The following is a 103351-nucleotide window of genomic DNA, read 5'->3' as shown; positions in this document are numbered from 1 at the left end:
TGCATGTGTCACAGAGCCCTGAGCTGTGGCCATGCATGTGCCACACAGGTGTGTCACACATGTGTGACAGAGATGTGTGCTGTGGCCATGCATGTGCCACACAGGTGTCCCACAAAGCCCTATGCTGTGGCCATGTATGTGTAACACACCTGTGTCACACGTGTGTCACAGAGCCCTGAGCGTGTGCCCCCGCAGAGCTGCAGTCACGCACACACGTGTGTGCAGAGCCGGGGTGGCCGTGTCCTGCCCGGGGGGTGCTGGGGCACACAGGGCACAGCCCGCAGGTGTGCGTCACTGTCACTGCTCTGTGTCTGTGTCTGTGTGTGACACGGGACTCCTCGGGCTGTGACACCAGCGGTGACACGGCTGCTGCCCCCTGCCGGCGCCATGAGCTCCCGCCAGGCCCTCAGCCCGTCCCTCGCAGAACCGGAGTGTCCTGAGCTGGCAGGACCCACAGGACCATGGGTTCCAGCTCCTGTCCCTGCCCAGGACACCCCACAGGTCACCCCGTGTGTCTGAGGACAGTGTCCAGTCTCTCCTTGAACACTGTCAGGTTGGGCCGTGACCCCTCCCTGGGAGCCTGTTCAGTGTCCAGCCCCTCTGGGGAAGAACCTTTTCCCCATGTCCCACTGCCCCCGGCACATCTGCTGCCGTTCCCTGGGCTCTGTCACTGTCACGGAGCAGAGCTCACCCTGCCCCTCTGCTCCTGCTGAGGAACCTGCAGCCCATGGGCTCTGCCCTCAGTCTGCTCTGCTCCAGCTGAGCAAACCCAGGGACTGCAGCCGCTGCTCACACGGCTCCATCTCCAGACCCTGCACCAGCTCCGTGTCCCTCCTCTGGACACTCTCCAGCAGCTTTATCTCCTTTATCCCGTGTCCCCAGCCCCGCACACAGTGAATGCTGCGGGTGAGGCCAGCGCAGAGCGGGACAATCCCCCTGCCCGGCTGGCTGTGCTGTGCTGGGTGCACCGGGACACGGGTCCCTCTCGGCTCCAGGGACACTCATGGCTCATGTTCCACTGGCCATAGACCAGAACCCCCAGATCCCTCTCACCAGAGCTGCTCTGCAGCAGGACCAGGCCCTCAGCCGGATCTCAGCCTCACCGGGGCCTCAGCCAGGGCCTCGCACCGCTCTCGGGGCAGAGCCGCTGCGCACCCTGCACCCATCCTGCCTGGTGTGGCCGTGCCAGCCCCATCTCACAGCCCTCAGTGCTGCTCAGCCATGGAATGCGGCTCCATCCAGACACAGCTCGTGCAGCCTGAGGAGACGGGACGGACTCGGACACCCGTGACACTCACGAGCTGCCCCAGTCCAGGTCCCAGGGGGAACCCCAGCATGGTCACCTGCAGATCGGCTACTCCTGGCCTGGGCCCCCCGAGAGCCGCCTGCCCCAGCCCAGCCACCCCGGGGTGGGTCCCCCAGCCCAAGGCACCCCAAGGCCCAGCAGGGTCCCACAGACAGACGTGGCCTTTGGGTCCCCACCGAGCACAGCACACAGCTCAGCCCTGAGCCGGGCACCCCACGGGTCCCCACAGAGCCCTCCCGAGGAGCCCTGGCCGTGGGCTGGTGCTGGGCACGGCACGGCCTCCCCGCTGTGCACCCCAGTGCCAGGGCTGGGGCTCCCCAGACCCCCTGCCACCCACACAGGGCCGTGGCACTGGGGCCAAGGGGCTCCACGGGCTCTGGCACACATTGGCGTCCTGATGGAGAGGGGCAGCAGCACCCCTGCATCGCTGGGCCCCGCTCTGCTCCGGAGCTCACGTGCCACACTGTGCCCATGGCCGCACCAGCCCCTGCTCACAGGGGACCCGGAGCCCGCAGGTCCCTCCGCCAGGGACAGACCTCCCAGGGTGACCCCAGTGCCAGGTCACACGGCCCCGGGGATGGCGGCTCGTTTCTGGGGCTGATCAGGTCCCGGGAGCTGCAGGGGCTGCAGCCTCGCCCGGGGCTGCGGGCACGTTCAGACACCGCGCTGGGCACAGTGCTGTGGTGAGAACACTGCCATGGTGTGGTGAGAACACTGCTGTGGTGTGGTGAGAACACTGCCATGGTGTGGTGAGAACACTGCCGCGGTGTGGTGAGAACACTGCCGCGGTGTGGTGAGAACACTGCTGTGGTGTGGTGAGAACACTGCCGCGGTGTGGTGAGAACACTGCTATGGTGTGGTGAGAACACTGCCATGGTGTGGTGAGAACACTGCCGCGGTGTGGTGAGAACACTGCCATGGTGTGGTGAGAACACTGCCATGGTGTGGTGAGAACACTGCCGCGGTGTGGTGAGAACACTGCCATGGTGTGGTGAGCACACTGCCATGGTGTGGTGAGAACACTGCCGCGGTGCGGTGAGAACACTGCCGCGGTGTGGTGAGAACACTGCCGCGGTGTGGTGAGAACGCTGCCGCGGTGTGGTGAGAACGCTGCCATGGTGTGGTGAGAACACTGCCGCGGTGTGGTGAGAACACTGCCGCGGTGTGGTGAGAGCACTGCCGCGGTGTGGTGAGAACACTGCCATGGTGTGGTGAGCACACTGCCATGGTGTGGTGAGCACACTGCCATGGTGTGGTGAGAACACTGCCGCGGTGTGGTGAGAGCACTGCCGCGGTGTGGTGAGAACACTGCCGCGGTGTGGTGAGAACACTGCCGCGGTGTGGTGAGAACGCTGCCATGGTGTGGTGAGAACACTGCCGCGGTGTGGTGAGAACACTGCCGCGGTGTGGTGAGAGCACTGCCGCGGTGTGGTGAGAACACTGCCATGGTGTGGTGAGCACACTGCTGCGATGTGGTGAGAACACTGCTATGGTGTGGTGAGAACACTGCCGCGGTGTGGTGAGAGCACTGCCGCGGTGTGGTGAGAACACTGCTGTGGTGTGGTGAGAACACTGCCGCGGTGTGGTGAGAACACTGCCGTGGTGTGGTGAGAACACTGCCATGGTGTGGTGAGCACACTGCCATGGTGTGGTGAGCACACTGCCATGGTGTGGTGAGAACACTGCCGCGGTGTGGTGAGAGCACTGCCGCGGTGTGGTGAGAACACTGCCATGGTGTGGTGAGAACACTGCCGTGGTGTGGTGAGAACACTGCCGTGGTGTGGTGAGAACACTGCCATGGTGTGGTGAGAACACTGCCGCAGTGCGGTGAGCACACTGCTGTGGTGTGGTGAGAACACTGCCGTGGTGTGGTGAGAGCACTGCCGTGGTGTGGTGAGAACACTGCCGTGGTGTGGTGAGAGCACTGCCGCGGTGTGGTGAGAACACTGCCGTGGTGTGGTGAGAACACTGCCATGGTGTGGTGAGCACACTGCTGCGATGTGGTGAGAGCACTGCTATGGTGTGGAGAGAACACTGCCATGGTGTGGTGAGAACACTGCTGTGGTGTGGTGAGAACACTGCTGTGGTGTGGTGAGAACACTGCCGCGGTGTGGTGAGAACACTGCCATGGTGTGGTGAGAACACTGTCGTGGTGTGGTGAGAACACTGCTGCGATGTGGTGAGAACACTGCCGCGGTGTGGTGAGAACACTGCTGTGGTGTGGTGAGAACACTGTCATGGTGTGGTGAGAACACTGCCATGGTGTGGTGAGAACACTGCCATGGTGTGGTGAGAACACTGCCATGGTGTGGTGAGAACACTGTCATGGTGTGGTGAGAACACTGCTGCGATGTGGTGAGAACACTGCCATGGTGTGGTGAGAACACTGCCATGGTGTGGTGAGAACACTGCCATGGTGTGGTGAGAACACTGTCATGGTGTGGTGAGAACACTGCTGCGATGTGGTGAGAACACTGCCATGGTGTGGTGAGAACACTGCCGTGGTGTGGTGAGAACACTGCCGCGGTGTGGTGAGCTGCTGGTGGTTCCAGGAAGGGAGCAGAGAACAGGTACTGTCTCCTGAGCTTTCATCGTCCCTCTCTGTCCCAGCTGGTGAGGACTCAGAGAAGCGTTAGAATGATGAAACATGGGGAGGGAAGAGGAAGGGCTGCGCAGGCTCCACAGATGGAGAGGTGCCCAGGGTGCATGGCACGGTAGTTGGGATCGGGGAGAGGAATTCGCCGTCTTTTCCAACACAAGGACTGAGGGTTATTGCAGAATCCAACACGAATCCAGCTCAGGTCAAAGGAGGCAGGACCTGGTTTAGCGCTGGAGTTGGGTTATGGCTGACTCGATGATCCTGTGGGTCTCTTCCAGCTGAAAGGATTCTGTGATCTAGGTAATTCTGCTCAGGCTGGGCAGCTGAGCTGAGAACAACCTGCTGCAGGGCGTCCTAAATGCTTCAAGTTTCCATGGGTTCAAAAAGCATTCGGAGCAAAGCACAGAGGAAAAGCCATCGAGGGCTACTAAACAGCAAGAAAGGCAGTTGTTTCAGGAGCTACCAGAGGCACAGACCCCTGGGGCACCGCAGAGAAGTGCTGGATTACGCTCGCCTTGTTGTCGCTCTCTCCCGGCACGCTTGCCGTGGCTGTGCCCGGTTATGGAGCGGCTGTGCCCGGTTATGGAGCAGCTGTGCCTGGTTACGGCGCTGGACGGGCCGTGCAGACACAGCCGCAGCCACAGTCGCAGCACGTCCTCGCTTCTCGCAGGAACGGGCAGTAGCTTGTGCACCGGCTCGGGTGGGCCGGGATGGTGCGGACAAGCAGAGCACCAGGAGCAGGAGCGCCCGAGCAGCCGGCACGGTGAGGCTGCCGAAAGGAGCCGGCACCCCCTCCAGCCGGGCCGGGGATCGGGGCTGGGAGGGCTCGACGGCTCCCCGGGACTCACGCTGCAACTCCCACAGGAAGCGCTGAATTTCCAAGAAAGAAGCTGAAAGAAACCAGGACATTGTGCAGAGGAAAAGCTGCATACATTTGCATAGTTAGAAGCTGGTTGCATAACTGGATGCATGTGAACAGCATCTGAATCCTCTTTGGAGGCACGGGGGCACTGGGTGAATAGAAGGCGCCTGTGCCCGGTCCCTGCGGGAACGTCGCACACATGCTTCGTGGGAGAAGATTGGGGTTGAGAGCAAAATCCCCGAGACCTGACGTGCTGGAAGAGGAACGGGAAACCGGCAAACCGGCAAACCCACCCCCGTGTCCCCGGCCGGTGAAGCCGCAGCCTCGAGTGGGGAAGCAGGTGCAGAGCTCAGAGCGGTTTCCCTGCCCGGTGATGGTTTTCCCCACCCGTGGGGACCATACACCACGCGCTGGTGCCCTCAGGTGTGGGACATGGAGCCAGCCCGGCCATCACCAGCCGGAGCCCCTCGACCCGCCCAGCACAGCGGCCGAGGCTGGTGCAGCACTGCGGGGTCGGCGTCTCGGGCAGCGGTTCCCACGGAAGTCACAGAACCACAGAGCGTCCTGAGCTGGAGGGACCCACAGGATCACGGGTTCCAACTCCTGTCCCTGCCCAGGACACCCCACAGGTCACCCCGTGTGTCTGAGGACGGTGTCCAGTCTCTTCTTGAACACTGTCAGGTTGGGCCGTGACCCCTCCCTGGGAGCCTGTTCAGTGTCCAGCACCTCTGGGTGAATGTTTCTGCAGGACACGGGACACAGGACACAGGACATGGGACACGGGACACGGGACACGGGACATGGGACGCAGGACACGGGACACGGAACACAGGACACGGGACACAGGACACAGGATGCAGGACATGGGACACAGGACACGGGACACGGGACGCAGGACACGGGACACAGGACACAGGACACAGGACACGGGACACGGGACACGGGACACAGGACACGGAACACAGGACACGGGACACGGGACACGGGACATGGGACGCAGGACACGGGACACGGAACACAGGACATGGGACACAGGACACAGGACACAGGACATGGGACACAGGACACGGGACACGGGACGCAGGACACGGGACACAGGACACAGGACACAGGACACGGGACACGGGACACGGGACACAGGACACGGAACACAGGACACGGGACACGGGACACGGGACATGGGACGCAGGACACGGGACACGGAACACAGGACACGGGACACAGGACACAGGACACAGGACATGGGACACAGGACACGGGACACGGGACGCAGGACACGGGACACAGGACACAGGACACAGGACACGGGACACGGGACACAGGACACAGGACACGGAACACAGGACATGGGACATGGGACACGGGACACAGGACACGGGACACGGGACACAGGACACAGGACGCAGGACACGGAACACAGGACACGGGGCACAGGACACGGGACACGGGACACAGGACACGGGACACGGGACACGGGACACGGGACACAGGACGCAGGACACGGGACACAGGACGCAGGACACGGGACACAGGACACTGGACACTGGACACGGGACACAGGACATGGGACGCAGGACATGGGACACAGGACATGGGACACAGTACACGGGACACAGGACACGGGACACGGGGCACAGGACGGCTCTGCTCCGGAGTTGTTCCAGCAGACAGAAACAACCTCACTGTATTCAGCCACGTCAGCCCCGTTTCCTCTTACGCAAACCCCACACATCGGTCGGAGCAGATCTCCTCCTGCTCCGTGTTCTTCGCTGATAAAGCTGCCCTGAGCAATCTTATCTGTCCCCAGCGCCTGTTTTGACGCGTGGGGCTGCTCTCGGCTCCCTCTGCGTCCCCGCAGCCAGCCCGGCTGCTCTTCTTGCACCTTTTCCACCGAGTTCACGTGGTTCAGTGCGGCCGGTGAGCCCCGGGGCACGGGCTGTGGATAATGCTCTGTACATGGCATTGCTGCTATCGGCCCTTCCTGGAAAGACATCCCAACAGAGTTAGGAATGCACCGCGTCCTGCAGCGCGTTACGTGGCTGCGCTGCTGAATGCGTGCAGGCCTTTTCCTCCTTAATCACTTCCAAACGGGGGCCTAATTTATGGCACAAATGTTTGCTCAGTGACTCCAGGGCATGACTTTGCATTTTGTACCATTCCACTTCCTCCCACAGCTGTTGGTTCAGCCTCCAATGTCACCTGCTGCCCCCAACGCGCCTGAGATTATATGACAAAGTCATACTGTCGTGATCTGCTGCCGTGTGCAACCGTCTTGGGTTCAGCTTAACAGCACAAAGACGGGTTTCAGCAACACGGGGCTCCAGCTCCGGGTGCCTCCACTACTGCTGTTCCGCAGGCCCAGGAATGGGAGCTGGCGTCTCCTTCATGCCCAGCCAAAAGTCTGCCCACTTCTCCTAGGGAAAGGTTTTACCTCAGAGACGAAAAGGAACAAAAGATATTGTTATGAAAGCTTTGCTTAATTCTCCACTTAACTGCTTCTACTTCTTTTTCTTAGTAAAAGGTTCGAAAAGTGTTTAAAGGCTGTTGGGACGGGGAACTCCCCAGCTACAACATGATAACCCAGGCTGCACGTAACTCCCGACCGCTGGGACGGCAAAGATGGTTATTTACCCCCGAGCCCCCCGGTTGGCAGCAGAGCCGACCTCCTCACCCGCACGTGGGGCTGCACGTGGGGCTGCACGTGGGGCTGCAGGCTGCATGGGGCAGATCCCAGGTCGCTGTGTGTGCAGCAGATCCCATAGGGCAGATCTCAGCTCACCGCAGGGCTGTGTATGGGGCAGATCCCATGGGGCAGATCCCAGCTCACCGCAGGGCTGCGCATGGGGCAGATCCCATGGAGCAGATCCCGTGGGGCAGATCCCATGGGGCAGATCCCAGCTCACCGCAGGGCTGTGTATGGGGCAGATCCCGTGGGGCAGATCCCATGGGGCAGATCCCAGCTCACCGCAGGGCTGTGCGTGGGGCAGATCCCATGGGGCAGATCCTGTGGGGCAGATCCCGTAGGGCAGATCCCAGCTCACCGCAGGGCGGTGCGTGGGGCAGATCCCAGCCGGCTGCAGGGCTGCAGCAGCTGCAACATCCACTGCTCTGTCACAGAATCGTAGAATCACTTTGGTTGGAAGACGCCCCTGGCCATGGAGCGCCCCCGCACCCCGGTGCTGCAGCTGGAGCGACCGCCGTCCCTGCTCCTGCATCCCGCAGCAGCCCCAGCTCTGCGTGGGGCCCTGGGGAGCCTGAGCGGGACGGGACCTGGGGAACCAGAGGAAACTGCGCCTGGAGAGCAGGAAACGCTGGCGGCCGAGCGCAGGGTCCGGGACACGGGGACGCGGGTCGGGGCCACGTGGGCCGCACGCAGCGCAGGGTGTGCTGCTGCACGGAACGCGCTGTCCTGCGCCCTCAGCCCTGCCTGCAGCTGCAGGGGAGGGTCCAGGAGCCAGGAAACTCTGCTCGAGCCACTGCGGAGCAGCACTGAGCCCTCCAGCTGCCGGCAGAGCATCACTGAGCCCTCCAGCTGCCAACAGAACATCACCGAGCCCTCCAGCTGCCAGTAGAGTGGCACCGAGCCCTCCAGCTTCTGGTAGAACATCACTGAGCCCTCCGGCTGCCCGGCAGAGCATCACCGAGCCCTCTGGCTGCCAGCAGAGCGGCACCGAGCCCTCCAGCTGCTGGCAGAGCATCACCGAGCCCTCCAGCTGCTGATAGAGCATCACTGAGCCCTCCAGCTGCTGGCAGAGCATCACCAAGCCCTCCAGCTGCTGGCAGAGCATCACTGAGCCCTCCAGCTGCCAGTAGAGTGGCACCGAGCCCTCCAGCTGCTGATAGAGCATCACTGAGCCCTCCAGCTGCCGGCAGAGCATCACTGAGCCCTCTGGCTGCCGGTAGAGCATCACCGAGCCCTCCAGCCTTCCAGCTGACGGTGCCCCTGGGGCTTGGCCCCAAACCTCGCTCTGCCAGCCCTGCCCTGGGCCCTGGGCCCTGCTCCCTGTCAGCTCTCGCTGCCCCTCGTGCCACAGCTCCCGGCTCCCCCTGCACCCCCCGGGGCAGCAGGGACCCCTCCTCCCCCCGACACGCTCCTCTGCCTCCGACCAGCCCCGCCACCACCCGCAGCCCCCGGCCGCGCTCACAGCTCCAGGTGTCACACAGCCGCTGTCCCCGTCACCACAACCAGCCTGTCCCTCTGCTCTGCCCCGTGCATCCGCCCGGCTGCCGTCCCTGCGTCCCCTGTGCCGCCAGGCACACCAGCCTTCCCAGGACATGCCGGCCACCCCATTCTTAGCCGCGCCGGGACCGGTTCCAGGGAATGTCCTCATCCCAGCGCACGCCCACGCACCGCCCCGTCCCCCCGGCCGGCCGCGGCTCCGTGCTGCGGTTACACACGCTGCGCTGCTTTCCACTTCTGGAAGCACTTAGGGAAGAGCTGGGTACGTGTGTCCTGCGGCGGGCGGAGCTGCGGGGGGAACACGGGCAGAGCTGGAGCCAGCAGGGCTCCATCAACGCCGAGCTCCCCGTCCTGACCCTCACCCCGAGCTGCCTGCAGGTTTCCATCCCAGGGCTGACCGCCGAGATGCGCTCGGCAGTAACAGCCGAAGCTGCTCTGCATTGTCCCCGGGAGCGCTCTGACCCCACAGTGTTAAATGTGTGCTGGTCTGGCCTCCCGTGAATTCCCACGTCGGAATCCCGTGCTGACACCAGCATGTTACACACTTGTGTAGGTCATGGGTGCAGAGGACGCGTGTGGGGAGCCAGGAGACGGGAGGTCGGACCCTGATGTACCGAGCCAGTAAACAGTATCAGATCGCTGACAGCCGCATGCTGGCCACGTCTGCCCCGCAGGAACCGCAGGAACCGCTCGCGGGCGTGCTGAGCGGAGACAAAGCAGCGGGGAGGGTGTTTGTCAGCCCCGCAGAGCCCGTCTGGCACAGGCTGGACCTTAAACCCTGACAAAGTGCAAGTTGTGCAAAAACACGTGACGTCGGCACATCCCAGCCCAACCATCGGGTGCGGATAAAAATAGGCAGCAAGGCAAGAGGGGCCTCCACGCAGGGGGAGCCGGGGACTCCGGCCCAGCCGCGGCTCCGGCAGCGCGGCGGGAGCCTGGCCCTGCGCCTGCGGCAGGGACCGTGCCGTGGGCTTCCCTGCAGAGCCCCTGCAAAGGAATAAAGGCAAACCAGCCCTGACAGGGGTTTAAACCCCCTCAGACTCTGCCAATCCGGAGCTGGAGGGCACTCAAAGTGATGCATACCTGCACCCCTGTGAAATACAAGCAGGAGCTCCTGGCTGGCTGCGCACCGCTGCAGGATGAACCCCTGGGACGCTGTAAAGCACCTTTCAGACGCTCTGCCCCGTCCAGTCGCACCGCGGCTAAAAGCACAGCGTGCGGCTCGAACCGCCGTGCTGGGGCAGCAGTGCCAGGGCACCTGGGGTGAGGACGGAAAGGAGCCCTGGTCCCACACCCCTCGGTGTCCCAAACCTCCCGGTGCCCCTCACCCCCCGGTGCCCCACACCCCCCAGTGCCCCACACCTCCCGGTGCCCCACACCCCCCGGTGCCCCACACCTCCCAGTGCCCCACACCTCCCAGTGCCCCACACCCCCGGTGCCCCTCGCCCAGGGCCCGCTGAGCAGAGCTGCCCATCCGCCCTTCCGGAGCGGAAAAGGAGAAGTGACCCCGAGCAGCAAGGCCTGTCCCACCTCCCGCACGCAGGAGCCCCGCACGGACACCAAAGCCCCGGAGCCCCCAGACCCGTCACCTCTGCAGAGCCCCGGCACTCGGGCTCACACAGCCCGGGGCTCGAGGGAGGAGGGTGAAGGGCGAGGGCAGCAGCGGCTGCGCCGCGGCACCGAGCTCCAGCGCACACGGCCTTCCCAGGCTCCAAACTGCGCTGGGATGGGGCGCTGAGCCCGGAACCCGGCCCAGGGAGCCCTGGCAGGGGGACGGGACACAGACCGTGACTCGTGCCTGAGAATGAACAGGTGAGACAAATCCACCGTATTTCATCCAGTAAAGGAAAAGGAAGCCACAGGAGGAAGATGAAGTGCTCATTCCTCTGGTGGGGATGAGGCACTGGGGATGGGGTGAGGCAGAGGGGTGCAGGGGCACTGTCCGGATGGGGATGCGGGGGTGATGATACAGAGGACGATCGCTGCCAGGGAACATCCCCCATCCTGCATCACCCTGTCGTGCCCGTAACGTGGCCAAAGAAGCGCAGGGTGTCACACGCCGAGAACGCTGCTCCCACAGCGACGGAGCTCAGCAGAGATGCAGGAGCCAGCCAGCCGATGCCGCCCGATGGGATTCATCTGCCTCGAAGGTCTGCGTGTGAGCTGCCTGTGCGCAGCGTGGCCGCCGCAGGGCCACGGCGGCGTCCCGCTGAGGGCGCGTCCGGCGCGCGTGGGACGGTGCAGCAGGGGATGCAAACAGCGCGTGGGGGCCAGGAGCGCCTCCTGCCCACAACGCGGAGCCGCAGGCGGCCGCAGGCAGGTCCCGTCCTGCAAACCCCTCCACCCCCTGCCTGCGAGTTGCCGGCAGCGGATCCCAGGAGGACGAGCCCAGGGGCCAGCACAGCGAACGAGCACGGCTCCATCAGCTGCGGACGCGCAGCTCAGAGCCCTCTGGAGCCCGAGGCTGCATCTGCCTCCTTGTGTTTAATGGCCCTCAATCAATTTTTCTCCCACAAATTTGCCTAATGGCTTTTAAAATCCTTTTCTGCTTTGGCCGCTGTAAACACCCTATGGCAATGAATTCCACAATGTGTCACCCATGGACATTTTAGCCAAGAAACACTCAGTAAAATCTAGTCCTGTTCAAGTGTTTTACAGCTTTTGCGTTGCCTTTCCGTCAGGACCACAACCCCCGTTTTATGGGAATGGTGAAGGTCCATTCCTCGCGCTCTCTCGGAGCTCACGGAGCTCGCACCCGCGGGGCTGCTGTCCCGTCCGAGCAGCCTCGAGCGGCAGCTCCTGACCCCCTCCCCGTCACCGGAGCCCCCGCCGCCCCAGTGGCTGCAGAGCCGACTGTCCCGAGCGGTTTCGTGTCGTCAGCAAACTCATTGTTCGTTCTCTTCTGGATCCTTTCTGAACGTGTTGGGAAGCAGCGCCTGGCGCTGAGCCAGCCCTCGGTACCCCCTGTACCCTCCGGCCGTTTAGCATTGGAGTTCCTCTGAACCTCTTGGGCAAATGCTTCAGCCCAGCAATTTGCCGCTGTTCATTCTATTGATTCGTTACATAATCTGTTCTTCTGTCACCTCGTTTTGAGACAATTCCTCTGCCTTTCCTCTTGTCAATAAAGCTTCCTAACAAGTAAACGCTGCAGCAGAGAACAAACTTTGCCTTCTTACTATCACCCTGTCTCTCCAGTGACTCCATTTAGACCCATCACCCTTGGGCTGGACACATCTCCTGCCTCCGGTGTGTTTCGGCACTGCGTTCTACCTGTTGGGCAGGTATTGATCCGCTTCCCTTTAGGTGCACATTGGACAGAGCTCGTACGTGCGGAGGATCTGTTAAAACTGGCAGGGCCCCCCCGTACAGGCCACCCCCATCACACACACCTGAACTGGGAGACAAGTGGCAGGGCTGTGACAGGGAACCAGCGTCTGCAGGACACGGGGACTGTCACGGGAGCAACACGGGGACTGTCACGGGAGCGACATGGGGACTGTCATGGAGCACCACGGGGACTGTCACGGGAGCAACACAGGGACTGTCATGGGAGCAACACAGGGACTGTCACGGGAGCAACATGGGGACTGTCACGGAGCGACATGGGGACTGTCACGGGAGGGACACAGGGACTGTCACGGAGCGCCACGGAGACTGTCGCGGAGCGACATGGGGACTGTCATGGAGCGACATGGGGACTGTCATGGAGCACCACGGGGACTGTCATGGAGCGACATGGGGACTGTCACGGAGCGCCACGGAGACTGTCGCGGAGCGACATGGGGACTGTCATGGAGCGACATGGGGACTGTCATGGAGCGCCACAGGGACTGTCATGGAGCGACATGGGGACTGTCACGGAGCGCCACGGGGCCCGGGGACGCCAGCAGACGGGAAAGGCGCTGGGAGCGTGCTCTGTATTTCACATTTGGTTCCAACCTCGGCTTTCCTCGTCCTTGTACGTATTCCCAGCTGAATTGCCTTTAGGTCTGATAAGAACCAGCAGCTCGCTCTCCTGCAGGTCCTCTCTGGTGGGACAAGGTCACCAGGGGAGCGGTGGCACCTGGCAGCGGGTGGAGCGACCGGGGGTGCCAGAGGTGGCCCGGGATGTGCTCTCGCGGTCCCGGAGGCGCTGACGGGCTCTGGCAGGGCCAGCACGGTGCTCACGGTGACGGCCGGCAGGACCGAACCAGGCGGGCTGTGCCACGGGGAGCTGGCAGCTGTCGCTGTGTCCCCGGCGGTGCCACAGGGCTGTGGCTGGTGGCACCAGCTGCGTCGGCTGCCAGGCAGGAACTGCCAGTGGTCACACGAGGAGACGCCGCCTGCTCCATTGTGCTGTGTTCAGGGAACAGGGTGTTGTGTACGGTACCTGGCGTGCACCATCGGTGCCTGTTTGTGCAACAGCCGCCACCACCGCGGCCCCTCTTGGGACCACAGCAGCTAAAAGGAGTAACGGTCTGGAGGGAGAGGGCGTCTGCCAAAGCAGCGAGCGGGCACCGGCGCTCGCACGGAAACAGGGTGGAACAAATAAACGTGCTGAAAGAAGCCGGAGCCTGCCAGAAAGAGAAGGAAAACATCGAACGAGCCAGGAACTTTCCAGGGGAATGAAAACATCTGCAAGACGTCTTGTTGGGAGCTGATGAAGCAGTTTCTGGGTGCGCGGTGGGTGTGGGAGCCCAGCAGCTGCTCCTGCCAGGGGTGCAGCCCTGGCACCCGGCACACAGCACCCAGCACCTGGTACCTGGCACCCAGTACCCGGCACCCATCACTTGGTACCCTACGCCTGGCACCCAGCACCCATCACCTGGCACCCATTGCCCCACACCCATCACGGAGCCGGGTCCTGCGGGGGTAACGGGAACGGCTGCTGCGGGGAGAGGGGACCCGGAGGCCCAGCCGAGAGGCGCCGGGAAGGGCGGCAGACGGCCGCCCGGAGGCCGGGGCCGGCGGCGGGGCTGGGACGGGCCCCGAGCCGGGTCAGGCCCGCGAACCGGGGCGGGCGGGACGAGCTCGGGAGCCGCGCCGGGCAGGGGGAGGTGCGGGGAGCAGCGAGCTCTCGGCGGCGCATCCCGCAGCCGGGCCGTGCGGGGCCCCCCCGGCGGGGCGGGAACGGCCGGGGCGGGGCGTGAGCGTCCGCACGTCCGGAGCGGGGCGGGCTGAGCCCGGGCCGGCCCCCGCGGCGCTGTCAGCCCGCGGCGCGGCTCGGTTCGGCTCGGCAGAGCCCGGCGCTGCTCGGCTCGGCAGGGCGGCTCGGCGCGGCTTTGCTCGGTTCGGCTCGGCTCGGCAGGGCTCGGCAGGGCTCGGCTCGGTTCTGCGCAGCTCGTCTCGGCAGGGCTCGGCTCAGCTCGGCTCGGCTCGGCAGGGCTCGGCAGGGCTCGGCTCGGTTCTGCGCAGCTCGGCTCGGCAGGGCTCGGCTCAGCTCGGCTCGGCTCGGCAGGGCTCGGCTCGGGGATGGCGGTGCCGGAGCCGGACGCGCGGCTGGCGCAGGAGAAGGAGGAGGAGAGCGAGGAGGAGAGCGAGATCCTGGAGGAGAGCCCCTGCGGCCGCTGGCAGAAGCGCCGCGAGCAGGTGGGCGCTGCGGGACGGGGCTGCCGCTGCCGCTGCCGCCGGGCCCGGCGGGGCCGCGGGCTGTGCGGGGACCCAGCGCCGCCCGGCCCACCGAGCTCCCGCCGTGTCCCGCCGGCCGGGGCCGGGGCTGGGGCGGCCGCACCCCCGGGCACGGGCAGCCCCGCCGAGACCCCGGCGGCTCCCGCAGGTGCCCGGAGGCCGGTGCGGGAGCTGCCCCGGGGGCGGAGCGAGCCGTGGGGCCGGCCGGAGGCGCCGGGAGCCCCGGTGCGGGGAGCCCTGGTGCGGGGAGCAGGGCTCGCTGTGTCCCGGTGCGGGTGTCCCGGTGCGGGGAGCCGGGCTCGCTGTGTCCCGGTGCGGGGAGCCCTGGTGCGGGGAGCCGGGCTCGCTGTGTCCCGGTGCGGGGAGCCCTGGTGCAGGGAGTCGGGCTTGCTGTGTCCCGGTGCGGGTGTCCCGGTGCGGGGAGCCGGGCTCGCTGTGTCCCGGGGTGGGTGTCGCGGTACGGGGAGCCGGGCTCGCTGTGTCCCGGGGTGGGTGTCGCGGTACGGGGAGCCGGGCTCGCTGTGTCCCGGTGCGGGTGTCTCGGTGCGGGTGTCTCGGTGCGGGGAGCCGGGCTCGCTGTGTCCCGGTGTGGGTGTCGCGGTACAGGGAGCCGGGCTCGCTGTGTCCCGGTGTGGGTGTCGCGGTACAGGGAGCCGGGCTCGCTGTGTCCCGGTGTGGGTGTCGCGGTGCAGGGAGCCGGGCTCGCTGTGTCCCGGGGCGGGTGTCACGGTGCAGGGAGCCGGGCTCGCTGTGTCCCGGGGCGGGTGTCGCGGTACGGGGAGCCGGGCTCGCTGTGTCCCGGTGCGGGTGTCGCGGTGCAGGGAGCCGGGCTCGCTGTGTCCCGGTGCGGGTGTCCCGGTGCGGGGAGCCGGGCTCGCTGTGTCCTGGGGCGGGTGTCGCGGTGCAGGGAGCTGGGCTCGCTGTGTCCTGGGGCGGGTGTCCCGGTGCGGGGAGCCGGGCTCGCTGTGTCCTGGGGCGGGTGTCGCGGTGCAGGGAGCTGGGCTCGCTGTGTCCTGGGGCGGGTGTCCCGGTGCGGGGAGCCGGGCTCGCTGTGTCCTGGGGCGGGTGTCCCGGTGCGGGGAGCCGGGATCGCTGTGTCCCGGGGCGGGTGTCACGGTGCAGGGAGCCGGGCTCGCTGTGTCCTGGGGTGGTTGTCCTGGTACAGGGAGCCGGCCCGTGCCCTGGCGGCACAAGGCAGCCGGGGTCGCAGCGGAGGGCACTGACACCCCAGGACCAGCCGTGCTGGGCCACCTGCTCGCTGCCGGTTCGTGGGCCCTGTCAGAAGGAGACCGGGCGCTGCTGGAGCCGACGCTGAGCCTAGTCCTGGAGGCTTTGGCTGGGCTCAGTCTTGGAGCTGCGCTCGGTGACAGGTCGGTAGCCATGGGTCACTGGCCGGGCAGCTCCTGCGGGAATGAGGACTTGGCCGGGTGAATCGCAGGGCATGAGGGTGACGGGGCTGTCCCCCGCACCGCTGCCTGCAGGGCTGGAGAACTTGGTGCCTCCTCTCCGGGCAAGGAGTTTGGATCCCTTCAGCTTATCTTCCCAGCCCAGGGGCTCGGCACAGCCCTCCTGCAGCGTGTCCAGGAGGTTCTGCGGCGCTCCCGTCATCACCCCTGCCCTCTCTGCTCCATCGCTCGTATCAGTGTAATGACCATCTGCCCTGGAAGCGGAGCCTGAGCCGCTCAGCCTCTGTCAGGGCACCTAGAAACAGGGCCCCAAGTCGGTGGGTTAATCTTGACCACAGAGCAGTGGGGACAGCACTGACAGACACACCCCAGGCTCTGGCAGCTCCAGGGGCCCATCCAGGGCCACTCGTGTTCTCTATCTCCCATGGTCACAAGGCAGTGACCTCGTGGCTGTCTCTAGCACCCTGGTCCGGCTGCAGGCTGCCCGTGTTTCAGGCTGTTTTCCCAGTCTGGGCTTTGCCAAGATCTTGCCAGCCTGCTAATGTCAGTGCCGTCAGCGCCTGCCCTTCTTGTGTCCCTTTGTCCTTCTGGTGCTTCCACACCCACGCCGTCGCCCTCGGTCCCCGTTCCCGGGAGCAGGTGCCGCGGCGCTGGAGCCTGAGCCTTGTCCCGTGGTGTGCGTGGGGACCTGACGCCACATTCAGGATCCCGTGGCTCCTTCCCTGGCTTGTCCTTGGTGCTCCCTGCGTGTCAGATCCCACCCGCGTGGCCCATCGCAGGCGCTGGAGGCACCTGCAGGCAGCTGGAGCTGTGCCTTGGGGGTTTCCCGTATCTTTTTGGGGACGGGCTTTGCTGGCGCCCGTTGTCTGACCGAGCTGCGGCTGCTGGTGCAGGCAGCACGGCCCTGGTGAGGCGCAGTGGACAGACGGACGGACAGAACGACCCCTGCGCCCCGCGGTCGCTGTGGCAGGGCGGCTCTGCGGGACAGCCGAGGCGCTGTGGAAAACTGCGGAAACGAGCTTTTTAGCTGAGAACACCCCGATGCTCCTGTAATTAGATCTGCGGACTTAAAATGACCTCCGGTGTGTGCTGGAAATGAGCAACAGGGTGGAGACGTTTGGTGTAGGCACTGAACAAGGCCCGTAATTCAATCCCGTCCAACCTGTAGTTGCATTCTGTTTTTCGCAGTTCTTGGCTGGTGTGTGTTGGTCTGCGAGCCACCAAAACAGCCCGAAACCTCTAGTTGTCCTTGGCAAGGAAATGACTCGGAGGTCATTTCTCATTTGAACAATCCCCATCTATTTTGACCTAATGATGACATTTAATGATGTGTACTTAACGTTTGATTTCGACACGGGAGCGTTCCGGAGCGGAGCTGCAGCGCTGGCCCTGGCCCTGGAGGCCTGTCCTGTGCAGCACGTGGCGAAGTGCAAACAACGGCGAGCGCGGCCCCGCGCTGGCACCTCCCCGCGCGTGTTTCGGTGACTGGCGGCCGTGCCGCCCGTCTGCGGGGGCTGGGAAGGCGGAGCGGCCGCTCGAGCGCCGCAGGGGTCTCGCCAGCCCCGGGGCTCTGGTGCCGTGGCAGTTCAGAGCCGTGAGATGCGGTGCGTCAGTCCCACCGCTGGCATCGCCAGAGGCCGCCGGCAACAAAGATGCTGAAGGGAGTGGAGCATCTCCCTTATGAAGAAAGGCTGAGGGAGCTGGGGCTCGTTAGCTTGGAGAAGAGGAGCCTGAGGGGTGACCTTATTAATGCTTATAAATATATAAAGGGTGAGTGCCACGAGGATGGAGCCAGGCTCTTCTTGGTGGCAAACAATGATAGGACAAGGGGTAATGGGATCAAGCTGGAACACAAGAGGTTCCACTTAAATTTGAGAAGAAACTTGTTCCTGGTGAGGGTGGCAGAGCCTGGCCCAGGCTGCCCAGGGGGTTGTGGAGTCTCCTTCTCTGCAGACATTCCAACCCCCTGGACACCTTCCTGTGTAACCTCATCTGGGTGTTCCTGCTCCATGGGGGGATTGCACTGGATGAGCTTCTGAGGTCCCTTCCAATCCCAAACATACTGTGATACTGTGCTCGCCGGGGCCGTGGTGCCGCGTCCCGGGGACAGCAGCGCCGGGTGACAGTCCCTGGGGACACCAGTGCCGGGTGACAGTCCCCGGGGCCAGCAGTGAGTGCAGCTCCAGCTCTCCGAGCTGTCGATACGGTCCGGCGTCAGCCAGCAGCCGTTCTCTTTAACACACATTCCGATTGCTGTAAGCACTCCGGCTATTTTTACCAATAGATTTTCCCTCAGCATCCTGATGATTCATTGTAATTGTTTATGCTCCTTAATTCGCTTTGCCAGGACAGTGGAGCCCTGTGTGGGATCCGTTTTGGGGATGGGCCTGGAGAGGCGGGAGAGCTGCACGAGGGCTGCGAGGCCGGTGGTGATCAAGTGCTCTGTGTACGTGTGAGTTACACGGACGCAAGGATGACACCTCTGTTTTCGCACGGGGCCGTTGTGGGGGCAGGTCCCGTCCCTCGTGGCGCCCCGTTCCGGCGCAGACACCGCAGCTCCAGCGCGCCGCGGTGCCGGATCCCGGCGCTGGGTCTGGCCGTGCCCACCAGGGCAGAAAACCTTCCCGTCACGACTTCCCTGTCCTATTTGTGCTGCGTTTATTCCCGGTGGGTGTGAAGTCACAGGTTTCCGTGAGCGGTTCAGGAAATACAAGCTCTTACGTTAATCTCTGCAACGTACGTGGAGCAACAGCCCCGCGACCTCCCGCTGGGCGTCAGCACAGCCGTCTTCCCCCTCGTCCCCTCCGTCCCGTTGGGGAGCAGCAGCACGGGAGCGCTGCTGCAGACCTTTCCCTTCGGAAGACCCTGTTCCAGCCTTGATCTGATGACTTCATTACTTTTTGCACCCAGTAACAGCAGCAAGGCAGAAGAAACTTGGTTTACAGCCCGTGTTTGAAGTTTTGCAACTTGCGGCGTGTGAGCAGTTTCTCCAAGGGGCCCAGCGCCTCGTCACTCGGCACAAACCGGTTCAGTCCGCGCCGCTTCGCTTTTGCAAAACCGTCACCCCTTCGGGAGGGGCCCGTTGGGACCGGGGGGTGTTTGTGACCCTGCTGGGCACGGCGCCACCGCGTTGACCCGTCGTGCCGGTCGGGCTGTCATTGCGGCTCCGCAGCGTCTGTCCGTCCGTCCGTCCCGGGGTGTCCGTGCGCTCTGCCCATCAAGCCCCATTCTCCTCTGGGGGCTCGAGATCGGCGCTGCTCCCCCTTTGCTCACAGGGTTGGTAACTGGGTAGTGATATGGGGCCCTTGAGCCATGAGCTCTGACCTCCGAAACCAGCAGGATGAAAGGAAGGAAAGAGGGAAACGGGAAGAAAGAGAAAACACGGTGAAGCAAAATGTTAAGAAAATAGAGTAATGTTAAAAAATCTGCAGGAGCGGTAGAGTTTGAAGTCTTGCTCCAGGTTCCCAGAGATCAGAAAATGAAAACTTATTATGGAAAAAATCTAAACATTTGAATGCAGTGAGGTGCAGGGGGGTCCCTTTTTTAGGTATTACTGGAGTTTGCAGTGAGGATAACCATTTCCGTGACAGATGAGCTGGAGAGCGTCCAGCTCGGCTTTGCCACCAGGGTTATTGCTGAGAGCTGCTCTGCTGCCAGCGCTCCCAGGGGAGCAGCAGGACGACTTGGCTCTTTCTTTTCATGCCATCTATTTTCTCTCCTGCCCCTTACTGGTTTTATGGCCTTTGTTTGCTGTTGTTCAGGTTTCCAGGATGAGCGCCAGGTCCTGCACGTGGGCCGGGCAACACGAGCACGAACGGGCTGGGCGGAGCGGGGAGCGAGGGAGGCGCGGGGAGCAGCGCTTGGGCTGTTGGTGATGAGCAGCTCAATGCCACCGGGCAACAGCCGGCAACAGCCGGCCCAGAGCCCCCCGTGGCCCAGAGCCCAATCCATGTCCCAGAACCCCTTGTGTCCCAGAGCTCCCGTGTCCCAGAGCCCAATCCATGTCCCAGAGCCCCCAGTGTCCCAGAGCCCCCGTGTCCCAGAGTCCCCAGTGTCCCATAGCCCAGTGTCCCAGAACCCCCTCGTGTCCCAGAGCCCAATCCATGTCCCAGACCCCCCAGTGTCCCAGAACCCCCTCGTGTCCCAGAGCCCAATCCATGTCCCAGACCCCCCAGTGTCCCAGAACCCCCTCGTGTCCCAGAGCCCAATCCATGTCCCAGACCCCCCAGTGTCCCAGAACCCCCTCGTGTCCCAGAGCCCAATCCATGTCCCAGACCCCCCAGTGTCCCAGAACCCCCTCGTGTCCCAGAGCCCAATCCATGTCCCAGACCCCCCAGTGTCCCAGACCCCCCAGTGTCCCAGACCCCCCAGTGTCCCAGAGCCCCCGTGTCCCGGAGTCCCCAGTGTCCCAGAGCCCAATCCATGTTCCAGAGCCCCGATGTCCCAGACCCCCCGTGTCCCAGAACCCCCCCATGTCCCAGAACCCCCCCGTGTCCCAGAGCCCAATCCATGTCCCAGAGTCCCCAGTGTCCAAGAGCCCCCATGTCCCAGAGCCCCCCTGTGTCCCAGAGCCCAATCCATGTCTCAGAGCCCCCGTGTCCCAGAGCCCCCGTGTCCTGGCTGCACCCAGAGCCATGTGAGCAGCACTGGGGGGATCCTGCCCCTGTGCCCCCTGTGCTGACCCTCTGAGCTCTGTGTCCAGCCCTGGGGCCCAGCACCAGCCAGACATGGAGCTGTTGGAGCGGGACAGAGGAGGGACACGGGAATGGGCCGAGGGCTGAGCTCTGGGGAGAAAGGCTGACACAGCTGGGGGGTCAGCCTGGGGAGAAGCTCCGGGGACACCTTAGAGCCCCCAGCAGTACCCAAAGGGACCTGCAGGAGAGCTGGAGAGGGACTTTTCACAAGGGCACGCGGTGGCAGGACCAGGGGGGATGGTTTAAACTGAGAGAGGGGAGATGTAGATGAGATCTGAGGAGATTGTTCCCCGTGAGGGCGGGAGGCCCCGCGCGGGCTGCGGAGCAGTGCGGACGCTCCGGCCACGGAGGGTCCCGGCCGGGCTGGCCGGGCTCGGGGCTGCTGGACGGCGTCCATGGCAGCTGGTGGAACCGGGCGAACTAACGTCCTTTCCAAGCCAAACCGCTCTGTGCGCTGACTGTGCCCCTGCCGGGCTCAGCTGATCAGACGGGTCCGTGTCGCCAGGCTTTGCTCCGTGCTCCAAACAGCAGCTGGGGCACCCAGGTGGTTTTAGCCGGGGATGTTTGTGAAAGCAGGACAAGCGGTCTGAACTCACTGCTGATCAACCTGGCTGGGGCAGGCAGTGAGATCCTCCTCTCAGCGCGGGTCCGTGGGTCTGGCAGCAAACAAAACTTTCCATGCCGGATTTAGTGTCCTCCTCGTTCCCCTTGCAGCCTGTGTGGGCGACGTGCAAGGGCTGTTTTGGCTCTGCCGTCAGGTCCCCTTTCCCTGTGCCACTTTCTCCATCGCAAGGATCCTTTAACCCTCCGCGATCTAACCCGGTCTCAACAATCCTCCGCCTTGTTGTGTGCCGGGAGGGCCTGACGTCAGCGCAGCGGCACAGGCTGGTGCAGCAACGCGCCGTCTCTGGCGCGGTGACACGCTCCCCGGTGTCCGCCGTGTCCCCGCGGCGATGCCGCTGCCGCTGCTCCGCGCTCCCCAGTGTCTGCCGTGTCCCCGCGGTGATGCCGCTGCCGCTGCTCCGCGCTCCCCGGTGTCCGCCGTGTCCCCGCGGCGATGCCGCTGCCGCTGCTCCGCGCTCCCCGGTGTCCGCCGTGTCCCCGCGGTGATGCCGGCTGCCACTGCTCCGCGCTCCCCGGTGTCCGCCGTGTCCCCGCGGCGATGCCGGCTGCCGCTGCTCCGCGCTCCCCGGTGTCCGCCGTGTCCCCGCGGCGATGCCGGCTGCCGCTGCTCCGCGCTCCCCGGTGTCCGCCGTGTCCCCGCGGCGATGCCGGCTGCCGCTGCTCCGCGCTCCCCGGTGTCCGCCGTGTCCCCGCGGCGATGCCGGCTGCCGCTGCTCCGTGCTCCCCGGTGTCCGCCGTGTCCCCGTGGCAATGCCGGCTGCCACTGCTCCGGCCGCGCTCCGGGCACCGCGGCCCCCGGGCTCCTCCGCGTCCCGAGCCGCAGGCGCCCCTCTGTGCCCCACACGCAGCCGCATCACAATTGCTGGCGTCCTCCGTGCTTTGTTCCCTTTCCTGTTTTGAACCGAGCGTTTTTTGCCCGTTCATGGTTTTCCCATTCAGGCATTACCGTTTGCAGCGGTCAGACATCGTGTCTGGGTCTCGCAGCCTCGTGCACCTTTCGTGTCCCTCGTCTCCTTTCTCTCTGCTGCAACCAGAGAAGCGCACAGCCCCAGAGGCCTTTGTGTTTTATCTCTGGGACAAGGGTGGTGTCCCACGGTTGTGTTACAAAATGCATTAAAAGATGATCGGGTGCTCGTTGGTTGGCGCTCCCGTTTGACACTGAGCAGGTGATGGGTGTGTTGGCGTTCCTGGCCGCGGGCGGATGCTGCTCAACAAGGCGGTTTTGTCAGCGTTGGTGGAACCTGCACCGCTATTCGCTGTGGTTCGCTGTGCCACCAGGTTCCTCCCGACGGGCTGTTCATTCCGCCCGCTGCTCTGCCCGAGGCACAGAGCTGCTGGCTGCTGTTTGCCAGCTGGGCTGGATGGGCTGCTGGTCGTCGCTTCCTGGACCAGCTCTGCAAAGCGCGTCCCTGGTGTTTGTCCCTGGCTGGCACTGGTGGGCACTGGGACCTGCCCGCCCAGCCCGTCCCTGGTGTTTGTCCCCGGCTGGCACTGGTGGGCACTGGGACCTGCCCGCCCAGCCCGTCCCTGGTGTTTGTCCCCGGCTGGGACTGGGGGGCACTGGGACCTGCCCGCCCAGCCTGTCCATGGGCACATCCTGCTCCCAGCTGTGGTTCAGCTGGGAGCGGGGCAGAGCTCAGCTCAGATCTGTCCCAGGGCAGAGCTCAGCTCAGATCTGTCCCAGGGCAGAGCTCAGCTCAGATCCGTCCCGGGGCAGAGCTCAGCTCAGATCTGTCCCAGGGTAGAGCTCAGCTCAGATCTGTCCCAGGGTAGAGCTCAGCTCACATCTGTCCCAGGGCAGAGCTCAGCTCAGATCTGTCCTGGAGCAGAGCTCAGCTCAGATCTGTCCCAGGGTAGAGCTCAGCTCAGATCTGTCCCAGGGTAGAGCTCAGCTCAGATCTGTCCCAGAGCAGAGTTCAGCTCAGATCTGTCCCAGGGCAGAGCTCAGTTCAGATCTGTCCCAGGGCAGAGCTCGGTTCAGAGCTCAGCTCAGAGCTCAGTTCAGAGCTCGGTTCGGAGCTCGGCTCAGAGCTTGCTTCAGAGCTCGGCTCAGAGCTCGGTTCAGAGCTCAGTTCAGAGCTCGGTTCAGAGCTTGGTTCAGAGCTCAGCTCAGAGCTGCATTTCAGAGCTCAGCTCAGAGCTCAGCTCAGAGCTGCATTTCAGAGCTCGGTTCAGAGCTCGGCTCAGAGCTCGGCTCAGAGCTGCATTTCAGAGCTCGGCTCAGAGCTTGGTTCAGAGCTCGGCTCCGGCCCTGTCCCGGGACGTGCGGTGCCCCGGGGTAAATCAAACCACGTCCAGCCCCCGCAGCCCCGTCCGCGGGCTGGGCTTGTGTGCAGTGGGTTTGTGTGCAGTGGGTTTGTGTGCAGTGGGATGTCTGCCTATGTGTTGCCCTCAGTGTGCAAGGTCTCCCCGGCTCTTCTCGGGGCGGTGGAAAAATACCCTTCTGTCCGCTTTGCTCGCAGCAGCAGGAGAACAGGGCTCGCAGTGTTCGCTCGGCAGCTGCTGGGCAGGAGGGACGGGCACCCGTGGGCGCGGGAGGAAGGACGGACGGACATCCAGCGCCCCGAGGCTGCTGGAGGAGCCCTGGGCCAGGGCTGCTGGGAGAGGCTCCTCCGGTGTCCGTGGGCACTGAGCAGTCACCTCCCCGCTGTCACCAACAGGACCTGCTGGGATGGACAGGGAGAGCTGATGGGAAGGGGCTGGATGGCGCGGGGTCCCTGAGCCCCGGCACGACGTGGTGACCGCGAATCCGGTTCCCTGCCTCCGTGTCCCCTGCCTGCGGTGGCTTTTCCTGGGTGGCTGTGGAACCTCAGTTCTGCTCTGCCCGTGGCTGTGCCCTGCTCCCCTGTGCCCCATTCCCCTGTGCACCGCTCCCCTCTGCCCCGGCTTTGTCCTGCTCCCCTCTGCCCATGGCTCTGCCCATGGCTCTGCCCCTGGCTCTGCCCATGGCTGTGTCCCGCTCCCCTCTGCCCATGGCTCTGCCCGCTCTCTCTGCCCCTGGCTCTGCCCCTGGCTCTGCCCCTGGCTCTGCCCATGGCTGTGTCCCGCTCCCCTCTGCCCCTGGCTCTGCCCGCTCTCTCTGCCCATGGCTCTGCCCAAGGCTCTGCCCCTGGCTCTGCCCCTGGCTCTGTCCTGCTCCCCTCTGCCCCTGGCTCTGCCCCTGGCTCTGCCCCTGGCTCTGCCCCTGGCTCTGCCCATGGCTCTGCCCCGCTCCCCTCTGCCCCTGGCTCTGCCCATGGCTCTGCCCCAGGCTCTGCCCCTGGCTCTGTCCTGCTCCCCTCTGCCCATGGCTCTGCCCCGCTCCCTCTGCCCCAGGCTCTGCCCCTGGCTCTGTCCTGCTCCCCTCTGCCCATGGCTCTGCCCATGGCTCTGCCCATGGCTCTGCCCCAGGCTCTGCCCATGGCTCTGCCCCGCTCCCTCTGCCCATGGCTCTGCCCATGGCTCTGTCCCGCTCCCTCTGCCCGCGCCGCCGCCTCCGGCTCATCCCCATCCCCATTCCCATCCCCATCCCCATCCCCGCGGCTCCGCTTGCAGCTGCTCCGGGTTAGCGCTGAGCAGACGTGCTGGGGAGAGGCAGCATCAAATGCTTCGCTGGAACCAAAACATTTTCCGTCTCGTGTTCCCTTCACCTGCTGATTGTGTAACACGAGCACGCGGAGAGAACAGGTTTGTCTGGCACGGCAGAGCCCCCGTCCTGCCCCTGCGCGGTCACGGGACATCGCGCGCCTGGGCTGTTCTGCTGGGGACGGCGGCCGCGGTGGATGTCCCAGCCCTGGCCCTGCTGTCCCCCCGCTGGCCCTGCTGTCCCCCTGCTGCCCCTGCTGTCCCCACGCTGGCCCTGCTGTCCCAGCCCTGACCCTGCTGTCCCAACCCTGGCCCTGCTGTCCCCCCGCTGGCCCTGCTGTCCCCCTGCTGGCCCTGCTGTCCCCACGCTGTCCCTGCTGTCCCAACCCTGGCCCTGCTGTCCCCCCGCTGGCCCTGCTGTCCCAACCCTGGCCCTGCTGTCCCCTCGCTGGCCTTGCTGTCCCCTCGCTGGCCCTTCTGTCCCCCTGCTGGCCCTGCTGTCCCCCCACCGGCCCCACTGTCCCCCCGCTGGCCCTGCTGTCCCCCCGCTGTCCCTGCTGTCCCCTCGCTGGCCCCTCTGTCCCCCTGCTGGCCCTGCTGTCCCCCCACCGGCCCCACTGTCCCCCCGCTGTCCCCCTGCTGGCCCTGCTGTCCCAGCCCTGACCCTGCTGTCCCCCCACTGGCCCCGCTGGCCCCGCTGGCCCTGCTGTCCCAACCCTGGCTCTGCTGTCCCCCCGCTGTCCCCCCGCTGTCCCCCCGCTGTTCCCCCGCTGTCCCTGCTGTCCCTGCCCTGTCCCTGCTGTCCCAGCCCTGTCCCCGCTGTCCCCCGCTGTCCCCCGCTGCCCCCGTTGCCCCCGCTGTCCCCCGCCGGGGGGTGCGGGCGCAGCCTGGCCGGGCTGGGAGCGGATTGTCCGTAAGTGCTCGGGTGCTGTCCCAGCCTCCCCGGGGACAATGGGACATGTCAGCACCCAGTGGTGGTTAAAGGTCACGTTTTGTTGTCTACTTATGGCAAGGAAAAAAACCCAAAACCCAGACCTAAACCATTATTATCTTCTGTTGGTTTAATCACTGGTGAAGGAGTTTGTGAGGTTCAGCGTCGCCTAATGACAGATTCCGACTTGCGTTCCTCTCCCCAGTAAGGTCGCAGAGCCGGGTCTCACCGCTTTGCCAGCAGTAATTCTGAAAAAATGCTTGCGTTCTTTTGCATGCTTGAAGCTCTTGATCAAACACAAGCTGGTTCATTGACACAACTCATTTTACTACCTGCCACTAGTGAGCGGCAGGTCCAGTGCTTAAAACGGAGCCCTGGAAGCCCAGAGCTGGGATCCCGTAAACCCAGAGCTGGGATCCCATAAACCCAGAGCTGGGGATCCCGTAAACCCAGAGCTGGGATCCCGTAAACCCAGAGCTGGGATCCCGTAAACCCAGAGCTGGGGGTCCCGTAAGCCCAGAGCTGGGGGTCCCGTAAGCCCAGAGCTGGGATCCCGTAAGCCCAGAGCTGGGGGTCCCGTAAGCCCAGAGCTGGGGGTCCCGTAAGCCCAGAGCTGGGGGTCCTGGAAGCTCAGAGCTGGGATCCCATAAACCCAGAGCTGGGGATCCTGGAAGCCCAGAGCTGGGATCCCATAAGCCCAGAGCTGGGGGCCCTGGAAGCCCAGAGCTGGGATCCCGTAAACCCAGAGCTGGGATCCCCTAAACCCAGAGCTGGGGGTCCTGTAAACCCAGAGCTGAGGGTGCTGGAGGCCGAGAGCTGGGGGTCCTGTAAGCCCAGAGCTGGGGGTCCCGTAAGCCCAGAGCTGGGGGTGCTGGAGGCCCAGATCGCGGAGCCGCTGCGCCCAGCCCCGGGCAGGGAGGTCCCGGTGCAGGAGCGGGTTTGTCTCCCCCGTTCACGCACAGGACCGCGGGTTGCAGCAGGACCGCGGCTGAGCCCCCGGTCCCCTCGGTGCTGCCGCCGCTGCGGGACCTGCCGCAGCCTCTGCCCCGGTGCACGGTGACCGTGGGCTCAGCCGCGGCCGTTTGCTGTCCCTGTCCCCCGGTGATCTGAAGGGAGCAGCGCAGGTGCCACCATGGGGGCTCAGCCTTCTTAGCTCATTTTTCGTCCCCTTTACGTGTTTTTAAAAATGATGTCCACGCTGCAGCAGTGCCCCTGCCCTGCCCGTTCTGCAGCACGGGTGGTGGAGGGTGCAGGGAGCGCAGCTCCAGGGCCCGGGGACACAGGCTCTGGGGACGGCGGGGACCCGGTCCCGGGCAGGGCTGGGAGGGGTCCCGGAGACGCAGCCTCGGAGAGGCCGCCCTGCCACCCGAGGGGTGTCCCCGCGCCCCAGCAGCACCCCCCGCTGTCACCTGCCCGGCCAGGAGCCTCTGCTGCGCTTATGAGACCTGGAGCAGAGGGCCAGATCGGGATTTACTCTGCAAAACTGCTCTCCCGGGCACATTCTGTTCCCTGCTCGGCCTCGTGGCCCAGCAAATCCTGCCAGCTTGCAGTGCCAAAGGGATAAGGTGCCGATGTGTCGGGAGGAGTCAGGAGCGCTGCGCAGGCGGCGACCGTGGCTGTGCCGGCGGTGACCGTGGCTGTGCCCTGTGGCCCTGCTCTCGGTGCCGGCAGCCGGGGGCTCTGTTCTGCGGCACAGCAGCCCTGGCACTGACGTTGGCCCCACGGTTGTGGCCCGTGGCATCACACGTGTCCCCGGTCGCTGCACAACCCCGTGGGTCCCGGTGCTCTCACAGTATCACAGTATCACAGTATCACAGTGTCACAGTCTGTTTGGGGTTAGAAGGGACCTCAGAAGCTCATCCAGTGCAATCCCCCCATGGAGCAGGAACACCCAGCTGAGGTTCCACAGGAAGGTGTCCAGGGGTTGGAATGTCTGCAGGGAAGGAGACTCCACAACCCCCCTGGGCAGCCTGTTCCAGGCTCCGTCACCCTCACCATGAAGAAGTTTCTCCTCAAATGTAAGTGGAACCTCTTGTGTTCCAGCTTGATCCCATTACCCCTTGTCCTATCATTGTTTGCCACCGAGAAGAGCCTGGCTCCATCCTCGTGGCACTGACCCTTTATATATTTATAAACATTAATAAGGTCACCCCTCAGGCTCCTCTTCTCCAAGCTAACGAGCCCCAGCTCCCTCAGCCTTTCTTCTGGCCAGCGCGGCACGGCTGCTCCGGGGGCCCTGCGATCCGTGTAACCGCCCCTCCTGGCTCAGCCTCCCCTTGGGCGCCTCTTTGGCTTTGCCGCGTCCCCCGGATGGTGCCATTTCTTGCATCCTGGCTGCCCGTCCCCAGGGCCACCCGCAGCACCGGGGACAACTCGGCAGCCGTGGTTCCTGCTCCTGCGCTGGCTCCTGCGCTCGCTCCTGCGCTGGCTCCTGCTCCTGCACTGGCTCCTGCGCTGGCTCCTGCACTGGCTCCTGCTCTGGCTCCTGCGCTGGCTTCTGCGCTGGCTCCTGCGCTGGCTCCTGCACTGGCTTCTGCTCCTGCGCTGGCTCCTGCGCTGGCTCCTGCGCTGGCTCCTGCGCTGGCTTCTGCTCCTGCGCTGGCTCCTGCGCTGGCTCCTGCACTGGCTCCTGCTCTGGCTCCTGCGCTGGCTCCTGCGCTGGCTCCTGCTCCTGCGCTGGCTCCTGCTCCTGCGCTGGCTCCTGCTCCTGTGCTGGCTCCTGCACTGGCTCCTGCTCCTGCGCTGGCTCCTGCGCTGGCTCGTGCACTGGCTCCTGCACTGGCTCCTGCTCTGGCTCCTGCGCTGGCTCCTGCGCTGGCTCCTGCTCCTGCGCTGGCTCCTGCTCCTGCGCTGGCGCCTGCTACTGTGCTGGTGCCTGCTCCTGTGCTGGCTCCTGCTCCTGCGCTGGCTCCTGCGCTGGCTTCTGCGCTGGCTCCTGCTCCTGTGCTGGCTCCTGCACTGGCTCCTGCTCCTGCGCTGGCTCCTGCGCTGGCTCCTGCACTGGCTCCTGCTCCTGTGCTGGCTCCTGCGCTGGCTCCTGCGCTGGCTCCTGCACTGGCTCCTGCGCTGGCTGCTGCACTGGCTCCTGCACTGGCTCCTGTGCTGGCTCCTGCTCCTGCGCTGGCTCCTGCTCCTGCGCTGGCTCCTGCGCTGGCTCCTGCGCTGGCTCCTGCCATGGCGGCACAGCCTGCGCTCACGTTTCCAGCGGTCTGTGCCAGATGGGCAGCAGGAGCTGCTTTAGCTCCTTTGCCTCATTTCTGAGCAACCCCAGAACATCCCTCCCCGCGCACCAAGTGCCGGCTCCAAACCCGGGTTTGCGGGCAGGGGCTGCTCTGGGTGCTGTGGTCCCAGGAGCCGGCGCTGGTGACGTGACCCGCTGCCACTCGGCATGAACCGGCCCCGGGCTGAGGCTTTGCCTGCGCAGCTGCCTGGGACACAGGGCAGTGAATGTAGCCAGACTTTGGCAATTATCTGGGTGCAAAGGGGCTGCGCTGGGGCTTCTGCCGCTGATGGAGGGTGCAGAGAAATGCGTCTGTGCTGGGGGCTGGGGACACGGGACGGCTGCTCGGGCACAGGAGGCTGCTCGGGGCTGGGGACGGGTCCCCAGGGCTGTGGGGCCGTGCTGGGGCTCGGCCGCTTCCCTCGCCAGAAGCCACCTGCCCTGGTCCTGCTCCCGGGATGGGGCCCCCAGCTGGGGCTGCTCTGTCCCCCGTGTCCCATGGGTGCCACTGGGGCTGCTCTGTCCCCCGTGTCCCATGGGTGGCCGCTGGGGCTGCTCTGTCCCCTGTGTCCCATGGGTGGCGCCAGGGCTGCTCTGTCCCCTGTGTCCCATGGGTGCCGCTGGGGCTGCTCTGTCCCCCGTGTCCCATGGGTGGCCGCTGGGGCTGCTCTGTCCCGTGTCCCATGGGTGCCACTGGGGCTGCTCTGTCCCCCGTGTCCCATGGGTGGCCGCTGGGGCTGCTCTGTCCCCTGTGTCCCATGGGTGGCGCCAGGGCTGCTCTGTCCCCAGTGTCCAATGGGTGCCACTGGGGCTGCTCTGTCCCCAGTGTCCCATGGGTGGCCGCTGGGGCTGCTCTGTCCCCCGTGTCCCATGGGTGGCCGCCGGGGCTGCTCTGTCCCCAGTGTCCCATGGGTGGCTGCTGGGGCTGCTCTGTCCCCCATGTCCCATGGGTGCCGCTGGGGCTGCTCTGTCCCCCATGTCCCATGGGTGCCGCTGGGGCTGCTCTGTCCCCCGTGTCCCATGGGTGCCGCTGGGGCTGCTCTGTCCCCCGTGTCCCATGGGTGCCGCCGGGGCTGCTCTGTCCCCCGTGTCCCATGGGTGCTGCTGGGGCTGCTCTGTCCCCAGTGTCCCATGGGTGCCGCTGGGGCTGCTCTGTCCCCCATGTCCCATGGGTGCTGCTGGGGCTGCTCTGTCCCCTGTGTCCCATGGGTGCCGCTGGGGCTGCTCTGTCCCCCGTGTCCCATGGGTGGCCACTGGGGCTGCTCTGTCCCCCGTGTCCCATGGGTGGCCACTGGGGCTGCTCTGTCCCCCGTGTCCCATGGGTGGCCACTGGGGCTGCTCTGTCCTCCGTGTCCCGCGGGTGCCGCTGGGGCTGCTCTGTCCCCCGTGTGCCATGGGTGCCGCTGGGGCTGCTCTGTCCCCCGTGTCCCATGGGTGTCGCTGGGGCTGCTGTGTCCCCCGTGTCCCATGGGTGCTGCTGGGGCTGCTGTGTCCCCCGTGTCCCATGGGTGGCCGCTGGGGCTGCTCTGTCCCCCGTGTCCCGCGGGTGGCCGGCGTGCGCAGGCGCGGGTGACGCGGGCTGCTCCAGGGGACACAGGAGGGCAGCGGGATGTCCCTGTCGCGGGGTGGGGACAGTGTGTGTGTCCTGAGGACGCGAGTGTGGGGTTTCCGGGAGAAGGAAAAGACGGGCACAGTGCCGTCTGCTCCGGGCTCCTTTGCCCCGACTCCCAGAGCGACCCCAGAGAGGTGACAACCCACTTGTCCTTGTTCTCAGCCTGGGTCTGAATGCCCGTTCCCCGCTCTGCCGCCTCGTCTGGCAGCTGCTCCCCCGGCCCGGAGCTGTAGCGCGGAGCCTCTTTCCACGGGCTGGTTCAGTTGTTGTTGACGTGCAGAGCTCAGAAGGGAGCGCTTTATTGTGAGGTGCAATCTGATCTTCGGTAGAGCTCCGCTTACATCCCCAGCGGCCGGCGCGGGCCGGCTCGGGCCTGCCAGGGCCTTTCTGGAAGAGCTGAGCGGAGCGCCTGCCCGGCCGGCGCTGGAGCCGTGCCCGTCCCGTGCGGTGCCGCGTCCTCGCACGCGGCGCTGCCGGGAACCCGCGGCTGGAGCCGTCCGGGACCTGCGGCCGGTTCCCTTTGTCTCCAGTCCCCTCTGACTGTAACGCAGCAGTGATGTGTTTCTGCGGCCTCGGAGCTCGGGGTGCGTGCCATTCAGTACGAGCTTTGCTGCCATTCAGCGCAAGCCTGAGCATGCTGGCATCCGCACGGAACAGGAGCGTTCCTCCCGTGGGCCGGGCTGACGCTCCTCGCCGCGCGCTGGAGCCACCAGACGCCAGCAGGTGCTCTGTCCGGAGCACAAAGCACCCGGATCTCACCGGGCTCCGAGGTCGGGCTGTTCGGAGCCGGGGCTGTGGCGGGGGGGCGGCCCTGGACTCCTGCGCTGGGGCACCCCCAGGCGGCCGGTCTGGTTCACCCGGGCTGCTGGTGGCATTGCACAGGGACAGGGGTGGCATTGCACAGGGACAGGGGGTGGCATTGCACAGACAGGGCTGGCATTGCACAGGGACAGGGCTGGCATTGCACAGACAGGGCTGGCATTGCACAGACAGGGCTGGCATTGCACAGGGACAGGGGTGGCATTGCACAGGGACAGGGGGTGGCATTGCACAGACAGGGGTGGCATTGCACAGACAGGGCTGGCATTGCACAGACAGGGGTGGCATTGCACAGACAGGGCTGGCATTGCACAGGGACAGGGGGTGGCATTGCACAGACAGGGCTGGCATTGCACAGACAGGGCTGGCATTGCACAGACAGGGGTGGCATTGCACAGGGACAGGGGTGGCATTGCACAGATAGGGGGTGGCATTGCACAGAGACAGGAGGTGGCATTGCACAGACAGGGGTGGCATTGCACAGACAGGGGTGGCATTGCACAGGGACAGGGGTGGCATTGCACAGACAGGGGGTGGCATTGCACAGAGACAGGAGGTGGCATTGCACAGACAGGGGTGGCATTGCACAGATAGGGGGTGGCATTGCAGAGGGACAGAGCGTGGCATTGCACAGACAGGGGTGGCATTGCACAGACAGGGGTGGTGCACGGGTGCCCTGTGACCAGCAGCCCCCTGTGGTGCATGGGTGCTCACCCTGCAGACCCTCATGGTGATGGGTGCTCACCCTGCAGCCCCCCATGGTGATGGGTGCTCACCCTGCAGACCCTCATGGTGATGGGTGCTCACCATCCAGCCCCCCGTGGTGCACGGGTGCTCATTCTGCAGCCCCCTGTGGTGACGGGTGCCCTGTGACCAGCAGACCCCCGTGGTGACGGGTGCTCACCCTGCAGACCCCCGTGGTGACGGGTGCTCACCCTGCAGACCCCCATGGTGATGGGTGCTGGTCCAGCCCCCTCCCTCCAGGCGCAGCCCCGGCCCTGCCCAGCCTGGCGCTGCTGCTGCGGCCGCTGTTCCCTGGGCCGGGTGGTCCGTGCTGCTGCAGCCCAGCCCGGCTGCCGCACCAGCAGCGTCAGCCTCTGCGGCAGGACCGCAGCTTGGGGTTCACAGTGTCTGCGCTGGAGGCATCGGGGCGAGGGCTGAGCCCCGGCAGCCGCTCCCCGGCAGCGCCCGTGCAGGTGCTCCAGCGCTGGCTGTGTTTGCAGCGGAGCACCGGGAGCTGCGGGACCTGCTGGGGACGCCAGCTGGCCGCATCGCCGCTGCCCGCGCTGGGCTTTGTGCGAAGCACGTGGAGCCTGCGAGCGCCCAGAACAAGGAACAGAGGTGCTTTGTGTGTCCGCAGCAGGAACTGGGCCACGAGCTGCCCGTCCGTGCCCCGCTAATGAGCCGGGGTGCTGCGCGCCCGCGCCTGCGCCCACAGCTGCCCGCGCCGTGGGGCGCTGCGCACCGGCCCGCGGAGCAACCCGGCTCTTCAGCTCCACCGAGCCGCGGGGCTGGAGGGGACACGGGCCTGTCCCCACCCACAGTGTCCCCAGGCTGGCCCCGCGCTGGCCCCAGGCTGTTCCCCTGCTGTCCCCGCACTGTCCCCAGGCTGTTCCCCTGCTGATCCCGCACTGTCCCCAGGCTGTTCTCCTGCTGTCCCCAGGCTGTTCCCCTGCTGATCCCACACTGTCCCCAGGCTGTTCTCCTGCTGTCCCCAGGCTGTTCCCTTGCTGTCCCCAGGCTGTTCCCTTGCTGTCCCCAGGCTGTTCTCCTGCTGTCCCCATGCTGTCCCCAGGCTGTTCCCTTGCTGTCCCCAGGCTGTTCTCCTGCTGTCCCCAGACTGTTCTCCTGCTGTCCCCAGACTGTTCCCCTGCTGTCCCCAGGCTGTTCTCCTGCTGTCCCCAGGCTGTCCCCTTGCTGTCCCCATGCTGTCCCCGCAGGGAGCAGCGAGGGCAGCGGTGGCGCAGGGCCCAGGGCAGAGGCAGTCTGGGACATGACAGGTCCTGGGGTGGGGGGGTCTCCGTGCTGTTGAGCCCCAGCCAGAACCAGGTGCCTTCTGAGCAGGTTCTACCTGTGCTGGAGCCAGGGTCTGGCAGTCCAGGCTGGCCTGGGACCCGAAACGTGGTGCTGCCCTCGCGGCAGGGTCGGCAGAGCCCAGCACAGGGACGGGGCTGCTGCGGGGCGCCTGGGCTGGATGTGGCCCGCAGGGGTGATGTCTGCAGAGCTGCTCCCCGTGGGGTGCTGGGACACAGCGCCGTGACCGCTGGCGTGGGAAATCACCCCCGCGGGGATGGGAAATACCAGGGGCTGCCCCCAGGCTCCTGGGGATGTGAAAAGAGATGATGTTACAGCTTTGTTTTGTCTGGACCTTCTCGTTCGCCCTGTCCATCAGTGCGACCATCAGCCACGGCTGTGGGGTGCTCCCCCGTGGCTGCTGGGAAGCGGGGTCCACGTTGGGGTCCCATCCGTGTGCGGGAGCGGGTGCAGGTGACTGTCACCGCCAGCTTCTCGCTGGTTAGAGGAGTCGCGAGGGGCCGGCACGGGACCTGCTCGGGGTCGCTGGCTCCCCGCGCCCCGTGTCCTGGAGAAGCGGCTCCGCTGGGGCCGGGCAGGCAGACTGGCTGCGCGGGGGCTGGCTGCACCGCCCCGGGCTGGAGCCGTGGGCAGGAGCGGCAGCAGCGACCGCCACGTCCCCGCAGCGCGTTCCCCGTGCCCGTGGGGCCGGGAGCCACGGGCCGGGCCGTCTCACCGTCCCCGTGCCTCGCAGGTGAACCAGGGCAACATGCCGGGCATCCAGAGCACCTTCCTGGCCATGGACACCGAGGAGGGCGTGGAGGTGGTGTGGAACGAGCTGCTCTTCACCGACAAGAAGGCCTTTAAAGCACACGAGGTGAGACCCCTCCCTGCGGGTCCATGCCCACCTCCCCTGGGACACCCAATGCACCCTCCGCTCCAGCAGCACCGCTCCCTGCAGCTGCACCGGTCCCTGCAGCAGCACCGGTCCCTGCAGCTGCACCGCTCCCTGCAGCTGCACCGGTCCCTGCCGCAGCACCGCTCCCTGCAGCTGCACCGGTCCCTGCAGCAGCACCGGTCCCTGCAGCTGCACCGCTCCCTGCAGCTGCACCAGTCCCTGCAGCAGCACCGCTCCCTGCAGCTGCACCGCTCCCTGCAGCAGCACCGGTCCCTGCAGCTGCACCGCTCCCTGCAGCTGCACCGCTCCCTGCAGCAGCACCGGTCCCTGCAGCTGCACCGCTCCCTGCAGCTGCACCGCTCCCTGCAGCAGCGCCGGTCACTGTGCCAGTGCTGCTTCACCTCACCTGTTGTCTCTGTGCCCACAGGAGAAGATCAAGACCATGTTTGAGCAGCTGGTGCTCGTGGATCACCCCAACATCGTAAAGCTGCACAAGTACTGGCTGGACGTGAAGGACTCGAAGGCGCGGGTAGGGACAACCCGGGGACACGAGTGTCCGGCTGGCCCCAGGCTGGGGAGCGGGGGTGCTGGAGCCGGGGGTGCTGGAGCCGGGGATCCCAGCTCTGCTGCTCACCCTGCTCCCCGGCACCCCGTCCTTCCCTTCCCCGGGCGCTGCTGCCGCTGTCCTCCGTGCGCGGGCCCTGCGTCCCGCGGCTGCTCCGCTGGCGCTGCTGCCGCTGTCCCCCGTGCGCGGGCCCTGCGTCCCACGGCTGCTCCGCTGGCGCTGCGGGCGCTGACGCCTCTTCCCTGCAGGTGATCTTCATCACGGAGTACGTGTCCTCGGGGAGCCTGAAGCAGTTCCTCAAGAAAACCAAGAAAAACCACAAGGCCATGAACGCCAGGGTAGGTGCTGGGGGCAGGCGGGGGGGAGGGGGCAGAGCTGCATGATGCAGGACGCTGCTGCATGGTGCAGGACACCGCTGCATGGTGCAGGTTGCTGCCGTGTGATGCAGGACACTGCTGCATGGTGCAGGACACTGCTGCACGGTGCAGGACACTGCTGCATGGTGCAGGTCGCTGCCGTGTGATGCAGGACACTGCTGCATGGTGCAGGACGCTGCCGTGTGATGCAGGACACTGCTGCATGGTGCAGGACACTGCTGCATGGTGCAGGTCGCTGCCGTGTGATGCAGGACACTGCTGCATGGTGCAGGACGCTGCTGCACGGTGCAGGTTGCTGCCGTGTGATGCACGTGTGATGTCCCCACCACTTCAACACGGGACAGTGGCTGCCGGCTGGGTCTCTATTTGCGCACAGGAGCGGTGTCCCACGCCAGCCGCCCGCTCTGGGGCTGCTGAAGGGTTTTGGGGCAGGTCTGAGCTGAGACTGAGGGGCAGGGGGACGGGGCTGGGGTCCTGAGCCTGAGCTCAGCACCACACCAGCAGCTGGGCACCCCAGCACAGACCCGCTGGTGCTGCACGCAGCGAACCGGCTGCACGGAGCACAGCCGCAGCTGTACACAGCGAACCGTCTGCACGGAGCACAGCCGCAGCTGTACACAGTGAACCGTCTGCACGGAGCACAGCCGCAGCTGTACACAGCGAACCGTCTGCACGGAGCACGGCTGCGGCTGTACACAGTGAACCGTCTGCACGGAGCACAGCCGAGCGGGCGCTGCCTCTGCTGCGTGTCTGTCCTCCCCTGCGTGTGTCTGTCCATGCTCCATTGTGGTGTGTCTGTCCTCCGCTGCGTGTGTCTGTCCATGCTCCATTGTGGTGTGTCTGTCCGTGCTCCATTGCGGTGTGTCTGTCCGTGCTCCATTGCGGTGTGTCTGTCCGTGCTCCATTGCGGTGTGTCTGTCCGTGCTCCATTGCGGTGTGTCTGTCCGTGCTCCATTGCAGTGTGTCTGTCCGTGCTCCATTGCGGTGTGTCTGTCCGTGCTCCGCTGCGTGTGTCTGTCCTCTGCTGTGTGTGTCTGTCCGTGCTGCCACCGGCGTTTGGGGCGTGGGGAGCTCCGTCTACCACCAGGATGAGTTCTCAGCTTTGCTGCTGCTCTTTGCTCAGGGTCGGGAAGGAGCCGGTTTGTCAGTGGGATGGTGTGTGTGACAGGGCAGGGCTGGTGGGACGATTCCCGGTCCCTGCGGTGGGAACGAGCCGGCGCAGGCGGCTCTGACGGGCGCTCTGTCTCTGCCCTAGGCCTGGAAGCGCTGGTGCACGCAGATCCTGTCGGCTCTCAGGTGAGCTCCAGCGCCGCCCCCGTCCTCCCCGGGCCGGGCGCGGGGCCCGCGCTCAGCGCGCTCTGTGTCCCCAGCTTCCTGCACTCCTGCGAGCCGCCCATCATCCACGGCAACCTCACCAGCGACACCATCTTCATCCAGCACAACGGGCTCATCAAGATCGGCTCAGGTGGGACGCGGCCCCGCGGGCCGGGGGGGGAGGAGGCAGCGGGGGACGGGCTGGGGGACAGTTGTGGCCCCTCAGTTCCAGCAGGACAGGGAACTGCTGGAGAGAGTCCAGCGCAGCCACCAAGATGCTGGAGGGAGTGGAGCATCTCCCGTGTGAGGAAAGGCTGAGGGAGCTGGGGCTCTGGAGCTGGACAAGAGGACACTGAGGGGGGACCTTATTAATGTTTATAAATATATAAAGGGTGAGTGCCACGAGGATGGAGCCAGGCTCTTCTCGGTGGCCAACAATGATAGGACAAGGGGTAATGGGATCAAGCTGGAACACAAGAGGTTCCACTTAAATTTGAGAAGAAACTTGTTCCTGGTGAGGGTGGCAGAGCCTGGAACAGGCTGCCCAGGGGGTTGTGGAGTCTCCTTCTGTGCAGACATTCCAACCCCTGGACACCTTCCTGTGGAACCTCAGCTGGGTGTTCCTGCTCCGGGGGTTGCACTGGATGAGCTTCTGAGGTCCCTTCCAATCCCAAACATGCTGTGATACTGTGACACTGTGATACTGTGATACTGTGATACTGTGACACTGTGATACGGTGACACGGGGAGGGGGTTGGGGGGCAGAAGAGGCGCGAGCTGCAGGTCCCGCAGGGGTCACCCGTGCAGGTTTGGAGTTACAGAGATGATCAGGGGGCTGCAGCATCTTTGTTTGTGCTGAGGAGACTGAGCGAGCTGGGGCTGTTCAGCTGGAGAAGCTGAGAGGGATGTGATCAATGGATCAATATCTCAGGGTGGGTGTCAGAGGATGGAGCAGACTCTGTTCATGGTGCCCAACGCCAGGGTGAGGGGCGACGGGCACAGACTGGAACACAGGAGGCTCCATGTGAACATGAGCAGAAACTTGTTTGCTGGGAGGTGCCAGAGCCTGGCCCAGGCTGCCCAGAGCGGGGGTGGAGTCTCCTGCTCTGGGACATTCAAACCCAGACATGATGCTGTGTGATCTGCTGTGTGACCCTGCGTGATCTGCTGTGTGACCCTGCGTGATCTGCTCGGTGACCCTGTGTGATCTGCTGTGTGACCCTGTGTGATCTGCTGTGTGACCCTGCGTGACCTGCTGTGTGACCCTGCGTGATCTGCTGTGTGACCCTGTGTGATCTGCTCTGTGACCCTGTGTGATCTGCTGTGTGACCCTGTGTGATCTGCTGTGTGACCCTGCGTGATCTGCTGTGTGACCCTGCGTGATCTGCTGTGTGACCCTGTGTGATCTGCTCGGTGACCCTGTGTGATCTGCTGTGTGACCCTGCGTGATCTGCTGTGTGACCCTGTGTGATCTGCTCTGTGACCCTGTGTGATCTGCTCTGTGACCCTGCGTGATCTGCTCGGTGACCCTGCGTGATCTGCTGTGTGACCCTGCGTGACCTGCTGTGTGACCCTGCGTGATCTGCTGTGTGACCCTGCGTGACCTGCTGTGTGACCCTGCGTGATCTGCTGTGTGACCCTGCGTGATCTGCTTGGTGACCGTGTGTGATCTGCTTGGTGACCCTGCGTGATCTGCTGTGTGACCCTGTGTGATCTGCTCGGTGACCCTGTGTGATCTGCTCTGTGACCCTGTGTGATGTGCTCAGTGACCCTGCGTGATCTGCTGTGTGACCCTGCGTGATCTGCTCGGTGACCCTGCGTGATCTGCTCGGTGACTGTGTGTGATCTGCTCGGTGACCCTGCGTGATCTGCTGTGTGACCCTGTGTGATCTGCTCGGTGACCCTGTGTGATCTGCTCTGTGACCCTGTGTGATGTGCTCAGTGACCCTGCGTGATCTGCTGTGTGACCCTGTGTGATCTGCTGTGTGACCCTGCATGATCTGCTCAGTGACCCTGCGTGATCTGCTTGGTGACCGTGTGTGATCTGCCTGTGACCCTGCGTGATCTGCTGTGTGACCCTGCGTGATCTGCTCTGTGACCCTGCGTGATCTGCTCGGTGACCCTGTGTGATCTGCTCTGTGACCCTGCATGATCTGCTTGGTGACCCCGTGTGATCTGCTGTGTGACCCTGTGTGATCTGCTCAGTGACCGTGCGTGATCTGCTCGGTGACCGTGTGTGATCTGCCTGTGACCCTGTGTGATCTGCTGGGTGACCCTGTGTGATCTGCTGGGTGACCCTGTGTGATCTGCCTGTGACCCTGTGTGATCTGCTCTGGTGACCCTGTGTGATCTGCTCGGTGACCCTGTGTGATCTTTGTGACCCTGTGTGATCTGCTGTGTGACCCTGTGTGATCTGCTCGGTGACCCTGTGTGATCTGCTGTGTGACCCTGTGTGATCTCTGTGACCCTGTGTGATCTGCTCGGTGACCCTGTGTGATCTCTGTGACCCTGTGTGATCTGCTCGGTGACCCTGTGTGAGCAGGTGGGGCTGGGGATCTGCAGAGCTCCTGCAGCCCAACGCGTCTGTGATTCTGTGTTACCTTCTCTTCTCTTCTCTTTGTGTCCCTGCTCCGCGCTCGCTCGTCCCTCCGGCTCGGCACCGGCGCAGTCTGGCACAGGGTGTTTGCAAACGGTGAGTGTCCCTCCGCCGCCTGTCCCCCACACCCGTCCCTCCCTGCGGCCTGCGGCACCGCGGCACCGCGGAGCCGGCCCCTCCGTGCCCTGCTGTTCCATCCTGGGGGCAGAGGGGTCCCCAGGGCGGCCCCCCGGCTGCTCTGCAGGGACAGGGGACACACAGAGACCCCGTGACCCCGGAGGCCCTGTCTGTGCTCCCAGCCCTGGGAAGCAGCGCAGCAGAGCTCCATGCAGGGCTCCATGCATGACTCCGTGCAGGGCTCCATGCAGAGCTCCATGCATGGCTCCATGCAGAGCTCCATGCAGGGCTCCGTGCAGAGCTCCATGCAGGGCTCCGTGCAGGGCTCCATGCAGGGCTCCATGCAGGGCTCCGTGCAGGGCTCCATGCAGGGCTCCGTGCAGGGCTCCATGCAGAGCTCCATGCAGGGCTCCATGCAGAGCTCCATGCAGGGCTCCGTGCAGGGCTCCGTGCAGAGCACCATGCAGGGCTCCATGCAGGGCTCCATGCAGGGCTCCGTGCAGGGCTCCGTGCAGAGCACCATGCAGAGCTCCATGCAGGGCTCCGTGCAGGGCTCCATGCAGAGCTCCATGCAGGGCTCCATGCAGAGCTCCATGCAGGGCTCCGTGCAGGGCTCCGTGCAGAGCACCATGCAGGGCTCCAGGCAGGGCTCCGTGCAGAGCACCATGCAGGGCTCCATGCAGGGCTCCATGCAGGGCTCCGTGCAGGGCTCCGTGCAGAGCTCCATGCAGGGCTCCATGCAGGGCTCCGTGCAGGGCTCCATGCAGGACTCCGTGCAGGGCTCCATACAGGGCACCATGCAGAGCTCCATGCAGGGCTCCATGCAGGGCTCCATGCAAAGCGTTCCTCCTCCCCCCCGCAGCCCTCCCGGACGACCTGCGCAGCCCCATCCGCATCGAGAGGGAAGAGCTCCGCAACCTGCATTTCTTCCCGCCGGAGTACGGCCGTGAGTGGGGGTCTGTGTGCGGGTCCTGGGCGCGGCGTGGGCTGGGGCGCTGGCAGCAGCAGGGGTTCCTCAGTGCATTCACAGCTGAGGCTGCTGCCCATGAGTCACAGATCTTGTGATCGTGAGTGACTGTGTGATAACGCTGTAGGTGGAATTTAGTGTTGGTTAGTGCAGAGCTACGCACGTGGGAAAGCACCCGTGCCTGCGTGGGAGCGGGCTGGGCAGGACCATTGCTGCTAGAGCAGGATCCCGGCACGGCCACACGGAGCTCCGGAAGGGTCAGCGCCTGGCTCAGGAACACTCACAGGCGGTTAGAGCGTTTCAACACTGGGAAAAGGGAGTGGAGAGTCCTGGTGCCATCTGAGAGCTCAGGATGTGATTCCGCTCAGTTCCAGCAGGACAGGGAACTGCTGGAGAGGGTCCAGCGCAGCCACCAAGATGCTGAAGGGAGTGGAGCATCTCCCGTGTGAGGAAAGGCTGAGGGAGCTGGGGCTCGTTAGTTTGGAGGAGACTGAGGGGTGACCTTATTAATGTTTATAAATATATAAAGGGTGAGTGCCACAAGGACGGAGCCAGGCTCTTCTCGGTGGCAAACAATGACAGGAAAAGGGGTAATGGGATCAAGCTGGAACACAAGAGGTTCCACTTAAATTTGAGAAGAAACTTCTTCATGGTGAGGGTGACGGAGCCTGGAACAGGCTGCCCAGGGGGTTGTGGAGTCTCCTTCTCTGCAGACATTCCAACCCCTGGACACCTTCCTGTGGAACCTCAGCTGGGTGTTCCTGCTCCATGGGGGGATTGCACTGGATGAGCTTCTGAGGTCCCTTCCAATCCCTGACATTCTGTGATACTGTGATACTGTGATACTGTGATACTGTGATACTGTGATACTGTGATACTGTGATACTGTGATCTTGACTATTGTGGGGCAAATTTGACGGGGAAAAAGTGGGAAAGGTTTGTGCAGAGAGCTTTGAGAAAACGTGCTGGAGAGGGCAGGCGGGCGCGGGCAGGGCTGGGGGGGGCGCGGGGTTGGCGCCCCGTCACGAGCGGGTGGTGCCCGCACTCCTGCCCTGACCTGTTCGGGTGGTTTTGCAGAGAAGGCTGACGGGACGGCTGTGGACATCTTCTCCTTCGGGATGTGTGCGCTGGAGGTACGGAGAGGACGCTGCGGCCACGGGGCCGGGAGCGTCCCGAGGCAGCTCCCTGTGCTTTCCCAGACCTGCATTGTCCCTGCTCTGCATTGTCCCTGCTCTGCACTGTCCCTGCTCTGCATTGTCCCTGCTCTGCGCTGTCCCTGCTCTGTGCTGTCCCTGCTCTGCGCTGTCCCTGCTCTGCGCTGTCCCTGCTCTGTGCTGTCCCTGCTCTGCGCTGTCCCTGCTCTGCGCTGTCCCTGCTCTGCATTGTCCCTGCTCTGTGCTGTCCCTGCTCTGTGCTGTCCCTGCTCTGCATTGTCCCTGCTCTGCGCTGTCCCTGCTCTGCGCTGTCCCTGCTCTGCGCTGTCCCTGCTCTGTGCTGTCCCTGCTCTGCGCTGTCCCTGCTCTGCATTGTCCCTGCTCTGTGCTGTCCCTGCTCTGCATTGTCCCTGCTCTGTGCTGTCCCTGCTCTGTGCTGTCCCTGCTCTGTGCTGTCCCTGCTCTGCGCTGTCCCTGCTCTGCGCTGTCCCTGCTCTGCGCTGTCCCTGCTCTGTGCTGTCCCTGCTCTGTGCTGTCCCTGCTCTGCATTGTCCCTGCTCTGCATTGTCCCTGCTCTGCGCTGTCCCTGCTCTGCATTGTCCCTGCTCTGCATTGTCCCTGCTCTGTGCTGTCCCTGCTCTGCGCTGTCCCTGCTCTGCATTGTCCCTGCTCTGCATTGTCCCTGCTCTGCGCTGTCCCTGCTCTGCGCTGTCCCTGCTCTGCATTGTCCCTGCTCTGTGCTGTCCCTGCTCTGTGCTGTCCCTGCTCTGCGCTGTCCCTGCTCTGCATTGTCCCTGCTCTGTGCTGTCCCTGCTCTGCGCTGTCCCTGCTCTGCGCTGTCCCTGCTCTGCGCTGTCCCTGCTCTGTGCTGTCCCTGCTCTGCGCTGTCCCTGCTCTGCATTGTCCCTGCTCTGTGCTGTCCCTGCTCTGTGCTGTCCCTGCTCTGCGCTGTCCCTGCTCTGCGCTGTCCCTGCTCTGCGCTGTCCCTGCTCTGTGCTGTCCCTGCTCTGTGCTGTCCCTGCTCTGCGCTGTCCCTGCTCTGCGCTGTCCCTGCTCTGCGCTGTCCCTGCTCTGCGCTGTCCCCGGTGTGTGTGGTGCCCAGGGAGCAGCTCCCGTGTCCGCAGGGCTGTGAGCAGCCGGGAGCACCGGGAGGGCAAGAAATGGGCCCCGAGGGCAGGGACACAGGGGACGTGAGCCCTGGGGAGCCCAGCGGACGTGGAGCCCAGCGGACGTGGGGCCTGGCCCGGCCGTGTGTCCCGAGAGGAGCGGCGCAGCTGCCGCCCTGCAGGAATGTCCCTCTGGGGGCCCTCCAGGACCATCCAGGACCTTGGCCACGGGCTGACACGTCCTGGGCCTTGGCCACGGGCTGACACGTCCTGGGCCTTGGACACGGGCAGACACGTCCTGGGCCTTGGACATAGGCTCACACGTCCTGGGCCTTGGCCACGGGCTCACACGTCCTGGGCCTTGGCCACGGGCTGACACGTCCTGGGCCTTGGACACGGGCTCACACGTCCTGGGCCTTGGCCACGGGCTGAGACGGCCACACTCCTTCCTCCCCAGATGGCAGTGCTGGAGATCCAGAGCAACGGCGACACGCGGGTGTCAGAGGAGGCGATCGCGCGGGCACGGCACTCAGTGGACGACCCCAACATGCGGGTGAGCGCAGCCGCGAGCGCTGGGGACGGGGAGGCTCAGCCGTCCCTCCCGGGCGTGAACATGCCCACGAGCATCTCCCGCTCGCCGGTGTCTGGAAGGGCAGCGCCAGCCTGGCTCCCTGCCTGCTCCGGGTCACACCGCGCTGGGCAGGCGAGCAGGGGCAGCGACCTGCTGGGAACCCCAGGGCAGCCGGAGCTGGAGGGCTGAAGGACGTGGGGATTCCCCCACCCCTGCGCTGGTGGTCATGAGAGGCTGGTCCCCAGTCCCATGTGCCAGTCCTGCCAGTGCTAAAGCAGAATTCCCAGTAGGTGCGTGTGTGGACACGTGCACACTCATGTGCTCCGCACACACGTGGCCACCGCAGATGGTTCGGCACAGAGCAGGCAGCACCGGGTTCACGGGCACGGGCAGCACCGGGTTCACGGGCACGGGCAGCACCGGGTTCACGGGCACGGGCAGCGCCGGGTTCACGGGCACGGGCAGCGCCGGGTTAACGGGCATGGGCAGCGCCGGGTTCACGGGCACGGGCAGCACCGGGTTCACGGGCACGGGCAGCACACGCAGCCGGACCCTGTGCTGGGCTCGATGCCCAGGGCAACCCCGTTCCCAGGTCACCGCGGCGTCCGGCCCCGTCGCACAGGTCCCCCCGTGTCACTCAGACCGTATCTGTCTGTTCCACACGTGCTCCCACGCTCTCCTCCCTCCAGCCAGTCCAGCTGACATCGGCCAGAGCGCCACAGGCACTCGCAGGGAATAGGGAGCGAACTTACACTGCACGCAGAGCAAACACACCACAAATACTTAGGAATCGAACCACTAAGTGATGACAGAGTGAGGTGAGGAGGCGCAGGGCTCAGCCTGACACACGCACTCACCAGGAAGGCGCTTACAGGCAGCCGGTCCCCTTCATCCCCCTCCGCCTTCCTTCTGACCCACCTCAACCTGCCCTTGCCGTTCTTTTAGCCAGTCTCCAGAACATCCCATAAGAAGCTTGTGCATTCTGCAGATTTTGTTTGGTCTCAGAATTCCCCAGGCCTCCCATGGCAAATCCTCCCCTCTCTGGTGCAATCACCCCCTGTTTGCGTGGTGTCCCCAGGCTTTCCTCGCCGAGCAGCAGGAGCGAAGGTGGAAGGTGTTGCTGGTCGCCTCTGACGGCCTCAGGGGCAGCTGATCAGGGGTTGGGTTGTGTGGGTGCCCCCCATCTCCTGATCGTTGCTTGGCCTCTGCACCTATTCCCCTGTCGGCCCCGAGCGCGGCTGCCTCCCTTGGTTCGGCTGCTCCGTGCCCTCCCAGGGCTGCCCTGGCAGAAACGGCCGCTGGGATCTGTGTCCTGCGAGCGTGATGGAGCCGGCGCTGGCAGCGCTGGGGACGGAGCTGGGGAATGAACGTCCCGCTTTGCCTCCGGCTTACGCCTCGTCTTGCACCCTCAGGAGTTCATTCTGTCGTGCTTGACGCTCAACCCCGACAAGCGACCGACGGCCAACAACCTGCTCTTCCACCGCGTGCTCTTCGAGGTCCATTCCCTCAAGCTGCTGGCGGCTCACTGCTTCATCAACAACCAGTGTGAGTGACCGTGAGCCCACCGGCGCTGCTGAGCTCTAGGGCTGCCCCGCCGAGCTCTAGGGCTGCCCCGCCGCGCTCTAGAGCTGCCCCGCCGCGCTCTAGGGCTGCCCCGCCGCGCTCTAGGGCTGCCCCGCCGCGCTCTAGGGCTGCCTTGCTGAGCTCTAGGGCTGCCCCACCGAGCTCTAGGGCTGCCCTGCCGAGCTCTAGGGCTGCCCCGCCGAGCTCTAGGGCTGCCCCGCTGCGCTCTAGAGCTGCCCCGCCGAGCTCTCGGGCTGCTCCGCTGAGCTCTAGGGCTGCCCCACCGAGCTCTAGGGCTGCTCCGCTGAGCTCTAGGGCTGCCCCGCCGCGCTCTAGGGCTGCCCCGCCGCGCTCTAGGGCTGCCTTGCTGAGCTCTCGGGCTGCCCCGCCGAGCTCTAGGGCTGCCCTGCTGAGCTCTCGGGCTGCCCCACCGAGCTCTAGGGCTGCCCCGCTGCGCTCTAGAGCTGCCCCGCCGAGCTCTCGGGCTGCTCCGCTGAGCTCTAGGGCTGCCCCACCGAGCTCTAGGGCTGCTCCGCTGAGCTCTAGGGCTGCCCCGCCGCACTCTAGAGCTGCCCCGCAGAGCTCCAGGGCTGCCCCGCCGAGCTCTAGGGCTGCCCCGCCGAGCTCTAGAGCTGCCCCGCCGAGCTCCAGGGCTGCCCCGCTGAGCTCTAGGGCTGCCCTGCTGCGCTCTAGAGCTGCCCCGGCACGCTGGGATGTGGAAGATCCTGGGAGGAAGGTTCACAGCCCAGCCCCGGGACGGGTGCTGCAGAGCCTGTGTCCCAGAGCCTCCCCGCTCACAGCCCCTGCTGCCTTTGCCCTAGATCTGATGCCAGAGAATGTGGTGGAGGAGAAGATAAAGGAGCTGGACCTGAACATGGTGATGGCAGAGATACGGCGAGAGGGTCGGCCCGGAGCCCAGTGGAGGTGAGGATTAGCGGGGGACATTTCGTGGCCGTGAGTCCAGGACGCGGGTCCAGCCTGGGCCCCCGGAGCCCCTCTCACCGCTCTGCGCCCCCCTCACCGGCCCGTCTCTCCCCAGGTACTCAGAGGTCTCCTTCCTTGAACTCGACAAGTTCTTAGAAGACGTCAGGTGGGTTGAAGGTGCTGCTGGCTGACCCCCCGCTGGGCCCTGGTGTTTCTGTGCCCGCAGCTCCGCGGGCAGCGCGGAGCCGGGTGCTGCAGCACGGAGCTAGGTGCTGCAGCGTGGAGCTGGGTGTTGCAGCATGGAGCCGGGTGCTGCAGCGTGGAGCTGGGTGCTGCAGTGGGGAGCCGGGCGCTGCAGGAGCCAGGTGCTGCAGGAGCCGGGTGCTGCAGAACGGAGCCGGGTGGTGCAGCGTGGAGCCGGGTGCTGCAGCGTGGAGCTGGCTGCTGCAGCGGGGAGCCGGGCGCTGCAGTGGGGAGCCGGGTGCTGCAGGATCCGGGTGCTGCAGGAGCCGGGTGCTGCAGCACGGAGCCGGGTGCTGCAGTGTGGAACTGGGTGCTGCAGCGTGGAGCCAGGTGCTGCAGCGCGGAGCCGGGCGCTGCAGGAGCTGGGTGCTGCAGGAGCTGGGCGCTGCAGCGTGGAGCCGGGTACTGCAGCGTGGAGCCGGACACTGCAGCGTGTGGCGTGTCCCGGTCCCCCAGCAGCGCCGGCCGTGCGGTCCCCCTGCAGTGTCCCAGGGCCGGGGCAGCTCCGCGGCCGCCCCCTCCCCGCGCTGCCAGCGGCTGTGACCGCGGCCTCAGCTGTGCCTGCTCCCTCTGTCTGTCCCAGGAACGGGATTTATCCCCTGATGAACTTCGCCGTTTCCAGACCCCACGCCCTCCCGCGCATGCTCTCCCAGCCCCAGGAGGACCCCCAGAAAGCCAAGACGCCCACCCCCGAGCCCTTCGATGTGGAGACCAGGAAGGTAAGGGCAGGTGCAGGCGGGGACAGCCGCTCCCCGGCCGCAGGTGTTGGGTGTCTGTTCCCCACACGCAGGAACGCCCCTCCCTTGGGCCACGCACCAAACTCCCGCCTGGGCGAGAGCTGCCCCAGGACGGTGGCTGCGCCTGGTGAGACCCATTTCACACGAGACCTCCTGGAGTCGCCCCGTTTTCCCCGTTCTGTGGCTCTGCATTCCCCGCCGCATGTGGGTCTGTGGCACGGCCTGTCCCGCGCCTCGGTGCGGGGCGTGGGTGTGAAATCCCAGCACGTTTGGTACCGACTGTGCTGTGGCCGAGGTGCCAGCAGGGTCAGGCCCTGCTCTGCCGGGCACCGCACGCCCCAGCGCTGGAGCCGCGGGCAGGAGCGCCATTGCAAGGGGTTTATGGACCCGGGGAGGGGAGGGGGCCAGGCAGGCGGGCAGGGAAGGACGACACAACATGAGGGGGGGTGAGCAGAAGTGAAGCCTTTCGACCCCATGGTGTGACCCCTCATGGAGCAGCGCGGCCTCTCAGGGGTGCGGGAGCTGCCATCGCACCCCAGAGCCCTCCCTGTTCACAGAACCAGAGCGGCCTGAGCTGGAGGGACCCACAGGATCACGGGTTCCAGCTCCTGTCCCTGCACAGGACACCCCACAGGTCACCCCGTGTGTCTGAGGACGGTGTCCGGTCTCTCCTTGAACACTGTCAGGTTGGGCCATGACCCCTCCCTGGGAGCCTGGTCAGTGTCCAGCCCCTCTGGGGAAGAACCTTTTCCCCATGTCCCACTGCCCCCGGCACATCTGCTGCCGTTCCCTGGGCTCTGTCACTGTCACCGAGCAGAGCTCACCCTGCCCCTCTGCTCCTGCTGAGGAACCTGCAGCCCATGGGCTCTGCCCTCAGTCTGCTCTGCTCCAGCTGAGCAAACCCAGGGACTGCAGCCGCTGCTCACACGGCTCCATCTCCAGACCCTGCGCCAGCTCCGTGTCCCTCCTCTGGACACTCTCCAGCAGCTTTATCTCCTTTATCCCGTGTCCCCAGCCCCGCACACAGCGAATGCTGTGGGTGAGGCCACCCCAGCGCAGGCTGCGGTGCCCCCGGGCTCTTCCCAGCGCAGAGGCGCCCCAGCCCAGGACCGTCCTGGTGCCGGTGCTCCAGTTTGTCAATGTCCGTCTTGTGTGGGGGCCCAAAGTGAGATGCAGTATCCGGGTGTAGTTTACCAAGCATTGAACGGAGGGCAGTGCTGATCTCCTGGACGTGCTGGCTGTGCCCAGGACGCTGCTGGTGTCCGTGCCTGCTCGTGTCCCGCTGTCCCCATCGCCCCCAAGCCCCTCCGCAGAGCCAGCACAGCGCTCCTGCCAGCCAGGCCCACCTGGGTCCCCCCCGGGGCAGGAGCTGCCATTTGTCCTTTGCTGGCACGTGTATGGGGACACGGCTGTTGGCCAGCGCCACCGGGGCATCGCGCCGCACGGCACGTCTCACCACGGCCCCTGTCCCGAGCTGCCGTGGGCACTGGGAGCAGAGGAGCTCAGGAGCTCATCGCGCTGTGTGCACCTCCCTTTCTGAAAATCTCCTTTTGTACCCAGTGTTTCCCTGGGCGGGCATTTCCCTGTAACGACCCTTCTGGTCGTTACCACTAATCACCTGCGGCACCGTCTGGGTGGTACCGTGGACGTGGACGGCGTGAGTGCAGTTTCACACCTGCGTTGAACTGATGTCAGAAATGGCACGTAGGGCTACACCTCATCCTCACTCCTGCAGGTCCTGTGCAGTGCCCCCCTCCCTTCAGAAAGCACAGCTGCAGGGGTTAATTCGTATTTCAGAATCGGCTTTCGGGGCCTCAACTCACACTTTATTCCTACTTCCCAGTGCTGATTTTTAGTGAGAGTGCCGTGGCGATCAATCGGATACGTTAGAGAAATGCAAATGTTGCATCTTTTCCCCTCTGCATTTGGTATCTGCTGCCTTTTCACGCAGTGCCCGAGGCCAGCTCCACCAGCCTGTCTGTCTGCGAACACGTTCAACAACCACTTTCTTACCCACTTTGACAAAGGACTCGTAGTCTCGGGAGCACTAAGTTTCTGCAGGTTTCTTGCAAGCTTGCAGCCGGCCCGGCCGGCACAGGAGGCGCCTCCAGGAGGCGCCGGCATAGGGATCCAAGCACATTTATTTCATGGTGAGGCGGGATAAAGAGGGGACCAGGGGCCCGGAGACGTGACGGGATCTCCTTGGAGGCTTCAAAGCAGCTCTAAACAGCCTGGTCTGCATTCACTGCCTGCCTGGGTGTTGGCAGCGGCCGGACTGGAGGCTCCTCGTGTCCCTTCCCACCCGGGTCATTCTGACCATGGGCGCACGCTCGCCTCCGAGCATGAGCTGGAAATGGAGGCGTATAAATGAGAGCCCTCAAGCTCCGCATGGAACAGGCTGTTGACCCCCCCAGGTTTCCTGTGTTTTGGGCCGACCGGTTCCATGTTCTCCCTGTATCTCTGGATCTCCTTCACCCAGACACCACAGCTTCTGGTGGGGACCCTTTTCACGGGAACCTGAACCTGACCCATTGATAGCAGAACCCATTCATCGCACACATTGGAATGTCCCGCGGTGCAACGCAGGGCTTCCAAAAGAACATCCACGTGTCATGTTAATAATGCTCAGGATGCCAGTTTTGCTCTGTTGTCTGATTCAAGGATTGGTCATCCACGAGTGGGTACACTATTAAAACAGGGCCTAGAGTCTGGGCAGAGCTTTGGGGTGCAGCCTGCCCCTGGCAAACGGAGCGGGGGAACCCACGCGGGCTGTAGAGCTTCCCCAGCGCCTGGCGCAGGGCGCCCTGCCCAGCGCTCCGTCCGCTGGCGGCGGCTGCAGCCGGAGACGGGACTGAACTCAGCAGCTGCCCCCCAGCTGCTCTGCCCAGCGGCTCCGGAAACGGGGCAGGCGGGCACGCTCGGGCTGGCGGGGGAATGAAGGGCTGAAGCAGGAGTTTGAGTCGTGTGGAGAGCAGCAGTGACGCAGGAGCCGGAGGGACGGTGTCCAGCCTGATGCTGGTTTTGGCCTCTTGTAGGTGGTGCAAATGCAATGTAACATGGAGCTGAACGAAGACAAGACCCAGTGGCACGTAAGTATCAGCTCCGCTCTGCTCGAGGCACTGGGGCGGACCTGCCCTCTGTTCCCATCTGGTGTCTGGCAGGGAAATGGTTTGGTCTCAGCTAGTTCGCTGCAGTGCCCAAAGCTCTCTTGTCCCCTTACAATAAAAGCAGCCCGAAGAACAAAGCCACCATCCCCTGTGGCTGAAGGGCAGGGAGATCTTGATGTCTTTGTCTGGACATCCTTTAACTCTGCTTCTTTCTAGTCCGGCAGTCACAGGTTGGCTGTAACTGCCGAGACACGTTCCTCTCAGACCACTGCAGACACGCGGCATCTCGGCAGTTGCCAGCGTCCCCCTGCTCACCACGCCGGCGGTTCTGGCGCTGATGGAGGAGTCAGCGCCTTTCTGTCCTACGGAGAAACTGCTGTTTGCAAAGCGCGCTCTCTTCTCTCTGCAGCTCACTCTTCTGCTCATCCTGGAGGACAAACTGCACCGACAGCTGAGCTACGACTTGCTGCCCAGTAGGTTCCCTCGCCAGCCAACGTTTGTGTGTGAACGCAGGGGTGTTGCGTGGCGGCCTGCTCAGGGTTGGGCTCAGGTTGTGTCAGGCGCAGCTTGTGTACAGCCGGCTTTCCTTTCCTCCTGGTACTGGAGAGCAGACCGAGCCCTGAGGTCTGTGTGGTACCAGCTGTGTCTGCTCAGTCCCTGCGCTTACAGCGTGTGGCGGTGACCGGCACTGAGGTGCGCGCGGGGAGGCAGCGAGCGGCCACGGGGACGCGGGTCACCTGGGACACGTGCGGTGCCGTTCTGGGTGACACCAGCGGACCGTTCGGCCTTGGCGGGTCACCGGGGACACGTGCGGTGCCATTCTGGGTGACACCAGCGGACCGTTCAGCCTTGGCGGGTCACCAGGGACACGTGCGGTGCCGTTCTGGGTGACACCAGCGGACTGTTCGGCCTCGGCGGGTCACCTGGGACACGTGCGGTGCCGTTCTGGGTGACACCAGCGGACCGTTCGGCCTCGGCGGGTCACCTGGGACACGTGCGGTGCCGTTCTGGGTGACACCAGCGGACCGTTCGGCCTCGGCGGGTCACCGGGGACACGTGCGGTGCCGTTCTGGGTGACACCAGCGGACCGTTCGGCCTTGGCGGGTCACCTGGGACACGTGCGGTGCCGTTCTGGGTGACACCAGCGGACCGTTCGGCCTCGGCGGGTCACCTGGGACACGTGCGGTGCCGTTCTGGGTGACACCAGCGGACCGTTCGGCCTTGGCGGGTCACCTGGGACACGTGCGGTGCCGTTCTGGGTGACACCAGCGGACCGTTCGGCCTTGGCAGGTCACCGGGGACACGTGCGGTGCCGTTCTGGGTGACACCAGCGGACCGTTCGGCCTCGGCGGGTCACCTGGGACACGTGCGGTGCCGTTCTGGGTGACACCAGCGGACCGTTCGGCCTCGGCGGGTCACATGGGACACGTGCGGTGCCGTTCTGGGTGACACCAGCGGACCGTTCGGCCTTGGCGGGTCACCTGGGACACGTGCGGTGCCGTTCTGGGTGACACCAGCGGACCGTTCGGCCTCGGCGGGTCACCTGGGACACGTGCGGTGCCGTTCTGGGTGACACCAGCGGACCGTTCGGCCTCGGCGGGTCACCGGGGACACGTGCGGTGCCGTTCTGGGTGACACCAGCGGACCGTTCCCTCGTTGCCAGCAGTGGTGCAGCCTTGGCCGTTCTTTTCAGAGCAGGCTCTCTCTGGGGAGCCCCGTGGCTCTGTGTAATAACATCCAGCACCACACGCTCCTGCCTAAAACACGCCGGGTGACACACAGCGCGGGGTGCTGCGCGTTGGGACGGGACGCTGGCGCGCGGGAACCAGGGGACAGACGGACGTACGTCCGTGTTCTCACCATTCCTTGTCTCTGCAGCTGACAACTCCAAGGACTTGGCCACGGAGCTGGTGCACTATGGATTCATCCACGAGGTGAGCCGGAGCCTGCCGCCCCTCCTCGGCTGCGTGTGCATCGCGCCGCCGGGTGCTGTCCCCATACAAACCAATTTGTACGAGACAGGCATTTTGGGGCTGTAGGCAAAGTTTTGGAGAATCCCTCCTTCTGGATGCTGGCGTTAGACAAGGAGGGGTCAGCTTGGCTGAGCGAGAAATTCTTGTGAGGGCCCTGGAAGAAAGTACCTTCAGACCCTCCTTCCTCCTCCTCGGGAGTGCAGTGAGCGTGTGAGCGTGGTGAGCGTGTGAGCGTGGTGAGCGTGTGAGCGCGGTGAGCGTGGTGAGCGTGTGAGCGTGGTGAGTGTGTGAGCGTGGTGAGCGTGGTGAGTGTGTGAGCATGGTGAGCGCGGTGAGTGTGTGAGCGTGTGAGCGTGTGAGCACGGTGAGCGTGTGAGCATGGTGAGCGTGTGAGCGCGGTGAGCGTGTGAGCATGGTGAGCGTGGTGAGCGCAGTGAGCGTGTCAGCGTGTGAGCGCGGTGAGTGTGTGAGCGCGGTGAGCGTGTGAGCGCGGTGAGTGTGTGAGCGTGTGAGCGCGTGAGCACGGTGAGCGCGGTGAGCGCGGTGAGCGTGGTGAGCACGGTGAGCGCGGTGAGCGCGGTGAGCGCGGTGAGCATGGTGAGCACGGTGAGCGCGGTGAGCGCGGTGAGCATGGTGAGCGCGGTGAGCATGGTGAGCATGGTGAGCACGGTGAGCACGGTGAGCGTGGTGAGCACGGTGAGCGCGGTGAGCATGGTGAGCGCGGTGAGCGCGGTGAGCGCGGTGAGCATGGTGAGCGCGGTGAGCATGGTGAGCATGGTGAGCACGGTGAGCACGGTGAGCGTGGTGAGCACAGTGAGCGCGGTGAGCACGGTGAGCATGGTGAGCATGGTGAGCGCGGTGAGCGCGGTGAGCATGGTGAGCACGGTGAGCACGGTGAGCATGGTGAGCACGGTGAGCACGGTGAGCGCGGTGAGCATGGTGAGCGCGGTGAGCGCGGTGAGCGCGGTGAGCATGGTGAGCATGGTGAGCATGGTGAGCATGGTGAGCATGGTGAGCACGGTGAGCACGGTGAGCACGGTGAGCATGGTGAGCATGGTGAGCATGGTGAGCATGGTGAGCACGGTGAGCATGGTGAGCACGGTGAGCACGGTGAGCATGGTGAGCACGGTGAGCACGGTGAGCATGGTGAGCACGGTGAGCGTGGTGAGCGTGGTGAGCGTGGTGAGCGTGGTGAGCGTGGTGAGTGTGGTGAGCGTGGTGAGCGTGGTGAGCACGGTGAGCACGGTGAGCACGGTGAGCATGGTGAGCACGGTGAGCATGGTGAGCACGGTGAGCATGGTGAGCACGGTGAGCATGGTGAGCATGGTGAGCATGGTGAGCATGGTGAGCACGGTGAGCACGGTGAGCATGGTGAGCACGGTGAGCACGGTGAGCATGGTGAGCACGGTGAGCACGGTGAGCGTGGTGAGCACAGTGAGCGCGGTGAGCACGGTGAGCGCGGTGAGCATGGTGAGCACGGTGAGCATGGTGAGCATGGTGAGCGTGGTGAGCATGGTGAGCACGGTGAGCATGGTGAGCATGGTGAGCATGGTGAGCATGGTGAGCATGGTGAGCGCGGTGAGCACGGTGAGCACGGTGAGCATGGTGAGCGTGCATCTCGCACAGACACGCGGGCGCTTTATCCCGGCAAACGGGCGGCCCTGGGGGCACGTGGTGCTGCGGAACGTCCCCGGCAGGGCTGTGTTCACGGCCCGCACACCCTCCTCTCTCCCAGGAGACAACCTCCTCCTGACACCTCCAGCTCCTTCTCTACCGCCCCAGCAGCTGCTGACCCTCAGATGGTGCAGCCCCTCCACGCCTCCTCCATGCCCGAGCAGTGTCCCCAGCCTGTGTTCGGCTGGGAGGACGCTGCTGGCGTCCGGCCGAAGGGCCTCTGCCCCACCGCAGCGGCCGCTCTGAGGAGGGCACCCCCTGTGCCTTTCAAACCTGCCCCCGGGGCTTTTCTCACCAGGAGGGCGGTAATTCAGGAAAACAGCTCATTCCGCAGCTTTAATTGGAGTCGGAGTTCTGGGTTTGCTTCTGGCAGTTCCAAAAGCCGCGTGTGATACAAGGCGGGGGTGTTTTACATCCTTTACACATCACTGCCGATTTCAGTCATTTCTTTCTTAAGGAATAAACATTCTAATTGTGTTAGAAACCACCCACTCCTGAATGTGTCAGAAAAGATTCCTGTACAAAATAGCTGCCAGACTAACAGAAAGTGACATTAATCTTTATTTTTCTTAGCAGTGAGGATATCATAAAACAGATGGCCACAGAAAATAACTTTAGATTCAGTGGTCGGATAATTAAGTTGAAATCAAACTAAACAAAAGAATCTGGGCCTGTTATATTCCTTCAGACTGGAAGCTCCACAGAACCGTCTGCTCTTTGGCCTTTATATTGCTCCTGACACAAAGAGGCTCAGTAAATATGGTGATTATTAGCAGTGTGTTCCAGATGTGCGTGCGAGTTGTTCTCTTCCCGTGTCAGAACTCAGCTGTGAGCTCGGTGGCTCGGGACAGGGTGACGGAAGGAGGGAGATGCCCGCGGTGGCCAAGCCAAGCTGACCGGTTGTCATTTCTCGTGTTCTTGCAGGACGACTGTGAGAAGCTGGCGAGCTTCCTGGAAAGCGCCTTCCACAAGTACCGGTGTCCTCCGCTGTGAGCGCCCTCGCCGCGGGCCGGACGCGCAGGACCCGCGGGCTCCGGCCCAGCCGGTGCAGCCCCGCGCGGCGCACGCGGCTGCGGCGGCCACGGCACCGCCGGGAGGAGCCAGGAGCACACACCGAAATTACTCGAGCATCACAGGCAGCGCGCCGGGCAGGAGCCCGTGCTGGTCCCAGGGAGCTGGGGAGCGGGGCTGCGGTTCAGCCCCTGCGGCCCCTCCTGCTGGTGTTGGTGAAGGTGCAGAGCAGCTGCAAGAAGCCTCCAAACTGATAAATTTCCCCCGGGAATGATGAGCTTTTTTCAGTGCAGGTCCCAAAGCTGTTTTTCCCTCTCCCACCGCAGGAGGGAGGAGAGGAGCAGGCTTGGAAAGCTCTGGCAGAGTTTCTGATCCGCCACATTCCATTCTTTTACCCAGTTTCTCCTGTTCTGTTAAGGTTTCCCCAGCACAGATGAGCCACTGTGATGCCTTGTAATTAGAACTACACATCTTGGTGTAAGCTGAGAGGACTGGCTGAGCTGGACCTGATGCGGCATGAGAAGAAATTCCAGACACCCAAACCCCCCAGCTGGATGCAGACGTGGGTCAGCAGAACCCCACTGGTGCTGAACAGAACCCTCGTCGTGCCCCAGTCTGACTTACAGCCTTCCAAAATCCCGTGGCATCCTAAGGGGAAAACCCCTGATGTCTCTTCCTTCCCTCTTCCTCCTGTGCTGTTTGGAACTTCATTCATCGGCCTGGAGAAAGGGGCAATCGTCTGTGCTGCTGCGCACATCGGCTTCCGCTGCTGGAAAGTGCAAATAGGAATTATTAGTGTCGCAAAAGCCATGTGGTGCTTCTCGAAGCTGCTCGCGCCACGCGGAGCCGCTGCCTCCTGCTGCGCTGTGCTGGTGCTGCGCGCTCTGGTGCTCTGCGCCGCGCTGCCTGCGTTACGCTGCCTGCGTTTGCTGCCTGCGTTGTGCTGCCTCTGTTTCGCTGCCTGCATTCGCTGCCTGCCTTCGCTGCCCGCGCCCTGCAGCGCTGCCTGTCGCGCAGCACGGGGCCGGGTTCGCCATGCGGCGCTGTGCGGCGCTGCCGAGCGCGCTGCGTTCCCGCTGTGCTGTGCCACCTTCACAGACTGACAAATCAATAAAGCCGCCGAAAGCAGCTTTTCTCATCAGAGCACTGCGCTCCGCAAACCGCTTGGTCATTTCTTAGCCACCCTTAGGGTTAAACTGACGGGATGTAGCTTCCCCAAACTCAGCAGGGTTATCCACCGCGACAGGCAAGTTGGGTGGAGAAGGAATTCAGTGCAGAAAGATCATACGGCTGCTTGATGCAGAAACCGCTCTTCCTCCAGAACAAGTTCGCACTTGCCTCTGCAAACCGAGACATTCCTTCAGACACCAACTGCTTCATTTCCCGAGGAGCTCGTTAGCTCTTTAACCGGATCCTGCGTTTGGTTTAACATGGCACAGCTGGGGTTGTGCAAGGGGTGCTGCGCTGGGCGCTGCTGAGCTCGTTACGCGCTCTGCAGTGCGTTCCCCGCAGAACCGCAGACCGGCCAGGGCTGCACGGGACCACCAGACCTCAGAGGTCCCTTCTGTCCCGTGCTCACCCAGTCCGTCCCTGCTCGGGAGGGCCAGGTTGCCCAGGACCATGGCCACTCAGGTGTGAGCGTCTCCACCGATGAGGCTCTCTGGGCACAACCTGTTCCCATGTTCAGCCACTCACAGAAGACAAAGAAGTGCTTTCCTCCTTTCAAATGAATTTCTCATTTTTCACTTTGTGCCCATGTGCAGAGCCCGGCTTCCCCCCCTGCCCTCCCATAGCTCGCCAGACCGCTCGCCAGGCTGCCCAGGGCAGCGCTGGAGTCACCGGCCCTGGAGGGCTGGACAGACGGATACGAGGTTCTCAGGACAGGGGGCAGTGCCGGGGGTGGGGGATGGTTGGACTCGGTGATCTAGAGGGGCTTTTCCAACCCAAACAGTTCTGTGATTCTATGACTCTATGATTTGTACACGTTGATGAGATCGCCCTGAGCCTTCCCTTCTCCGGGCAGCTCCCCCAGCACCTCGGTGGCCCTCCACTGGAGCCGCTCCCGGCAGCCCGCGTCTGTGGCGTCCCGGGGAGCGCAGCGCTGCATCCAGCGCTCCCGACGCGGCCCCCGCAGCGCTGAGCGGAGGAAGGACCCGTCCCCACAGCCGGGACGCCGCTGAGGTTCCGTCCACGTCGCTGTCTCGCGGCGCGCTGGGGTCTGCCAGGACGCTTCTCCCTCACAAAGCTGGCGCGCGAACGGAGGTGCTGCCCTCGCGCTTGCTTTGGCGTCCTGTCCCGCAGGGGACAAGGACGGTCGAGTCCGATCAGCTCATCAGGATTGTAATTCCTGCCGTGCATTATAGTTGCGGTATTGACATCTTTTAGTAGCGTATCTAGTCTTAAAGATCGCATCGTGTAGGAATCCACTATATCTCAATACTGGTGTTTTCCAGTGGTTAACTGCTGTCACTTTAATTTAGGCTAGAAATAAGGCCCATAACTTTATTTTCCAGTTCAGATATTGTACCTTTATCTACTAAATTAAAAGAACTTTTACAAGGCAAGACTTCCGCATCATAATGGTAATTAGATGGTGTGTTTTAACTGCTTTTGATAAGCTTTATTGGCTTGAACTTTCTAAATCTTTTATCAGATAGGGTTTCAGCCTTCTCATAGATTATCATTAGTCTTGCATTTCTTCTGTAGTGTGGCCAAGAGGCCACAACGTTCCCATGCCCGTTTAACCAGTTGAGTAGCAGGTGGAGCAGCGCTGATCTGTGCCTTCCTAATGGCGTTTTCTCTGTAAAGCCGAACTGCTGCCTCGGGAAGGGAGGCCTTGTCCTTTGGGGCCCTTCCTGTTCCAGAGAAGCACTTCACTCCTGCGACAGCCGATTCATCTTATCGTGGTGTGGATGCCAGCGACTGGACCCACCTGAAAACAATGAACAATGAAAAAGGCCAGGCTGGGGCAAATTCAGACAGCAGGGACACGTTTCGCCACAGCAGCTCTCAGCAGATGGGCTCTACTCTCAAACTGTGTGTCCAGTGCTACCGATCTGCACCAGGTAACGGGGTCTTGTCCTGGGTGCCCGGTGGGGAGCAGGGGCCGCGCTGTGCCCGCCGGGACCCGCTCAGCCCACGGGCGCCCCACGGCTCGTCCCCGGGGCCCCGCTCAGCCCACGGGCGCCTCACGGCTCGTCCCCAGGGCCCCGCTCAGCCCACGGGCGCCCCACGGCTCGGCCCCAGGGCCCCGCTCAGCCCACGGGCACGGCACAGCTCGTCCCCAGGGCCCCGCTCAGCCCACGGGCACGGCACAGCTCGTCCCCAGGGCCCCGCTCAGCCCACGGGCGCCTCCCGGCTCGGCCCCAGGGCCCCGCTCAGCCCACAGGCACGGCACAGCTCGTCCCCAGGGCCCCGCTCAGCCCACGGGCGCCCCACGGCTCGTCCCCAGGGCCCCGCTCAGCCCACGGGCGCCTCCCGGCTCGTCCCCAGGGCCCCGCTCAGCCCACGGGCACGGCACAGCTCGTCCCCAGGGCCCCGCTCAGCCCACGGGCGCCCCACGGCTCGTCCCCAGGGCCCCGCTCAGCCCACGGGCGCCCCACGGCTCGTCCCCAGGGCCCCGCTCAGCCCACGGGCGCCCCACGGCTCGGCCCCGGGGCCCCGCTCAGCCCACGGGCACGGCACAGCTCGGCCCCAGGGCCCCGCTCAGCCCACGGGCGCCCCACGGCTCGGCCCCAGGGCCCCGCTCACACCGGGCACAGCGCCAGGAGTCACAGCCCGAGAGAGAACAGCGCAGTGACCGTCCCTGTGCTGGGACCTGGGGGCCAAACCCGAACCCTGGGGGCAGCTCTGGGCCCCTCATGCCAGGAACCCCTTGAGGAGCTGGAGCGAGTGGAGAGAAGGGAGCGGAGCTGGTGAGGGGCTGGAGCACAAGGGTGATGGAGACTGAGGGACCTGGGGGTTCAGCTGGAGAACAGGAGCTGAGGGGAGACCTTCTGATCTCTGAACTGCCTGAAAGGAGCTTGGAGCCAGGGGGGTCGGGCTCTGCTCCCCAGGAACAAGCGCCAGGAGCAGAGGAAACGGCCTCAAGTTGCCCAGGGGAGGTTGAGGTTGGATGTGGGAACAATTTCTCCCCAAAGGGCTGTGGGGCATTGAACAGGCTGCCCAGGGCAGTGCTGGAGTCACCAGCCCTGGAGGGCTCGACAGACGGACACGAGGCTCTGAGGCCCCGGGGCGCGGTTCGGCCGTGCCCGCGCTGCCCGATCGCGGGCCCCGCACCCCGGTCACTCCCACCCCCCGAGCTCCCCACGGGCCCGGAGCGGCGGGACGACCCCGCCCCCAGCCCGCCGGGTCACGTGATCCCCGAGGTCTCGCGAGAACCCTTCCCCGCCGACGCCGCAGCGCTCGCGAGAGTTTATCGCTTCGCGCGCGCCGGCAGAGCTCTCGCGAGAGCCGCGCGCCGACTGCCGACGGGGTGGACAAGATGGCGGCGACAACCACCATGTCCCTGGTGAGCGGCGGGGCCGGGCCCGCGCCGCCCGGGGGGGCGGGGGGCGGCTCTGCGCCGCGGGGCTGCGGCAGGTCGGGGTCCGCCCGCCGGCGGGGCCTCCGCTCCGCTGGGCGCGGGCGGCGGGCTGCGGCGGCTCCCGCGGGGCCTCCCGGCCCGGTCCCGGTGCGGGGCGGCGGCTCCTCGCCCCGCGGCCGGGCCGCTGCACACCCCCTCAGCGGCGGCCGCGCCCCGGGCCCTTCCCCTCCCTGCTCCGTTCCCCGCGGAGCCCGCCGGGCTGTCGGGGCGCTCCCGGTCCGTGCGGGGGGGGTGACGCGGGGCGCGGGTGGTGTCCGCACGTTCCGTTCGCGGGTTCAGAGATTCCCGTGTTCAGAGCGGCTGCGGAGCCCCGGGGCTGCGTTATAACGTCCGCAGCAGAGACCTGCAGCCCCGTTCACCGGCTGCTGCCACCTCCGTGCCCACAGGCTCCGGTACCCGGCCGTTACTTTGAAATTTCGTATTGCTGCTTTTATGCGTTCACTAAAGGATCCCAACAGTATCGATTTTTATAAGAGTTGTTTGTGTTTTCGGGAGCATTCTTTAGAGCTTTCCGTGTGTGTGCGGTGAGTTCGCCCGAGCCCGCGGAGCCGCGTCCTGCCCGGGGCACCGTGCGGCTTTCCTGGAGCCGTCCTGTCCCTTGTTCACCGGGGATCGTGTGAAATGGCGAGACAACCCCGCGGCTGGCCTGTCTGCTCCCCGGGGCGCGGGTGCAGGGGCTGCAGGAGCAGTGACAGCCATTGCGGGCACAGGGGCTGCAGGAGCAGTGACAGCCATTGGGGGCACAGGGGCTGCAGGAGCAGTGACAGCCATTGGGGGCACAGGGGGCTGCAGGAGCAGTGACAGCCATTGGGGGCACAGGGGGCTGCAGGAGCAGTGACAGCCATTGGGGGGCACAGGGGGCTGCAGGAGCAGTGCTGGCTGGGGGGGGCACAGGGGGCTGCAGGAGCAGTGACAGCCATTGGGGGCGCAGGATGCTGCTGAGCAGTGCTGGCTGGGGGGGCACAGGATGCTGCTGAGCAGTGGTGGCTGCGGGGCGCAGGATTCTGCTGAGCAGTGCTGGCTGGGGGGGCACAGGATGCTGCTGAGCAGTGGTGGCTGCGGGGCGCAGGATTCTGCTGAGCAGTGGTGGCTGGGGGGGCGCAGGATGCTGCTGAGCAGTGGTGGCTGGGGGGCGCAGGATGCTGCTGAGCAGTGCTGGCTGGGGGGGGCGCAGGATGCTGCTGAGCAGTGCTGGCTGGGGGGGCACAGGATGCTGCTGAGCAGTGGTGGCTGGGGGGGCGCAGGATGCTGCTGAGCAGTGGTGGCTGGGGGGGCGCAGGATGCTGCTGAGCAGTGGTGGCTGGGGGGCGCAGGAGCAGTCCTGTGACTGAGGCAGCCGCAGCTCCTGCAGCAGGTACAGGAGACGAGGAACAAGATGCACATTTGGGCGCAGGTGCTCGGGCGCGGGAGCACCTGCTGATATGGGAGGACGCACATGGAGTGCGGGGTTGGACAGACAATTGCTGCGACACAGCAGGATATTTCTTCATGTTTTATTTGTGTTTTCTACCTTTTTTTTTCCCCCCCTCTGAACCATGAAGGAGCTGTTTTTCACGATATTCCTTTCTTTTTGGGATTCAGAGATATTGGTGCTCATAATTGGGAGCAAATACAAACGGTTCTGACTTTGTTTCCCATCCCGTCTTTGCTTATTTAGGACTTCATTAGGTTAGGAGGTTTGCCAGGTTAACACTGGGAATGAGTGTTGAGCGTGTGAGGTTCAATGTAATTCCGAAGATGATCGAAACCAAAGGCAGGTTGTATTGCTTGGGTCGTGTGATTCCGTGACACGCGAGGGCACCAGTTGTGTTGTTTCTCAGAGCTGAGGTGGAGCCTGTCCTGTGTCTCACCGCACGCCGCTGCAGCCGGTTGGTTTGCTGTCACTGTGTCCTTGGTCTGTGCACGTTTCAGAACGGCGGTGCGTACATTTCGGAACCAGAATAACTAGTGACCACTATAACAAGCAGGCACTGCCCGGATTTGCTGCATCCAGGTGAAATGAGGCGGTGGGCAGGTGACCGGCCTTCAGAGCTGCAGGTCTGCTCACCCTGAACTAGCAGGACCTTAGAATACAAACAGAAAACCACAGCCCTTCAGAGTGTCTGTGTATATATGTATAGTAGCTATTACAAATTTAATCAACACTAAAAGAAGCTATTTTGTTACTTTTCTACAACTTTGGTATTGGTATTGAGTATTAAGAGCTGAAGAGAGCACTGTAAGTGTACAAAGGTGGTTTATATTTGTTTGACTGAATTCAAACACCAGGGATTTGGGCTTAAACCTGTTGGCTAAAGCGGCCGTTCCTGTTCCCAGAGTTACAGCCCTGTTCTGGTGAAGTGTTGCACCGAGTTCCTGCAAGTCTGAGGAACCTGTGATTGATCTTGGAGCGAGGAGCAGGAGTCCTGTGGGCCCCAGGAGCTGCCAGCTGGGTTCCAGGGCTGGTGGCTGTGCCGGCAGGAGCAGTGACAGCCATTGGGGGTGGGGGCACAGGGGGCTGCAGGAGCAGTGACAGCCATTGGGGGTGGGGGCTGCAGGAGCAGTGCTGCCTGTGGGGGCACAGGGGGCTGCAGGAGCAGTGCTGGCTGGGGGGGCACAGGGGGCTGCAGGAGCAGTGCTGCCTGGGGGGGCACAGGGGGCTGCAGGAGCAGTGCTGCCTGGGGGGGCACAGGGGGCTGCAGGAGCAGTGCTGCCTGGGGGGGCACAGGGGGCTGCAGGAGCAGTGACAGCCATTGGGGGCACAGGGGGCTGCAGGAGCAGTGACAGCCATTGGGGGTGGGGGCTGCAGGAGCAGTGCTGGCTGGGGGGGCACAGGGGGCTTCAGGAGCAGTGACAGCCATTGGGGGCACAGGGGCTGCAGGAGCAGTGACAGCCATTGGGGGCACAGGGGCTGCAGGAGCAGTGACAGCCATTGGGGGCACAGGGGGCTGCAGGAGCAGTGACAGCCATTGGGGGCACAGGGGCTGCAGGAGCAGTGACAGCCATTGGGGGCACAGGGGCTGCAGGAGCAGTGACAGCCATTGGGGGCACAGGGGGCTGCAGGAGCAGTGACAGCCATTGGGGGCACAGGGGGCTGCAGGAGCAGTGCTGGCTGGGGGGGCACAGGGGGCTGCAGGAGCAGTGCTGGCTGTGGGGGGCACAGGGGGCTGCAGGAGCAGTGACAGCCATTGGGGGCACAGGGGGCTGCAGGAGCAGTGCTGGCTGGGGGGGCACAGGGGGCTGCAGGAGCAGTGCTGGCTGGGGGGGCACAGGGGGCTGCAGGAGCAGTGCTGCCTGGGGGGGGCACAGGGGGCTGCAGGAGCAGTGCTGCCTGGGGGGGCACAGGGGGCTGCAGGAGCAGTGCTGGCTGGGGGGGCACAGGGGCTGCAGGAGCAGTGCTGGCTGGGGGGGCACAGGGGGCTGCAGGAGCAGTGCTGCCTGGGGGGGCACAGGGGGCTGCAGGAGCAGTGCTGGCTGTGGGGGGGCACAGGGGGCTGCAGGAGCAGTGCTGCCTGGGGGGGCACAGGGGCTGCAGGAGCAGTGCTGGCTGTGGGGGGCACAGGGGGCTGCAGGAGCAGTGGTGGCTGTGGGGGGCACAGGGGGCTGCAGGAGCAGTGCTGGCTGGGGGGGGCACAGGAGCAGTGACAGCCATTGGGGGCACAGGATGCTGCTGAGCAGTGGTGGCTGGGGGGGCGCAGGATTCTGCTGAGCAGTGGTGGCTGGGGGGGGCACAGGATGCTGCTGAGCAGTGGTGGCTGGGGGGGCGCAGGATGCTGCTGAGCAGTGGTGGCTGGGGGGGCGCAGGATGCTGCTGAGCAGTGGTGGCTGGGGGGGCGCAGGATGCTGCTGAGCAGTGGTGGCTGGGGGGCGCAGGAGCAGTCCTGCGACTGAGGCAGCCGCAGCTCCTGCAGCAGGTACAGGAGGCGAGGAACAAGATGCACATTTGGAACGTGCTGTTTTTGGCTACGGAAGAATTCGGAGTAGCTGATGTGAACCGCGTCTCTGTGGGTACATCTGCCGCTTCCAGCATGTTTTGACAAGAGGCGGTAGATAACGGGAGTGAAGAATGTTAAAAGGATTAGTTAGATAAAAGATTGTGTTGCGATACAGGCCTTGAGATGGAAGGAAGTGGCTTTGTAAAGTGTCTCCTGCTCCCAGAGCAGGTGGCGCCGCAGCGTGACTAACGAGTGACAGTGTGGGACGGCTTCCAGCAGCAGCAGGTCAGCCCGGCTGAGCGGGCCCCGCTTCTGCTCCATATGGGCCTCTGTACTGCAACTGGAAGAGATGCATTTTAAACTTCAGCACTGTTCAACGTCTGAAGTTGGGCATTTGTTCTTGCCAGCTTCACCCAATGAGCTAAACCGCTTTTCTAAAGTAGAACTCTCTTAAACTGTGCGTTCTCTACGTGAGTTCTCATCTTGCTGGAAATAAGGTGAATCTGACCATCCACCATCATGTGTTAATTCATCAACATTTTTGCCTCTGTGTGTTTACCTTGCTATGCTTGAAAACCTGACACATGATCTTGGTGTTGACAGTCCGTAAAATGAAGACCCGATTCAAATGTCCCCGCAGCACCTTTTGCGTGATCCCTGCCTTCCTTCTTTTCCAGTCCAGCTCAAGTGCCTCTGTTTTAAATCTCCTTTCCGTGCTGGGAGGAAATTGGCTGCTCTGTGCTGTGACCAGGAAATTGGCCTGAATGAAGTCCAGCGCTTCTGCTGTCTTGTCAGAACAGCTGCGAGATTGACAGCAAGAGCTAACAGTCTAAATTAAGCTAATACAGCTGTTGTGTGCAGTGCCTGTGCGGGCCGGGTCAGCGGCGGCACACAGCTGTACTGGAGGGGTTAGCCCGTTCCAGCTGTGGGACGCAGCATTTGTCCTCCTTGCATTTCATCAGCTTTTTATTGGCAGCAAACTTTTTTACTTGAGACATAAAGAGTGTTGGGAATCTCAAGAGTTTTAGTCATGTTTTACATTGGCAAAAGTCACTTTGGAGCATGGAAGTGTCAAATAACAGCAAGAGAGTCATATCCTCTGCTAAGAGCAGGTGGTGGGTAGAGCGTGTGGTTTATGGGAGTTCTCTGCGGCTGCGCTCGCTGTGTTGTCACAGCCACACTGGGCAGGAGGGGAAGCTGAAGGGTTTGTCCGGTGGGATGGTGGTCAGGGAAGGTGGCCGTCCCTTTGGGAGCAGCACCTTTCCTCGTGCCTTGCTTCCCAGTCTGCAATCAAGAGAAAGAGAGTCCTGTGCGTGTTGGTTATTTTAGCGCTGTGTTTGGGCTGACCAGCAGCTCTCTTGGTCTGGGAGCTGGTGGGTTGTCTTAGCGCTGTATCTGGATTGACCAGCAGCTCTCTTGGTCTGGGAGCTGGCGGGTTATCTTAGCGCTGTATCTGGATTGACCAGCAGCTCTCTTGGTCTGGGAGCTGGCGGGTTGTCTTAGCGCTGTATCTGGATTGACCAGCAGCTCTCTTGGTTTGGGAGCTGGCGGGTTATCTTAGCGCTGTATCTGGATTGACCAGCAGCTCTCTTGGTTTGGGAGCTGGTGGGTTATCTGAGCGCTGTATCTGGATTGACCAGCAGCTCTCTTGGTTTGGGAGCTGGTGGGTTATCTGAGCGCTGTATCTGGATTGACCAGCAGCTCTCTTGGTCTGGGAGCTGGCGGGTTATCTTAGCACTGTATCTGGATTGACCAGCAGCTCTCTTGGTCTGGGAGCTGGCGGGTTATCTTAGCGCTGTATCTGGGCTGAGCAGCCGCTCTCTTGGTCTGGGAGCTGGCGGGTTATCTTAGCGCTGTATTTGGGCTGAGCAGCAGCTCTCTTGGTCTGGGAGCTGGCGGGTTATCTTAGCGCTGTATCTGGATTGACCAGCAGCTCTCTTGGTCTGGGAGCTGGTGGGTTATCTTAGTGCTGTATTTGGGCTGAGCAGCAGCTCTCTTGGTCTGGGAGCTGGTGGGTTATCTTAGCGCTGTATCTGGATTGACCAGCAGCTCTCTTGGTCTGGGAGCTGGCGGGCGAGGTGCGGGTGGTCTCTGGGTCCCACGGCGGACGAGCGCTGCCCAGGCGAGCGCTGCCCAGGCGAGCGCTGCCCAGGCGAGCGCTGCCCGGACAGATGCTGCCCAGGCGAGCGCTGCCCAGGCGAGCGCTGCCCGGACGAGCGCTGCCCAGGCGAGCGCTGCCCAGGCGAATGCTGCCCGGACAGATGCTGCCCAGGTGAATGCTGTCCAGGCAAGCGCTGCCCGGACAGATGCTGCCCAGGTGAATGCTGTCCAGGCAAGCGCTGCCCGGACGGATGCTGCCCGGACGAGCGCTGCCCAGGTGAACAAAGGCCCTGTTGCTCCTCGCCCGGCAGGGAGGGCTCTGTCAAGTGCAGTGAAAACGTGTCGTGAGTTGTTTCAGGGGTACACAGGCCACTTGTGTGCGGGTGTTTAGGACTTTTAATGTTTTCCGATGTCGGGTTTGCATACAATTTGGTGCTCTGGAAGAACTGTTGCGCTACTGGATGACATTAGTGAAACGTGTCCTAGAATCTCCTTGGTTATTTAAGTGGAAGAGCCGTTGCTGGCCAGGCGTGCAGCCATGTCAGCGGTGCGGTCATGAGACGCTGCCGGAACGCCACGTTTTGGAAGGTTTCAGTCCCAGCCCCTGGTCTCCAGAACACGTTGGTAGGAGGGTGGAGGAGCTCGGACGTGCCCCGCGCTCTGCGTTTCTGGCTGTGCGTGAGTAGCACGTGCCAGCAGTAACCAAAGAAATAACTCACTAGCCCTGCTCTTCTCGATTGAAAAGAGTGTTCTGTAGGGGTGGAAAAGAGCGGCTAAAGAAATTCAGGAATAGTAAAAAGTCATGCACAGAGCGACTTACAAAGTAACACACTTTACAGCTGAAGCTGTGAAGATTTGGATAGTGAGGGAGGAAAACACTTAAATGTATTTATTTACACAAAGGACCTTTTCTGAGAAGTGACCTGTTGTGCAAGTGAAACCGCGTCCTTGCGCAGACACCGTGCTGCTCCTCCGGCATTACGGCGCGGGGGGTCCTGGGAACCACCGCGCTCAGACAACACAGGTCCCAGCACCGGTGCGGGTGCTAGAGCAAGAGTTAAACTGAGTGTACGACCAGGTGCCGCGTCAGCCCTTTCCACCTCTTACTGAATCTTGGTGGTGTTTGCTTGTTATGGTTCCCAAAATAAACAAGACTCTGTGTTTTTCTTTCTCTTGTGTGTGTTTATACTTCAGAGAGGTTCTCAGCCCTGTAATAGATTTCCAAGGAATGTGCCTGAACTCTTGGAGTTCAAACCCACCCTAAAGGGCCAAGCACCGCTCGGGAGCCATGCTCAGAGCAACAGGTATACAGTTTCCACTTCTTTCTTTTCAAGAGGCTCCTGTTCTGCTGCTCCTATTGTTTCTTGCTGTCTGCTCACTGTTGCAGCGTTGGAACGAGGCAGGTTTCGCGGTGTTTCGGCAGTCTGCCCGCGGGAGCTCTTGCTGTTCAGGGCTCGTGGTGGTAACTCGTTGTTCCAGCTGTGCCATCGGGCAGCAAACCCCTGGATCTCTGTTTCCTTCCCGAGGCTGTGGGACCAGCAGTGCCTGCGCTGCCTCCCGTGCTCCGTGTCGCTGCAGGTCACTGCGTCCCAGGGCTGGTTTACCCTCTGTGCTGGAGATGGACGTGATAACCGGTTTTCAGAAGCCATGCCATTTAATGAGCTCAAATGTCTAAGTTACATTAAATGTAGATATGCACTTGTCTTTAGGAATCATAACCGCTTATAATCAACGGAGCAGCTTTTTTATTGGGAAGGGGTAAATGTGATAGCCCTTCCGCTATGTTTTTCTTCTCCCAAGTCTCACTGCTCCTAAATTGCAATAATCCAATTTTTGAAAGCTGAGAGGAAATGGAAATAGCAGCAAAAATAGGTGTGGGCTTCTACAATTGTCTGCAGGAAACCAAGGCGGTGTGAGGACTGGACTGCACGATACCACACACGTTACCTGAGAGCAGATGGGCAGGGGCCGGGAGAGCTGGGGGAGAAACCTTCCTTTAGCCGGTTGGTTAAGAGCAAGAGTGGTTACTTTCTGAATTATTTTTGTGAATGTTCCCAATCCAAATGCCCTTGGAGATGACGTAGCCCTCCTGACCGAGCAGGTCAGCCCCTGGCTCGTTTGTGACGCGTGCCTCAGTCTGCCCGTGGCCTGTGCGGTGGTGCCGTTTGGTCAGCGGTGCGCGCTGGCGTTTCCCGTTGGCAGCTGTGGAACGGTGCTGGTTCCCGTGTCAGATTCCCTGCGGTGCAGCGCTGTCCTTAGCCCCTGGGTGATACTGTGCTGACGACCCTCCGTCCCAAGGGGCCGGTGAAGTAACTGCCGCTCTAGAGCGCTGAATTCTGACACTTGCAGAATGTGTTTTTATGTCATTAGGAGGGTTTATTTTGCATCTGCTCGATGCCCAGTGCTGCGAGAAAATGTTTGCAAACCCCTTAGAGGGAATTCAAGAGTGCACAAACCCAGCATTCTCAATCGTTGCTATAAAATGGAGCCAGAATGACCTAGGATGTGTCTCTGGGCAGCAGGCAGCTCCTCCTGCGGCTTTCTTCACCTCCGGGTGCCCGAGGCCCCACTTTGCAGCTGCTGAGGGAAACGCATCAAATCCTGGTTTCTGCTGTTAACTTAGGCTCTTCCCATCATTGTTTTTGTACCAAAACCAGCCGTGTTCACAGACGTGAGTCTGTTCAGCCTGATATGTGTCCACTTTGGTGTTTGGAGTGGTTGGTGGTGAACACGGAGCTGAGAGAGGAACTGAGTCCATGTTAGGAGGGTGCGGGCAGAGCCCCCTGAGCAGCGGAGGCTGGTCCCCGGCTGCTCCCGCCAGCGGCCCCGTCGCGCTGCGGAGCGATACGTGTGCGAATGGGGCCCAGCAGCCGCCCCGCGCCCTCACAGAACAGGGCGAGATCCTGTCGGGAACAGGAACAGGTTAGCTCACGAGAAGGAGCTTCTCGCCCAATAGCCACTGTGCTTTAGGTAAACGAACTGCCAGAGGGTCTCAGAATGAGTGACTGGGCAATGCGATGGCAATGTTGCGTTTCATATGTTAAAGCATATAAAGCAACGTGTGCGTGCTGGGGAAAATGAACTGATCGTGTGTGCGCTGTGACAGGCTGTAAAACAGCCTTTCCCTGCGTGCGCTAAGGAAGGTTTGTCTGCTGGAAAGGAATGGGACCCCGCTTTATACCCTGTGCTGCTCTTTACTGCTCCAACTTGGAACCTTGCTGCTTCCATGGTAATTTTAAAAATCTAAATTATTACTCTAAATGGAGAATACCATGTGAGTGTGCTGGAGCTTTGTGTGTACTTGGGTGTCATCTGTCATTTACTGTGGAAAGAATTAATGTGCTTAAAGCATCTTAACTATTTGGTGCTTTTCCTCCCTGTCACAGACAGAAAATCCTAAGTATCAATATACAGACAAAATATGAAAATGCCATAAATGAAAAACTGGATAATCAGAGAGCTTGTGACTCTTAGGAGGTGGGTGACTGGTCTGTTACTGCAGGGCCTGGGCTGGCGAGCCCTGGAGCTCAGGTGTGCACAGCTGGATCTGAGTGTCCACCGGGTCTGGGCAGTCCCATTGACAACCAGCAGCTCGGCTGTACCGCTGTGTGCAGACAGGTCTGTGCAGTCCCATTGACAACCAGCAGCTCGGCTGTACCGCTGTGTGCAGACAGGTCTGTGCAGTCCCATTGACAACCAGCAGCTCGGCTGTACCGCTGTGTGCAGACAGGTCTGTGCTGTCCTGCTGACAACCAGCAGCTCGGCTGTACCGCTGTGTGCAGACAGGTCTGGGCAGTCCCATTGACAGCCGGCAGCTCGGCTGTACCGCTGTGTGCAGACAGGTCTGTGCAGTCCCATTGACAGCCGGCAGCTCGGCTGTACCGCTGTGTGCAGACAGGTCTGTGCAGTCCCATTGACAGCCGGCAGCTCGGCTGTACCGCTGTGTGCAGACAGGTCTGTGCTGTCCTGCTGACAGCCAGCAGCTCGGCTGTACCGCTGTGTGCAGACAGGTCTGTGCAGTCCCATTGACAGCCGGCAGCTCGGCTGTACCGCTGTGTGCAGACAGGTCTGTGCAGTCCCATTGACAACCAGCAGCTCGGCTGTACCGCTGTGTGCAGACAGGTCTGTGCAGTCCCATTGACAGCCGGCAGCTCGGCTGTACCGCTATGTGCAGACAGGTCTGTGCTGTCCCATTGACAGCCGGCAGCTCGGCTGTACCGCTATGTGCAGACAGGTCTGTGCTGTCCTGCTGACAGCCGGCAGCTCGGCTGTACCGCTGTGTGCAGACAGGTCTGTGCAGTCCCATTGACAACCAGCAGCTCGGCTGTACCGCTGTGTGCAGACAGGTCTGTGCTGTCCTGCTGACAGCCGGCAGCTCGGCTGTACCGCTGTGTGCAGACAGGTCTGTGCTGTCCTGCTGACAGCCAGCAGCTCGGCTGTACCGCTGTGTGCAGACAGGTCTGTGCAGTCCCATTGACAACCAGCAGCTCGGCTGTACCGCTGTGTGCAGACAGGTCTGTGCAGTCCCATTGACAGCCAGCAGCTCGGCTGTACCGCTGTGTGCAGACAGGTCTGTGCAGTCCCATTGACAACCAGCAGCTCGGCTGTACCGCTGTGTGCAGACAGGTCTGTGCAGTCCCATTGACAGCCGGCAGCTCGGCTGTACCGCTGTGTGCAGACAGGTCTGTGCTGTCCTGCTGACAGCCGGCAGCTCGGCTGTACCGCTGTGTGCAGACAGGTCTGTGCTGTCCTGCTGACAGCCGGCAGCTCGGCTGTACCGCTGTGTGCAGACAGGTCTGTGCTGTCCTGCTGACAGCCAGCAGCTCGGCTGTACCGCTGTGTGCAGACAGGTCTGTGCAGTCCCATTGACAGCCGGCAGCTCGGCTGTACCGCTGTGTGCAGACAGGTCTGTGCAGTCCCATTGACAGCCAGCAGCTCGGCTGTACCGCTGTGTGCAGACAGGTCTGTGCTGTCCTGCTGACAGCCGGCAGCTCGGCTGTACCGCTGTGTGCAGACAGGTCTGTGCAGTCCCATTGACAGCCGGCAGCTCGGCTGTACCGCTGTGTGCAGACAGGTCTGTGCTGTCCTGCTGACAGCCGGCAGCTCGGCTGTACCGCTGTGTGCAGACAGGTCTGTGCTGTCCTGCTGACAGCCGGCAGCTCGTCCCCGTCACTGTGTGTTCCCCGTCACCTCCTCGTAGGATGCGGAGGACGCATCAAGCGTGCAGTTTGTGTCCAGCCATCAGGCAGGATCTTTTGCTTCTGAATATGTTTTTTCTCTCTGAGGCTTCAAGTGTAGCCAAAAAGCACCTTTTTGCTGTTCTCCATTTCTGGTATTGTGTTTGTTAGGCCTTGCTGTACCTGTGAGGTTATTTTCATTCTGGAGGAGGAGATGGGTGTTTCAGCGACATTGACGCTGTTGGCTGGTTCTACCAGTGCCGCGAGCAAGCGGTTGTTCTGAATGAACGGGAGCGCGGGAATTCTCGCTGTTCCTGCTGCTAAAACGCCGGTCACTGTGGTGTTGTGTCTTTCCCAAGGGACAGCGTGGTTCCTGCGCTGGGACAGCTGCTTTGCTTTTGCCATTAGAATGCGTCTTTTCCTTCTTTCTCTGCTGTGCTTGCTACAGAGTGCTTACCTGTATTCTTTTCTTAAACTGGAGAATTTGAGACGTCAGTTAATAGGTTTTTAAAGACGAACGCTGTTCTGACTGTCACTTAACATGTGCGAATAGTTGCCCCGTTGTTTCTCAGGAGTTGCCGGCAGCGTGAAACATGGGGTGGAGAAGCCAGCAGAACCAAACCCCAGAGCAGCAGCGTTTGGTGCCACGTGTGTGGAGTCACCGAGTCGGTTCAGTGTGGACACACGTGTGTGGAGTCACCGAGTCGGTTCAGTGTGGACACACGTGTGTGGAGTCACCGAGTCGGTTCAGTGTGGACACACGTGTGTGGAGTCACCGAGTCGGTTCAGTGTGGACACACGTGTGTGGAGTCACCGAGTCGGTTCAGTGTGGGCACACGTGTGTGGAGTCACCGAGTCGGTTCAGTGTGGACACACGTGTGTGGAGTCACCGAGTCGGTTCGGTGTGGGCACACGTGTGTGGAGTCACCGAGTCGGTTCAGTGTGGGCACACGTGTGTGGAGTCACCGAGTCGGTTCGGTGTGGACACACATGTGTGGAGTCACCGAGTCGGTTCAGTGTGGACACACGTGTGTGGAGTCACCGAGTCGGTTCAGTGTGGACACGTGTGTGGAGTCACCGAGTCGGTTCAGTGTGGACACACGTGTGTGGAGTCACCGAGTCGGTTCAGTGTGGACACGTGTGTGGAGTCACCGAGTCGGTTCAGTGTGGAGTCACCGAGTCGGTTCAGTGTGGACACACGTGTGTGGAGTCACCGAGTCGGTTCGGTGTGGGCACACGTGTGTGGAGTCACCGAGTCGGTTCAGTGTGGGCACACGTGTGTGGAGTCACCGAGTCGGTTCAGTGTGGACACACGTGTGTGGAGTCACCGAGTCGGTTCAGTGTGGACACACGTGTGTGGAGTCACCGAGTCGGTTCAGTGTGGACACACGTGTGTGGAGTCACCGAGTCGGTTCAGTGTGGACACACGTGTGTGGAGTTGTGGAGTCGGTTCAGTGTGGACACACGTGTGTGGAGTTGTGGAGTCGGTTCAGTGTGGGCACACGTGTGTGGAGTCACCGAGTCGGTTCAGTGTGGACACACGTGTGTGGAGTCACCGAGTCGGTTCAGTGTGGGCACACGTGTGTGGAGTCACCGAGTCGGTTCAGTGTGGGCACACGTGTGTGGAGTCACCGAGTCGGTTCAGTGTGGACACACGTGTGTGGAGTCACCGAGTCGGTTCAGTGTGGGCACACGTGTGTGGAGTCACCGAGTCGGTTCAGTGTGGACACACGTGTGTGGAGTCACCGAGTCGGTTCAGTGTGGACATGTGTGTGGAGTCACCGAGTCGGTTCAGTGTGGACACACGTGTGTGGAGTCACCAAGTCGGTTCAGTGTGGACACACGTGTGTGGAGTCACCGAGTCGGTTCGGTGTGGACACGCGTGTGTGGAGTCACCGAGTCGGTTCAGTGTGGACACACGTGTGTGGAGTCACCGAGTCGGTTCAGTGTGGGCACACGTGTGTGGAGTCACCGAGTCGGTTCGGTGTGGACACACATGTGTGGAGTCACCGAGTCGGTTCAGTGTGGACACACGTGTGTGGAGTCACCGAGTCGGTTCAGTGTGGACACGTGTGTGGAGTCACCGAGTCGGTTCAGTGTGGACACACGTGTGTGGAGTCACCGAGTCGGTTCAGTGTGGACACGTGTGTGGAGTCACCGAGTCGGTTCAGTGTGGAGTCACCGAGTCGGTTCAGTGTGGACACACGTGTGTGGAGTCACCGAGTCGGTTCGGTGTGGGCACACGTGTGTGGAGTCACCGAGTCGGTTCAGTGTGGGCACACGTGTGTGGAGTCACCGAGTCGGTTCAGTGTGGACACACGTGTGTGGAGTCACCGAGTCGGTTCAGTGTGGACACACGTGTGTGGAGTCACCGAGTCGGTTCAGTGTGGACACACGTGTGTGGAGTCACCGAGTCGGTTCAGTGTGGACACACGTGTGTGGAGTTGTGGAGTCGGTTCAGTGTGGACACACGTGTGTGGAGTTGTGGAGTCGGTTCAGTGTGGGCACACGTGTGTGGAGTCACCGAGTCGGTTCAGTGTGGACACACGTGTGTGGAGTCACCGAGTCGGTTCAGTGTGGGCACACGTGTGTGGAGTCACCGAGTCGGTTCAGTGTGGGCACACGTGTGTGGAGTCACCGAGTCGGTTCAGTGTGGACACACGTGTGTGGAGTCACCGAGTCGGTTCAGTGTGGGCACACGTGTGTGGAGTCACCGAGTCGGTTCAGTGTGGACACACGTGTGTGGAGTCACCGAGTCGGTTCAGTGTGGACATGTGTGTGGAGTCACCGAGTCGGTTCAGTGTGGACACACGTGTGTGGAGTCACCAAGTCGGTTCAGTGTGGACACACGTGTGTGGAGTCACCGAGTCGGTTCGGTGTGGACACGCGTGTGTGGAGTCACCGAGTCGGTTCAGTGTGGACACACGTGTGTGGAGTCACCGAGTCGGTTCAGTGTGGACACACGTGTGTGGAGTCACCGAGTCGGTTCAGTGTGGACACACGTGTGTGGAGTCACCGAGTCGGTTCAGTGTGGACACACGTGTGTGGAGTCACCGAGTCGGTTCAGTGTGGACACACGTGTGTGGAGTCACCGAGTCGGTTCAGTGTGGACACACGTGTGTGGAGTCACCGAGTCGGTTCAGTGTGGGCACACGTGTGTGGAGTCACCGAGTCGGTTCAGTGTGGGCACACGTGTGTGGAGTCACCGAGTCGGTTCAGTGTGGACACACGTGTGTGGAGTCACCGAGTCGGTTCGGTGTGGACACACGTGTGTGGAGTCACCGAGTCGGTTCAGTGTGGGCACACGTGTGTGGAGTCACCGAGTCGGTTCAGTGTGGACACACGTGTGTGGAGTCACCGAGTCGGTTCGGTGTGGGCACACGTGTGTGGAGTCACCGAGTCGGTTCAGTGTGGGCACACGTGTGTGGAGTCACCGAGTCGGTTCAGTGTGGACACACGTGTGTGGAGTCACCGAGTCGGTTCAGTGTGGACACACGTGTGTGGAGTCACCGAGTCGGTTCAGTGTGGACACACGTGTGTGGAGTCACCGAGTCGGTTCAGTGTGGACACACGTGTGTGGAGTTGTGGAGTCGGTTCAGTGTGGACACACGTGTGTGGAGTTGTGGAGTCGGTTCAGTGTGGGCACACGTGTGTGGAGTCACCGAGTCGGTTCAGTGTGGACACACGTGTGTGGAGTCACCGAGTCGGTTCAGTGTGGGCACACGTGTGTGGAGTCACCGAGTCGGTTCAGTGTGGGCACACGTGTGTGGAGTCACCGAGTCGGTTCAGTGTGGACACACGTGTGTGGAGTCACCGAGTCGGTTCAGTGTGGGCACACGTGTGTGGAGTCACCGAGTCGGTTCAGTGTGGACACACGTGTGTGGAGTCACCGAGTCGGTTCAGTGTGGACATGTGTGTGGAGTCACCGAGTCGGTTCAGTGTGGACACACGTGTGTGGAGTCACCAAGTCGGTTCAGTGTGGACACACGTGTGTGGAGTCACCGAGTCGGTTCGGTGTGGACACGCGTGTGTGGAGTCACCGAGTCGGTTCGGTGTGGACACGCGTGTGTGGAGTCACCGAGTCGGTTCAGTGTGGACACACGTGTGTGGAGTCACCGAGTCGGTTCAGTGTGGACACACGTGTGTGGAGTCACCGAGTCGGTTCAGTGTGGACACACGTGTGTGGAGTCACCGAGTCGGTTCAGTGTGGACACACGTGTGTGGAGTCACCGAGTCGGTTCAGTGTGGACACACGTGTGTGGAGTCACCGAGTCGGTTCAGTGTGGACACACGTGTGTGGAGTCACCGAGTCGGTTCAGTGTGGGCACACGTGTGTGGAGTCACCGAGTCGGTTCAGTGTGGGCACACGTGTGTGGAGTCACCGAGTCGGTTCAGTGTGGACACACGTGTGTGGAGTCACCGAGTCGGTTCAGTGTGGGCACACGTGTGTGGAGTCACCGAGTCGGTTCAGTGTGGACACACGTGTGTGGAGTCACCGAGTCGGTTCAGTGTGGACACACGTGTGTGGAGTCACCGAGTCGGTTCAGTGTGGACACACGTGTGTGGAGTCACCGAGTCGGTTCAGTGTGGACACACGTGTGTGGAGTCACCGAGTCGGTTCAGTGTGGACACACGTGTGTGGAGTCACCGAGTCGGTTCAGTGTGGGCACACGTGTGTGGAGTCACCGAGTCGGTTCAGTGTGGACACACGTGTGTGGAGTCACCGAGTCGGTTCAGTGTGGACACACGTGTGTGGAGTCACCGAGTCGGTTCAGTGTGGACACACGTGTGTGGAGTCACCGAGTCGGTTCAGTGTGGGCACACGTGTGTGGAGTCACCGAGTCGGTTCAGTGTGGGCACACGTGTGTGGAGTCACCGAGTCGGTTCGGTGTGGACACACGTGTGTGGAGTCACCGAGTCGGTTCGGTGTGGACACACGTGTGTGGAGTCACCGAGTCGGTTCGGTGTGGACACACGTGTGTGGAGTCACCAAGTCGGTTCGGTGTGGACACACGTGTGTGGAGTCACCGAGTCGGTTCAGTGTGGACACACGTGTGTGGAGTCACCGAGTCGGTTCAGTGTGGACACGTGTGTGGAGTCACCGAGTCGGTTCAGTGTGGACACACGTGTGTGGAGTCACCAAGTCGGTTCGGTGTGGACACACGTGTGTGGAGTCACCGAGTCGGTTCAGTGTGGACACACGTGTGTGGAGTCACCGAGTCGGTTCAGTGTGGAGTCACCGAGTCGGTTCGGTGTGGACACACGTGTGTGGAGTCACCGAGTCGGTTCAGTGTGGGCACACGTGTGTGGAGTCACCGAGTCGGTTCGGTGTGGGCACACGTGTGTGGAGTCACCAAGTCGGTTCAGTGTGGACACACGTGTGTGGAGTCACCGAGTCGGTTCAGTGTGGGCACACGTGTGTGGAGTCACCGAGTCGGTTCGGTGTGGACACACGTGTGTGGAGTCACCGAGTCGGTTCGGTGTGGACACACGTGTGTGGAGTCACCGAGTCGGTTCGGTGTGGGCACACGTGTGTGGAGTCACCGAGTCGGTTCAGTGTGGACACACGTGTGTGGAGTCACCGAGTCGGTTCAGTGTGGGCACACGTGTGTGGAGTCACCGAGTCGGTTCAGTGTGGACACACGTGTGTGGAGTCACCGAGTCGGTTCAGTGTGGACACACGTGTGTGGAGTCACCGAGTCGGTTCAGTGTGGACACACGTGTGTGGAGTCACCGAGTCGGTTCAGTGTGGACACACGTGTGTGGAGTCACCGAGTCGGTTCAGTGTGGACACGTGTGTGGAGTCACCGAGTCGGTTCAGTGTGGAGTCACCGAGTCGGTTCAGTGTGGACACACGTGTGTGGAGTCACCGAGTCGGTTCGGTGTGGGCACACGTGTGTGGAGTCACCGAGTCGGTTCAGTGTGGGCACACGTGTGTGGAGTCACCGAGTCGGTTCAGTGTGGACACACGTGTGTGGAGTCACCGAGTCGGTTCAGTGTGGACACACGTGTGTGGAGTCACCGAGTCGGTTCAGTGTGGACACACGTGTGTGGAGTCACCGAGTCGGTTCAGTGTGGACACACGTGTGTGGAGTCACCGAGTCGGTTCAGTGTGGGCACACGTGTGTGGAGTCACCGAGTCGGTTCAGTGTGGGCACACGTGTGTGGAGTCACCGAGTCGGTTCAGTGTGGACACACGTGTGTGGAGTCACCGAGTCGGTTCAGTGTGGGCACACGTGTGTGGAGTCACCGAGTCGGTTCAGTGTGGACACACGTGTGTGGAGTCACCGAGTCGGTTCGGTGTGGGCACACGTGTGTGGAGTCACCGAGTCGGTTCAGTGTGGGCACACGTGTGTGGAGTCACCGAGTCGGTTCAGTGTGGACACACGTGTGTGGAGTCACCGAGTCGGTTCAGTGTGGACACACGTGTGTGGAGTCACCGAGTCGGTTCAGTGTGGACACACGTGTGTGGAGTCACCGAGTCGGTTCAGTGTGGACACACGTGTGTGGAGTTGTGGAGTCGGTTCAGTGTGGACACACGTGTGTGGAGTTGTGGAGTCGGTTCAGTGTGGACACACGTGTGTGGAGTTGTGGAGTCGGTTCAGTGTGGGCACACGTGTGTGGAGTCACCGAGTCGGTTCAGTGTGGACACACGTGTGTGGAGTCACCGAGTCGGTTCAGTGTGGGCACACGTGTGTGGAGTCACCGAGTCGGTTCAGTGTGGGCACACGTGTGTGGAGTCACCGAGTCGGTTCAGTGTGGACACACGTGTGTGGAGTCACCGAGTCGGTTCAGTGTGGGCACACGTGTGTGGAGTCACCGAGTCGGTTCAGTGTGGACACACGTGTGTGGAGTCACCGAGTCGGTTCAGTGTGGACATGTGTGTGGAGTCACCGAGTCGGTTCAGTGTGGACACACGTGTGTGGAGTCACCAAGTCGGTTCAGTGTGGACACACGTGTGTGGAGTCACCGAGTCGGTTCGGTGTGGACACGCGTGTGTGGAGTCACCGAGTCGGTTCGGTGTGGACACGCGTGTGTGGAGTCACCGAGTCGGTTCGGTGTGGACACACGTGTGTGGAGTCACCGAGTCGGTTCAGTGTGGACACACGTGTGTGGAGTCACCGAGTCGGTTCAGTGTGGACACACGTGTGTGGAGTCACCGAGTCGGTTCAGTGTGGACACACGTGTGTGGAGTCACCGAGTCGGTTCAGTGTGGACACACGTGTGTGGAGTCACCGAGTCGGTTCAGTGTGGGCACACGTGTGTGGAGTCACCGAGTCGGTTCAGTGTGGGCACACGTGTGTGGAGTCACCGAGTCGGTTCAGTGTGGACACACGTGTGTGGAGTCACCGAGTCGGTTCAGTGTGGGCACACGTGTGTGGAGTCACCGAGTCGGTTCAGTGTGGACACACGTGTGTGGAGTCACCGAGTCGGTTCAGTGTGGACACACGTGTGTGGAGTCACCGAGTCGGTTCAGTGTGGACACACGTGTGTGGAGTCACCGAGTCGGTTCAGTGTGGACACACGTGTGTGGAGTCACCGAGTCGGTTCAGTGTGGACACACGTGTGTGGAGTCACCGAGTCGGTTCAGTGTGGGCACACGTGTGTGGAGTCACCGAGTCGGTTCAGTGTGGACACACGTGTGTGGAGTCACCGAGTCGGTTCAGTGTGGACACACGTGTGTGGAGTCACCGAGTCGGTTCAGTGTGGACACACGTGTGTGGAGTCACCGAGTCGGTTCAGTGTGGGCACACGTGTGTGGAGTCACCGAGTCGGTTCAGTGTGGGCACACGTGTGTGGAGTCACCGAGTCGGTTCGGTGTGGACACACGTGTGTGGAGTCACCGAGTCGGTTCGGTGTGGACACACGTGTGTGGAGTCACCGAGTCGGTTCGGTGTGGACACACGTGTGTGGAGTCACCAAGTCGGTTCGGTGTGGACACACGTGTGTGGAGTCACCGAGTCGGTTCAGTGTGGACACACGTGTGTGGAGTCACCGAGTCGGTTCAGTGTGGACACGTGTGTGGAGTCACCGAGTCGGTTCAGTGTGGACACACGTGTGTGGAGTCACCAAGTCGGTTCGGTGTGGACACACGTGTGTGGAGTCACCGAGTCGGTTCAGTGTGGACACACGTGTGTGGAGTCACCGAGTCGGTTCAGTGTGGAGTCACCGAGTCGGTTCGGTGTGGACACACGTGTGTGGAGTCACCGAGTCGGTTCAGTGTGGGCACACGTGTGTGGAGTCACCAAGTCGGTTCAGTGTGGGCACACGTGTGTGGAGTCACCGAGTCGGTTCAGTGTGGGCACACGTGTGTGGAGTCACCGAGTCGGTTCAGTGTGGACACACGTGTGTGGAGTCACCGAGTCGGTTCAGTGTGGACACACGTGTGTGGAGTCACCGAGTCGGTTCAGTGTGGACACACGTGTGTGGAGTCACCGAGTCGGTTCAGTGTGGGCACACGTGTGTGGAGTCACCGAGTCGGTTCGGTGTGGGCACACGTGTGTGGAGTCACCAAGTCGGTTCAGTGTGGACACACGTGTGTGGAGTCACCGAGTCGGTTCAGTGTGGGCACACGTGTGTGGAGTCACCGAGTCGGTTCGGTGTGGACACACGTGTGTGGAGTCACCGAGTCGGTTCGGTGTGGACACACGTGTGTGGAGTCACCGAGTCGGTTCGGTGTGGGCACACGTGTGTGGAGTCACCGAGTCGGTTCAGTGTGGACACACGTGTGTGGAGTCACCGAGTCGGTTCAGTGTGGACACACGTGTGTGGAGTCACCGAGTCGGTTCAGTGTGGACACACGTGTGTGGAGTCACCGAGTCGGTTCAGTGTGGACACACGTGTGTGGAGTCACCGAGTCGGTTCAGTGTGGACACACGTGTGTGGAGTCACCGAGTCGGTTCAGTGTGGACACACGTGTGTGGAGTCACCGAGTCGGTTCAGTGTGGACACACGTGTGTGGAGTCACCGAGTCGGTTCAGTGTGGAGTCACCGAGTCGGTTCAGTGTGGACACACGTGTGTGGAGTCACCGAGTCGGTTCGGTGTGGGCACACGTGTGTGGAGTCACCGAGTCGGTTCAGTGTGGGCACACGTGTGTGGAGTCACCGAGTCGGTTCAGTGTGGGCACACGTGTGTGGAGTCACCGAGTCGGTTCGGTGTGGACACACGTGTGTGGAGTCACCGAGTCGGTTCAGTGTGGACACACGTGTGTGGAGTCACCGAGTCGGTTCAGTGTGGGCACACGTGTGTGGAGTCACCGAGTCGGTTCAGTGTGGGCACACGTGTGTGGAGTCACCGAGTCGGTTCAGTGTGGACACGTGTGTGGAGTCACCGAGTCGGTTCGGTGTGGACACACGTGTGTGGAGTCACCGAGTCGGTTCAGTGTGGACACGTGTGTGGAGTCACCGAGTCGGTTCAGTGTGGACACACGTGTGTGGAGTCACCGAGTCGGTTCCGTGTGGGCACACGTGTGTGGAGTCACCGAGTCGGTTCAGTGTGGACACACGTGTGTGGAGTCACCGAGTCGGTTCAGTGTGGACACACGTGTGTGGAGTCACCGAGTCGGTTCAGTGTGGAGTCACTGAGTCGGTTCGGTGTGGACACACGTGTGTGGAGTCACCGAGTCGGTTCGGTGTGGACACACGTGTGTGGAGTCACCGAGTCGGTTCAGTGTGGACACGTGTGTGGAGTCACCGAGTCGGTTCAGTGTGGACACGTGTGTGGAGTCACCGAGTCGGTTCGGTGTGGACACACGTGTGTGGAGTCACCGAGTCGGTTCGGTGTGGACACACGTGTGTGGAGTCACCGAGTCGGTTCAGTGTGGCCACGTGTGTGGAGTCCTGGAGCCGGTCCAGGCGCAGCAGCCGCTCTCCAGCCCTCTGGCCGCTGGTCTGGGCCGGCCTGGCGCAGCGTGGGCGCCGCGCTGCCTTGTCACCCACTCCTGCAGCACGGCCTGAGCTCTGGAAGCGCTTCAGAGGTTTCAGAAGAGACCTGGAGCAACCAAGGGCGACAAAGCAGCACAGGGAGAGTTGGGGGGGAATAGAGGGGTGGTCTGAGAGTGGGAGCTAGGATGAGATGTGCGTGAGGACGGGGGTTATTTTGATTTCTTTTAACTGAAAATCTGCTGGTTAGGGAACTCCTGGAGTATCCACCGTGTTCATCAGCTTGTGCGGCTGATGGGACAGCTCTGCCACTGGGAGGGCCTACAACGTTAGCAGGTTTTCATTAATTACTAGTAGGTTTGGGGAGACTTTGTGACATTGTGACATGAAGTGCTTTGCATTTCTGGGAATGAAAAAGTTGGTAACTTTTGTGAGGCCATTTTTTCCATGAGTATTTTCTGTTTTTCAGGGTACAGAGTCCATTAAGATGGAGAATGGGCAAAGCACGGCGGCTAAGCTGGGGCTCCCTCCCCTCACACCGGAGCAGCAGGAAGCTCTCCAGAAGGTGGGTAAACTTGACCTGAATTTGCTTCCGAACACTCCTGTCTGTTTGGCTTTTTGTTTGTTTTGGGTTTTTGTTCATTTATTTTTAAACGGGCACCTGTCCCGTACTGAAGGGAACTCGCCCCCCAGCGACACGTGCGGCAGTGGCCGTGCTGTGTGTGCATTCACACCGTCACGTTTGTGCCCCACAACTGCTTGTTTTGGTTTAGAATTTGTAGGTGCTTTTTGGGGAGCATGGCGTGGAATTTGCTGTTGGGGTGGGGAGATGGAGACAGTGTTTTTAATTAAAAAAAATCATAACTAAATAACTTCTTAAGATCACATTGTAATTGGAAGACAATATGCAGCTGCCACAAAGCTCCTACAGGAGCAGCCTTTGCTCACAAGGAACAGGTTTCCAAGCTGCTCCAGCTGGTCTTTTATTCTCTCCATGCAAGAACACAGCATGAAATATCACTATTTCTCCCTCTGCTCTTTCCCATGCTGCTGTAAAGAGAGCCAGCAGCAAGTGTTTGCAGCCCGTTTGAGCCAGCCTGCGTTAATCTGGATAAAACTCCAGCCCAGCTCTGGTTTCTGGTGGTTGGTCCCGTTGTGCAGGGGGTGGGGAGGTCACTGCGGGCGCTGCCCCTTTCCTGCTCTCACCGGGAGGGAGCAGAGCGGGGAAGAGGGGAAGGAAACCCGGAGCAGGCGTGGGGGCCGCGTGGGCCCGGCGTCCCGCGTGGGCCCGGCGTCCCGCGTGGCCCCGGCGAGGCACGCGGGGTCTCCTGGGCAGCCCTGGTGTGACTGTTCCCGTCGTGGTGATGCTGCTCGTGTGCGTGTCGTTCAGCTCACAGTGCGAAACGGCCTCGTTTCCTCTGGCTTCTCCGTAGCTGACAGATGTGAATCCCCTTGTCCGTTTCCAGGTTTCCGAAGCACACGTCTCAAATCCACGGTTTAGAGCCTCCCGTTCCCTGGCACCTCCCAAACACGTACAGCCATGGAGAGCAGGTGCCCGAGGGGTTGGCTGAGTGTGTTCGTACCGTCCCCTGCAAACAGGCACACACCTGGGGGTTTGGTTTCCCTTGGCAAGAGCCTCCACGTCAGCACCGCTGGCTGTAACGCTCAGGCTTTGTCAAAGTCGTAGAAGACTGAAAGAAACAGACAAACGAGTCTCGTGTCTGCAGGCTCGGAGCCGCAGGAGAGCGGGCGCGCTGTAGTGAGCAGGAGCAGTGGGTCCGCCCAGCTAGAGCAGGCCAGGCGCGCTGAGAGCAGAGAGGGGCAGCGCCCAGTCGAGAGACTGGCCGTGGGCACGCGGAGACCCTTCCCTTCTCTAGAAACCCTTTGTCCAGCTGTTCTCTGAGCGGAGAGGACTTGAAGGCGCTCTGAGTCCTGCCCTCAGCCCAGCAGGTAAGGTGCTGCGGGGGTCCCCGGGGCAGAGGGCGGAAGCGGGAGACGCTCAGTGTCCAGTGCATGCTGCTTCCCCGGCCCTGCGCCGCGCAGACGCGTCCGCCCCGTCCTCCGCTCAAGCCTTCCCCCGTATCTCAGCGCCCCCGGCTCCGAGGTGCAGACCCAGACGTTAGCGAGCTGTTGGCCTTAGTGCTTAGGGCTGGAGCACCGAGAAGTTCCACTGGCAGCCAGCTGTGTGCATCTGGGGATCTGTGGTGTGAGATCAAACGTTGTTCCCTCCTTTCTGGTGTTGTCTTATGACTACAGTCTGCATTTCTTTCTAGGCAAAGAAGTATGCGATGGAGCAGAGCATCAAGAGTGTGCTGGTGAAGCAAACCATCGCGCACCAGCAGCAGCAGCTCACCAACCTCCAGGTGAGAGACCCCCTGAGATGCTCCTTGTGTCTCGTGCTCTCCCCCGCAGGGTGGAGTTCTTTGTGCACTCAGAACCAGAGCACAGCCCTGGCCTGCCCGCAGCCAGGTACCTCTGCTTGTTTCCACAGTGACGTTGGGACAGACCGTCGTCAGCCCACTGAAGAAACCCCTTTTACTCACCTGTGCAAATTGCCCCCTAAATCTCACCCATTCAAAGAGGCAGTTTTGAGGAATTTCTCTCCTGTGGGCTGGCCAAACGCTTCTTGAAATGCCAGAAGCCAAAGAATTAGCTGTGGGTTTCAGTTTGGCTGGCGTTGAAGGGGTGTCCGGGGTTACTGGGAGCAGTATCCCGTCGCCTCGTGTCCGAGAGGAGGGCGCCTGTCCCTGCGCTGCCAGCGCTGCCCCGTGCCCCCCGCCAGGCGCTCCCCCCATTCCAGAGCAGCTCTGTGTACCGGGAGAGCCCTCAGCCGCTATTTGCACCTCCCTTCCTTCAGAGGTGTCTTGAACACGCCTCACTGCCCCCTGCTCACGGTTAGGAAGCCCAAACCGCCGGCTTTGGGATGGCGGGTTTTTAACGGAGGGTCCCCGGGCGTGCCCGCTGCGTGCGGCGGCTCCGGCGGCAGGGCTGTGCCTGTTTCTGAGTGCTGACCTAGCTGAGGGGCTCCTTTTTAAACGCTGGGGGTGAAGCGAGGCCGGTGGTTGCAGAGGTTACTATTGCCTTGAGTGCCCCTGGGAGAAGACCCTCCTTCCCGAGGCAGCGGCAGCAGGAAACCCACCCTGCGCTGGTGGGACTGGAGTCTGCAGGGTCCCGCGCTGGACAGTCCTTGGGACCAGGCAGTGAGGGGCGAGGAAGGAGAGGCCTCTCCGCAGGTTCCCTGTGCCGCCGCTCCGCTTGAGTTTGTACAAACAGCCGTAGTATGCTCAGCTCCAACAGACTGAACTCTGTCTTTACTGTCTTTCAGATGGCAGCAGTGACAATGGGCTTTGGAGATCCTCTCTCACCTTTACAATCGGTCAATAGACATATTCACTTCTTCTCGGGCACTTAGTCAGGGCCTAGAGTGGGGAAGTATGTAGTGGTAATACAATGGTTTTAATTCAACCCAGCACAACCCTCCCACATCCCCAGCTGTTGTGGACGAGCACAGCGAGCAGAGGCAAAGTGTAAAGTCCCCAGAGGAAGAGCCCAGGCGGGTGCAGTCTGCTGGGACACTGGCAGTCGGGCTCCCGGAGGCAGTTGGCAAAGAAAGCTTTAGATTTCCACCAGTTCTGAACACACCCGTCAAATTGTGGGAGCTGCATTTCTAGGGACGCTACAGTTCTGAGGTCCTGACCTAAAACTGACTGCCAAGGTAACTCACGAGTGGGCGATGTCTCCTGCCAGCAGCTGAGGTGCCGGGAGCACCGGGGCGCCGCAGACGTGTCCGAGCTCTTTACTGTGCGTGTCTCCGGACTAGGCGAACGTGGCATGTTTCGAGTAAAGCAAAAGCAGGACGGAAATAACCGAACCGCAGGACTATCCAGAGAACCTGTATGGTCCTTTAGTGCTGGAATTTCTAATCAGACACCCCAAAGAGCTTAATTGCCTGGGATTATCCATCCTCTCCTTTTTCCTCAACGTATTGAACAATGGCCACTGCAGGAAGTGTCCTGTAAGCTCCACTCTGCATACAGAGGTTCATTTGTAAATACTTTTGCATCTTGCTGGAATATAATATTTCTGCTTGGTGTAAAATGCAACCAGAGGCTTATACTCCAAAATGAAAGAGGCACTAAAACTAAAATGACCTGTTTTCCCTCCTGCAGCAGCAGGGCAGCCAAAATGAATGCTGTTGGGAGTCTGTAAGTTTGGAACGGAACAGCAGCGCACATCTTGATGTGGATTTGGCATAGCTGGTTTCTGAGCCTTCCTGTCCAAAGCACTTACCAATTGATGGAGGTGCTAACCCGATAGCATAACTCCGTCCGTTTTGCTGAGAAGTTTTTCACAGCTGGGCCCCAGATGAAAAGCGTGCAGTGATAGTGTAGCAGGCAATGTTCAGTTTCTCGTTGCTGGGTGTGGTCAGCATTGCGGGTCCCTTTCCCGGGACGTGCCTCCCCTGGGCAGCCGCGCTGTGCTGGCGGGACGGGGCCGGACGCCGGGGCCGGACGCCGGGGCCGCCGGGCACTTGGTGTCGATGGGACCCCCGTGCTCAGCACGTGCTCCATCCCACAGCCGGCGGGAGCGTAGAAAACGCAAACAGACCCGCTTTTTCCTGTTTACAAGACTCCTCAGTTCCCACACGAAGGCAGCACAGCCTGAACTTCTATTGCAGTATCTCGGTGCCCGAGGTTTAAGTTTCCTGTCTGCTTAATCCCCCAGGTGCTGCAGCACAATATTTCCATGTCGCCTCAGCAGGATGAGCGCAGTTCCCCAGCGTTGATTAAAATTGAAGCTAGTGGCGATGTTTTTGTTTAAAGGAGCACGCCAAGGCGATGGTCGGGTTTGCCCTTCAAATAACCTTCACAAGCGTCTAACAGCAGCATTCGGTAGCCAGAACCGCCAGCTGCTGCTCTGTGGAGCTGCAGGCGCGTTCAGCTCCGCTCCGTGCTGGGGAAGGAGGCCGGTGGCCCGCCGGAGCTGCTCGGCGCAGCCCGTGCCAAGGGCTCTGGCCAGGAGCCGTGGCGCCGTCGCCTGCCCGGTTCACACGCGCACGGTTCCCTGAGCGGGTGTCCCTGGTTCCTGCCAGGGACCCATCCTGGTCCACCCAGCTCTGCCTTCTGTGGATCCACATTTCTAACGTGTCGCTGATGTAACAAAGCCCTCCCGACTCCCCGAATTTGTTCGGCTCCCTGCAGCAGGGCAGCTCTGGGCTTCCTGCTGCGAACGTTGCTGCCACGGGAGAGGACAAATGCCATTTTTCTTGCACGTGCTGCATTGGTAACTGAGGAGAATGTCCTCTCTCTATCCATAGACCTTTTAGAAGGTGAAAGATGCCTCTGCAAGGCTGCAGTGTCTTGTGAGGAAGCATTGCTAGTGAACCGAGGCGAGGCGCTCCCCTGGGACACGTGGGGTTGGAACAGTGATGGCTCTGAACCCAGCCATGGACACGCTGCACTGGCCCAGGGGCTGCTGCTCACTGGCTTTCCTGCACCAAAGCTGGAGAGTGTTGGAGAACCTGGGAGAACCCGTCCGCTGTCCTGCGTGTACACGTGCCATAGTCCTCCTAGTCACGGCACTGCAGAGTAAAGCGAAAACCAGCTTGTTTTTAACTGAAATACTTAAACCCAGGCAAGAGGCGAGCTTATTGTCACTTGAGGAGCAGCAGCACGGGGTGAGAACCATTCCTGTTTACAGTATCCCTGCTGTATGAATAAGAGGAGTTGAACCCTCACTGTTTGTTTCCTCCCGTGGGCAGTGTCAGTGGTGCACAGGTGCTAGAGGGAGCAGGACTTGGTCAGGTACAGTGTGTCTGTGCTCCCGTGACTGTCCCAGATCAGACGCTGTCCCTTCCCGTTGCAGCATCCCCAGACTCAGAGCTCGCCGTGCTCCTTAGGCCGTCCGGAGAGGCAGCCTCTGGTCAGGGCCCAGTTACAGACCCTTTAAGGGGTGTTGGGAGTCCCTGCCTCGGCGCCAGGCGCTGGGCTGTGGCAGGATTGGCCCGGAGCGCATCGCGGCTGCGCCTGCTCGGCACAGCCCGTGCCGCTCGGCGTTCCGGGCAGCGCGGAGGGAAGCCCTTGCACATCTCCAACGCACCGCAATTCAGTCCTGCTGGTCGTAGGGAGCTGCCTCTGCAGAGACCCCATTTCTGCCCTGGTCCCAAGACGCGCTGCTGGGATCGCTGGCCAAACCGCTCGCTTTTTGTAGGCAGCGTCTTCCTAGAACAGCGTTCGTTAGTAGTAGCAATTCTAGAATTGCAGTGAGGGGGAAAAATAACGGAAGGATATACTGCTTTTTTGGATACCTGCTGTAAGAAATGTCTGGGTTTGTCTTGCAGACAGGTTCTCAGTCGTACCTAGGAGAAAATAGCACAGAGACCTCTGCGCCCAAACTGCTAAGGGTGGAGTCTTGGGGCTGCAGCGCCGTGAGCCACTAGCCCGGGCGTGATAAGTACTGGCACCACGCTCACGGTTCCGTTCGACCGTGGAGGGTGCTCTGCTTTGTTCCGGGCGGTGCGGTGAAGTGGTGCCCAGTACTGGATCACACTGCCGGGGGGGGGTGGAGGTTCCCAATTCCAGATCCGGGGGCGGGAGGGAGTGACCGGTGCTGGATCTCTTGCTGTCCCTTGTGGGAGGGAGGGGAGGGATCGCTGGTAGTGTCAGAGCCGAGAGCTGTGCTGCCTGGAGGGGAACTGCCCTAGAACGAAGTGATTTCCTCCTCCTGCGAGCGTTGCTGGAGGCGATCAGGCTGGGGAGGGTCAGAGCTCGCAGCGGGCGGGGGTTAACGCTCCCGAGCCCCGTCAGCCGCGCCTGCCCCGGGGGGAGCCGTGCCGCCTGCCCGCTCCAGCAGCGCACAGAGCAGGAAAGTACTTCGCAGTGACGGTGCGCGGCAGGCTGCGCCGCAGCCCAGCGCCGAGCCGCCTGCTCGGGGAGGGAAGGAGGAGGGGACGGAGGTGCCGGCGGCCGCGGCCACCCCGGCTAACCGGCCAGTTCTTCTTTCCGATACAGATGGCAGCTCAGAGGCAGCGCGCCCTGGCCATCATGTGCCGCGTGTACGTGGGCTCCATCTACTACGAGCTGGGAGAAGACACCATCCGCCAGGCCTTTGCCCCCTTCGGACCTATCAAAAGCATTGACATGTCCTGGGATTCTGTCACCATGAAGCACAAGGTTGGTGGCAGCCCTGGAGGGAGGTGTTTGTTCTGCTCTCCAAGGCCTTTCTGAACAAAGCCAGGAGAAGAGGGAGCCCTTAGCATGTCGAGTTAAGTATCGGTAGCTGCCTGCTCTGCTCGGCTGGGCAGGACCCTGCAGCCGGAGCCGGCTGTGCCTGGGGCGCTGTGCCCAGAGCCCTCAGTCCTGTCCGCAGCCGCCTTCTGCTGCCGGGCCTCTAAGTACAAGAGCAGGCACCCGTGCCAGTGCTCTGCGAGCCATTTTCTGCTCCAATAGAAAGCTGGTTTAAGGGAGCATCGTCTCAGGCCGCAGCAGGAGTCTGATACGTGGGACTTGGCTGCGCGAGCTTGGCCCCAGATTCAAGATGATAGAGCTGGTTCGATTCAACAGGCGTATCCTTCTGCCCTAGGGGTTCGCGTTTGTGGAGTATGAGGTGCCTGAGGCCGCACAGCTCGCCCTGGAGCAGATGAATTCTGTCATGCTGGGGGGAAGAAACATAAAGGTGAGTAGCTGGCATGCTCTGGAAAGCCTTAGTTCTCGTTACTGCCAATAATGATTTTGTGCCTAGAAATGTTTCCCAAGCACTGTAGCATGGAATGTAACAGGTCTGTCCCCTGGGAGACCTTGATGTTCAGCTCATTGAGTACGTGGTGGCGCTGGGTCCTGTTCTGTCTGAGGAGCCCCCAGCACACTAGTCAAACCCCAGAACCTGCTCTGGTGGGCTGGCTGCGTTTGTCTGCCCACGCACAGAGTGGACGCCTCTCAAGGACAAAACGCCACCTTCAGTTGTACTCGTGTGGCTGGTGGATGAGCAGCAGGGTTCAGTTGTGCTGGTCAGCAGTGCAGGGAGCTGCAGCCCTTGCCGTGCGTAACGGGGGCATCAGCACACACAGGAAGGAGCAGAGGATTGTGGCTGTGCTTTTGGAGGCAGGAGGAGGAGATCTTGCAAAGGTGAAGCTTTGGGCATTGAAATTGGGGGTGAAATTAGCATTTTCTGCAAAGTGTCTTATAACTTGCATTTGTATCGCTGGTACACTCTGTCTGTCTCAGTGCATGATTTCTAAGGGGGTTTCAGGAGCCTTCAAAAGACGGATATAGAAGCGTTGTGTTGTGTCTTCAGCATTGTGTTCAGTTCCTGGAAGCTGGTCTGTGGAGCTCAGGGAGCGGAGGAGGGAGCAGAGCGTGTGCGGGCTCCGGGTGCCTCTGGAGTCCCCGCGGTGCCGCTGCCGCCCTGCGCTGGCCGTGCGGGGCGCGTGTGGCGTGCGGGGGCGGCCGAGCGCTCGTCTGCGGTCGCTCGCGGTGCGTCCTGCTGCTCCTCACGCTTCTCGCTGTGTTCTCTGCAGGTCGGGAGACCCAGTAACATAGGTCAGGCGCAGCCCATCATAGACCAGCTGGCGGAGGAGGCGCGAGCTTTCAACCGCATCTACGTGGCGTCCGTGCACCAGGACCTGTCGGATGACGACATCAAGAGCGTGTTCGAGGCCTTTGGCAAGATCAAATCCTGCACGCTAGCCAGAGATCCCACGACGGGAAAACACAAAGGCTATGGTTTCATCGGTAAAGCAGCTGCCGGGTGGTTGTGGGGCAGAGTGCTCAGGAGCGTCCTCGTCTCCTTTTCTGTTTTGTCTTCTTTAAACTCTAGTAAAAGAATTGTGTTAAGCAATGGGATAGAAATGAATTTGGAGCAGATCTGTGCCTGAACTTAGAAGTATAATTAATAGCCAGATATTTTTACTCACTGTTACGCAGGCTGAGAGATGTTGCTCTGCTGAGCGTTCCCAGCGATGCTCATGGGTCGGAGGGGTGGGATGGGTGCGCTGAGCACCGAGGGTTCTCACCGCGTCTCCTGAGCGGTCGTTTTCTGCAAATACAAATGACAGTGGTGTGATGAGAGAGCGGCTGAGTTTGGAGTACAAAGGGTCGTTTGTAAATATTCCTCTTTCTCACCGCAGAATATGAGAAAGCACAGTCTTCTCAAGACGCCGTGTCGTCCATGAACCTCTTTGACCTCGGGGGTCAGTATCTCCGCGTTGGCAAAGCCGTGACGCCTCCGATGCCGCTGCTGACGCCGGCAACGCCGGGCGGGCTGCCCCCCGCTGCGGCCGTGGCCGCGGCTGCTGCCACCGCCAAGATCACCGCGCAGGTGAGGTGTGGGCAAGGTGCAGGTGAGGTGTGGGCAAGGTGCAGGTGAGGTGTGGGCAAGGTGCAGGTGAGGTGTGGGCAAGGTGCAGGTGAGGTGTGGGCAAGGTGCAGGTGAGGTGTGGGCGAGGCGCGGGCACCACGGCCCGGCCGCGTGGGAGGTGCTCGGCACCCGCTAGAAGCAACCCGGCAAACCGCTCCAGCCAGCCGCGTTCACCGGCATTCAAGCCGGTCTTCGTGGAATGGAGCTAAAGCAATAGTGGGGGAAGGTGGGAGGGGATTCCGTGTCTGAATAGGCAAACCAGCGAGCAGGGAGGTGGTGGAGAAGGGGCTGAAGGAGCAGAGTGCAGGACAGGAGGCTCGTGAGACCAGTGACAGTCGCACAAGCACCGCTCTGCTGTTGGGAACGCTCTGCCTGTGCGCTGAGGATGTAACGGCTGTCGCGGCTTCGGGCTGCTCAGAAACAAGGAAACGCAGTGATGGAGCAGCCCTGGATCAGCACCGGGTGTGGATGGAGCAGCGCCGGAGCAGCACTGGGTGTGGATGGAGCAGCGCCGGCTGTGGATGGAGCAGCCTGGAGCAGCGCCGGCTGTGGATGGAGCAGCGCCAGAGCAGCACTGGGTGTGGATGGAGCAGCCTGGAGCAGCGCCGGCTGTGGATGGAGCAGCACCAGAGCAGCACTGGCTGTGGATGGAGCAGCCTGGAGCAGCGCCGGCTGTGGATGGAGCAGCGCCAGAGCAGCACTGGGTGTGGATGGAGCAGCCTGGAGCAGCGCCGGCTGTGGATGGAGCAGTCTGGGGTGTCTGAGCTGTAGCTCGTTGCAGTGGCGGAAGCTCCGGGCCGTGTCCAGCAGGCACTGACAGGGAGCGTCGCCTGTCAGAGCAAACCCCGTGTCTGTGGCCGTCGCGCCTGCCTGGCAGCAGAGTCTCCCCGTCATCACAGCCCATGAAAGAGCCACGTCCCAGCACCGCCGGGCTCTCGGGTTCTCTGGAGCCGTTGCTGAGCCGCGCAGGCTGCGTGTGCTGCTCAGCGCCTGCCTGGGCTTCACGCGGTGAACCGCTCCGCTGTGGACAGCGCTGCTCTGGATCGCCAGGTGAAGGCAGGAGAGGGAGGAGCTGCCGCTAAGGCGAAACTCGCGTGGTTTGCGCGTCCCCAGGTGCGGGAAGCCCTGCAGCCAGCTCGGGAAGGGACCTCAGGCATGGCGGCAAGAACTGCTCTGATCAGAATTGCTTTGGGGCAGAACTACTGACTCTTCAGGGAAATGGCAGAGATCTGTTAAAGGATGGATACATCTTACTGTTTCTTTCTGCAGAATACTGCAGGATTTGTTACTGTGAGGAAGTTTTAAAACTCCATACATAGAGAAAAGGTTCTGAAAGACCTCAGAGATACTGGGCAGTCTTTAGACACGGCTCAAATGTGGGTGACCTGTCTGATTTGCCATGTGGGTGGTTGTACATGACAAGGGAGAAGACAGTAAGAGCGGTTACAGAAGGCAAAATCTCTTATTTACGCTCCTAGCGTAGTTGTGTGGAACAGCATATTTGAAATAAGAATGCAGTCATGGTCTGTAAGGCCTTTAATGTCACAGTTTTTTAAAACATGAGATAATCAGCGGAGCTAAATAAATGAAGGACAGGAGAGAGACGCTTAGGTCAGGGGTGTAGCTCTGGACGAGCACCGGAGCTGCCGCTGCGGCCTGGGCTCAGCCTGCCGGCCGGGCTCAGCCTGCCGGCCGGGCTCAGCCTGCCAGCCGGGCTCAGCCTGCCAGCTGGGCTCAGCCTGCCGGCCGGGCTCAGCCTGCCGGCCGGGCTCAGCCTGCCAGCTGGGCTCAGCCTGCCGGCCGGGCTCAGCCTGCCAGCTGGGCTCAGCCTGCCGGCCGGGCTCAGCCTGCCAGCTGGGCTCAGCCTGCCGGCCGGGCTCAGCCTGCCAGCCGGGCTCAGCCTGCCGGCCGGGCTCAGCCTGCCAGCTGGGCTCAGCCTGCCGGCCGGGGAACAACACAGGGAGGCGCTTACTGGGCAGCCAGGACAGTTGTGTCTTGGCAATGACAGTAAAATTCAGTCTTGCAAAAGAACCGAAGGAATTAAAGCTGTTAGGACAAGTTTCTTTAGCCGTGGAAGTTCGAAGTGTGGCAGCTGATAAACCAGTGTAGTAACAAATGGTGCTGCCTTGTTGGGCGCTGAGGCGGGTGTTTGCCCTCGTCAGTGGCGCAGGGCGGCTGGCGACGGTGCCCGGCCGTGACGCAGCCCGGCCCGGCCTCACGCACGGGGTTCGCTGAGTGCAGATGCACATTCAGTAGCTTTAGGTTTGTTTTGTGTGATGGGTCTGTCGCGTCGGGGCTGTTGCCGTACGGCTGAGGAGCAGCAGACGTGACACGGGCGCTTGGGCAGCGTGAAAGGCTGGGGGCTGGACTGTGCGCACCCAGTGCTGGGGAAAGGAGCAGCAGATGTGACACGGGCGCTTGGGCAGCGTGAAAGGCTGGGGGCTGGACTGTGCGCACCCAGTGCTGGGGAAAGGCTCCGAACAAGCTTTACACCAAGGACAAAAGTTTCAAAGGAACAGATGCAGAATGTTTGAGTGTTTTAGGGAAATGCCCGTGCTAGATGAACATAACGTTCTTTGAAAATACTGTTAAACTTCGTAAAGAAGAAAAATGAAGCGCCTGCTATGGACGTTGAGGAGTTGGTGAAGAGCTGTGAGCAGCTGCGAGACAAGACCGGCACTGTTACGGTGAATTTGGGGACGCATGGACAGGTGAGAAGAGCAGGTCCAAGCGAGCTGCGCTGGCGGCTGCCGACCCTCCTCTGCTGGCGAGCGACCTGCAGTCACACAGACAGGCTCGTTCCCATAAATCACCACCGGCCTTCTCCAGGCGGTAGGACAAGAACACTCACACAATTAGTCGGCAACACACACACAAGAGGTGTTACTCACGTGGAGGAGAACTGGAATATTGCAGCAGTCTGGAGTACAGGATACGTGCGGCGTTTAGCAGAGTACAAGATGCTGCATTTGAGGAACAAAACCTTAGAATCTTCTGCTCCACGGTGTACAGATGATTTATAGGAACCCCATGAAAACGAGGAAGAGAAGGATCTGGGTAACTCAATCACGAGTATGATAGCCTAGAAAGCAACAACAACAAAATAATTGGGGTTCCGGGGTTTATTTTAGGCATGTATTTTCAGTAGTTTAACGGAGTGTTTTATAATTCAACTACGTGTTCGTCTCGAATGTTGTTTGACTTCTGGTCCTCTGGGGTCGGGGTGTCTGTTGGGATTCCGGGAGGTACCGACACGTACTGCGGGTATCGGGAGGGCTGGCAAAGCTGATCCGCAGAGGAGACGAGGGGCGCTTGGCTTGGCGCAGCGGCAGAGGAGCGCGAAGGGTCCGGCCTGCAGAGGCAGGGGCACGGGGCAGCACACACGGAGTGTTTCTGGTCGAGTCGGGGAGTTGGAGCCAGTTTCAGTGCTGTCCTGCTGTCCGCACCGAAAGGGTGAAGACTGGAGAGAGATGTTTGGTTTGGACTCATCTAGAAGTGTGCAGCTTGTGAAATAGCAGCGTTGAGCTGCCCTGCCCGTGTGCTCGCAGTGGTGCTTCCCTCGAGTCAGACGAGGGTTGTCCTGCCCCAGAGCGCTCAGGGAAGCTGGAGCTGCGAGTGCCCTGAGCAGAGGGTGGCTGGGGGCTCAACCAGCCGCTGTGCACGGGGCACGTTCCTCCGCGTCAGGAAATGCTTTATTTGCAGAGAGGGTGGAAACTAGCAGAGGTTCCTCTTGCTCTGGAATCAGCCGCGTCTTTCGGAGCCCGCGGTGGGTCCCGTGTGTCTGGGCAGCCCCGCGGCTGGCGCGGGTGGCAGCCGCGTCTCCAGAGCCGGTTTCCCAGGGCTGGGTGGTGTAGCCGTGTCTCCGGAGGGCTGGGGGCACGCTTGCTTGTTTGCACGGTAGCTCCGGAGAGCTGCCGTCCTCAGCATCTGTAACATCTGGCGTTCCTTAGGCGTGAACAAAGCCGAGCCTCAGCTGAGCCAGCCGCGGTACGGCTGCTCGCTGCACAGCTCACGCGGCGGGTTTTTGTCTTGCAGGAGGCGGTGGCAGGAGCCGCGGTTCTCGGCACCTTGGCGACCCCCGGGCTGGTGTCCCCGGCGCTGACGCTGGCGCAGCCCCTGGGCGCGTTGCCGCAGGCTGTGATGGCCGCACAGGCGCCCGGGGTCATTACAGGTGTGTGCTCTTCCTCACGCGTGTGCCTGTTCCGAAGCACGGTTCTCTGTACCCGGGGTCACAGCTGGGACAGTCGGAAGCTGAATTCCTCCCCCAAGCTCTGCTTTTCTGTTTGTGCAGCACAGCAGGAATTTGTTTTGGTATATAATAGATACAGAGAGGACAGGAGTGCATGTGGAATCTGGATAATTGTTACTCGTGCAGAGTCCTGCACTCTGTCTCCCTTCTGGGACAGTTTGTGATGTATCGAGTGCTCGTGTCCTGGGTGCTGCCACTGCTTATGTCTCCTGGTCACCGTTGGTGCGGAGCAAATAAAACCATCCATTGGGGACAGAGTTTGGAGCAGGGCCTGTTGGGACAGGACAAGGGGTGATGGTTTTGAACTACATGAGGGGGATTCAGGTGAGATAGAAGGAATTGTTGCCCTGAGGGTGGTGAGAGCCTGGCCCAGGTTCCCGGAGCGGTGGTGGATGAACCATCCCTGAGACACCCCAGAGCTGGACGGGGCTCTGAGCACCCTGAGCTGTGAAATGTCCCTGCTCATGGCAGGGGGGGCACTGGGGAGCTGGGGAGGGCCCTCCAACCCAACCCATCTATGATGCTGTGATCCTCTTTACAACTGGCTGGTGGGTACCCAAAAGTGTCAGAACATCAGTTGTTTGTTACGCTACAGAGTTTGTACTGTTGCAGGTGTGACCCCCGCCCGGCCTCCCATTCCCGTCACTATCCCGCAAGTGGGGGTTGTGAACCCCATCCTGGCGAGTCCCCCGGCGCTGGGCCTGGTGGAGGTGAAGAAGGAGAAGGAGGAGGAGGAGGTGTTCCAGGAGTCGGAGCGGCCCGAGATGCTGAGCGAGCAGGAGCACATGAGCATTTCTGGCAGCAGCGCCCGGCACATGGTGATGCAGAAGCTGCTCCGTAAGCAGGAGGTGAGCGCGGCGGGGCTGGCGGGGGCAGCGCGGTGGGGGTGCCCCGGTGGGGGTGCCCCGGTGGGGGCGCCCGCAGAGCCCGCGGGGCCGCAGCGGCCGCCTGCGTCTGCGCCGCTTGTGCTGGTGCTTGTTCTGCCTTCGGGATCCTCTCGGAGTTCCTCTGGGCGGTCGGACCTGTCACTGGGCCAGAGAGCCGTGGCTGGGAGGGGTCTGATTAAACCGTGTGTTTACTTCACATCATTAAAGCAAACTGTGATGGCCTTTAGGCTTACAGTTAAAGAAGCGAGACTGGCACATGCTCAGGGGCAATCTGTTCCAAACTGCTGAGTCCGCCTTTTCCCCACAACCTTTTCCTGTGGGATCAGAGTGTCCTGAGCTGGCGAGACCCACAGGATCACGGGTTCCAGCTCCTGTCCCTGCCCAGGACACCCCACAGCTCACCCCGTGTGTCTGAGCACGGTGTCCAGTCTCTCCTTGAACACTGTCAGGCTGGGCCGTGACCCCTCCCTGGGAGCCTGTTCAGTGTCCAGCCCCTCTGGGGAAGAACCTTTTCCCCATGTCCCACTGCCCCCGGCACATCTGCTGCCGCTCCCTGGGCTCTGTCACTGTCACACAGAGAAAATGAAACTGAGGTGTCTGTAAAACACAATTTCATGGAAGTTACCATGAGAAAGAGGACAAGAATGAGTGATGGAGCAAGTCAGAACATTAAACATCATGAGATTCGGGGGCTGTACTGAGAATCTCGCCAGGCGCTCGTTCAGGCCTGGCCAGAGCCGTGTCCTGTGCGTGACGGGGTTTCCTGTCTGGCACAGGTTTCCTGAGCTTTGACAGAGTCCACATCATCGCTTCTGTTGGCTAAACCGGGAGCGTTCTCCTTTACCTTCCAAGGGTCCATCGTTTCACGTGTTTGAGCTGCTGACCTGGCAGCCGCTTTTCCTCCGACTCAGGCACCGTTCCCAGGGAATCCAGTTCCCTTGCACACTCGCTTACAATGTCCAGCAGTGTCAAAAAGAGCCTGAAGCGGCACCGTCCCCAGAGCAGTGTGACAGGCCCGATACGGGCGCTGCGGCGGCTCTGCGCTCATCCCCGTAACGGCAGCACGCGGTCAACCGCCAGGCGTCACAGGTTTAAAAGGCCTGGTTAACCCTTCTACTTCATTTAGAGATGAGGAACAATGTTCAACAAAATACACCATGGTGGTGTCGATAAGAAAGCAAAAAAGGAAACTGGATAGGAACAGCACAGAAAAATAGAGCTCTGCAGGTCGCTTGTGCTGCATCTGAAACGAGCCTGGGGCGGCGCGGGGCCCCAGCCGCGGCACAGCTGGCACGGCTGGCACGGCCTGGCATGGATGGCGTGGCCTGGCACAGCTGGCACGGCGGGCACGGCCTGGCATGGATGGCGTGGCCTGGCACGGCTGGCACGGCCTGGCATGGATGGCGTGGCCTGGCACAGCTGGCACGGCTGGCACGGCCTGGCATGGATGGCGTGGCCTGGCACGGCTGGTACGGCCTGGCACGTCTTGTCTCGCTGTCTCTCGGGTGCATTAACGCTTTTCTCTTGGCTTCTCTCTGCAGTCCACTGTGATGGTGCTTCGCAACATGGTGGATCCAAAGGACATTGATGACGACCTGGAGGGAGAAGTGACGGAAGAATGCGGCAAATTTGGGGCCGTGAACAGGGTCATCATCTACCAGGAGAAGCAAGGAGAAGAGGAGGACGCCGAGATCATTGTCAAGATCTTCGTGGAGTTCTCCATGGCGTCAGAGACTCACAAAGCCATCCAGGCCCTGAACGGGCGCTGGTTCGCGGGCAGGAAGGTGGTGGCGGAAGTGTACGACCAGGAGAGGTTCGACAACAGCGACCTGTCCGCATGAACTCTGCGCGAGAGACTGAGCCCCGGCCCCGCCGCCTGCCCGGCCTTTTTAGCCCCGTGTAAGAGCGCTCCGGGCGGGCGCCCGTCCGTCATGTACCTGTAGTTTGGATAAAGGCGCAAAGAAAGCTCGTGTGCCTCTGTGTGTGTGTGCGGGGGTGACGTCCCGGCGGCCGCGTCTCCGCGGGGCCAGGCCCCGGGCAGGGTGTGCGGGTCGTGCTCCCGCCTCACGCCGTGCTCGCCTCAGAAACACCCCGGTCACCGTCCCGCGGCACCTTCTGGGGCTGGAGCGGCCGTTTTCTTCACAGCTGGGCTGTATGTGGTTGGAATGGAGGAGGGAGTCTCTCCACAAGCGTCTCGGGTATTGCCGGGGTGGGGTGTGGTGGGGGCTCTGAGGGCCTGCACAGGGACCCGGGAGCCCAAACGTGGGTCAGAGCCCAGAATGGACCCGCTGGGCCCTCCTGGGGTGTTCGCACCACGTCTGTCCCGGTACCGCAGCGTGGACCTCGCGGTTCTACCCTCCTGACCCTTCCCGGAGGTGCAGAGGTCGGGACAGCCGGCGCGGCTGGGCCGGCACCGGAGGCACCGGAGGCGGGTTGTGAGGCCAACGTGGCCCTGGGACCGCGCGCAGTGACGGGAACGCGCCCCGTGGAGCACACCCAAAGGGAAGTTTGGGGGTTTTCTGTTGAGGACTCAAAGCTTTAGTAATATTTACAAAGCTTAAATACGTTCAGTAATCTTCCCATCTAGCTAATGAGTAGGAACGGAATTAGCTCATGTTAGTTATTTTAAATATTTCAAGTATGTAAGGGGCTCCCATACTGCTTGTTACATTTGACTGGTACACAGCACAGATCTGATGAAAATCATTTTAGTTTAGAAATTCAAATGAAGAAAAAATGGTCTCAGGAGTTTGGGTGAGGAATTCAGGGCCTTCAGCTGCGCGTTGCTTCTGAGCTCGGGCGCGTTCTGAAAATGGAACGTTTGTATCTTGTTCTCAGAGGACCCCTTCTGCTGCAGGTCAGACATTGCTATTTGCAGTTTGTTTGTGGATAATCTGTGTTTGCTTCTTTTTGCGCTGATGTTGCCCGTTAGCTAAAATGACCTCTCTTCCCCGTCTTCACGCCTGTCAGTCGCAGTGTAAGCCCAGCCGCAGGTCAGCGCCGCGCAGCCGCTCGCCCACCGCGCCACCCCTGGGCAACGGAGACTGGAAAAGTGACACTGGCGGGTTGAGACGCAGACGGTTTGACGGGACAGCAGAGGAGAACTGGAAAAGGTGACACTGGTGGGTTGAGATGCAGACGGTTTGACGGGACAGCAGAGGAGAACTGGAAAAGGTGACACTGGCGGGTTGAGACGCAGACGGTTTGACAGGACAGCAGAGAACTGGAAAAGGTGACACTGGTGGGTTGAGACGCAGACGGTTTGACAGGACAGCAGAGGAGAACTGGAAAAGGTGACACTGGTGGGTTGAGATGCAGACGGTTTGACAGGACAGCAGAGGAGAACTGGAAAAGGTGACACTGGTGGGTTGAGACGCAGACGGTTTGACGGGACAGCAAAGGAGAACTGGAAAAGGTGACACTGGTGGGTTGAGATGCAGACGGTCTGACAGGACAGCAAAGGAGAGAAGCATCGATAGCAGAGTGCAGGAGAGCGCGATGCACAGCACAGCCCCGCAGCACCCCCGTCACCGTTCCCAGTTCACGCGCTGAGAGCGATGGGACGGGATGGGACGTCCCTTGGGCGCTGGGATCCGCTGTCCCGGCCATGTCCCCTCCAGCCTCCGCCTCAGCGGTCCCTGGCTTGGCATAGGCCTCGCTGGTGACAATGACAGCATCAGGTGTCCCCACATTCTGCTCCTGCCCAGCGGCTCCGGGAGCCGTCCCAAGGTGGGATGGAGCTCCTCGGCTGGGGTTTGGGCGGCTGAGCCCCGGGGTCGCCCGCTCCTCCCGCCCCCTCCCTGCCAGCCCTGTGCGGTGTTACCGTTCACTCCCGGCTCCTGGCCGCAGGTGACTGGACCTGCTGAATACGTTGTGTGATGCGTCGGTCCTTCTGTCCCGCGCTGGGACGTCGCTGTCACTGCTGTCCCGCGCTGGGACGTCGCTGTCACCGCTGTCCCGCGCTGGGACGTCCCTGTCACCGCTGTCCTGGTTTGCGGTGGGTGCAGCCGCTTGGCTCCTGTTGGCGAGGCGGGAGAAAATTCCCCGCTTGTAATTCTTCCAGAGCTTCATTATTCCTACAAAACAGCCCGAACACCTCTGCCCGGCCTGAGCTGCTCTGCCTGGCTTCGTCTCCAGCTCTTCGCTCCGTTCCGCTGGCTGGATTTAGGAGCACAAACTGCGCAAGAAGTTCCTTTGTGGCGTCGATGGTTTGACAAACCAAAGTGGACAAAGGTTGAGGCAGGTGAGAGCACAGATTGACGAATGGCAGCTTAGGGGTTAATCAGCAAGTTCATGTGCACGATCATCTTGATTTTACAAAAGTAACTTCGTAGGTGTCTTGGCAAGTCCAAACTCTGACAAAAGATCCTGGATCTTGACGTGGACAGGGTCCTGCACGGCGCCCCCGACCAAACGCTGCCCACGGGTGGGTGAGCTGTGGATGGACAGGGACCTGCTGGGCGCCGCGTCCAGAGAGCTGCTCGTGTCAGGATCGGCTCTAACGGACAGGGGCTGCGCTTGGACCGGACACAGGAAATCCTGCCCCTGCGGTGGTGAGAGCTGGGTCAGGTTCCCAGAGAGGTGGTGGCTGAACCATCCATGGGACACCCAGAGCCGGACGGGGCTCAGAGCACCCGGAGCTGGTGAGGTGTCCCTGCTCATGGCAGGGGGACTGGGAAGGTCCTTCAACCCAAGCCGTCTGTGGTTCCATGAACTGAGATCAGGTGGTGTACAACATTGTAATTAAAATGCTACAGCATGAGCGAAACACAAATTGATTAGTGGCAGCTGACAAAATACAACCCTAAATATATTAAACAAAAAAGAGAAAGGGTGTTTCTTGCGTGGGATCACAGAATAGTTGGGGTTGGAAGGGACCTCTGACGGTCACCCAGTCCAGTCCCCAGGGATCTTGGGTCTTTATAGAAATCTGGTTGAGGCCAAACGTACACATACCTAGTGATTTAGGATGTTGAAGCAGGTACAGAAATATGGATTTAGCGGGCTAGCCTGGCAGGGCAGTAGCACATTGGGCTTGCTTAAGTGTTTATCGTCTGCTTTGGTTTGTGTTTAAACTGGTTTATTCGGCAGCGGGGGCTCTGACTCGGAAAGCTGGAGCTCGGAGGATGAGGAGGGCGTGGGGGTGATTGAGGGCTGATCGGTGGCGAGGACGCGGTGAGGGGTTCCCCATCCACGGAGGACATGGTGTTCCTCTATGGAGGGGTTCTCCATCCATGGGGACGCGGTGTTCCTCTATGGAGGGGTTCCCCATCCACGGAGGACATGGTGTTCCTCTATGGAGGGGTTCTCCATCCGTGGGGACGCGGTGTTCCTCTATGGGGGGGTTCTCCATCCGTGGAGGACGCGGTGTTCCTCTCTGGAGGGGTTCTCCATCCGTGGAGGACGCGGTGTTCCTCTATGGAGGGGTTCTCCATCCGTGGGGACGCGGTGTTCCTCTATGGAGGGGTTCTCCATCCGTGGAGGACGCGGTGTTCCTCTATGGAGGGGTTCTCCATCCGTGGAGGACGCGGTGTTCCTCTATGGGGGGGTTCTCCATCCGTGGGGACGCGGTGTTCCTCTGTGGAGGGGTTCTCCATCCGTGGAGGACATGGTGTTCCTCTATGGAGGGGTTCTCCATCCGTGGAGGACGCGGTGTTCCTCTATGGGGGGGTTCTCCATCCGTGGGGACGCGGTGTTCCTCTATGGAGGGGTTCTCCATCCGTGGAGGACGCGGTGTTCCTCTATGGGGGGTTCTCCATCCGTGGAGGACGCGGTGTTCCTCTCCTGGGACGCTGAACCTCTCCTTACACTGAACCTGTGATTCCCAGGGGCCGGTGCAGCAAACTTGAGCCGGGAAGCTGTGGTTTTCCTCTTCCCTTTGCCCCGGCTGCTCTCTCCTGGCCGTCCTTCCTCCGCCGGTCATGGAACCGCCCGGCCGTGCTTGGTTCAGCACAGCTGGGACTGCACCCCCTGGGTTTCACCTTCCTCTCGCCGCCCCGTCCTCGCTGTACGGAGCAGACCAGGGGGACTCACGGACAGCTCCGCTGCTCCGGACAACCGGCCCGTCCTGCCCGTCGCCGCGGCCGGTGCCGGTTCACGGACAGACAGGAGAACAGGGCGAGCGCGGCTGAACCTGCCTCAGGTGGCACTGGCGCACAGCTCGGGGGTTCCTGAATGAGGGACCGCGTCGATTCACACCCCACCACCTCCATCCTCATTCTGGGCACCGTGCAGCACGGGCTGAATTTCTCACCCCTCCCAGGGCGCAGGTTCCACTGGATCCTCCAGAGCGGCCATTGAAGGGCCCATTGTACGCAGCTCCGCTGCCCCCGGCTCCGACCGCCTCCGCCCCTCAGGAACCCGCAGCTCCTGGGGCTTCTAGAACAGACTACTCTCCCGTGGGCCTGGCTCAGCGAACGTCCCGCTGAAGCTGATGGAGGTGCCTGCGTGGATGATGGATCTGGCGACGTTCTGGAGGGTTCTGAGGCTGAACCAGCTGACCAGTGCAGCACCAAGGGCTGCTGGGCTGTGCTCAGGACATGCTGGGTCCAAGCTCCCCCCTGGTGCGGCTCCGTGGGAGGGACGCGCTGGGTTGCAGTGAGAACAGAAACGCCGTGTTGGCGCCGCAGGGTGCGCCCCGCGCGCTCCCAGCAGCCGCGCGGTTGTGCCGCGGGGCCGGCGCAGAAAACCCGTCGTCTCACAGCCGCCGCAGCGAGCCGGGCACCGCGCCGTCGCGGGACGCTTCCAGCAGGCTTTGATGATCTTATCTTCGGCTTGCTTTGCAAGTCAGCGTGTTTCAGCACTGATTCGGTGTCAGACCCTTCCTGCGGTGGGTGTCAAAGCCCTGGTGGCAGCTCAGCCCACAGGAGCGGCAGAGCAGAGAAGCTTGAACAGAAAATAGAACAGGTAGAGAGGCTTCTGGAGGAGAGCGCAGCAGCCCCCGATCTGTTGGGAATCAGCCGGTGCCGGCGGCGTCTCCATCTCTGGGTGGTTTGGAAGCTGCGCCATGGTCGGTGCCTTGGAGCTCAAGGGCCGCCCCGCTGCTCGGGGACACAACTTCGTTCTGCCTTGGGGCTTCGGACCCTTGAGCAAAACCGTGTCCCTCCCGCTTCCAGAGCCCCGGGAACAGCACCAAACGCAGCTGGCACTGGGAACACGTGCAGAGCTCTGATCTCAAACACCGGGATTTACAGACAGACTTTTCCCAGCTGGCTGAAGGTGCAAACCTGACACTCGCCACCCGTTTCAGCCCTGCTCCCGTGTTAACGCCTTCATTTAGCTTGGGCGGTCTCGTTCTTACCCTTTCAGAGCACTTTCACCGATTGATTCCTTGCTGTTAAAGGGTTTCAGTAGATGAATCACGTTTGTAGAGTCTCCTTCCGTAAGGTCTCAGCTGCCGTTTCCTGGTGTGCCCGGAACCTGCGCCTCGGGCGCCTCGAGTCCCGTCCGCTCGGTCGCCTGCCCGTGTGCCGCGTTCACCGGGCGCGCCCGCGCTCCTCGGTCCCTCACGGGCGCCTTTTGGGCTCTTTTGTGTTCTGCCCAAACTGTTTCTGTTCCTTCTGCATCGTGTCTAACACGTGAGCTTGTGCATAACGGAGATCCTTGCTCCTTGTCTGATACAGCCTTGCACTGTGCAATGGAGGCGGACGGATCTGAAACCATCTGCAGGATACCCCCGGCGGTGTCTTGTTGTGCTGCCCCTCCGTCCTCTGGGAAACGAAGCGGGGTTGTTCCTGTGTTGCGGTACGAATGCTGAGGGTTGTTCTTGCATTGCGGTACGAACGCTGAGGGGTGTTCCTGCATTGCGGTACGAATGCTGAGGGGTGTTCCTGCGGTACGAATGCTGAGGGGTGTTCCTGCGGTACGAACGCTGAGGGGTGTTCCTGCATTGCGGTACGGATGCTGAGGGGTGTTCCTGCGGTACGAATGCTGAGGGGTGTTCCTGCGGTACGAACGCTGAGGGTTGTTCCTGCGGTACGAACGCTGAGGGGTGTTCCTGCGGTACGGATGCTGAGGGGTGTTCCTGCGGTACGAACGCTGAGGGGTGTTCCTGCGGTACGAACGCTGAGGGGTGTTCCTGCGGTACGAACGCTGAGGGGTGTTCCTGCGGTACGAACGCTGAGGGGTTTTCCTGCGGTACGAACGCTGAGGGGTGTTCCTGCGGTACGAATGCTGAGGGGTGTTCCTGCGGTACGAATGCTGAGGGGTGTTCCTGCGGTACGAATGCTGAGGGGTGTTCCTGCATTGCGGTACGAACGCTGAGGGCTGTTCCTGCAGCTCGAATCTCACCTGTTTCCTGACGGTCGGTTCATCATCTCCCTTACAGCTCCCCGTCTTTTTCCTGGCCGGTTCCGGATGGGGTGCAGCACCAACTGGTACCAACTTAGTACTTTTGGCCAGAAAAAGAAGTAATTTGTGTGAAGTCCTAGGTTGACATGGCATGATTTATCTAGTGCAGAACACACAAACTGAGGCAAATGGAACGTTAATAAACACGAATGTTTAAATCGGTCTCTCCCGCAGAGCTCCGCGGCCGTGCCCGTTGCCCGCGGAGGAGCCGGGCGGCCCCGCGGCTCCGGGACGGCTCCCACCGCCTCTCACCGGCGCCGGGGCCTCGCTCGTTAGCGTCGCTCGTTCATTAGTCGCTCTGCACGCCTGTTTGGTGTCGGGATGTTTCTGACCCTGTGCAGTGGGGAATCGGGGACGCGGGAGCTGGGGCTGATCGCGCCTGCCCGTGCAGCGGCAGGAGACGCGTTCAGCGAGGAATGAACCCTGTATCGCAGTTCCACTGCGAGGTGAGTGTCACCTGCGGGGCGGGGGACCCGTGCACCAGGAAACCCAGCGCGGCCAAGTCTGGTGACAGGTGACG

The 103351-nt window shown here is 62.0% G+C and overlaps 2 protein-coding genes across 3 annotated transcripts; both read left to right on the top strand.

Annotated features, from left to right (window-relative positions):
- Nucleotides 1–13381: 13381 nt before the first annotated feature.
- On the top strand, nucleotides 13382–57540 carry NRBP2 (nuclear receptor binding protein 2). The gene is made up of 18 exons (XM_082046723.1): nucleotides 13382–14515; nucleotides 34192–34314; nucleotides 34763–34864; nucleotides 35149–35238; nucleotides 36533–36573; nucleotides 36648–36742; nucleotides 39260–39283; nucleotides 40167–40250; nucleotides 41349–41404; nucleotides 42989–43084; nucleotides 44515–44647; nucleotides 45487–45589; nucleotides 45705–45755; nucleotides 46416–46551; nucleotides 49605–49658; nucleotides 50086–50149; nucleotides 51555–51610; nucleotides 54248–57540. Exons 1-18 carry the CDS (start codon nucleotides 14399–14401, stop codon nucleotides 54314–54316), a joined length of 1494 nt encoding a protein of 497 aa, XP_081902849.1. The 5' UTR covers nucleotides 13382–14398; the 3' UTR covers nucleotides 54317–57540.
- A 1266-nt stretch (nucleotides 57541–58806) lies between these two features.
- Nucleotides 58807–96471, top strand: PUF60 (poly(U) binding splicing factor 60). 2 transcript variants are annotated; one of them, XM_082045400.1, is made up of 11 exons: nucleotides 58807–58844; nucleotides 80462–80557; nucleotides 82266–82355; nucleotides 83318–83368; nucleotides 87003–87164; nucleotides 87574–87666; nucleotides 88508–88721; nucleotides 89117–89307; nucleotides 93382–93517; nucleotides 94208–94443; nucleotides 96024–96471. In XM_082045400.1, the coding sequence occupies exons 1-11, from the start codon at nucleotides 58818–58820 to the stop codon at nucleotides 96321–96323; spliced, it is 1596 nt and encodes a 531-aa protein (XP_081901526.1). In that variant the 5' UTR covers nucleotides 58807–58817; the 3' UTR covers nucleotides 96324–96471. The 2 variants fall into 2 exon arrangements, with proteins under 2 accessions (XP_081901526.1, XP_081901527.1); XM_082045401.1 differs by lacking the exon at nucleotides 83318–83368.
- The last annotated feature ends 6880 nt before the right edge of the window (nucleotides 96472–103351 follow it).

This window comes from Streptopelia decaocto (genome assembly GCF_964273445.1).
Source record: "Streptopelia decaocto genome assembly, chromosome: 2".
Classification (NCBI taxonomy): Eukaryota; Metazoa; Chordata; class Aves; order Columbiformes; family Columbidae; genus Streptopelia; species Streptopelia decaocto.
Note: the sequence above shows the minus strand (reverse complement) of the source record. Positions and strands in the feature narration are given on the sequence as shown.

What these genes read in the sequence shown, in the direction of transcription:
- NRBP2 (XM_082046723.1), top strand. Translation starts at nt 14,399, where the DNA reads ATGGCGGTGCCGGAGCCGGACGCGCGGCTGGCGCAGGAGAAGGAGGAG. An exon ending in CTGCTTCATCAACAACCAGT is followed by an intron (nt 44,648 to 45,486) that starts GTGAGTGACCGT and finishes CCTTTGCCCTAG; the next exon opens with ATCTGATGCCAGAGAATGTG. An exon ending in AAGTTCTTAGAAGACGTCAG is followed by an intron (nt 45,756 to 46,415) that starts GTGGGTTGAAGG and finishes TGTCTGTCCCAG; the next exon opens with GAACGGGATTTATCCCCTGA.
- PUF60 (XM_082045400.1), top strand. Translation starts at nt 58,818, where the DNA reads ATGGCGGCGACAACCACCATGTCCCTG. An exon ending in CTGTCACCATGAAGCACAAG is followed by an intron (nt 87,165 to 87,573) that starts GTTGGTGGCAGC and finishes CTTCTGCCCTAG; the next exon opens with GGGTTCGCGTTTGTGGAGTA. An exon ending in TGGGGGGAAGAAACATAAAG is followed by an intron (nt 87,667 to 88,507) that starts GTGAGTAGCTGG and finishes TGTTCTCTGCAG; the next exon opens with GTCGGGAGACCCAGTAACAT.